This window comes from Dromaius novaehollandiae, chromosome 1, assembly GCF_036370855.1.
Source record: "Dromaius novaehollandiae isolate bDroNov1 chromosome 1, bDroNov1.hap1, whole genome shotgun sequence".
Classification (NCBI taxonomy): Eukaryota; Metazoa; Chordata; class Aves; order Casuariiformes; family Dromaiidae; genus Dromaius; species Dromaius novaehollandiae.
Genome location: NC_088098.1, coordinates 171,565,709 through 171,709,887, shown reverse-complemented (window position 1 = coordinate 171,709,887; position 144,179 = coordinate 171,565,709).

Here is a 144,179-nt window from a genome sequence, read left to right as displayed (position 1 = left end):
TTTTATAATCATTAATAAAAAAGGTTTATCTCTACAAATTACATTCTCTTTTAAATCCAATTTAATAGGAGAAAGATGGCTTTTATTAAATATCCTGTTTTTCTTCTGAGGATAGAGAAGACCATACTAATAAAATTTCCATAAACTTCTGTGCAAACTTACTTCCATATAAACCAGCTGTATATTCTCTCTTATACCACAGATTTGTGGAGCTATTTGTGGGTAGACAATAGATTAGACTAGCCAAACTAGATGGCATTTACTTTTGTTTCTTTTTCCATTACATGAAGTCAAGTTAGTGAAGAAGGCAATATGTGCTTGTCTAAGCAAGCTTCTTCTGTTTCTATCATCTTCTGTAGAAAAGATCTTGCTAAAGACACAAAACCCCCGATATACAACATGTACATATACAACATCCTTGACTGCCTGAATGCAGATGCTCCATTGGACTCAATTCTTAATTGTTTTTTTTTAATGTGTATATATATATAAGAAGTTTTTCCTCAAATGATTTATTTAAAAAGCCATAAAGATTACAAGACATGAAAAAGGTGTATCTTAAAATGAGAATGGAAATATCATTCCACCCTAAGGTCCCCCAAAGATCATTTTGTCACTCTCAAGATGAAAAAAATATTACATATTCTTAGCTCTGAGAGTTCTTTGGCTACATTTACATTATTAAAAGCGTCCACTCAGAGAACAATTTCTGGTTCCTGTGTTAGAAATTGTAAAGCACTTTGCATCCATGTGGAAGATGCAAGGATTATCCATTGATAGTATCCTATGGAACAGACTGTGTTTTTTTTTTTGTGGACCTTTTCTTGGTCCAATCTAGCAGTCTGCACCCCAAAGACATAGTAATTGTTTTGATTTGGGATTTGATTTTTTTGTTTGTTTTTTTGCTTTCAGTGTCTGAAATAACATGAGGATTGTGTCACTGCTCACCAAAATCCTGTTCTGTAACAAAGCTGAGCACATGCTGCATGTTTTAGAAAATGGTATAAGGGCATGTGGGGGTGCTGGAGTGTGAAAGACCTGCTTAGATATTTTGGGTGACTGATAGAGCAGAGATGCAAAACTGCCTTCCACCTCCCGGATATGGTCCCTGGGAGAGTCTATCCCCAGAACAAAATGAAACACATGTTTCTTCCTGGAGAGTAGCAATTGGTTTGTTCCAACAGAGAGCCCAGGAGCTAAGCTGTATGTAATGGGGATGATCTTGGGATTAGGATCTAGACCATAAACCATAAACAACAGAGTTAAATGACTTTGTAGGCATGGTAGGTCATTCCTCAGTCCCCACCCCATGGAAGTAAAGGGAGTTTTGATCCTAAAGGTTACAGATCAGGAGCTCCAGGTAGAAAGGGATAGTACTTCCTCAGTGTTGTTTTCTATGCTTATGCTACTGAGATTGGACTTTGCCTACTTGATATTTTCACTGCATTCCTCCTCCTTATAATTCTTTCCTCTTCTTTTCTTCCTTCCTCATTACCCTGAAAACAATGACTCTAGTTTGTGAAGAACTTCTTAAATGCAAATTCTTTCTCTGAATGGACTCACGGTAATTTCTGAAGCAGAAAAAGAAAAAAAAAAAAAAAGAAAGAAAACCCCCACATCAGTCCATCCTTTCTGCAACACTGAAATGCATAAGTCCAGCAAATTGTATAGCTTATTTTGATTACATCCAGTACATTTAAAAATGTGTGTATGGTATTGTTTAGCATGCAGATTAAATAGACATTTCTTTGCATTTGTCTGTGATGGTTTGATAAACTCATCGTTGATCAAGTCCAGATTTTTGTCCAAAGTGATCATCAAATTTCATATGTTATTTTTGGGGGGAAAAGTATTCTTTTTGTTCTTACTCTACTCTGTGAGAGAGAATATTCTAAGAAAGAAACTGTAAAATAGCTCATTAAACAGTTACACAGACTTGATAAATTATTCTGTAGTTCAGATAAGATTTGCTGAGTAATATGGCACAAGGTAGCGCCAAGTTATGGAAACTTGCACAAGTCTTTTTTTTCACAGGAATTTGTGGAACCCTTCTAGTAAATAAACCACTTAATGTATCTCCTCTCAAGTTTGCTCATGTTTCTACTGAAATAGGAAGCAAACCAGCAACTAGTAACAGCAAGCCAACTATCAGATAAATGTGTATTGACTGAACAAAGCTGCTGTTCATTAATGGTACGAAATAACTTTCGGAAGATCTGATGGAAGGTTCTTTTATGTTCAAGTTCAAACTCTAAATGTTCAAAACTAGAAATGTGTGTGTTTTTAAAAGCTTTTAAAAATAATAATTAGGGACATGAGGTAATAAAAATCCATAGAAGCGAACAATTTATGAGTAATAAAAGGTGACCTTATTCTTGAAGACATTTAATCCCCTAATTATCCACAAAAGATTTGGATGAGATGTTCATTATTTTAGTCTTTACCATTTGCCAATGTGTTTTTGGCAGACTTCTTAGTGGTATCAGCAGGAAAATAGGAAATGAGCTGGAAAGCATTAAAAATATTACTGAAAATAGTATTTCGACGTTTGATCCTCTTATGAACTTCACACTGAGCTATTAAAATGTACTCCCCAACTGCATAATGAAAAGGTAACATACTGTACCAAGGAGGGGGGATTTTAATATGGTCAAATAGCCTTAAAAACATGGATTTAGATTCTTTTTTATTTCAGCTTACTGTATAAGCAGCACTGAGGAATTAGCTTTCCAGAGATCATCTACTGGACTTGCTATTTAGACAATCAGGCTGATTGTCTGTTATATCTGAGACATACGTCTTTTAAGGATTTGACAACATTTAACTAATACCTTATTTTGTATACCTGTATATGACTGCACAGTTAACTGTCCAAGAGACGGTAACTAACTCTTCAGATCTTATGAAGACACAGAATACTTTCTAGTCTTAGCAAAGTCCCATATTCCACAGGATTTCTACAACTCCTCTCCCAGTTGTGATCTCCATCCCTAAACCCTTTCCAGCCCTACACAGCCCTTCTCAATACTTCTTCCATCTTCCCTTCTTTGACATTTTTTGGGAAACTTTGAGCTGGCCTGGCACAGAGAGCAATACCTGTTTCATAATCATAGGCCTGTACTGCCATTTAAAATTTTTGAGGGTATCAAAGGCATCTCCACTGAACTGCTAGGTAAAACATAGGTCTTATGAGAGACCTGCACTGTTCTGATTTAGCAGCTTGGGCCAGGTAAAACAGGCCTCCATGTTACCTGAAGTAGCACAAGATGTGTTACTAAATGTCCATATCATGAAATTACACCCCTAAGCAGCTGAGTTGTACCTACAGAATAAGATGCGATGTCAGATTCAGGCACCTGACCCAAGGCATCTGTGATGTGGATGTCTATAAGCAAGCTAGGTGTCCAGACTCCCATTATAGAGGATGGAGACCTCATCACTGAGTCAGTGGAGTCTAGAAAGCTAATCGGATCTCCAGATGTAAGACCCACCTTTAGGGTGAGTTGAATATCTCTCTAGACTCCATTGACTGCAGTGGCTATGGATTCGACTCAACTGCCTATCTGTGAAACTTCTTTGCATATCTGAGCCACTCCCACAGCTCTGGCAGAACTCTCTGTAGGAAACATGTACCCTTCTGGGTCAGATCTTGAGACTTCGAGACACCTAAGACAGGTCAAATCGCAAGATGCGTATGGTTAGGCAACTGAATTGAATTCTGAGTCTTCATTGACTACAATGAGAGCTTAGATGCCTAAATCACCCAAGTAGACACTTACATCTATCTATCTAATTATAGGTGTATGAATCTGGTACTGCATAATGTTACACTCAAAATCTTGTTATGGGCAAAAGAGAAAATATATATATCATTAAAAAAGCCAAAAATTTATTGCTATTATAACTGAAATATCAGCAGTCTAATCACAGAATTGTTATTAGTCCAGATATAATTATTACAGAAAAAAGAATAGTATTATAAAGAAAATATCTCAACAATAATAATATTACAGTTTAAATTGTTATATAAACACTTTCTAGTTTGTAACCTCTTTCGTGGTGTGATGTTCACTTTTCATTTGTCCTTTGGGGTTCTAATATTGATAGCTTCTATCTAGTGTGTGGGAGGGGTGGAAGTCAGCAGCATCCCAAGACCTTCACCAAGAAGATTATGATGTTGATGGCTTCTTCTTACTCACTCTAGGAACCAGTTTTCATATATTTGATAACATGTTCTTACTTCACTGGTCTGCAACTCCATGGTAAATCCAAATTTACTATATATGGTGCATTTTACTTATGTCAGATACTTATTTTTTGTTCTCTGTGTTATCACTAAAGTCAGATTTGTCCAGCTCCAGGTCTGTATTTCTTTAAGTGACCACTGGTGGGTTGTTTGTATCCTTGCGGTCTCCAGCAACAGCCTGTGCCCTGACTATAATCATCCCATGCCTGTACTTCTCTATACCACGTACTGTGTCCCCACTTCTGAAAGCCTCTGCTTTCATACCAAATATGTATTTCTTCATACTGCATCTTTTTGTTAGAGTCATAAATACCTTCTCCTACACAAAATAACTACTTGTTACTACTATCTATATAAAAATATAGTTATATTATATGAAAAGAAGCAAAAAAAAAATCATTAGAAAAAATGCTGTTATAGCTAAACTAAGTTAAAACAGATCTCCAGGTAGATCAGAAAAAGTTCAGAGAACGCAAACCTGACAAGTTTCAGTCATGAGGCCTTGCAAACGCAGTACAAAGTCTGTGGCCTAGTACTAACAATGGCAATACTCTTTCTACTGGGCTGCAGGGCTGTAACACCACACCTGAGTTCAGGCCTCTTAAGGAAGTCAAAAGCAAAACATTGGCACCTTCTATGGGCAGTATATTTCTTAGGTGCTGAAGCTTGCAATAATTTTGGTGTGGTAATTAAGTTTTTAAGCTAGACTGAATGAATACAGGCCTTTATAATCACTTAGTACCAATGTGATGACTACAGGAAACAAATGGCAGGGAATAATAAAGACACAAAATATAAAGGATTGTACAAACAAACAGCACCTTCTTTTGAAGAAAGAGCTGGGACTTAACTCTCTCTAAGGCTGAGTTCCCTTGATTTATCAGCCACTGGTGACAGGATAATTCCCATCCTGCTGAATCCATTTCTGGAATGGTAGGATCATAGCCAACAGGAGTGAGAATACAACAGCAGGATAAATTTGAAAATATTTGCCTTCAGTCTTTGCTATTTGGAGAAGTATCAGTCATCTGTATAAACAACATTCATTTAATTGCCAGTGGACTCACTCTCACAACACTTTAATGAACTGGGCAGGTTTTGCAACACCTTTTCGTATGCACAGATAAGTGAAGGGTTAGAGTTTTAGAAAGTATTAGGTGATTAAGTAAAGTCGGGTGTGGACTTTTGTCAGGATGGATAGGGGGCATTTCTCTTCCAGTAGTCACAGACACGTTCTTGGCACAGTGGCATGCACAACTTGGCATGGTGCCGAGCTAGTGTGTCTTTACAGCTGACCAGCTCAGAGTATGAGCAAGTGGAGCACGGGTCCATCTACATGAGCCTTCACAGACTTGGTTAGTGGTTTATGCCTAACTTGTAAGGTGTATGCTTATGAAAGCAGTGGAGAGAGGTGCTGAGACACTTGTGAGGATCTGAATATCTTAAGAAAACTGATTTTATGGCCACATCTAAGGTAGACCAAACGAGTCCAGGGCTGATTTCAGGCCCTGAGTAAAACTGGCAAGGTACATCTGTGCCCCAGTAGACTTTCCTACTTTCTGAGTAATGTGGCCGTGAGCAGACTGTGCACCAGGAATGTCCCTGGCCCTTATTACCCCCTAAACTGTGCTTGAACCTTGTCTAGTACAAGCCAAAACCGCAGCTGGAGGTGAGCTAACAGTTAAACAGCGTAGGCAGTCATGGGCCAGGATTTGAGATGTGCCTTAACCCTGCTTAGGTTACTGGTATAGACAGAGAATTACTCAAGACCAAAAGGAGGATTTCTTCTGCAAAGCAAGATCACAAGGGGTTTCTAGCATCCTACTCTGTATTTTTAACCATAAAACCACCTTCAGTTCCTCACTCTGCTAGCATTAAAGGTTATAAATTGGGCACAGGTTACAATGACAGCCATTTCAATGTTTCTTATTTCCACAACAGAACCAAGAACCAAAATGCCTCTCTCTTTTTTTTTCTATTATTTTTACAAATTTCTGTATATTTGTGTACTTTGTTTACCTAATGGACAGAGAACAAGAAGGATCTACAATTGTAAAAGATTATTTCGGGTGTTTTACGGACTTTTAAAAAAGTTATTCTTATGCCTGCAAGGTACGAATTTTTCTTACTATTTAAATGAATAAGAGCCATAATTAGTTTCTTATATAAATAAAATCAAGCAAACTCATATGCTGGTTTTGATCAAGAGCTTTAAATCAACAATTTTAAGTACTTTATATTTTTCACATTTACTTTTCCAAGCTTTTATATTAAAATGTGGTACACCTGTTTATATTTGAACAGTATATAAATTCCTATCAATAAGTAGTCCAGGATGGCACCTGTAGTCACAAGAATCTAATAAAACTTGGCATGAGTACCAAACATTACTCCAACTTTTTATTTTCATCACTATTTGTGTGACTTTGGTCTATTTTCTTTCTCTGTAACTTGATTTCTACCTCTATAAGAGATGTGCGAAGTGGAAAAATGTTTAGTCCTTAATTTATTCTCTTCAGTCCTACAGTAGAAGATGATGCAAGATTGTTTCCCTGACATACTGAGCTGAATTAAAACAAAATAAACAAACAAACAAGTCAGAATTCTTATAATAAAACCCACTTTCCCTGCACAATTTTTATAAAATAAGGGAAAGGGATTTTTTGGTGGGCATCCATACTTTCTGAACACTCCTCAAATCTTTATTCCCATCTTGCTAAGGTTGGTCAATGTTGTAAACAAAAATGAAAACAAAACCAATAAATTGATTAAAAATACAAAAAAAGAGGCAGAAATATCATCTAACCAACAATAACTTCAATAACTTTGGATCTCAGAATGAAAACTGATCTATTTTATGCTGTTTTATTCAAGTAACAAAAAAAATTCAGGAAAGCTTTATTTTTAAGTTTGATTTTCATTTACGCTAAAGTACTTGAAGAATATTTAAGGAATGAAATAAGCCCTTAAAGAGGACAAAATTGCACTTACATCCACTTAAAAGTACCTTGATACTGTATAAAAGCCTAACTGTCTCATATTATAAATGAGAATCATTTCTATTGTCTCTTCTTCAGGCTTTTCCCTGTGTCACTAAAGGATTTTGCATTGACTTTCATGGTTGAGGATCAACCAGATTGTCTCCAAGAATTTCTAATGAATTTTTACAGTGGAAATTGCACTTTGAAGAGCTGAATGACAGTAGTTTGGTGTATTTTCTTCTATTTTATAAGCTGACTTCTTTACTTTTTTCATTATTATAGCTTTCCTTTCTCTTTGCTGTTTCTTTCTTGTCACTGCAATTTAATGGCATTTCTCCAGCTATAGTTAGGGACAATCTCATTTATTCAAATAGATATCCTTTGACTGAAAATATATTCCTCCTCCTTATATGGATTTAATCCTGCTTGCGTTCATTCGCAGCCGATAAGAGCAAGCAATATCAGGTGGTCAGTTCTAGTCCGTTATGGCTCTTAGACATCAGAAGCAAGATTCCATTGCTGTCTGGTAATTTGTCCTATCATTTATATTCACACAATTGTTCATATAGCATTTTAGTAAGTAAATAATAATATAAAGTAGAGGCCAAAAGACAAAAAAAGCCAAGCTGAAAAAAGAAAATAAATAATTAATGAAATGCATTTGATTATATGTAAATTATTTCTTATGTTGCCCAGAAGTAGTCTGGAATCGTTTTTGAACTTATCAGTGAGAACAAAGGAAATACAGAAGATAAGATCACAAGGTGTGGCTACATTCCTAGCTTACTTGTAAAAATCATTGTAAGAAGTATTGTGAAAAGTTTCACTTTGAATTTACAGGCCTCTGATGAAATACGAGTGTGTTTATCCAAACTCCAAAACAGAGTAGATAATATCTGCTCTTAACTTTGTACTGATCTCACATCAGTAAGAACCTGTTAGATTAGGGTCTTAAGGAAACTACTTAGATTGTGTCCTTGACATAAATCACACTAATATTCAGGAATCAACAAGTGAACTTTAAAAAAAAAATACATTTTCTTAAAGAATGGAAAACATCATAGTTTAAATGTGTACTTTCTAAAATGTTGTATATACTTCATATATTTATGAATATGTATGTAACTATCATCACTTTTGTAACTTTTAGCCTCCAGTGAAGTGTTAATTAGCAAAAAGCCATAATGGATTCAGATGGGATTGGATCTCTCTGCCCATCTGAACCCTGTGATCCAAAGGGACCCAACTCCCCATTTCTTCGTCAGGAAATGTTTATTTGCTCATCTTCCCTTCACATACATATGGCAGCGGAATGTGAGAAAATTAAGAATGTGTGTTATAAATTACAACAGAATTCAGAACTTTCTGAGGTTGTAGTTAAATTTATCTCTGGCAAAACACAAGGTGTCTGGCTTTCTATGCAAAAGTATAGAACACATCCCCCAGTAATTTTAGGAACAGAGAAAGAATTATTTCCACACAAAAATCTTTATTAGTGGCTTGGCTAAATCTTCTACTTAGTTAAAAAACAAAACAAAACAAAAAAATCCTCCAGAACAGATTTTAGTAATTACGTCTCACTTGAAAAACAATGCTTTAAATGACGGGAAATAATATTTTCCAAAAATAGAACAAGTTTTTCCTGACATCAAAAGCTTTGAAAATAAGTTCTAAAAGGTTCACAAAATGCTACTAACCTTCTCATCCATAACATCACTTACCACACATGTTAAGTGTTCCGTCACTCCCATCCTTTCCTGCCAGTGGATGTGAAACCAATATTTTGTATCCATCAGGTCTACATTTAGCTTTTGCTTTTTTACACGATGCTTGCATCCCTTTAATGAGAATATTACATTTATATTAATAATGATCATATTTAAGAAAAAAAAAAGGCTGACCTATAAAAGATTGAATAATTGTCACTTAATGGAAAGGAGGAAAGGAAGACTGTAGCCTAGCTCTTTTCCAATAAGACAAAAAAAAATGTTGAGCCTTAGCTAGAAAGCAAATTTCTGACTGAGAATTTATATGACAGAGTTTGATGGGGCTATTTGAAATTTTCTGAAGACATTTTTGGGCTTTTGGGGGAAATCTTAGAAATGACATTAAACAGAAGAGAGAAATAGTTGCACTTAAAATGACACTGATACATTTGATTCAATTCTGAAGAATAAAGTTAGGATTCCATATCCTTCTGTTACACAATAGGTTGTTTCATTTCACTGGACTACATTTCCTATGATAAATCCCTTTCACATCTCTGGGATGATATCTGTGGCTCGGGGATCAATGGTCAAAGTCTGGACAAAGAACTGAGCCTAGGGAATGGAACAAGACCTTCACTACAAGCTCTCTGAAGCTCTGTGATACTACTTTGAATCACAGTAGAACTGTTTTCAAATTAAAAAAATACGTGCTAATTGCCTGGAAACTGAAGATTTTGTTTTTCGGTTCTTTACAGAGAAATTTGTTTTTCTCTAGAAAAAGCAGAATTTAAAAATAAAATTCTATTCTGTCAAAAATAAACAAATAAGCAGCTTCCTAATGAGCTAGCCAGATTTTCAGACATTTCAACTTTCCCCTATGAAAAGAATGAAACCATCAAGTTGAGGTATAAGAGAAATACACGATCATTTCTCGCTGAACATAATATACTGAAAAAAAGTGAATTCTTTTTTGTTTTGAGGATCGCCAATTTCTCATTTCAATATGAATGAGCAGTAGCTAGAGGCTGACAGTGTGTTAGATCCCAGTGAGAATTTACTACTACAGTACTACAGTCAAAGCTGACTCTTAATTGAGAAAAAAAAAATCTTTTCTTTAGAAAATAATGGAAGAATCCTATTGTATTCAAAATACCATAGCCACCAGAAAAATGCTAAGAGAAGCAGGAAAAGCAGCATACAGAGACCAGTACTGCAAAAGACCTTATCAGATTTTACATACGTCATCCAAAGTAGGTGTAACAGTAGCTTGAAATAGCATTTACAGGTGTTTTCTTGAGGGAAAAGGTTATCTGTGAAGGCCATGGGAAATATCAGCTGCATAAAGCCTCAGCTGATTGAACATTCATTGCAGCTGAAGGAAGGTTGTTTGGAAAACAGTGATCTATGTTTTAGGTCATAGAGTTGCTAACACTCCAACAAATCTCAGAGAAACAGGATTGTAGTAAAAACCCTCTGAGAGGTAAAGTATAGCTCTACAAGCTAAACTTTTAATATGTAGTGCTCTCACAGGGGTACCCAAAATTAGAGACCATTAGGAGAAAAAAAAAAAAGTAGATGCATATTTGAAAGTTTGTTTTTAGGTGGGGGGTTGATTGTTTTTGCTTCTTTTTATGCCACAGATGCAAGTTTCTCTTTCATTCTTTGTTTTCTCGCTATTAAGACATATAATCCAGAAATTTTCTTCTGGCTATTGATAGTAATTTAATAATAATATTTTGCACTTGCACTGTGCTTTTCACACACAGATCTCAAGTGCTTCACAAAGACAGATAATCCCGAGCGGCCCCACTCCACAAGAAGTGCACTGAGGTTAGCTGTCCTGCATTTCAGTCTTCTTGTGGAAGGAGCTGAAAATCTGCGCTTGTTTCCCACGTGTTATTTGTGTTTCCAATCTGTTGTATGATTGTTTGTAGGAAAGATTGCCTAGTGCTGTTCCGTTCCATGTCCCCAGGCCCCCTTGGAAATGGAAAGGACATTTCTCAATGGAGTTCTGGGGTAAACTGTTTTAATGCAACAGAAATAAAATAAAATAAAATGAAAATAGCAAGCCACGGGGAAGAAAGATGGTATTTGAGAAAAAAAAAAAAAACTCTGAAAGTTAACATTTTGCTGATCTCTTTATTTTCTTCTTTACGGCCGTCCTCATTTTCCAAATAAGTGCATTGTTTATGTCTCAAAGGGGACCTTATACATAGCCTAGAAGTGGAAATATGTTGTATGCTTTTATTTATTAGCACATTTTGTTGACTTCTTTTTTTGAATATTACTAATGTTAACAGTCAGTAGTAGTATAGATGTCCAAAAATGTTACAGTGCAACTTGGGATACGTACAGTTGTTTCACAAAACATAGAGCATTCAAATTTTCATATGTCAAATTTCCAAATGACAGAGAAACTTTAAAAGAAAACCTCAAGTAATTTATATTTTTTATGGTGATTGATCTCCAAGGCTGAAAATGCTAATTTTTCTTAGAGTCGTTTGAAGTGAAAATCAGATTTTACTCTCAGCATCACTTGGTAAATATTATCTCTTTTACTTAACTGCCATTCAGTTTTGATGCCTATAATTATTTTTTTATAATGTGATGAAATAAAATCATTAACACTTTCAGAAGAACTCTAAATTTTAGAATCCAAAATAGGTATGAATTAATCAGTAAAGCCGTTTTTTATTTTGTTCACTAACTTGCTATTTTTCCTTCATCAGGATGGAATTAATTTAATTTGGAATGATTTGGTGCATTTTATTTGCTGAAGTAGAGGAATTATTAATGAAACCCAGTTGTCTGAAGGGACTTATTCTAAGATAAGAAGTGTTATTCAGTTATAGCAAAAATATTTTGACCTTGTGCTTTGATATCTTTGTAATTCCATTTTGGCCTACAATGAAAACCAAAAGTAGCTTTTTCAATTATTCTATGAAAATATATTTTTCCTCTCACAATTCCAAAGAAAAATAATGTCAACACTGGGTTTTTTTGAACATTATTTCTGTTTCATAATAGTTTGTCTCACAGCTCAAATTCTACATTGCTCCATTGGGTAAGTGCATATTTTTCTGAGATGGAGATAATTGCATTGTCTATATACTGCTATGTTTGATGGTATTTATTTCAGGAGTAATTTTGTCAGAGGTAATTGGACATTTTACTTCTGGGGGCTCTCATTCCATGCATACATACCTTTCTTTGCCTTGCAAGACTTTCTGTGTTACTCAGATATTAGAGTGAAAAGAATAGTGGCAACATATTGTAATTGTATAACTAACCAACAATGAGTAATTCAATTAGAATTCATTATCATCACAGTAATCACGATAAGATAATATGGCATTAAACTGGATATAATTATGTCATTTAAATACTGAACTGTGGCCAAATGCAGCCATTTTTTTAGATAAATCTAAATCCAAAGATTTTTTTTTTATTTAAAAGTTCTCACTAGCTTAGAAAAAAACATTTTCTCATGTTCAAATCACAGCATGGCTAATCTTTCATGTTTTTTCTGCAAGAACCTTCTTGTAATCCCTCTTGCCCTTAGATATATTGTGTACCTTCTGAACATACAGTTATCATTTGGTTTCTGTGTAAAGCCTCAAATATGGCCAGTCTGTCTTTTATATATATTTATTTACAAATAAATATAAAAAGCATACAAAGGATATTTATATATAAATAAATACCTTTTATTAAATAAAAGGTATTGTCTCTAAGTACCTTATCATGTTATATGATACAGAATACATAATGCATACAAGCTATGTCTAGTTTAGATGCAGACACTTGCATCGTAGTTGTCTATACATCGCTAAATGAATCCTACGTAATATGCCTAGAAGGGAATTTACCAGCTTTTCAAACTCTTTTTCTCTAATATGAATTTCATTCCAAATGTTATACCCTTGGGCCTTACAACTTTGCCATTTGGGATGTGTTGGGATTAAAAGGCAAGATTCTGGAGCTCCATTTCACCAAATTTCCTCTGTTACAGGACTCTATATGAGCTATGCAATCTACAGCCACTTGGTAACAGCCTTGCACACCTCCAGGACACGGGAATCTCATATAGAGAGAGGAGCAGGTTAAACAATTTGTTCAAAGCAGAACAGCAACCCCCTGACAGATTTAACAAACAGAACTGTTGGTCCTCATTTCTGCACTCAAACCAAGATGTTATAGGTTGAAAGCTGAAGACACATAGGAAAAATAGTAATCTGACGAACCTCTCTAAAAGATGGGTTCATATTTGGTGATTATTTGTAGATTGCTCCACATTTTACCCAAATCATTACTCATCCCTAATTTCAGCTTTCAGTCAGGGAACTAGTGCTTGCCTCCCTCCTTCCAGATGCGCTATTGAACATGTAAAATTAAAGTCTTTGGAACAATATTTCTTCCTGCCCCAATTCACTTACCAAATACTGAACAAAAAAAGCCGTTTTGTCTAACTTTTGCATGTTTGAAACAATATCCTTTCTTCCTTGACCCTCCCCCACCCATTTGATGGTTCTCTCAAAAACTGGAGCCAAAAAAAGATACTAATTTGCTCAGACACAACCATTATGAGCTTCAAACATAGTTTATAAATTGCATATAATTTGAAAGCTTTACTGGGATGATATGCACCTGCAAATTGTTAGCTAACACCCACAGACACATTTTATGGCTCATGCTCTGGTCTTTTAACAGCTTGCAGTGCGGGCAGCTGGAAGAGTCTAAGAATGGTGAATGTCTGAAATTTGTCCTAAGTGGTGTTGATATTACAGTGACTGAAGGATGCAACAACTCCCCTTCCCCCAAAAAAGCTTTTTTTTCTTTCTTTTTTTTTTTTTGAGAAAAGTTCCTCCTACCCCATCCAACATAAAAACAAAAACAGGCAAAGCAATATCTCTGGGACTCCAAATCATAGCCAACAATACAGCTGCAGAGTCATAAAACAGCCCCAGAAGGACTGATGATTATCAGCACCTGGCATCCTTCCAGGCTTAATGGCCTCTTCCTCATTGGAAAAAATGCTAAAATGTATTGCACAAGTCATTCTTTTTGTATATCTCCAGTGCATTTGTATGAATGGCAATACTGAAGCAGTGGAGTTGTTGGGTAGAAAACCACAGTGTTTTGCTCTAATATGAAAATGATAGAGCAATATACAAATTCTTCATTTTTTATATGAGAAGGTTAAAAAATAATTCTAGAGTCAGTTGGCAAAAACCAAAACAAAACAAAACAAATGAACAATCACCTATTGGTGATCATCTATTGGACAGCCCAGTCCAAAAGGTGTGTAATACAACGTAAGATCCGAGTGCTTTTAAATGATGACATTCTTTTATTTTACTCTCTCAGTAGCATGAATTCCCTGAATTCTTTCAGCTTGTGTCTAAAATGTAGTAAATAAATGCATACATACATACATGGTAAATGCTCTGTTTTGTATTAAGCTATATAAAATCAGTAGCTGAGCTGACTGCAAAACTCCCACAGATTAGAATTTTCAAATCTATTAAACATACATTTTAAGTTAATTTGGAGTTAGTCATTCCATATGTGCATGATTTGAAAATAACAAATATCATCATGGAAAAATCTTATTGAACATAATTGGATAAAATCAACCTATTCTCATGAAATTAAATAGGAGTCCTTTTTTTTTCCCCCCAGAAATTTAGAACTTAGCCTTTCCATAAAACTGTTAAACCAACATCTAGATTTTAAAAGAGAAAGATATCACTTTTGTCACAAGCCATAGCAATAAAAGTGCTACAAAATGTTGCAATTTTTTATAGAAAATTTTTTTTTGATATGGGCTATTTCTTTTTTTTTCTGAAAAGAAGATGATACAGGAAAAAGGGATGTTGAATAGACTACAACCATTTGAAAAGCCTGGAACAGAAGTTCTACTTGAATTTTACCAATTTGGCTGAGACAGAGTAGAGAGAGAAACTAGAGCAGATAACAGCTCATCTGACCTGAATAAAACCTGCATTGTTTCTGCATTTTAAGGTGTACTTTGCGATCCAGGTCCAAGCGTGTCAAACTCATTGGAGACTTTGCCCTCTTCCCCTCATTACACTCACACCACTGAGAACCTGTTGTACCACTAGTACTTCCAGATGAGAATAAACTGGAAACCTTTTTTCTTTTTTCTTTTTTTAATAATAACTGCAGAATTGGCAGTAGCATAGGGTTTATTTTAGTTCCAATTTGCTTTAAATGCTCTCACAGTTTGTTATGTGGTATGGCATAGTTTTGTAGCTTAAACATACTTGGCAAATCCTCTTGTATTTGTTCGAATTGCCCCCCACCCACTACATGCATAGCTAACCAACACTGAGCAAATACTTCCAACTGTCTTCATACTGGGGCAGAGGTCATCCCAATCGGAAAACAGGGGCTTCAGATGGTATTTCCTTTACATCAGCTAATTGCAACCAAATGTTTGCTTTGACAGAAAGGGAGGTATGTAAGTATCAGATCCACTGGCCAGGTTAATTCTCCCTTCTCCAGCTGATACTCTCTGTACAGCTTTTGTCCTGAAGTTTAGTGTAGTCACTGCTGCCTGGTTTTAATTATTTTGCTGTTGCTTCTGCCCCATTATTTTGTATGTTGCCAGCAGTGATTGGTAACCAATGGTATGGGGATTCAGCTACTTAGGCCTGGCAGCTCAGGTAGTTTTCTCTCTGCTGAATCTTTCAGACCGTTTCTTGGCTTTCTCCTGCTGTTGCCTTTGTCAGGATGGACAATTAGAACAGACAGAGGAGAAACTAGGATAGTGATAACTGAGACATGACATATATGCCTCCAGTTTGAGTGGTGGGGGAAAAATTTCACAATTTATAATCAGAATTCCCCTCATCCCACTAGAGGAACGAAATCCAGGTGATCCACGTGATCACTTTGGTATATTTTACACATTCTTCAAGGAAATCTCCTAGCATCCAAGGAAACAAAAGTGATCTCAATGAGAAGCACACTGAGCTTCAAGGTGCTCTGGATTTGCCAGTTCTGCTTTTGTCTTTTCTGAAGACACTTGAAACTCCTGGAGTTTGGGTTCCCCAGTTTCCGAATCATGGACCCCAGTGAGAACTCTCAGGAATAAGGCAAGCAGAATTTGCTCTGCACCAGTGGCCTCCTGCACTTGCCCTAAAACTGCGTTCGTAACATTGCCTTTTGCCACCTGTACTCAGCATGTTGTCACACACAGTCGTTAACTTAGAAAACGAATACAAGGCAAACAAAAACCTTAGAATAAATGAGTTGCTGTAAGAAAACAATTAAAAAGTCACCTGTTGTGAAAAAGCATATTTAAATACATGGGTAAAGAGACCACCCACGATTAGCCAGAAATTGCAGGGGTTTCCCCCGCTCCCCACCCAGCTTTTTATTTACAATACAGGTGCATTCATGTGACTGACTAATTGTGGAGGACTATGATGATGATCTTATCTTAACAGCTTTCACTTTCTGGATATTAAACAAGATAAACAGTGAATAGTAAATAAAAATATTCCTTTTCTAATAAACAGAAGGGCAGGAGCTGATGGTACTATATCTTTGTGTTTTAAAGTATTTCCTTAGCTTTAATCTAACCTATAGATGTGACAATATAGAATGTGGTTGCTCAAATCCATGCACAAAAAAATTATCCTTACCCAGGCAGATAATCGCACTACAGTCTTGTGATAAAGAAATTTCAAGATTAAACTCCTGAAAACTCAAGCAGATTACAAAGTTAATCTATACCACATTTCATGTTTAGGATTGTGTTACAAAAACTTTAGTAGTAATATTTGAGCCTTTGGGGGAGCTAAAATGGTAATAATAATGACAAATGAAATGAGTCCTGCTGAACTTTAACCCTTACTTAGATAACTCCCTCTTCTATATTAAAACTCTTTAAGGGTACCTGAGCATAAGAAGTTATTTTCTTCAAAATGTATACCCTTTGTGTGTTTTCACATGTGTATTGTCTTCCAGATGGAAATAATGATTTGCTCCAGTGCTGTAGTAGACACTTTCTGAGTGTAAGGAGTTACCCAAATTTAATTTCCTGCCCAATATGTTTGTTGACAGGTGATCACAAAGACTATTCTGTTGCCAGTGAATGTTAGTAATCTGATTTTTTTTTCTTTTTATTTTGATCAGTTGCAAGTAGCTACTAAGATCATATGTTGACCTCCCCACCTATCCAACTGTAATTCACTGAACTACAGCTTCATTTTTACAATTTGTTAAAATAGAGGAAAATATATTCTTGACTGATCTGCTAGCACTGCTTTTTACTGAGTTTGTTTGTGACTTTCCATCAGTAGGCCCTGCTTTTAGTTGTCTGTTACTTTGCCACAGTTTCAGAACTTGAACTACAATTTCTGCATTTCTTGTCTAAGGTGATTTTTTTGGAAAGAAATAATTTATTTCAGTCCAAACACTCTTCAAAATAGCACTGGAGTAAATTACTTGTTCTTACACATATGATCATCCTCCCCCATCCCATACTTTTTTTAAACAAGCCCATATAAATATATTTTTAATATGATATTTCTTTGCAATATTCCTGTATCCTTGTGATTTGGAACAGGGATATACCATTTGGCAAAGTAGTCACCTGTTTTAGACTAAGATGGGAGTTTATGGTGACTATTGTCAGAGAACTCACTTTTAGATGCCTAAATTACAGCCAAGTTAAATTTCACACTGTGATTTTAATGCTTTCCAATATGACTAATATCATACATCCTGGGGATGAGCAACAGTTCCCTGAATTTTAATATTCAGAGTGCGGTGGTATATACAGAATCACAGAATCACAGAATGGTTGAGGTTGGAAGTGACCTCTGGAGATTATCTAGTCCCAACCCCCTGCTCAAGTAGAGTCAGCTAGAGCACGTTGCACAGGATCGTGTCCAGGCGGGTTTTGAATATCTTCAGAGCAGGAGACTCCACAGCCTCTCTGGGTAACCTGTTCCAGTGCTCTGTCACCCTCACAGTAAAGAAGTTTTTCCTCATGTTCAGACGGAACTTCCTATGCTTCACTTTGTGCCTGTTGCCTCTTGTTCTGTCGCTGGACACCACTGGAAATAGTCTGGCTCCATCCTCTTGACACCTTACCTTCAGATATTTGTATACATTGATAAGATCCCCCCCCCCCCCCCCCCCCCCGCTAAGTCTTCTCTTCTGGGCTAAAGAGGCCCAGCTTTCACAGCCTTTCCTCACAGGGCAGATGCTCCAGTCCCCTCATCATCTTCGTAGCCCTACACTGGACTCTCTCCAGCAGTGCGACATCTCTCTTGTACTGGGGAGCCCAGAACTGGACCTAGCTCTCCAGATGTGGCCTCACCAGGTCTAAGTAGAGGGGGAGGATCACCTCCCTCAATCAGCTGGCAACACTTCCTAATGCAACCCAGGATACCATTGGCCTTCTTGGCCACCAGAACACATTGATGGCTCGTGGTTAACTTTGTGTCCACCAGGACTCCCAGGTCCTTCTCCACAGAGCTGCTTTCCAGCAGGTCAACCCCCAACCTGTTCTGGTGCATGGGGTTATTCCTCCCTAGAGGCATGACTCTGCACTTCCCTTTGTTGATCTTCATGAGGTTCCCCTCCACCCAGCTCTCCAGCCTGTCCAGATTTCTCTGAATGGCAGCAAAGCCCCTTGGGGTAGTAGACACTGCTCCCAGTTTTGTATCATCAGCAAACTTGCTGAGGGTGCACTCTATCCCTTCATCCAGGTTGTTGATGAGTAAGTTGCGTAAGACTGGACCCAGTACTGACCCCTGGGGGACACCACTAGCTACAGGCTTCCAACTGGACTCTATCACTGAGTGCAACCATCTGAGCTCTGCCACTCAGCCATTTCTCAAACCACCTCACTGTCCTCTCATCTAGCCCGCGCTTCCTGAGCTTACTTATGAGGATGTCATGCGAGACAGTGTTGAAAGCCTTCCTTAAATCAAGGTAGACACCATCCACTGCTCTCCCCTCCTTTACCCAGGCAGTCATTCCATGACAGAAGGCTATCAGATTGGTTAAGCATGATTTGCCCTTGGTGAATCCATGCTGACTACTCCTGGTCACCTTCTTTTCCTCTACGTGCTTAGAGATGACATCCAGGATGAGCCGCTCCATCACCTTTCCAGGGATGGAGGTGAGGCTGACCAGTCTGTAGTTTCCTGGGTCCTTCTTCTTGTCCTTTTTGAAGATTGGAGTGATACTGGCTTTCTTCCAGTCCTCAAGCACCTCTCCTGTTCTCCATGACCTTTCAGAGGTGATGGGAGAGTGGCTAGCAATAACATCCGCTGGCTCCCTCAGCACTTGTGGGTGCATCCCATTGGGGCCCATGGATTTGTGGCTATCAGGTTTGCCTAAATGATCTCTTACCCAATCCTCCTCGACCAAGGGAAAGTCTTCCTTTCTCCAGACTTTCCCTCTTGTCTCCAGGGTCTGGGATTCCCGAGGGCTGGCCTTAGCAGTAAACTCTGCCTTCTCTGCATCCTTCGTCACCAGGTCAACCACCCCATTCAGCAGTGGGCCCACATTCTCCCTAGTCTTCCTTTTGCTACTGATGTATACCTGAAATAGTAGGAAAAAAACTTGCTCTCCTGCTTCCTCAATGACTTTGTCTCACATGCCAGTGTGATGTGGAGGAAATATCTGTTTTATCCATATGCAGCTGGGACAAGAGTCACTCAAGTACTCTAATGAGAGCCTGAGGCTAGTACAAGACAGAGGGAACCTGAGGTGAAGGACTGAATCGGGGAACAGGGAAAAGATCAGATTGTCTTTTCAAGAAGACCTGCAAATGGGGCCCGGGGTAAAAAATGGCAGAACTGTGAGCTACAAATTCAAATGAGATGATGACTTTGAAGGGAGACTGGACGTGTTAAAGCATTTTAGTCTAAGAACCAGCCAGGCCAAGAAGAGTTAGATGATGGCAGTGGGAAGGTAGTTTTGGTGACGAATCTGAATTTGGAAGACATAAAAAGATAGTGGGAACTGGATAGGAAGTTCCTGCACATGGTGCTTAAAAGAGATGATGGGGACTGGCTGCAGGGAGTTTGGCAATGATGAACAGAGATCAGTGTGGGGAAGGCCAAGCCAGTGTTAGTGAGCAACCCCCCACGCAGAAGGGGAAATGCAGTGGAAATCAATTAACTCTGTAAAAGTCTGTGGAGGAGCCTCAGTATCCTGTTGAATACAACATTTCCTTAGTATCCTGTAGATAAAGTTTGAAACCTCTTCATGTGTAGAAACCTGAACCATACTCCAAGTATCACTCAAAGAAAATGCTTGAACCACAGCCAACTACTGACTTTAAGAAGAAATTCCACTCCAGACTATAACCGTCTTGGTGAAGTGTGCATTGAAAACATTTGCATATCCTAGAAAACATGTATCATTGCATAGAATTATGAGAGGTAAAAAAGTAAAGAGGAATGAAATACAAACTTTCAGGTACAGAGAAACTCAGTACTTTGTTGTAGATCACAAGATAAATCTCTGGCAGAATCAAAAACTGGACTTAGTACTTCGGCCATAGGAGAGTCTTCTGCACCAATGGTTTCCCTTAGTAGATCATTACAAAATGTAAGGCCCTGAATTGCTTAAAACAAGTATCAGGACTTACGATAGCTATAGCTGGGGAACTATTTATTTTCTTTTTAGTTAGAATGAACTTTATATTGGTGAGAAGTTTAGAAAGCATGAAAGAAAACCCCTTCACTAAAGAATTTAAAGATAGAAGGTTGTATTTGTACCCATTCAAAGGTTTGTGTTTGTATCCATCTAAGACAATATGTATATAAACATGTATTTGTATCCTTGGGCACCTCATTTTTGAGAAGTCCATCTCAGTCAGAGGCTGCAGTATCTAATAGTCTTTAAAATTTGAGAACTTGATTCGATTAAAGTTTTACCATAGACTCAGATGGTGGTAGAATTGGTGTGATTTTCTGTAAATGTTGATGCAGATGACAATTGATCCTTTGTGCCAGCTGAAGATCTGGCATAAGAAGTTTTTATGTCTATTATTTCTCTACTTAAAAATCTTTCCTGTTGCTTAGTGGTTTTAATTCCTGGATACGTTTGGTTTAAACTGAAGTGGGCTGAGGAGAGACTTGCCTTGCCACTGTCAAGGTTCACTACCCTTCCTGGATACAGATGGGCCAAACCCAGAATCTTATATCCAAATCTTTCAAATATCAAGAAGAAGGGATCAGATGTGAACACTCAGTTCTAAACCCACCACTGTGGCTTTGATCCCAGGTCAAATCCAAAATTAGAAGGGGCCTATTTCATAGTTCCAGTTTGAATGTGGCCAAACTCTGTTTTCATCAGATTGTGCTCCAAGGAGGAAGAAATTGTATGCAATTTTGCCACTGTTATGTATGAAGCCAGGTCTGGAACCTAACCTTAATTTTGCCTCTAAGCCAAACTCTAAACTATAGCCCAAATTAATACAGGTTTTAGTCTGATTTCTTTATTCTACCTGAATCTGTGGTTCATAAAAATGTATTCTTGAATAATAATTTATTTTTGTTTTTGGAATGCACCATATTTTATCTAATTCTAAATACTTTCAAAAAACCTGCGTATCTTGCAATGCTGTATACAGTGCCTACATGTTAAAGATCACGCTCATCCATCTGTAAGGTACTCAATTTGAATAGTGATTATATGAGTAAAAATAAGTAAGTAAGTAAGTAAATAAATAAATAAATCTGAAAGCAGGCAAACATTTAATTTTTTCCCCATTTTGTCGGGATAGCTCCAGAAACCAGAAGCAAATGAGGGAGAAGCAGCAACAGAGACCACCAGCAAACAGCAGGTGTGTTGTGAAACAGCAGGACAAAACCACTCACAAGAAGAGAAAGGAAATCTCCTCCTCCCCACTAAAAGTTTGTGGAAACATGTAAGCAAACACAACCAGTAAACACTTCCAGCAAAGGAAAGGTTCAGTCCAAAACCAGTGAATAACTAAGGAGAAGGTTAAGAAGAATCTAACTTTGTGACAAAAATGACTATTAATTTATCTCTTCTAGAAAAAAAAGGGAGAGGAGTTAGGAGGAAAAAAAGAAAAAGAAAAAGAAAAAGAAAAAGAATGTCTTTCAATTACTCTGAAATACGGAATGGAAAACATATTCCCCTGATAATGTTATTTTCTATGGAGATTATTTTCCATAACTCAAAAGGAAACTGTGCTAGTCAGGCTTTCTTTTCTGCATAGTGATAGAATAAAAATAATAATGACAATGTAATCTAATAAGAGACATTTACTCAATAATGCCTTATTACCTGAAGAAATATAAATCACCTCAACACAGAGTTGTTTAAGAATCATATGTGGGCAACTTATACATAAGCAGTGTTAAAAGGTGAAAGTTGGGAATAACTACAGGGAAGTCAGAATGCTGTTTTTCTCTTTTCTCATTTTTAAGTGCATACAGTTAAGCTGACAGATAAGAGAAACATAAGTAACAATACGTATTTTGCAACTACAGAACTAACATTCTGCCCTCACATTCACATATGTTTCTGATAAACAGCAAAGGAAGCATCATAAAGTTTAGAAAAGTTTGCATAATTAGTGTGAATGTTGTGCAAAATGTCAGTATGGTGGAGGGTTTTGCAGCATTTTCTGATAGACTGATACTGCTTATTCATCCTTCTAAGGGCTGTAGTTTTCCTTTTAGCTGTACCCCACAAAAAATGAGCATACTGACCAAAAATGGATTTATTGTCAAGCTTTCTCTGGGGGAAAAAAAAAAAGTTTGAAAGGTGTTAAACTATCTCATGGTTGCTTTTGGTTACAAAATCGTTATTGGATGGGATTTTGTTATTGGATGGGATTTTGGGGAGCAGGGCAGAGTGTAAGTTCTATCTCATTATTACGATACTCAGGGCTACTCTCCTTTCTTTGCCTTGTTGAATTCAGAAACATTTGCTTTTTGGGGGAGTTTTTACCACAGCACCTGTCACTCACTCTATGCCTCCTTTTGAATTTTGCTTTGGGACTCGACACACTTCTTTCGATTCTTAGTAAGGATGCCTTTCATGACCAGTGTGTTCTCTGAAAAGCAAATGTATGCTTCTGCTCAGTCATATGCATAGCACCTTAGGTTGTTTGCGATACAGACCAATCTCTTATCATTTCTCTGAGCACCATGTTTTTCTGCCTGACACTCTTTCCACAGTCAGCTAAGGGATCAGTCTGTTGTTGCTGAGCCATACGGGTGCATCTGCACTGCTAAGTAATAATGGAGAGGGTCAGTTCAAATACTAGATCCTGTTATTTGATTGTTAGCTTATATTTGAGGTCTGTTCTGGGCCACTTGAGCAACTCTGGATGGATCTAACAGTACAGCAATGTATGTAATGAGCCAGCACCTTACCAAGCCATTGGCCTAGTGTGTGCCCCCTTCTTCTAAGCTGGGTGTCCCACACCTCTCCCATAGTAGCAAGGGACTGATTAGCCAGCTCAGCAGGAGTTGCTGCTTATGAATAAGCTTCTAGGTACCTCAAGACCCTCCTCTCCTACTCTGTGCATACTTCTTTTTTCTTCTGCATGTCTTTTTTATCATCAGGGAAGTAATTAGAGCAATAATACATAGAAAATGAGTGAGAGAAGATTACAAAGGATTCTTTCTCCCTGCCATTTTCCTTTATTCTTTTCATCTAATTCCTGTTATCCTCCAGGCATTTCTGAATTGTTTAGAGGTGTAATTAATGATGAAAATCCTTCCAGTTGTTACATGCATGTGGTCATGAATACACACTTCAGCATTCTTCAAAGGAAGACCTCTGATGTAAATATGTATACACACACAGGAGGAAATTCAACCATCTTTTCTACTATGCTCAGTAACAACATACTTTTTTACCCTTCTAATTTTTAACAGCAATTCCAAAGCATGTAACAGAACCCCACATACAACAGCCTTAAGATCGTGACACAAAATAGCTGGATAAAGTGGCAATCAGAAGAGGAAATGAGTTTTTTCCAAGCAGGAGAAATGTTACAACCCATTTTAGCTCAAGGGCAGATTGCTCACCCACACTGTTCCTTCAGGACAGTTTTGAGTTTTGGTTTCCTAAAAGGGGGTTTCCATATGGAAATTCAGAGAAGAGCAAATAAAAACTATCTAAGTTCATAGCAAGAAGTTTATGAAATTACATGGTATGAATGAAGAAAAAATATATACTGTTTCAATTGGGGGTCAGATATGTCAAGTCTTGCATTTCTCAGATTAAAAAGACAAATTGGGTGTAGTATATTCTGCATGTGTGGCTACAGATATTACTAGAACAAAATTATCTGCTACAACATTATCTTCACTTTAAGATCACAAATAATTGTTTTGATCAAAGGTTGGTATTAAATATGTGTGTATTTGTTCATAAAAGAATACAGTGTCAGCTGATATTATTCTGTGTTTTTTCATGTGTTTCTTTAATATGCACAATAAATGTCTATGCAATCTTAAAATACTTCCCCAGATAACTTGATATCAAAACTACTTCTCATCTCCTCATCCATTAAAATGAAGCAGTAGGACCAGCCAAGAGAGCTTGACAAGTGTTTAGCTGTGGGGAATCCTGATTTCCTGGGATGTGTCCACTGCAAGAAATGTCTTAAGTTATTTTTCAGGCTATAGGATCAACAACAGCCTGTTGGCTTGGCAGGGGGCTGGCTCTGGAGTGGCAAGGATGAGCCTTAGGGGTCCACCATGGCTTTAAGAGCCACGTGACCCACTGCATGGGGCAGTCACCACCATCAATTGACCTAGAGACCCTGACATCTGTAGGCTTGGTAGCCTGTCACAATAAGCTTTATGAAGCAGATTTATGCTTAAATAGTGTGCTTGTGAGTGTTTTAGGTTTCTACTTCAGTAATTGGCAGGATTCATTTCTTCTATCTCATTAAAAAACAAAAACAGCTGAAACAAACCAACCAAACTACTTTACCAAGCACTTGCTAGTAAACATGCCAAATATAATATCTGAAGATACAGGGACTTATTAACAAGGGTTTCAGTATTAACATCTGCAAAGTGCTGCTACTGCACCCACTACCAGGACCAGCTGTTAGATTGCCACATCTGGAACAATAATTATTTCAGAGCACACTACGTGCAGAGGAGTATACATTTCCCGTTCATCTTAGGAGGCAATAGCTAAATCCATCAAGATTGTTCCCATATTCAGATGGGCATACAAGGGTTTTTCCTCATTTAGGTGTTAATTGAATGTTTATGTGTGTGAGTATGTGTGTGGGGGCACACACATGTAATGCAACTTCTTACAGGGTGTGTTTTTGCTACTCATAGCACTGAGACCTGTGATTTTGGAAAACATATGATTGATTTCTTCTTCGCTAATGCACTAGGAATTAATTGTCTCAAAATGCCAGATGTACAGCATGATGCTTAGTTTAGTGAAATTATACATATAGAATGGGAAAGAAAACTAGCCCCCAAAAGGGTACATTTTAAACTAAATTAAGCCATCAGCTACCTGCAGCCATGTAATAGTCTCCAGGGAAATTCCCGCGATGTGGTTCGTATTGCTTAATTATTAATTGTTGTTTAAACGGCGTTTATGGCTTTGTTTTGATTAAGTATTTGCTTCCTATGAAGGTTTCAAATAGAAATGACTGGATCAATAACTGGTATAAACAGCTAGCTTTTCATTTTATGTAGAAGACTTTCTCTGGACAGCATAGCCCAGAGAAACAGTGAAGGCAGTTGACAGTTGTACTTGGAAGTCAAAGCAAAGATACTTTGAGGAGGGGATGGAAAATTCCTCTGCTTATTTGAAATTGCATCAACAGGACATAGGAACTGTTCAGTTCAGAGAAAAAGAACAGAATAGGAAAGGATGCTCTGAACAGGACTTTTGACTAGGATGAACTTGAAGAAAATCAGCTGAAGATATTTTGTAGAACCATGAAATTTGCTCTGAGAAAATAAGAGAAGGGCTGTATTTACCACAGTAGGTAAGGGAAGATACAAACTTATTTTGATCTCTATGAAGCAGTTTGGACTTTTTTTTTTTATGGTGAAATTAAGCAAAGTGAGGAGAAAATGGGAAACGCAGCAAGATCACTGAGAAGGAAACTGAGGCACAGAAGAGAATAGATAACCTAGAGAATATGCTATAGACATGAGTAAAACTGCTCTGAATAATAATAACTTAATAATGTCTAGTACCTCTGCACTAATGAAGTTAGTTCTTTTTTAAATGACTCCCATTGATTATAATATAGGCTCCATACCTCAAGCACTGTAATACAGAAATTTAATCTTAGGAATTTAACACTATCTGTTACTGAAAACTTCTGTAAAATATTGGAAGTGGACAGGTTGTGCAGTTACTTCTGTTATGGGATCAGAACTGATTAGCTGTGAAATGAAAAACCTACATTAATTAACAATTTTATTTATCTCCAAATAGTGCATGCTGGAAGTGAGTGAATCTGTTTATCGCTGTTAGTACTGTGAAATTCTGGGTGGTGCCTCTGAGTGGCTGAAAATGGACATCTCTGAAGCCTTAGATGGCCATCAGTGTAACCTCTTCTTTTTTATCTTATCTTTCTAACTGCCATCTGGATGAAATGACAGTTATAACTTTTTATATAAATGTTTACTATTGTTAGTCACTGTTGTTTGGCCAAGACACATCACTTTCTCTTAAGATTTATATGGTGTCACTGTTGGCAGTGCCTAAACTCCAAGCATTACTAAGAAGCAGAAAATCTTTGTGTGGGTTTGTACATTTCTTTTCATTCTTTATTCTGGTCATGAATGAAGCTCAGTTTTGAATATCCATAATTTTCTACAAACCTCACTGAAAAATAGCATTTCAAAAGAATTTGTTCTGGTGCAGAATCATAGCAGATTTCTGTTTGGCTTCAAGGAAGCTTGCGCAGCACTATATTCTGACATAGAACTGAAGTTTCAAGAGTTTTAAATCTGATTCTGCACTATGTCCATTTCTATTTTAGAAACGACAGAAACTCTTTCAGGAGCCTGTCCCCTTCTCTTTCCCTCCACCCCACAGAGGTGGGAAATCTGCATGCACCAGTGATGCAAGGGTTCCTCCTATGGAATATCCTGTAGGAGCACAATCCACAAAATTGTCTATGGTAGTTGAAAAGTGGCAATGCATTCTTTTCCCTCCATCACATTCACCTAAACAACAAGTTTAACAAAAATGTCTGCTTCTATGGATTGAAATGATGCAAAGATGAGTTTAGAAACAACTGGACTGATTAAAATAAGTTCCAGAAACTAATCTCTGAATCTCTTACCTGGCAGAAAAAATAGAAAGCATGTTCTCTTACCAATTTCAGAAAAAGCTAACAGTTAAACTGCAATTTGCTCCTTGACAAATAGAATTATGTGAATACTAAATGAGTACTAAGTGCTTTTAAAAGTCCCATATTAACCATTTGTGGTGATGTCCATTCAGATTGCTCAGCAGTTGCTGGCTGAACACTGAACACCTCAGGATCAGCTCCTTTATCTTCACATGAGGTGGCTAAATCCAAAACTGTGACTGGAGAGTTTTTTTCATAATGGGTAGGGATTAATATATAACTGATTAAAAAAAAAGTTAAAGAAGATAAACCTTTGTTAAAATTTTCTGTCTTTTAAATAATTGCTGTCTTACAACCAGTCTTGTTTGCCAAGGGGACCACATATTTCAAAAACTATTTATGTTTGTAATAATTAAAATAAAACTCTGCATTTCACAAAGTCCTTGGTAAGGAGAACAAAACCTTGAGTACTTAATACCTGGAATACTAGTCAATTTGTTCTCCTTCCTATCTGGTAGTCTTAACAAAGGATGGTGTCACTGGCGTAAAAAAAGCTATAATTTAATATACATTAAAAAAAAAAGAAAACGATTTGTAACTGATAATTACTAATCTGTTATTCTCTACTGGTTCCATAAAGACCTATTAGGATTTAGACATACTTGAGGTTCTTAAGTTTTAACTACTGTAGTTGGTCATAACATGATGGGTCAGTTTGATTAATTCCCGCCTCCCAATAACTTTTGTTCTCATTTTTCTTTCTGGGAGTGTAATTATTGGTTGCATTATAGATGAGTATGAATGGTTATGCCAACATATTTCGGGTTGCAATAAGGAAAATATATAGGGGTATAATAAAGATAATGTGACTTTAGCTAGACTTTGTGAGTATGTTTCTTGATTTATGCTGTTTTTAAAACTGCAGTGATAACATTCTTGGAAGTAAACATAGTGAGGTTTTGTTACGCTCAGTGTCACTCTGAAGACATATTCCAGTTGGCTGGAGCTTGTGGCTGCAGCTGTCTCTGCTTCATTACCCCACTTCTAGCACCTGCAGCTTTAGGAAATAGCTAAGATTTTCAGCTGACATCTTCTAGGCATTTATTTATGCGTCAAGTTAAAATGATTTAATCTGTGTGCTAGAGGGGAGTGTTCTTTCGTTAAGGGTAGCGCTAATGAGAAGAAAATGTGCTCTAATAATGCAAAGTAATGATTTGTATCGCCCTACTCAGGAGAAAAACTGAGGTTAAACTAATGTTAATCTAACAAGCAGACAAAGGTAATGGATTTCTGATATTTTACAGCCATCCTGCTTTATTTTTCCCTTTACATTTTTGGGGGTTGTTGGAAGCTTCCAACAGTGTGAGCTATTACATATTGTACTGTTTGCGGTATTTAGACAGAAGATAATAAATTAAAGGTATTGTCACAATCTTAATTTAAAGTCTACTTTCCTTTGTCATTTCAATTTCTCTTTAAAGAAACATGCTTTTCTGACCTTTCATAAACATAGCATTATGAAGGATTCCTCACTCATGAGGAATAACAGGAAAGCTGTTAACAGCTTTAACAATGTGAACAGTCCTACTGATATTTGTATTATGTTTAAAATCAACCCAAGTGTTAGAGGTATTTGGGAGTGAGGGACCTAAGAGCACAGGAGTGATCTGCTGACTGCATAGGTATAAGGATATGGCATTCAGAACAGAATTAAGCCCTACCATATTAAATATTTCATAAATATTGTAGTGATTTTAGCAAGCATTCTAATTCACTTTAGTTCTCTACACTATAAGGCAATCAGTGGTCTCAAAGACACATTAGCAGGATTACTCTGCTCTGGATTACTGCAGTGCAGGGGTGAACCAATTGCCCTTTATGGGTTTATTCTTCTTGCAGATCTCCCTGGCTACAGGTTGTTCTTATTATGTCTACTATGCCCTGAAAAGGTATCACAAAGCCATCCTGACAAAGAACAGGGTGAGACCTATGGATATTACAACAGAGATTTTCATTATACTGTCTTCAGCTGTAGAAATAACTAGTATCTAGTAAACATAAGTTTAGTTGTCCTTTCTCAGACTTAAATTTTTTTCCCACCAAAGTTAATTTGCTGAATTCTATTTAAAAAAAATGATCAAAATCATAAATCTGCGAAAAATCTCATATATTATCCTAGGAGAAAATGCAAGCAAAATTTTACTGAGAAGGAAAATGAATTTAAAGACAATCTCTGTTCATGTAAAAATTGTATAATTGAAAATAACATTTTATAATTGAAAATAACATTTGATATTTTGCTTTGTTTAAAGGAATCCACAGAACTACTGTGGAGAAAAGAATTATCTGATCTAAGCCTTGAGAAAAAATGTTTTAAAAATGCCTAAATAGTGATATTTCCAAACATTAAACATCAAGTTATGTTCCCATTGAACTTGATGGAAATTTTAAAAGTCTGAACTGAGAATACATTTCAATTACTCAGGAAAACAATTTGGCTAACTTGATCCATTTTTAGCATTAGTCCTTCTTCAAACAGGTTTTTCTAGATGACCTTCAGGGATCCCTTCCAAATAACGTGAGAATAACACCTTAATATATAGCTATATAAAATGTTAAAATATCACGGATATTCTAAGCTAAGGTTAAAACTCAAGATAGATATAATGAAGGTGTGAAAACACCTTGCTAAGTTCCTCAAAAGCTGTGTTTCTATTGCAGATTCCGCACATACTGTAACAGTTTGATTACCAGGCATATAGACATTCCCAGAGGAAAGTTAGTCCTTGGAAAGAGTTATATATTATGATGCCTTTGTGATACCACAGATTTTCTGTGTACTCAGGATAAGACATAACTGTGATATCTCAGACATTACCTTGTAAAAGCTGTAGGTAAACTTTGTTTAATAAACAACTATAAGTGATCAGTATGATTATTGTGCAGTGTTTTCAGGACCTATTTCCTAGAAGGCATGTGGGTGTGTAATGTTTGTCTCTGCTGCAGCAACTGAGCTACATGAAAATGCATCTGTTATCTAGCATTCAGCCAGAACACATTTGGTATTTTAATTAATGGCTTGTATGAGTTTCAGCAGAAGGAAAATCTGAAACAATTTTCTGAAAAATACATAAACAAGTAGCAAACAGATATTTTTTTGTAAATACATACTATTTCTTTTATAGGTGAGTTATTAGAAATGTAGGAATGCTTTCACCAAGCACAGTTATAAGAAGAAATGGAGTATGAACATCTATATTGCAGTATATGATATGAATTTCCAGTTCAGAAAGCTATGCAGTAAATCAGTGTAGTAATTTAGAAGCTTAAAAGATTATTTTTGTAAAGGCAGATCATGGATTTCAGTAAGTATTAGAATGAATATTTGGTAAAATAGTAGAGTGAATTGCAAGAACGTGGAGAACCCTTTGATTTTTCAAATACTCATATATTCAAAGTTTTAAATTCTATAATAATCTATAATTTTTAATATTTCTTTTGAAATAATTAAAAATTCTTTAAAGTTCCTTTTAAAACACAGAAGACCCACCTAGCCATTCTATTTAACCTTTTTTTTCCTGCAATTTCATACATTTCTAAGAGAATTTTTTTTTTTTTTGAGGAGGAAATCTATTTTATTTTCCTCTAGCTTGCTTGAAATAGTCATATCCTGCTGTACAAAACATCTCAAAGCCAAAAAACAGCTGTAATAGGATCAGTATCCAGCTACAGTACTTCTGAATTCAGTGACTTCAACACAGCTTTCATGATACTTATTATTTCTCTTATAAATCTTATCCCAGGAGTAAAATGTGTGAACCTTGGCTTGCTTCTCTCTCTCCCTCTCTTTCCTTCCTTCTTTCTTTCTTCCTTCCCTCACTTTCTCCCTTTCTCCTTTCTCTCTCTTTTTCTCTCTATTTCTCTCTCCTCCACCTCGCCTTTCCTGCCTGCCTCTCTTGCCTTACTATGTATAACATATCCCTCATAGTTTCACAAGTTTGACAAGCTTCAAAAATGGAAGGTGATTACAAATAATAAATTAAATTATGTTTATATAGCTAATCATAAGATTTTTTTGTAAACTGACTCATAATTTCTGAATGGCTAGACCAAATACTATGGACATGGTGTATATGCACATATTTCTACACTCAACCTTACTAAAGGTGGTTGAAAGTTTCTTCTTGTCTTCATCTCCACCCTTCAAAATCCTGTTGTTTCAGTAATTGGCATCTAGATTTCAAACAGGCTGCCATAATTTCCAAACAGCCTTTTATACCAAGTGCATCTTTTCTTAAGTCAAGGAAATGTGGAGGGAACAGATAGCTCTGTAAGAACTTCCAAGTCTTTGTCTGAATAAACTTGCAAAATTCTTTTAAGGAGTTTGCAAATGTTGAAAGGACAAGTCAGATATATATGCTCAGGTATATGAACATATATATTATTTTAGAATTAGTCTCTTAGCAGACTCAAAACACTTCAAATAGCAGTTTTATTTGAGGATGACAATAAAATGAATCACTTAGGCTAGGCTGTTCTTTAGAATACTTTCTGCTTAACAGAAATATTTTATTATTCACTTTTTCATACTGCATAAACACATTGCCTAAAATAAATGTATTTTAAAACTTATGCTACAATGCAGAGAGGTCACTTGTGAGAAATATCAGGGTAACTGATTTGGCTTGGCAAAGGTACATGGTCTGCATATAAGGTCTGCAGTGCAGCTAGAAACCCCATCTTGACCATAGGGAGCTAAGTTCCCAGAGAAACTCAGAAATTGTTGTGTTATTCTTTCTTTTCAGAGGTCCACTGCAAAGATTCAAATTAGATTAAAACCCTGATGTTATAAATCCTATTACACCTGTGCTTACTCTTGTGAGTAGTTCAGCTGATTCCAGTGAAAATACTTAATCCAGATAATTAATCATATCCATAAGTATTTACAGGATTGAGAAATAAGGATGCTGGGCACCTAAAGATGAATATAGATACATAATGGAATTTTCAGGAATTCTTTGGCACAAAAGTGCCAGGTATTGAAAATGAAATGCTGAAATTCTTAACGTAAAACAGTGGGATCTAAACCTTTAAGAAGTCTGTGTAACATGAGATATAGATATAGCTCCTAGACCCTATTTCAAGTCATGACAGTGCATTGCATGGAAGAACTGATTGCCACAATCTGTCAAGAAGTAGCTCTGATAGAGGTATTCAAAGGGCTAATTCTAAATGTTTTTACTTCTAAGTTTTCTCTTTGGTCAGTTAAAAACAAAACCAAAAATCTGTTGTAATCTGAAATAGAAACCTAACTCTAGATGCTTTAAATTGTAAAAGAAGTCTCTCTCTCTTCACCCACTATACTAAGAGGCTTAGAAAATTAATCCCCTTTGCTGAAGTCAGCCTTTGTTGATATGCTCACTCACTACCTTTATAGTAAGTGGAGAGTGGATATCTCTTTACCTGAGTTACATGTACAAAATTAGAATCTACAGATATTCCCTCAAAAACAATACCACTTTAAAAACTTGAAAAAGAAAGGTGACACAACGTAGTATGCAGTCTTTAAATAGATTTTGTTCTCTTCTTTTCAAAGCCACAACCAACAAGAAAAACAAATTACCTCAACCATTTTCGCAAACTTATTTCAAAAATAATTTTATAATTAGCATTTGTGTTGGAGGTATAGTTTTTGTAAGATTTTAAAGGCAATGACAAGAGGGAGGAGAAACTTCAAGTGATCACTGCATGTTATGATTAGCTTTTAAAAGTTGGAAATGCTTTACTAAATATTTGCAAGTTTAACAGCATAAATACAGGATAGAGAATAACAGACAGTACAGACATGCTGCTGAGAAGGATCTGTGGGTTATAACAGATCATAAGCTGAACATAGTCAACAAAGCTATGTTATTGCATAGATTATATACATACAAGGCAAACATCATAATGAAATGTATAAACATTGTATGCATTGTTTAAGTGACATATGAAGTAGCTCTTAAATTCTGTTTGGCCTTGGTTAGACCTCAAATGCAATAGTATGTCCAGTTTTGGGCTTCGTGCTTCAAGAAAGATACAAACTGATTGGATTGTGTCCAAAAGAAAGTAACAAGAATGATTACAGGTCTAGAAAACATGGCCTCTGAAGAAAAATTGAAGGAATTAGGGTTGTTTAGTCTAGAGTTGAGAAGACTGAAGGGAGCTATGACAGCAGGCTACAAAGAGGTAAAAATAGGAGATGGGAATAAACAGTTTTCCATGCCCACTATGAATAGCAGCAAAGTAAAACAGTTTTAAGTGAAGCTAAGGTTAAATATCAGTGAAAATTTTCTAGCAGCGAAGCCATTTAACCTCCATTACACAAGGGCTGTGAAGGGAGAGTCTTACATCATGTCCTTATTCAGGAACATGTTGTAAAACCTCTTTCAGGAAAGATACAGGTTTACGAGATCTTTGAGGCAGGGAATGGATAACATAACCCCACCTGATATCTCCTAATTCCATGCGCTGTGATTTTATAATTAACTATTTTGCACTCTTTTTTGTTAGGTAAGATGGGGCGTGTACTGTAAATAATATCTTATTTCATTATACAGAGGTCAAACTATGGTTCTATTATTTGATTGTGTGTGTTTTCTTGTCTGCAGCATTGATTAAAAGTGAATAGACCTCTATTCTGTTAAGATTTCCAAATCCTTGAGTAAACTCCAATGCTTCTTTGTTGCCTGGGTATCTCTGGCACTTTTGTTGTTCACATTTTCCCTGTTATAACTTCAGGACAACAGTGATGCTCCATTGAGCTATCTAGAGCTTCCTGTAAATCCAATGATTCTGATGATGCAGACTTCTGGTACCTTCAGCACACTCTGTTACACAGGAGGTAACAGAGGTACAACTATTCTGCAGGTAGGCTTCTAAAAAAAGGAAAAAAAAAGAATAATAATAAAGGAATTATTTTTTTTGATAAAATTAATAATCTTGTCCAGATTTCCTCAAAGCTGTTGACCACTTCTTTTGATTTAGTGTCCTGAGGAATATTCAAGATTCTTCTGGAGGTGATACTCTCAGAATCACAGGTCAGCTGACTGACATGTCAACCAGGCCTTTTATTTTGCATCTCCTTCTATAAAAGCATTCTGAAAACTTCCTCAGAGGTCAGTTTACATGTTTCTGTTGCAAACATATTTTTACTTGTTCTGTATTTAGAAATTCCTTGCACTCGGAAGTTAAGATCTTTGAAGAAAACTTTGAAACTAACAGCTTTTTGTAGTATTCAGTTAGCTCATTGCTGCAAAGTGTTTCCACCTGAATAAATGATCATTAACATATGGCTTATTTTTGCACACAGTTTGATGGGGAAATGATACAGTTTTTGTTAACATAACCCAAAGAAAGACAGACCAGGTCACACAGGGTCCCTTTAGCTCTGTTCACTGACTAATAGTACAGTGGCCAATAGTATAGAAAACAGACTTTTTGCAAGAGTGCCCCAGCTTACTTAACCAGACTGCTGCAACATGTACCTCATAGGAATCCTAAGCCAATTTGTGCCTTTGTATTTAAATAGCCCTGTTAGATTTTTATTCCCTGAAGTTGCTCAGCCATTTTCCAGCCAAGTGAGCGTTCAACACCTACCACATCCTGTACCAAGCGGTTCACAACCTGTGAACTGTGTGAAGGAGTATATCCTTTTCTTTGCCTCAAATCGGCTTCCTTCTAGTTTCATTCGATGCCCCTTAGTGCTTGTATGGGAAGCGACAGTGAAGTAATCATTTCCTGTTCACCTTCTCAGTTACCTCCTGTGCAGGCTGAAGTGGCATAGTCAGATTTTCCTCATATGGAAACTATTCCTTTCTTCAGATTATCCTTCTTGTCTTTGCTCTACCTTTCCTAATCCTAATCTCTATCCCTGGTATATCCTTTGCGAAATGTGATAAGTGGAATATCATGGGTACACAGTGGATTCCACTGACACTGAAGCAGTACATAATATCCCTTTGCTCCATAAGGTCATAATTTTAACCACAATCTTTAAGCCATACTGACCTTAAATCATCACAGCTGTGATCTTTGAAATACAGAAACAGTACTGACTGTTTTTTAACTTGAGTAGGTGATACCTGGTTGATAGGAGTTTTAACTCTTTTTCACTGAGTGTAGTGAATCTTTATGGTACTCTAACCCTCCTAAGTATTGCATGATGGTCACATACACACACAAAAAATCACTATCACAGTACAAAGACTTGACAGTTGGAGAGTCTCTTCTCACTCCCTATACCCTCAAGGGTTTACTTACATTTTCCTGTTATAAACACTTTTCTGAAGAATGAACACTTTGAAATAGAAGAAAAGTCCGACTTCACGTTAGATATACTTTTCCTGTGCTTTGAAGATATAAAGTACTGCATATATGTGTATTCTTATTTATAGTTTATTTTGGCTGTTTGCTCCAAACCCCTTCTGCCTCTTTCCTCACAGTCACTTCACTTCAACATCACTTTACTTGCCCTCCATATATACTTCCTTCTTATCTTATTCCTCTTCCATTGCTTCTACCACCCATTTTGTGCCTCTCTTCATCCCCTCCCAACAACATCACTAGCCAACAAAGAAAAGGCAAAAAAAAAAAGAAAGAAACTAATATCACAGCTGAAAAATATTAATAAACTTTATCTTTTATGTTATTCTCTTTCCTCTTAACTCTTTGTTTGTCTTATCTATTTATAAACTGTTTAGGGTAAGAAATATCCTTTATTCTTTGCTGTCAAGGTTGGTGCCATGGCCTCTATTTTGGGTGCAATTTCTAAGCTTTTTCATAACATAAACTATGGTGATATTGATGTTTTGACTGAAATGAAAAATAAAGCTGAACTTTAATTGACTAAAGTTCTCGCAGATCTTGCAGGTAACAAAGAAATAACTCTTAAATGCTATCTGAATTTGCTGTTATAACAATGTGTTTTGCTCCTTGTTGTTCCTTACTGAAGTCGACTGTATTTCATCAGGCTTTTCAATAGGTTTATAAGATTTTGATATGGACATGTTTATGTTTTGAGATTAAATGTAGGATTGCTTCATCATATTTCTTGATTCAATTCACAAGTGATAAATAGTTATTGTGGCATTCAAAATATCATCTGGATGTTATTTTAGGCTGCTGAAAATGCTAATGATTTTACAGAGTGTATGGAAAGATACAGTGAATGTTTTTGTAAATGAAGATGCTAATTCCTGCTCCTGTGCTTACCCCCTCTAAGGCCTTTGATGCAACCCTAAGTGTAGATATAAAGGCCTGAAGTAGCCATTGTATTGGCAAGATTAGGGATTAAAAAATGGAACATAATCCAGGAAGATTACAGGGATTTGGGAGGAGTAAATGATTTAGAAATCCCACTTTTTCCCCCTATTTTATAGGGTGGTCTGTTTTTATAGGTGATGTCTGTTATTACTGGAGGATTTGGCCCTGAAACTTGTTTTCTGTATAGACCGGCTAGCCAGGTGTGGGCTTGCTAGGAGAAGGTGGAAGGTGAGAAAGGCTATATGTCCCATAAACTGCCATTCTGATTAGGATTCCGTGTTCAGCATGTGATTTTGGCCCTGTAATACAGTTGTATGGATTGGCAGCCCTGCCCACCCAGATAGCATGCAGGTGTGCCATGTATGCAGAAACGTGTTCACTTTGAGTTTCTGCTTGAGTTCCGGAAATCTGTGCATGAACTTGAAGACATCCCTTCCTTTAAGTATCTCACTGAAGTTCCTACTTCACCAGGGTTACCCATCCAGATCAAATTCTGGATTAAAATGTTCTCAATTCTATACAAAAAACTCCCCCCCCACCCCCACCCCCCAATAACAAGCTTCTACAGTTTGCTCTGTTATAAAATTTAGGGTAACCCAGCCATACATCTTTTTTGGAGAGCAAGGCTGAGGATTACTTTGAAAAAAGAACAAAACAATTTCCTCTTTTCTGGACTAACTTGTCTATGAATATCTCTGTGAATGTCTATGAATGTAGATTTTTAGGAATATGAGGGATATATCTATCAAGTAGATATTTTTTTTTTTGACAAATAGACTAATATCTTGTATGCACACTTAAATTCACTAAATACTATTTGTAAAAAAAAACCCAGTATATTTTAAATGTGCATATGATAGTTATGCCATTTATTCTAAGCTACATTATTTTTGAATATATATTCATATTTTTTCATTCTTTATCTAGCTATTGATAGATAGGTTCATATGGGCTCACTCATGGAACCATCTGACTACTTGGCATAAACAAAACTTCAATACAATTTAGCCTTTCAAAGTTCACAAATTTCTCATGGCTTGTAACCCTTGCTCACTACTTAAAAGAAAGACATGGGAATTTATGATGAAGTCAGAATAATTCCTAAGAAACAGTTCGTGTGCTGAGGAGTCCACAATATGAAGATCAAATATAGATCAAATATAGATCAAATCTAACCAGAAGTAAAAGACAGTCAAACTGAGTATATACTACAAAAAAAGCAAAAATATTGCTGAATTCCAGAGTTGGGATATGTAATCTTTCTTTCCATTGATATTTTTACCAAAAACAGTCTCTTTTTTTTCAAAACACAACCCGTAGGTCTACTTTGTGAATGAAGAAGAACGCTACTGTAAATTTAAGGAAAAAAAAGTTTATTTTTTAGAGTTTAATTATGCATAGACTTGTCAATGTCAGTGTTTTCTGTCTGTAGTGGTAGGGTAGTAGTTTAGAAATTTCTTACATCCATTACTTAATTGATTCCATACAACTCATTTAAATGTTGTTAAAGTCAGTGAGATCATTTAGATGAGTAACTCAGATATTTTTAACTCTTAGCCCTCCGTAAATGTTAAAATGGTTAGTCAGATCACATCCCAAACTGCTGTGAGAATCGGCATTTAATCTTGAGAATTCATTCAGAATATGTACAGCAAGTGTGTGTTGGTGTACTGATGACCTCTATGAAGAAGACATAACCTTAAACATATGTGTAGTTTTACTGAAGTCAGTGGGGAAACTCATATGCTTAAAGTGAGGAACATAGTCCCTGAAGACCTCCGTCCTGTGACCACTTACCTAAGATGTGCTAGTGATGTTAAAGAGCAAAATCTTGGAGCTTTTCAAGTCGGATGCTTTCCTGTCATAGTGTGCCTGTAGCCATAGTAGCCAGGATTGAACGCCTCTTTGCTTTTTTAAGTAGGGGCTACCGGACTAAGACATGAACTGAAATTCTCATTCCTTACATGTTTGCATGCTTTCAAGCTGTCATGAAAAGCAAGTCGAATGACAAATTCCGTGCATCTTACTCACTTCCTGAGAGGTTTAGAGAAACTTTTAAGCATAAAATGATTTACTTATTTGATCAGGGCTGACAAAGTTGGAACCTAGCTATTCCCCGGTGCTGAACAGATGCCCATAAAAAGAGGAGTTCTTCCTCTCTCCATATTGATGTAATTCATTAGTTTACTGACAGATTGCTCAAGACTGAGATAGTTGCTTACTGCAGTTATGACTCGGATTGATTTTAGCAATACATGGTTTGTACAATTAAGGCCATTGTGTGGCTACAAGTCATAGCCTGTTTGTTTACATGAGAATAAGAACTGTATATATTCCATTCAGCAAACTTATTTGTGAAAGTCTTGGTGGTTTAGCCCTGTAATCCCAAAGGAGAAATGAGGATGTAAGGATTGTCTATGTCCCTAGATTGCATTAAACAGTAGACCACATCATATAAGCACCACAAATCTTGTTTGAATCTCATTTTTACTTATGCTTTGTTTACAGAATGTTTTAAAGTCTTTCAAGTATCTCTTCTCCTAAATAAGACTAATAAATTGTAGTGGTCGGTACATGAATGTCTTGTCCCTTGTATGAAACAGATGGAAATCTCTCTTTTTTTTTTCTGTTTAAATTGTAAGAAAAAAGAAAAAGAAAAAAAAGAAAAAGAAAGAAAAAAGAAAAAGAAAAAAAAGAAAAAGAAAGAAAAAAGAAAAGAAAAAGAAAAGTCTTTAGATTGCTTAGATGTGCTTGGCCACCAAGTGGTTTGAAAGATGTTCTATAATTATGCTTAGAATACAGTCACAAGGCAAATCCCCTGAGAGCTGTAAAGGGAATGGGTGACATTTCCAATATCTTGGGTTACAGAGCACATTAACCAAATGTTTTTCAGCTTCTTGGCAAGTGCTCTAACTATTGCCTATATTGTTTTTGTGAAAAAAAAAAGAAAAAAGAAAGAAAAAAGAAAAGAAGAGAAACAAACAAACAAAAAACACCCAGAACTTTCTTCAGAAAAGGAAACCTGGATCATCAGTGGTGAAGGTGCTAAGTGTTTCCTATTGGCTCTTTATAGATATAAGCAACAGAGGTAGAAGTTTAACTTAAGTGCTCTGGGGACGTCTTGAGATATGCCCAACCTCCACTTGTTGAATTTAGTTTTTATCTAAAGAAGACTTTGTTCCACTAGGTATAAAATTCAGGAGTGATAATAATGATCTCATGAATGTCAGGCAGTTACACTGGATCTAGACCAATGTTATTATTTCCAATGAATCCAAAAAGTTCTAATTGCCTCCAAGAACTTTTGGATGACATTTTAAGGAAAGCTCATTCTCTCAGTTTAAACATGATACACATAAGCAACCTATTTCAAGGTCAGAGGAAGGTAAATGAATAATGAAAATTTGTCTTTACTTTTTTCATAATGTTTCTAAATAAATTTATATACAGATATACCAATAGAAATGAGGGGACCTGAGAAGGAAATAAATTAAGAAAATAAGAAAGAGGGTAGCCACAAATATAGAGGTTAAGACCAAACCTAACACTTTACAGTTAGGTATCTGAACACCAGTCTGAATTCCATCCTTGAATTTTGTAATATATTGAGTTCTGGGATGATCAGCATTGGCTGACTGGTTTTCAAAGTAATATAACAAGAAGCAAGTTTTCAGGACCCAGTAGTATTCCTACCCAGTGTAGGATTATTCCTACTCAGCTGGGAGAAGGTATATGGAGAACTTTTTGTTGTGTATAGTTATTCCTGGTTAGAAGCTTTCATTTTTAGTAGCATGAGAACAACTTCTGGGGGAAAAAATGAAAAAGAAAGTAAAAGGTTTAGTACCTGAGTGACAGTCAGACTACAGAGTATGGTGGAAAAAAGGCACGCACATGGCTATGAGATAGCTGTACTTACACCAGGTATCCCAGAAGAAACTTTCCACTGTGCTGTGGAAAGGAAATGGATGGAGGATTACCGGGATTAGTATTTAGTAGTGACTGAGGTGGTTCTGGTATCTCAGGTCCAAGCAAATTTTGAAAACAGACTGTTAATAATCTCCTCAAATAAGCTGTGTCCAGAAATGTCACACATTTTTTTTTTATGTTATAAAATATGGTTCTATATACAAATCCACTATTTGTATAATTTCACTTTGCAGCCACAGAGACCAGTATAATATTTGATATTATTAAAATGTTAATGACTGGAAAGTTGGTAAGGGATTTTTGTAGCAGCCCATTTCATAGTCCAAGATATCCAGTGATTTTGTGCAATTGGTACATATTTTTTTAAGAGTGTGCTCTGAAAATAATTCCTAAAATGACTCACACTCTCCAGTCCATCTGAAGAAAAAAAAATCTTTAGCAACAGGATTGGTTACAAATGTTTGCGATTTTCACAGCCTAATTGTGTGGAAATTCTTCGGAGGCACATGTCTATATTAGCAGTCTCTGCAAGCTCTCTCTGCTGATGTTTTTGTACTGTTCATTTAGAATGATTTTACGTGATTTTACAATGTAAATATCCCCCAGCTGTTGTAGAGTCTTGAACTGGCACTGGCATGTCATGTTAGCTTCTAATCAATGTAAAAGGTTTTTTTCTCTCTCTCTCTTTTTATCTCTTTTTTCCTCCCTTCCTCTCTCCTGATCCCTCTCCTCACCCCCACCTCTTTATTTCTTCATTCGTTTTGGCTAAGTGTTTAAGTAACTGGCAGAGATTTGCTAAACATCACATGATCTATTGCAAACAATATAGAGAGGACTTCTGAAGTATTTACGTGCCGTCTTTTAGATATTCCTTAATGCTTTGCAAAAGCATACCCATTTGCTTGAATACTAAAGGGCATACACCAACATCAAATAGTTTCCAATTTCAAATAAATTGTTTATGGAACGCTAATGTTGTTAACACATAATTCAGGAAAAGGCTTCTTTTCTCCCTTTTTTTCAGCAGAGACTGTCTATAAGTTTGCCTTAATGCAGCATACACATTGCTTCCCCACTCCTTAGGCAAATATTTGTATTCCATTGTAGTACGTATTTGGCATTGTTCATGCTAACCTTTTCTTTGCAATACTTATACTTTTTTTTCTTGCAAAATGTCAGTGCAACATCTTAATAGTGGCCCTTTTAATAATCTTCTAATTGCTTCAAATTAAGAATGCTAATTTGCTCTTACTCAGTTTTCTAGAGAATTTTTACTTTGTTTTCTCATTTTTCTGACTTGTTGGCTTAGGTAAAGAAGAAGGACCAAGTTGTCTTTGCTTCTTTATTTGAGCTTGTTCAAATTTGAATTCTGGCTTGGGTGCAGGGAGGTCTGTTTCCCATAACCACTTTCACAGTGATCCTTCTTTAGATTTTAAGCTTTGCAGAGAGATAATGTTTTCATTTTCTATTAGTGGCATTCAACACAAGTGTGATCTGAGTTCATAACTCTACATATTTAATAATGTATTCTCTACATATTAGTGTCATAAAGGTGTGGATGAATGAACAAATTACTGTGAGGTGAGCTAGCACTTCTGTGTGTAGGGCATTATCTATTTTTTAATATACTTTTCTTTCATCAGAATTGTTATATCATTTATCCCAAAATCAAAGAGATGGAAGAACATATACTAGCAATTCACAAATGTATTTGAAGGAGTTGCCTCTGTATTAATCATCCCGAATCCAGAGTCAGAGATTCAGATGACTTTTTTAGAATCAAATAATAAGAATCAAATCAAGGCAAGTATTTCAAAACAGGAATAACCATGTTACCTGGAAAAGAGAAAACTTTATGTCTAACTTTAAAAAGGGGGAGAAAAAAAAAACTTTCCTCAGAAAATATCAAAGCAAAGAATAAAATTTTCTAAACAGTATAATAGAATATGGTGTAAAATCAGGATGAATTGTCAAGAAAAATGATCAGAAACCAAATTCATTTTTTCTGTAACAGTGTCTCTGTAAATACAAGAAGAGCAGAGAATGTTGTACATCTTGACTTGAATAAGATTACTGACATGGTTTAACACAATGTACTCTTAAGAAGGTTAGGGAAAATATTACTGTAAGGTGGTACAAACCTCGTGAATGCCAAAGTAGTTTTCAATGGCTCATTGTCAGGGAGGATATGTAGAGCTGAGTCTTCAAAGTTCTGTTTTAGCTATTTCGCAGTGAAAATGGAATAGTGGGTACCTAAATAAATCAGAAAGTTCTGTGGAGCTAATACAGGTTGCAAGCAGACCAGAGAGCCTAATTAGCATTCCAAAAGGGAACTAAAAGTTGAGAAAATACTTTTTTTTTTTTTTTTTTTTTTAAGAAGGATGTAGTTCATCAACATAAATGAAAGTATCTATAGTTAGGGATGAACAGACACAAGGTGAGTGGTTTTAAAAAAGGATCTGCAGGATATAGTGGAACTCAAGTTGAACATCAACAGAACGTCGTGTGAAAGGATCTTGCAGAGAGGGAAAGATAATATGTTTACATATCCATGGCAGGTAAGAAGAAAAATAATGGGTTTAAATTACAGGAAGGAAGATTTGGGTTAGACGTTACAAGAAAGAATTCAAACAGGAAGGCCAAAGAAATACTGGAACAGATGGCCTGAGGAGGCTGCATAATTTCTGCAACCTGGTGATTAAATTACTATAGCTGAGACCACTCCCTGGCATACCATTACTTGGTGAGTCTGATAATTCTGGGAAATATGTTCTGAAAGGGTGACATGCATGTATATTGTATTCAGGCTACAAAATCAGACACTTTTATTCTTGTTGTGAATACTTGGAAGTGAGAAAGAAAAGCATATGTTCAATTTTTGACAGACTCAGTTTTCTCAGTTTTGATCATGTTACCACTGCTGAGGCCCCACACTTTTTCTGTCAATTTGTGGAGCCCAGTTTGACAGCTCATCTAAAGGAATTAGGGCTCAGTTCCAACCCCAAGTTAACTTATTGCTTAGTCTCCTTTCTGAGACTGTAAACAAGAGTATCAATGGATACCAAATGCGACTGTGGTTTTTGTAAACTAGATATTTATTGAGAGCAGTGATTCATTTAATGTAGGCTGATAAATAGCGGATAATAACACATTTTAGTCACCACCACCATGGGCCAGAACCCTAACTGGAAATACTCCAAATTTCATTACAAATCCTTTGAATGGTCTTGTTCCCTAATTTATTTATTTTCTCTTATTATTATACTCAGCAGAATGTGTTTTAATACATCTTGTAATTGTTAAATAGCTGAAAAGGAGAAATGCTATCCCAATTTAGAGGCTACAGATTGCATACAGGTTGAAGGCTACACTTAAATGCACACGTTTATATTGCATGGTATATGAGTGTGTGCCACCTCCCTAGCAACGGCAACATTTCTTGGTTTGTTTTTATTTGTGATAATTCTAGATAAAAGCTTTAAAATTATGTAAAGAAACTTTTACATATTCTGTGGTTGGAAGAATGTCAATTCCATATTTCTGCTTCCAATTTAAAAATTATACATCAGAGAAATCAAATACATTATTCATAACTGACAATATTTTTTCTGCCTACAACTACAGTGACAACCCAGTATTTGAATGACACAAAAAGCTAGTCACATTGTGCCTTAATATATTTTACAGTAGGAAAATGATCTAATTTTTATAATAGCTCCTTTTTTCAGTTGAGAGAATGTATTGGCATAAATATCGTAAGTGAAACAAGGAATTCTAGGGAAAAAAAATGAAATGAGTATTTTGAACTTGAACTGTGAGGGTTTGCAAATTGTACCCATTTGGCAAGGTTCCTCCTAAAAACTTTATTTCTGTCAAAATTTATCAGCTGTAGAACAGGGAGTTCATCCAGCAGCGGAGACTGCTTCCTGTTCAGGACATTATTTTACCTCTGGTAATTATGAAATCAGGTATTCTACTTCCCTCTTTCCAAGAGCAAAGGCTTATATTTCTTATATATGGTTATTTCAGAGGATTCATATGAGTGTACAGGATCAGTTTCCTAACAAGCAGGAAAGGCATTTTTTTCTTCTCTGGCTGATGGAATGTGGCAGGTTACCCCCTGTTAGGTTTTTTTTTTTTTTTTTTTTTTTTTGGAATTCAATTACTTTAGAGTAAATCTAGTTCTTTTATGCTTACAGTATTTTTACCTTATAGCATAATGTACTGATTTTCAAGAACTAAGTTATTTTAAGTACACCATAAGAGCTTTAGTGGCTCAGGTCGTATTTTTTATTCTGCAATATTCTGTATCTGGTCGCAGCCCTTAACAGCATAAAGGATAAAATAAAGCAACCTCTACAGCATACCTTCTCAGCTCCTGGAAATATTCAGGTTAGGAACTTGCTGAGCTAAAAGCTGGAGGTGTATGTGCTCTCGATAACCCTCAATGAACCCATACTCAAGGAATTTCCCTAATTACTTTATGGAGCCGCTTATGCTTCTGGCTTCCACAACTGATTGAGGCAATGAGTTCTACAACTTGAAGATGTATTAAATCAGGTCTTGTGCAATATATGAAATGAGTAGCATGTCTGCAGGTCTTGGTCAGCTCTACAGTTCACTTTTCATGCGTTCTGGGAATATTCTGTGGTTGGCTTGATTAGCTATCAACATAGCATGGCTCAAAGCCAGAATCTGTAACCTTTCTGGGCTTGCATAGTCCAAAAATCCACAACTACTTTGTGCTGGATTTGGCCCTAAGTAGATAGCTAGTTTCCCTCAATGGTGATATTTAGAAATAGGGAGGAAAAGGTTTCAGAAATTGAACAGTAAAATTATTTTGAAACATTTAAATGTATGGCAAAAAACGGGCTGCTATTATCAAGCTATTGACAGAAGTGACTTACAAAAAACAGAAATTTTGTTTGTCATCAGAAAGGCTGGTCTGATATGATAGCTTTTACACTGGTCATGCACAGCCTTGAAAGCAATGCAACTGTGCATTCAAATTTAAACATTACACTTTTAATCATAGGAATAGCATATATGTTCCATATTCCGTACTGTTTTATGTATCTCTATAATTGTTATAGGTTATAAGGAAAAATGAAAAAAATGAATCATACTCTCCTACAACATCATTTATAACTGAAACGAATATTGATCAATGAAAATGCTCAGGGTCTAGAAAACTGAAATGGTCTCCATTATGTCTAGAATAGAAATTCCAATTAAAAATATTTTTCACAACTGCAGATGGCATTAGTTAGTATTCTTTTTATATTAAAAGGTTCTTGCCTGTGTATGAAGACATATTGCAGGAGTACATAAGGCTAGAGATAAATGATTAGGTTTTATCTGAGGAAAAATCCTTCATTTAAACATGTTAACAGAATATTTCTATCCTGTTAAAATGAAAAATATACAGAAACACTAACAAAATGTTATAAAGAAAACCTATGGAGATTTTAGTGAATGCTACTTGTCACCCTGTAGGGAACGGCGATCGGAAGATCTCGCGATGGCACGGAAAGAGGAAGGAAGAGGAAGGATATGACGTAGAGATAGCAGTATGCTTGTAGGTATATAAGCGAATACATGCGTACAATAAACGCCATTTGCAGCATCCTCATATTGGTGTCAGTGCTCATTGGCCCGGAGGCAGGGGGAGCCTCCATGCCGTCTCAGGCGAACGGGAGATTGTCGCATCAGAAGGCGACATCACCCAAAAGAACTTAACTTAACATGTTCCTTAACTTGGACCTTGATGCTGTTCTTATTTCTGTGGGTTTTAACAAAGTTTAACTTCTCTAATTTCAAAAGAGTGCTTTTGCTGTGCTCCAGCTTTGCTTACATGAGAACCAAATGATTATAATCTCTTGAAGATGAGGACATTATCTTCTATTTTTCTGCTGATCAAAATGTGCAAAAGACAGAGTGAATTTGTCCCAAAATGAATCAATAGTATGGGAAACTAGATGTAAATAGTTGTTTTAGATCTTATTCTAAATAAATTTTCACTGCTTGAAATAATTTAAGCATAAGTTGTTTATAAACACTGTCATTTTATTAAACATCATTATTTTTAAATCAAATATTTTATTAACCATAATTATTTATGCCATAATGTAGTTCAGCATGAATCTATGCAAACTCTTGACTGGCATCCTTCTGTTTCATAAGATAGTAAGAATGTAAGCTAATACATCTCTTGTTCACTTCCTGTCACTTTTTCCTGTCATTTGTGCTGTGACATTTAGATTTGATGTATAAAAATCAGTAAACCATGCCTTTTATGATAGTTTATTAGTTAAATATCACTTGCTACTGGAAACAATCTTAAATATGCTAGATGCATATGAAGGTATATTTGTTAAACTATGTTTCACATTTAAAACTAATTGAAATATTATATACATATACATATCTGTAGTTGGTAAACTGAAGAGAGTGTTTCTGGTTACTAGCCCCATCAAGGTTTACAACTATGAGACATTTCCTCTTATATCTTGATTTTATTCATATACTATGATACAGAAAACAAACTTTCTTGCTTTCTGTACCCCCAGTGGGTTACTTTGTTTTAAAAGAGTTATACATTGAATTAACTTACACAAACCAAATAAAATTGAATTGAGCTGAATAAAATGAGACTAAGAAAATATTCCTTCAGTATATATATACCTGCAGAAGAAACTATTAAAGACAGAAGTTGATTTAGAATCCAAAAAACTAGTTTTAGTAGCTTAGTCAATGAGTTCCAGTGGTTTAGAATCTGATTTTCCAAAGATATGCCATGTCATATATTTACTTACCAGAAAATATGTTTCTGTTTGTGCATGCTGGATCAAAAACCTGAAACTAGATGACTACAGCAATTTGTGAAGTAATTGCTTTGGAGAAGGAATTTCTGGGAGAAATATGTAATCAATTTCATTATAGAAATAGAAGGCACAACAGTTTTGAAATTAGAAATAATATCCATGCATTCCCTTTCACATAATCCAAATGGCTATGTCCAATGGCTTTATTATTGTTCTGGGTTCATGCTTGCTCTGATGATCATCTTTTCTTTTCTCACCCTTAGTAAAAGTGCAAAGTGGCTTTTAAGCTCACTTCTCTAAAAGCATCTTTTTTGTAGGGAGAATCTATGGACAAAGAGTAATTACAAGTACTAAAACATACTGATGATTATTTCATATTATTTCAACCAGAATATAAAGGAGGGTGTTATATTGGAAATTTTTCTTATTCTCAAAATCTGAAATCTCTAGTTTTTTTTTTCTTTTATACTCTTTTTAGCTTCAGTTTCAGGAAAGAAAAACAAATTATTAAAAAAAAACCAACAGGGAAGCTGCTATTTCTTATGTATTAATTATGTCGACTGCAACATTTACATATCCATGTGCCATACTGCATTTATAAAAAAAGGAATGCTAAGTAAAGAAATGAACAGCTATTTCTGTTGGCATGTCGCTAAGTTTGCTGTAAAGTGTTGTTCTCCTTGAAGTTATAAAGTGTGAATTTATCAAAGAAGAGTCAACAAAACACAAGGATGTCTAGAAAAGATGAAAAAGGATAAAACGCCATTGAAGTCCTTTTGTATTTTCTGGCCAAGTTATGGTTCTTTCACTGTCAGGGGCCAGGTTTTGGGCACCCATGAAAGGAGGATGAAATGAGGAGAAGGGAAGTCGGAAAGATTATAATTCTTGGACTGAAGAAGTCATTATAAATCAGTCTAAACTGTATAATTTAGACCCTTGTTCTGGTCCCCTCAGATTACATTAGAACAACTTGGATTCAGTTAGACTGACACCATTTTAAATGTGTGACTTATATTACTCTGCATTATAATAATGAAAGAGTATGTCTATCATAAAAACTAGTAAACATTCTAGCAACCTTATTTATGCATTGCAAAATAAATAATAGCCTGGTTTTCCACATACAAGTTGTACAAAAGTTTGAAAAATAATCAAAAAATAAAATCAATTTTTTTTTGCATTTTCACATCCATATCATAGATGTTATTGTTTAAGTCTGGCTTGTTCATTTTTCTTGATGTGAGATAGCAATGATGATGTCATTCATAAATAGGTTTTTTTTTTTTTTTTGTCAACATTCTATCATTACGTTTCCCCCTTTCCCAGAATTACATTTATTTGGAATCTACAGCAAAAACAGAACATAATTAGATGGCAAAATCCTTAGTACTTCTGTAGAATTAAACTGATTTACATCAGCTGTACATAGCTAAAATGTAGCTCTCAGTACACTGATAATTGATTTCAGTATCATCAAAATTGCTATGTGTAATGGCAGGTACATTGATAAAAATAAACATAAAATAACTGAAAAATCATAACACTAAAAGCTTAGAATGAGAAATTATGCAACATTTGTCTGCATGTAGAATTTAGTTAGGATAAAAAATGACAAAACTACTATAAAGAGATTATTCATTTTCAGAATTACATCTTTCTTCTTACCCTGCCCAATGAAAGCTATGGTTAGATTGAAGGAAATTCAAGTTTGAGCAAAATAAATTTTTAGGAGAATGAAAATATTATTTATGAAGGCTGATTATAAAGATTAGCAATGTTTATTTTAGAGAGGAAACATAAGAATGAATAGTCTGTTTTTAATTTATAGTGAAAATTGCTTGTTTTAAAATGAAAAACATTTTTATGAAATGAATCATTTTTTTCCATCAGAAGATGTTGAGTCACTGGAGTGTAATGTTTTCAGAAAGTATTTTGCTTTCAGTAGGACTTAATTAGAAAAAAAAAAGAAAGAAAGAAAGAAAGAAACGGGCCATCTCCAGAAGTAGGAAACAACACATTTCTTCCTATATTTTATTTTGAGATGGCTCTGGTTCTGGTTGGAATTTGTCTGTTAATATTTTTCTGTGTTTATAATTGACCATTATCTTCTGCTTCCTAATTCCTATTCCACAACAGAACCTTACAACTCACTAACCACTGAATTTCTTCAGTAGCTTTTTTCCAAAGGATTTTATCTAAAGCTTTTTGAGGAAAAGAAAGAAAAAAAGGATTTTAATTCATTATTTTTTCTTTATTTGCATTTGGTTAATGTATCAAAGAGTTTCACTAGAAGGGAGCTTGTGCCTTTTTCTGTAAGTGCTTTTTTGACTTCCTTAAAATTCTAATGTAACCATTAATTCCATGGTTTTTGCTATACAGTAGTGAGTAAAGCACTGCGTATCATTCTCTGATAATTCTATACATGATCTATAGGTACAGTTTTCTCTCAGCTACTTCTTACATGCATGGTAGCATGTAAGCTAGTGGTAGCACAAGAAGACCATAGTGACAATGGGAGCAAAGGAGGAAAAAGTATCAGAAGAAACTCTAGGAGAAATTTAATGAGTAGACTGAATAGAGAAAACCCTCCAGCCAAATTTTGTAAGGGAGATAAAACCAAGAGAGAAGAGCCAGGAAAGGAAGCTCTGGAAGAACTGGCGGAATGGATGGTGAGAAACAAACATGGTCTTTGATAATACTCTGAAGAAAAATGAAGACAGAGTTTCCAAAATAATCCAGTTTTCTGTATTACAACGAGCGAGTTTATTGTTGTGATGATTAATGCATGCCACAGTAACCTATATTTACTTGAGCTGAGGAGACCATACTATTTCCATGACTGTCCTTCCTAACTGTAATTACTGACCCTTATTTTCCTAGTGATTATTCAAGGGGGATTTCAAGAAAATGAAATTTTTTAATCTATAATTACTATTTTTGTCTGGTTAAGATAAAGCAGTTTGCTTCAATATGCTTCACTGGAAACTGATTAATTATTCTTCAAAAAAAAGTTATGAAGAAGGTTCAGGAAGTGAGTGAACGTTCTGGTGAGGCCAGTCCCTTAAGTTTAATTAGCTGTTTTCATACAAAGATTTTCTGATTGGTTAAATAGTTTGGGTTTTGGGTGTATAAATATAGGTGAACTTTTGGGTGTTCCAGGCAAAACTAGGGAAAATGCTCCTTATTCCATGAAATAGATGTGATTAGATTAACATCTTGAAATGTAAATAACATCTGGATTGTGATCAGTTGTTTTTTTTTTTTTTTTTGCTTTGTCCCATCAAGGACTAAAATTTCTGTCTGAAAAATACGAAATGACTGCTTTTTTTTTGTATAGTGATAATTTTGGATATAATTGTTTCCGGCCAGGCAAATAGGTAAATTATCAACTTAGAACAGAACTCAACTACTTACACAGATTAGAAATTTTTTCATAACCTTTTTTTTTTTTTTTTTTTTTTTTTTTGCTTAAAAGGTACTTTTTAATCAATTAGATCTATATCCAAACTTCTGTGTCATATTTAGGAAATCTCATTGACTAAATAAAAAAACAAGCAATGAAATGAAACCAAATTTCTTGTAGATTTTCTCATATCTGTTCTGTTTGTCAAAGAATGAGCAAGGCAGGATTAAAGCAATTTCTTCAACTGGGGGGTTTATAATATTTCTGGATTTGCTTTTGTCTGATAGTAGGTCATTCTTCAGCTTTACTCTCCATGAGGTCATTCATTAAGTTTCTTTCCCTCAGAACAAACTATTTTAGGGAAACCTGTAGGAACTTTGTCTTTGAGATCACTGGGCCTTAGTCGAATCTGGTTGAAACTCACCACTCTTTTATGGGAAGACATATGATTACCCAGGCAGCATGGCCATGTGGGCCTTGCTTCTATGGGAAAACAGTAAAAAAGCATAATTTTCTTAATATGAACCTATACATAAGCATAGGCAAATACTTTTCACTGCTCTCATTTTCTCGGCTTGCAACTTATATGTATGACTGCATTTGCCACAAATAAGAATGGTTCAGTACTTGATTCTGGAGTTTCTCGCTTAGATTCTTTTCCAGTATATGAAATCCTACTCATTCCTTTGGATTATTCCTGTTTTATCACAATAGGAGAGGGCAATATGCTTTACTTTCTACTATCTTTAAGAGAAGCACGGTCAGGTGTCTGTCTACCTTTCTTGATGAGCTTTCTGAAATACTGTCTCTAAGGGATGGTGTTTCTAGAGGCCAGGAAATGATTCAGTAATGTGACAGCTCTGCTTAACAGCAAACTAGATCATATGGTGACTTTTAATGGAATTTCTTTCAGTAGTATGCAAAACAGGAAAAGCTTTTAGGGAATGGGGTAGACTAGCAATGACTTCTTTATTTTTCTAGTCTCTTTCCTAATTAAAATAGTCTTTTACTGTCACAAGTAAGTAATCAATCAAGTTACATTGTGTTAGAAACCTTCCTCTCTATAAAGTTTCATTACTGTTTCTAACTCAGGTTTTATCTAAAGAAACAGATGACCTTTTGAATTAAGTACTCTTGTTTTCAGAGTGACTGTTATTTATTTGTAAGTAGCATAGCACCGGTGAAATTTCGATTACTCAGCAAGGTATGAGTAACAACGTTTTTATTTAAAGCACATAATTTAAATATGGCTTGAAATGGCCACCTAACTCCTAAACCTGAAATTACAAATGCCAATGTGTATGCATATCTGACAGATGTATCCTCTTATATTGGCCTAACAAGCACTAGATAGTTTGTGATCTGTTGAGAGTTTCTTTTCTTTTATTTGCCTGCAATCTGGAGAAGTAAGTTTAAATAGTATTACTAGTGTCTTTGCATATTAATATTTTTTGGAAAGATTTTAAGTCATGTTAATGTGCACTCAACTCTTGTAAAAACTATAATAGAAAACTATGGCTTATAATACAGTTCATCTAGTTCATAGGAAATAGTCTGGAAGCTGTGTAAATATGGAAAAGCTATGTTAAAATCAGAATGATTCTGCTTAGTACTGTAGGGCACTTATCAATTACACATACAAATGGAAAACAGTTTTTACAGAACTCGCTTCTAAATGAGCTTCTGTTTCTCGTAGAAAACAAAATCTATGTAGGCTTCAGTGTTGCAGAAATCAGAGAGGGTAAGCTGATATTTTCATGCTTAAATCATTAGTGCTTTAAGTTTGTCTTACCTTTTGTCACCCCCACCAATTTTCTTTATCAAACAGTTCTTCATGTGAGGGGTCAGTTCTTCAAGGTCCTATTGTGGGGTTCTATTTCCTACCTCCCTCATTGTGTTTATAGCGAATGCACTGTTTGTATATAGAGAGAGGACATCAGAAACTCCACAACTTACTGGAGTTTAGTCTATGAAGAGCTGGTTGTAAACAAAGATGAGAAAAGGCCAATTTGCTTTGCACAGGAATGCTGTGTGGTGGGTTGATGAGTTGTTTTTGTGAGTTTAAATACTCTTTTTGCAATTTATTGCTGCTTTCTTAACCATTCAAACAAACCATAAATACTATTTCTATAAGATACGATGGTTCAGAAATCCTTGTATACATTTTTTAGCTTCCGTTGTAATTATTTTTAATGAAAATATGTTTTTTTGTAATTAAAACTTTTTGCAATTGAGCAAATTTGGCTCAGTGTAGAAGCCCAAAAGACTGCAGCATAATCTAAATGTTCTTAACGGCTACTCTGTGCCATGATTCCTGCACAAATCTGCAGCTGACAACACTGAAAAGAAAGTCTACATGCACATTTAGGGCATGTCTGTGAGGAACTGCATCTTCATATTTTTGGACTACTGTTGGTAGGTACTGCATTAAGGAACCCAGTGCAGAAAATTGATTCACTTCTATTTTATTTAAACATTAATGGTTTGAATCTCAAAGGAGCTTATATTTTTGATAATCAGGTCATATATTATTACTTAAAAATTAAGTAAGCAGTATTATTCAGCAAAACAAGAACTTTCAGAAATATTTTAGTCTCAAGGGTGTTTTGTGGTTTGTCAGTTGTGATCTCTGTTGACTAAGTATTAGATTTTTCAGAAAACGTAGTGTGATTTAGCTTTTCTCTGTAGTAGACCATTTCATAAAGTTTGAGATGAGAGGAGAATCAGAATTTTACTGTTTTAGAGACTTTTATCTTAGTTTGGAAGGCTGCTTTATAATTGCTCTAAGTTAAATCTTCAGCTACTGAGAAGAAAGTAGTAACATTTGACAGACAATTCAGTCTACATACATACAATCTGAATCCCTCTGGAGGCTTCCTCTCTCTCTCTCTTTCTACAGAGAGCCTTGGATGCGTAAAATAGGGCATTGGGATGCAGAAACTACAGTTTGCACAACTCAGATGCTGGCATTTGCTTTCTGAGCCTGTACTCGTGCAAAATACACATTCCCGCTCTGTAATTTTACCCATTAAGTTATGTGAGACAAAAACAGAGGAAATTTGCTTTTTTTGTTGTTAGTCTGGCTATTTGGCAGACAACACTAGAATACACATGCAATATACCTTAGGACATGCAGTCTCAACATGACACATGCATGCTAGCTTATCCAAGCCTCTGTAGCCTTTGGCCTGCTTTTGATGGTTTCTCCTACCATCTTGGGGAGATCTCAGGAAAACCCTGAGCCAGATAAAACTGTTCTGGCAGCAACAGCAGCCTAGTCTTCACCTCTGCCTTTTCCAGCTACTTTCCAAGTCACTAGGTCACTTGCCGAGAGTGTGCTTTGCATGCACAGCAGATCTCTTCCATGTGTGCTCAGAAAGCCAGAAACTTTTCGGCAAGCAGTGGCCTTCTTGTGCATTTGATCAGAGCATGCCTGAGAGCAAATTCAGCTTGCCTGAGAAATACTGTATTTTCGGAAGATGCATAAAAGGAATGTACTACATGAAGGGTCACTTGCACATTTTTCCTCCTAAACATTTATTCCCGTTGAGAAAGTTTCTAGTAAAGTTTTCTGTTTTCTCCAGGCTGCCTTTGGAAGAGGTGCATTTCAATGCAATGGGTGTTGAAACAAAAAGCAGTGAAGCTGTTGGGAGACTCCAGGGACTTTTCATTGTACAGCCTCTATCACAGCCTGAACCAGATTTCCCTGGATTTGGTAGTCAGATGCAGTCCATCAAAAAATGATAGAGCCAACAGCAGTTGAAGATATCTCAACTCATGTAAAAGTTGCCTTTCAAGCTATTTTAGCCTGGATCAGACCAAGGATTGGGTTTTTAGGAGAGGACAAAATGTGTATATTCCCTGACTCCTTTTAGTCTTTGATAGTTCAGCTGTTCTGGAGAGTAGTGCTAGGTCCTTGCTGAGGAAAGGACCAAAGTATAGTCAAAATATTTTAGCTTGGATCAGAGTGTCAGCAGTGAAGACAAGCTATGGCTGCTAATGTTTCTAGCATTTATTTTTAACGGTGATTAGCTATATGTTTCAAAATATCCTTTATCAGTGCAAGTCCATTCAGGAAACTAATAGACATTTTTCTTCAATAGCTGATGTAGCTGTCGGGAATTAAAAACACACACACACACACACACACACACACACAAAAGCATGCACGCACGCATGCACGCACAGGGCTACAACAGATTTTCTAACTTTAAAAGACAAACTTCAGTATTTAGGACAAGGAACTTGAGAAGATTATAGAAATTATATAAAAGAGAAGTGCTTTGATTATCTGGGAATACTGATGTCTGAATTTTCCTGTGCAGCTGGCCAGGATGCAAAACAAGTGATCACAGGAGAGACAATAGGAATGAAATGAAAAATGCTAACAGGCATGAAAATAGACCTGCAAGAAATGGCTGGTTACTACAGGTATCTGATAGGAACATAAAAATGTGAAGGAAAGTAAAATAGTTTCCTTTGCATACTGTATAACAGAGGCTTTGGCATTCAAAGAACTTTGGATACATTTGTACACAGATTTTAAACTCCAATTCAAATAAGTTTCTGTGATTTGCCTTAGAAGTTAACATGTTAATGGTAAAAATAAGTAATTTTTCAAAGATGTTTTTCAATTTAAGTGTTCATAACTCACATGTCCCCTATTTCTGTCTGCAAATTTGGGATAAAAAATAGGAGAATCACAAGAATGAAAGAAAGATGGTTAGCTTATCCCAGCATCCACCAACAGATAATGAAGATTTTTCTAAATGCTTTCTTTCCTTCTGTAATCAAAAAAATGTAAACGTGGCATATGTCCATCCAGAAAGTTAAAACAGATTCTGACAGATGTGATTGGATGCTTCCTTTTAACCTTTGGCTGCTTAGCTATTTCTTTGAAGTCATTCCTGCTACAGGTAGTGAAAGCTGGGTGCATGTTATTTTAGTTATTCCTCCTTCCCAAATGGGAAGCAGTTCTTCTATAATGTGCATTTTTTATCATCTGATTTATAGGTTTTGTTTGCTTTACCATTTTGTCCTTTTTTCTTTGCAGAAAAAAAAAATCTAGTGAATACCTTTGTCTAGATTGCTTCCTATTCTTTATAATATCTGCAAGGCTTTTTTTTTTTAAGAAAAGTTCAGACTTTATTGAATTGTAAGCCAGATATTCAAATGAGCATGTTCTTATTTCACCTTTGAAATGGATAGCTCTATTTAATTAGTCTTTTTTATTCCTTTTTTTTTTTTTTTTTTTTTTTGGCAGGATTAGTTTAAATACTTATTTCAGGAAATTTGAAGAGAACAGAGGAGAAGTTACCTTTTAAAAGATACTTGTTTACTCATTTCAGGGATTGCTCTATGTTGCCAACTAGAACACAGTCCATTCTTTCATAGTGAAAACATCTGTAGTCTTTTCCCCTTGAAAACAATACAGCTCCTCAGCTACCACACAGCCCAGTAAAGTCTTCAAGAAATTAAATAAAGAATAGTAGTATGAATGAGATTTCATAAGATATAAAATGAAGTACAGAAGCGCAAATAGCAACAAGATTTTAGGATGAAGAGGACTATAGGTCTGTATATATTTCTTATCCTTGCTGAGTTATTGTATATTTAAGATAGTAATGTCAAAAACATTTTTTCAAACAGTAATCCGATAACTATGCACCTTCTGCTTAGTATCTCTATATTGTGTCATATCTGTTTTTTATGCTGTGGCTACAAAATCTATTTAGCACCATTTGAGTTCTGTAGTATATTGGACAATATTGCACAACAGATAGAATTTAGCTCTGTGACTTGGCACAGATTTTTTTTTTACAAAGGCTGAAATCTGTTAAAAATTCAAAAAATATATCCCTATTATAAAATGTACAGGTCAAGCAAATTAATTTACTCATTGGAGCCAAGTTTTTTCGATTCTCTAAAGAAATGTACATTACCTTATGGCTACATGTGGGCAGTCTACACTTGATTGCTCCCAAGTTATTACAAAAATCTCAAAATAACATAATGTGCATTTTAAAACATCTGTTATTGTCTGTGTCTTTGGGGGGAACAAATATGTTAATTCACCCTCTGGTCAATGAGAACTTAGTGTGCTAAACAACAATATAACAGCAGATGTACAATAAGGGCCAGAAGGCTGGAAAATATTGGCTACTGCCTCTTCCTTGGTAACAGGAAATGAACAGCTCATGATATAATCTGTCTAAATACTTCTTTGTCATTCTTTGCCTTAGTCTGCCATGAATTCAATAAGACAGCACTTTATTCCTTTGCACCATCCATATTTCATCACCTAAGTTTTAGTGTTTCTTTTACACAGTAGTGCTTTTGTATCTTTTGTTATTGAAGGCAAGTATTTTTCTTTTGGTTTTGAACATTTCATTTTACTACTTTTGTGGCATTTCCATACTTTTGAAGAGTTCTGGAGATAATAATAAAATCATGCTTATGAGCTTTAAAACATAAAATTAAAACAAAATAAAAAAGTAAAAAATGCTTCAGTCTAGTCCCAGAATGTTTCTAAAAGATTCATCCTTTTCCTTCGCAAGCAAATATTTTTATCTGATTGAAATAAATAAAATAGCACTTCTCTATTTTTCATAATATTCTATTTTTTGCATCACTTGGCTAATAATTTTGTATTTTATTCTTATAATAGGTCTTTCCAGCCAAATAGTTTTCCACAGTATTAGTCTCTTCTTAAGGTGAATGGAACATCAGTTTTTGTACAAGAACATTTTATCTCTGCATATTTGATGAAGACACTATCTAATCCAAATGTGGTAAAACTTACAGCAGATCCAGGGAAATATATAAGTAAAAACTTCCTGAAAGGAATACTATGAAAATGATATCTGGTACTTTGGCAAAGCATTATTAATTGGCCTTTAGATATACATACAGCAATATGACCATCGTACTATTGAAAATCTCCATGAATTAAAATGCAGAAATAATGTTTGTCCTATTTCCTTTCAACCATTAAGAAAGCATACTTGGTGAAGCTGGCATATATGTTATTAATTAATGATAATGGTGTTTCTTATTTGTTGACCATATGCAGATTCCATTTAACAGGGAGAAATTGTTCTGGCCACTTGAGTTTTTCTCTAGCTTCTTAAATGCTGTGTGTTTTTTCAGGCTCATTGGTTTTGATAGTACTGGCACATTCCCTCTGTTATACCAGAAGGTCCTAAGCTGCAGTCTCCTTCATTACAGAGCAAATGCTCTACAGCCAAAGACTTGCTCAGGTGTGCACTTTTGACATTTCAGCAACCTTGCCTTCCAGCTGTGTATTACGTTTTATCTGGCTATACAGAAGGACTTTGGGCATCTGTTATCTGACTAAGCATAAAATGCTCAGACCCAATATAGTTGTTCCTGCAGAAGTTTTGCTTTGGCATTGAGTACTTACAAGATCTGATTGTTTGGGACTTTACCCTGTCATTTTACACCAACAAAAGAAGGAAAACTACGCACCCTGAGAGAGGCACAAACTTCTGTAAATTGCCAAACCTCTGTAGGCAGTTAGCTGTCTCCTTTCTAGCAATGGTGTTTTAATATCTCAAGAGCTGTCTTTTCATATCTCTGACATGCTTTATCATCTGTCATGATAATCTGAGACATTGTGCTACCTTGGTAGCAGGATTTGTCCATAGTTTTCAGAGCTGCTCTGTCAATGCACATGATTGCCTCAACGTGTTTTTCACTGTGGTGAGGCTGGAAGGGGATTTCTGTTTTCTTTCTGGTGATGTTCAATCTGAGCTGCTTGGCACCACAATCAACACAGTCTGTAATGTGCAGTGCTTTATATTGTGCGTGTGCAATCAAGGCCCAAGTGTTGACAAGAAGTTCTTAAGAGATTCTGTCATTCCACCTGTCTTGATGACCTTTCCATCCTGCCATAATGCAAAAAAGAATAAAGCAGATTTACAAATTTGTCTAGGCAGCAGAATTTTTGCAGGAACCTCTAGATACCATTGCAGTTACTGGTGTTAGTTTGGCCAAAATGGCAACACTGAGTATGGAGCCACATATATCTCTGTGCATTATGTGCCAGTTTGGCTGCAGAAATCATGGCCACTTTGACTTTCTTGAGAGATTTTTTTTAGCAACTTCACTGCATTATCCAAACAGGGATTTATCCCACAGCTGAGACAAGTCCTGGCATTTCTCTCAGCATGAACAGCCTTCTTTTTGTGATGGCATATGATGTTCACATCATCCTCTCCTTATCCCACATGGGGATAAACATCTGCACTGATATTCTGATCAGAAGATGATGTTTGTGTAACTGTAGATCGTATTTTTCTGCGGGCACGACATTAGCAGCTCCTGGCCTGCCATGTAACATCTTTTAAGAGCTTTAAGAGCAGATTTTAAAATTGTTGCTAGATGCTTCTAGATGGAGCAGTATATCATTTCAGCTTGAATAGAGAAAAATATTTTATCAAAACGTTGAAAACTTCAAGGCTGGTTATCTGGTATTTCCTTTTGATCAGCCAATAGGACTTGATGATCTTTGTTGCAAAGTGGCATAGACCTATAGATTTTTATTTATAACTTTTTATAGAAATTTTTGAAATCTTCCTGATCTGCAAAAGCCTTTGTTGAAAAGCTTCTTCAAAATCATGCCAAACTTCTGTTTTAATTTCCATCACTTTTTATGACTTACAACTAAGGCTTCCTGTTTAGCTGCATAACAAACAGCTTTTTTGTTTGCCAGTTTTCTTTTCTGTTTTTCACCAAGCAGACATAGATTTTAATAACAGTCACAGATGGAACTATCATTGTTCATTCCTGATCTTTGACAAAACCACTGTGTTACCATACTTGTTTCTTAGAATTTTTCTATGCTGATCTGATATCTTTTGTTGGGTTTTGCAATTAAGCTTGAGCAGAGTTATCCTTAGTTTGCAATTATTTCTAAGTATATGCCATTTTGAATAATATCAGTCTAACTTTTTATGAAATTCAGTTATCTGAATTCAGCAGCATTCTCTATTTCATCAGGAAATAACATTCAGTATCTCGTTAGTCTATGATCAGACAAATAGTCAACATCACGTATGAGTACAGTAACTCTGACATTACAAGCATCAGTTTGATTCACAGTAAAATAGTAGTCACAATGCCAATGTTTAAATCTTGGTAGTATCTATGTCATCTTTTATCATTTTAGTGTTATGTGTCAGTACTGATTTTACAGGTAAAAATTGCTGAAGAACTTGAAACCTGTGGCACACCTGAGGATTAATAGACAGGGTACAATTACACATTGTAATACCAAGGAGATTTTGGAGGAAAAGGTCTGAACCAAAATTTTAGGAAGTCTATAAAGATCCTACGACGATGCTTAGAGTTATAATTGAAAAATAAACTTTTTATTTGTTAAAACATATCTATCAGTTTCCTCAACTGGATCATTAGATTACTAATACATTTCAGGTGTTATAAAATTATAGTAATATAGAGAAATTTTCTACTTTGTTACATACTGCTCTCAGAATTTAAAAATTGAAACAGAATTATACCAAAAGCTACACACATATTTAGAAATCCTGATATTTCAAAGAAGTGTTTTTGGTAGGCAAGAATATTTAGAACCTTTTTATTCAAGCCTCTTTCATTTATTTTTAATTAATTATCAATTATTTTTATTTAACCTTTCAATAAAACTTGTGTATACAAACTATTTCAGTAAGTATCTATTTATCTCTATATTTATATACAAGATTGTTGTTTGTTCATTATTTATATAATTTTAAATGAAAATGAGCAATCACTAAAAAAGTAATGTTATCTACTTTCTTGTTTAAATCATCTTTTTAATATTAATTTATAGTGCTTTCATTACAACCATGTAATGTCCATTAACATCTGACAAGAGAGTCAGGGTGAAAATTTTGCTCAGAATTATAAAACCTCATGGATATAGCCAAGATTGCTTGATGTATTTGCTGCAACATAATGTGCCTGGAAGTCTTATTGGCACATATGCAGTATAACATAGTAATATTTAGCCAAAAGCAGTTCATAACACAGGAAGTAGCAAAAAAGGTATTTATCATTAACATCAAGCCACGCACCTCATTCAGCTCAAGGTGGGAAAGGCTTCTTTAGGTCATTGTGTCTGTTTTCACTTGCCTCATGGTTATTCTGGATCCTCTTACTCTGAATACTCTTTTACTTTACTTCCACTGATACTAACTGTGATTTCTATTACTAATAATAGTGTCTTCTAAACAATTCACCATGTCTAGGACAAGAGACATAATCGTAGTTAGGCCTGGAAAGACAAACTGGCATAAAATCATTGCCAGAATGGAAACCTTTTAAGAACTCTAGTAAGCTGATAACCTGCTGAGTTTACGGTACCTCAGTTATCCTGCTTCTACCTGAAGAGAAGCAAATGGTGAACAAAAGACAGAAATTAAAACCAGAGGTATCTGATGTAAAGACTTAATCTGTGGATCCTTCTCATTTTTTCAAAACTAGGTATCTAAACATCATCATTTTCATATTTTTTTTGCAAGCTGTAGTGCATGTACTCTGCACATGAGCTTTAACTGCTGTTTCAAATGGTCATTACATTTTAGAAAGATATAGCCATTTCCAGGAAATTCTGAACTACAATCAGTTCCTTAGACACATTTAGTCAAACATCAGAAACAGGCTTAATATTAAAAACATGTAAGATGTGGTTTTGATAGGCAGATTTAGAAAAGGGTTCAAAGAAAGTAATTGCATCTGAATTCTCCACTTAAAGTCTTAAAAGTCTCTGCTTAAAAGTTTAAAAGTCCCCTCAGGATGACTTTCAACTTAGTAATGATTTTGCTCAAAATTTCTGAATGGATGCACATCTATTTCTGAGAAAAGGAGATACGTCACAGTCACAACAAAGTGCCCGGAAGAGGACAGTAGATAATGAGAGAGCAAATGAGCCAGATATGGTAGATGTTAGAATAGTCTGTAAAATTCAGTTGCAGATCTGATGTTTTCATTTTCCATGGTTCTAAACCAAACACTGGGTGCCAGCCCACTTTCCAAAATCTGTGGGTTTGAATGCGGGAGATTCAAACCCCAGCTCTGAATCAGTGCTCTGTGGCTCAGAGCCATCACTAATGCTGAAGCATAATACAGCTATGACAGTGTAAGAGATGTGTATTTATATGCAGTGCTCATGAAAATCCCAAACAACACTAATGATGTTTTATTTGAGAGTCTTTGATGTTAATAAGAGATAGGCTTATGCCAAGTCTGGCACATCAGAGTTTGAACTGTATAAAGGCAGCAGCCACAGCCGCTTTGTTCTGCATGAGGGCTTATATGTTGAGAGTGAGATTGTGCTTACAGTTGGAACAGTGTAAAAACATTTTCAGAGGCCATAATGTTGTTTCATGTCAATTATTTTTTGAACAGGGCTGACTGTCAACCAGCTGACAGTTTTCAAACTAGTGGGAAATGAAGAAACAGATTTCCTCCCCCTTTTTGTACCAGAGACTGTAGCCAGTAATGTCCTGACCCTGAAAGACTTCTTTGAAATTGCTTTGTTTTATGATCTAGCTAGAAATATTTTTTCCTAGCCTCCATCTTGTTTTGGTTTGACTTGGAAAAAAATCTTATATTCCAAACGGAAGCATTAACAAAACACGTTTGATTTCATGAGCAGGAAGTAGGAAAACCTAGCCATATCTGAGAATACTTATATATACTCCAGCCACTCAGAAATATAATCTCTCCAAAAAACTTTAGGTTTGCAGGGTTATTGATATGATTTTATATATGTATATATGGCTTAAAATTGCAAGTAATACAATTTTGAAATAGTCATAATTAAATTGTCAGAACTAAATGTTTTGATGTTTTGGGGATTTTCTCCACCAAAGAATTTCCATTTTCTGCTCAGTTTAAACTTCTGAAAACAATTTTTAGAGTCAGCATCAGATTATGGTCACCTAAGCTTAGATATTTAAAAGGTAGACATCAACATGTAAATGAAATTCTAATCTCACATTATTGTCAATGAAAATCTAAGGCTTGATTCAGTTACTCCTGATAGACACCTGATAGCATTAGAGATGTCTCTGGGGGCTGAGGACATCTGCATCAGGTTGGCAGATATGACACAAGACCCATGGGAGATCCACACACTTCTGGGCTGGCAGCTGAAGGCCAGGCAGGAAATCAGAACATGTCAACATTAGACATCAGGTTTGGACAAATGAATTCAAGCTAAGAGAGAGGTATTTAGCTGGCCTTTGCAAAATGTGTCTAGTTTAGAATGAGCTCAGTAGCTCTCTAAACCCATTGACTGGGTGACAAGATTGCCATTGATCATAATAGCAGCTTTTGGCACTGGAACGTAACCTGCTCCTTCTCTCAAATGGCTATGTTCAGTCACCTACACAGACAGGCTGTCCCATCTGAGGTGAACTAAGATATTCAAGATACTGTACAGGGCTGAGAGGAGACTTATACGGCATCCAATATGACATCTTTTTCACATGCAGCTGGAGGTAAGGCAGGATGTTGTGGGACACCTCAAAGGGCACTAAGTGCCTATGTTTATGTAAATGAACTGAGAACAAAATGCCTGCAGCTTTCCTGTATATTTTCTGTTCCAGTTGTATATATGAGAATAGTTTCTGAGTCATGATTTTTTTTTTTAGAAATGGGGTCTAAATATTTAATCATTTGATGGTATCTCATTAATCTCATTATCAAAACAAACATTTTCACTAATTTTGTACAACTTTTGCCTGACCAAAAATAAAATGTCAGTGAGGAAACATTAGGTGATGAACCTCATATCAATAATATACTTTGTAGGCAAGGAAGAAGATTAAATTTTCATTTAATCATACTGAATCAGGAGTGTTTCCTGGCTTTGAATGAAGTTCCACAGCAGGAATTGATACAGCTTCCTTATTGTACCAAATTCTGCATTATTAACTCAATTTATCATGTAGTAATTTTTACAAAAAGAATCAGGTTTATCCATGGTATTAAGCATTTTTTTCTTAGCGTAACTAATGTAGGTCAGTGAAGTATCTCTCTTCTTTTCCATTCATTCTCCTACTACATTCAATTCAAGTTCATTGTTCAAATTCAAGTTCGTTCAAATTCCATAGAACTGATATTTTATTGTCATAACAATAAAATTATTACAAGTCATCCTCACCATCCTCCAACCTGAGCAGCCAGGAAAGTAATGTTTGTCCAAGATCACCTAAGCAGTCAACAACACAGCTAAAATCAGAAATGCAATAATTGCTGGTAATGGACTACCACAGTCAACCATGGAACAAATAGGAAAATAAGCCATACTCACTCTAAAAATAGAACCTCAGTATGCAAAAGGTTCGATGAAACATATTAAATAACATTCTAATTACATTCTAATACTCTAACATAGCCAACACTTTCATATTTGGATACCTACGGTTAGGTATTTGTTTCTACCATTAAACTTCGAAATATAAGGCCTACTTTGAAAGAGTCTGTTACCATCCTTTTGAAGTTTCATTCTTTGTTTTTGTATTTTTGGTTGTTTTCTTCTGTTGATGAAAGAACTATTCACTTTCATTTCACATTTTTATCACTGTGGCCTAAAATATTTTGACAGATCCCAAAATTCACTTCATTGAGTCAGATTCTGAATACATACTTTAATAGCATTTAGCTAGTTAGCCGCTGTGTTATCATACATAGATAGTTAAAAACTATACCTCAAGTCCTTTTCACTGAATGAAACAAGCAAGTTAATTAAGCAGGATACCAACAGCATAAGCAGAATGAGCAAGTCATGCCTGGATGAGTGCCTACTATATAGCCTCTGTCTTCTAAGTCATTCAGGGCTCTTGCTAAGGAGCAACTGCTGAAGAGGCAGAACTTAGTGCATCTCTAACAGAAATCCTCATGTGGATAACACTCAGTAACACTCCATTTAACTGAATAGGCTGTTTCACAGTGTTGGGAGACCAGAATTTCTAGCCATTGGAACTAGCAGTATTCTGAAGTCACTTATGTTTGAATTTTTTAAAAGACCCAAATGACTACCTTTAAACATTTTGTATGCAATCAGATTTTATGTGTAATCTATTCTTGGAAGAACCAAACATTGATGAGCCAAAATATATTGTCTCAAGTCCAAAATATTTGCATAGCATCATTGAAAATTATTATATAAAATGTTAAATATATTAAAATGTTACATTATAGCTTTATAATATAAATGATAAAATTGAATAAAATCACAATGTTGAATGTAAATACTGTAAGGACCACAAAAGAAAGTATTTTTGTACTAAGAAGATAGAACCAGAAAGTCTAAAAGATTTGTTTCCATATCCTTTTTTCCAGAGTTGACATATTGCCAAAAATTGAAATTCTGATAAAGCTACTTTTGCCAATGTGCCATATTTAATCCAGTTTTAGCATTTAAACTTCCACCTGCAGACTCTTTTCAGCCCTCCTAATCAAATTAACTTGAACTGGTGACTTTCTATTAATTAAAGTTGAGAGACCCACTGCATTCGTGCTCTAGAGAACTCTCTTCAGTGCTTACATCATTGTAACATACATATTCTTTTGGGAAGCATTAATAGAAGCAGGAAATCTGCTAACATTTAGAATGGATAAATGAGATTACTGAAGAAATTCCTTTCCTACAAATGCAGCTTTTAAGAAAAAAATATTTACAGTATCTAGAAGCACTATAGAGTAATTCAAACCACATTTTATAATGATGTACATGATATAAAGATTAGGCTAATCCTTCAATTTTATTCCTATTTAATTGTTTATATTAACTCATTGTTTTAAGAACTGATAGTTAAGATCTGATTTTAGGCTCCAGTTCAAGTGATTAAAAAGTCTAGCTTATAATATTAGTGACTGAACATCATTAAGTTGGTAGTTTAATACGTGTAGAATATTTTGTACAAAAATGCATAAAAAAGATATTGAGGTTGTAAAGGCAAGTGTTAAAAATTTGTGTAAAACAATTACTGTTGAAATTACATTAGCATAATCAGCCCCAGGGAAAATTAATCTTAGAAAATTTCAACTCGAAAAGTAAAAATCTGGTGATGAATCAAAGAGCTGGAGAGGGAGGTATATAATGAATAGCATAGGCCAAGATTAACTGTAAGCAAAATTACTTGTTTCACCTACAACAGAGGCCTGATTCTTTTTAGAGTTCCCTGAGGCTGATTCTAATGAAATTTCAACAATAACGTTGAAGTTTTGCTCTGTCAGCATGGACTGTGTCTCTCTGATATAACTTAGTGGCCCAATGTGGTAATTTTCATATCAGCAAGAAGCTTGGTCTATAGGTAAAGTAGGGTTTACTGTAGAGTCATGTTTGTGGTTTGGTTTCAGTCAATTGTGCTTATTGTGAATATACTGTTTTCCTGATGTTTGGGATCCATTTGAATGGAAATCACAGAACAGGCTTCTTCAAAATACAAGTGTGACCTGGAACCAAAACAGTGAGGGTCTGGAATGGAAAATGTAATCTAAATCTAAATTCCGTTATGAAAGTTAAAGACTCTCTTTGTAAGCCAGTTCATGTTTCTTTTCCTTTTCCTTTTCCTTTTCCTTTTCTTTTTTCATGTCTTCCTCCTTTTTATTCTGAGATAGTCCGTTGCTAAATAAAAATATGGAAAAAGTATGTTTAAATTATATGTCTAAGTTTCTGAGTGTCCTGGTTACACAGTTTTTATTATGCAAGTGTCCCATTGGTATTATATCCCATAGACTTCTAGGAAATTTTCTGTGTTCATCAGAAATAACGACTTAGAATAACAACCAAGTGTCCCAATATCATGTGGGGAGGTATCTCAGCTCATAAAAATGCATCATCCCAGTGAGATAAGTATTGTGTGAAAATATATTCCTAGTATAAAATCAGATCATTGTAGACTGCTTCATTAAAGGTTATACTCCCCTGAAAACAATTTTTTTTTTTTCTTGGCTACCTAAAACTTATAGCATTTGAAACAGTATTCTGAAGAAATTCTGAAGAAATATTTCCAAATTAAAATAGGATTAGCTAAAACAAACAAACAAAAAAAATGGCCTGTTATATTAGTAGAAATAAAAGTTATGTCAGATTTCAGTAGTAAATACTGTCAATAGAAGTCTGCTTTTTATTCTGGATTATTTCACTCTGGATGAGTCTAAGTCTCCTTATTCCTGATTAATTCATACAATTTGTACAGATTCTAGGGAAATGCAAAAGATAAAATCATCCATACAGTATCCAGTCCAAACTTATCAAGGGCTTTAAATTTAATTTTAGTATTGAACTTAAATTTATTATTCAATTTTGTATTAAAACATATGTATTTTATGTATATATGTATATATAACATGCATATATATAATGTACCCAATACATTAAAGTACTTCAGCATGTTTTCCCATCTTACACACACACACACACACACACACACACTCTGGAAACACAGATGAGTTGGCACTATTGTAATCAGCATTGTCCCTGATGTTCTATGTCCTATATTAATACTGGTCAGTATTTTTGTGGTATCTATTTGTGGATTTTCTTGTTTCTTACTTTGGTTTGAAAAGAGATCTTACAAGGCAAAAAGGAAGCATGTCTGAGTTCAAACATACAATATTAAGAGACAAATATTAATCAGATACTGGGGAAAGCAGCATGATGTGTGAACATAAGGTAGTAGATCTTAGAATATAATACATGCTAATCTTGAAATTTGCAACATAAAAGTACAAATCATTATTCCTTCACATGTTTCTGAGTCAGACAGTATGTTTGTCTTCCCAAGAACTCATTTGTCATTTAAAACATCCTCTTGCAACTCCCACTCCTGCCTTAGATGCAGGAGGCTTGTGTGAGTTGACTGGTGAAAAAAACAACCTTGGAGCTATCATAAGCATATTCAGCATTTGCTCTGTACCTTCCTTATGAACACTTAGGCTGCTCTATCTGTCAATAAGGAGTGGGATTCCTGGAATAATTGCCTGAATTGGAATAACATAGAAGAAAACTATTATTTTGCAAACTTTCTCTTGCCTGGGGAATTGTTGCTGGGAGCAAATGATTCAGAAATTATGAACAGTGCCTCACCAGATCAAGCATTGATGCAGGCACCTGCTTTCTGGGACTGATAAGGACTACTGAATACTCCTTCCTCTTCCAATCACGTTAGTTACATGATGCTATTTTTCTTTACTTCCCACTCTGAAGTGTGTAAACGGGATGGGTGGAGTAAATTATAGAATTCTTTTTGAAGCTTAGGAAGTTCTCAGTGCACTGCTCATGTAATGGAGTGTCTTGGTCACTGCTGATCTAAACTTGAAATGAAGGTCATGGCATAACTTTCCTGGAAGAGGGACAGGGAGATTGTTGGGTGGGGCCAGGGTTGGACTTGTTTCAGTTCGCCTTACACGTATGTCTACATCTGAACTAGGATTCTTTGTGGTCAATAGAGAGAAATAGGTAAAATGGGAAGTAATCCTACTTTATGTTTGCTTTAGAATGAGATGAATTACTCCACATAGTCCTCCACTGATTATAACATGATTAACTCTCATACAATCGTTACACTTCAGATACCTAAAGTTTAATGAAACGAATTTGTGTGTCTGATTTCTGGTTTAGAAAAGGCCTAAACTCCTTTTTTCATCTCTTTCATCTTCAGAGAAGGCCATAGGGTCACTGAAACACTTCTGAGATGAGTATGGAGGCTTTGGTGAAAAAGCAGAGCACCCTCAGGAAGACTGTGGTCTTCATCGCTAGATTCTTTCCCATGAATGTCAACAAAGTTGTGGACAAGTTAAACCACAGGCATTTTGTCTTACATCTCTCCTGTACTGAGAAAATGAACAGAAGGAAAAAAACCTCATTTCTCTTGGCACTCTTTTCTTGGTTGCTCTTTACACCTGCAAATCTCTATATTTTTAAAAGAGCGACCTTGAAGTCATGCCATGAAGTCATACCAGTTTTTGACGATTTGGCCATTTGGGATGCTAAATCCCTTTGGGGTTGTGTCTTTCTTTTAAATAGAGTGCAGTATACTAATAATGACTGATAATTAATAAAAATGAACACTAGTTACTACAAAAGACATCATACGCTGCTTTTCTCTCTCACTCCCTCCTAACCCCCCACCTTCTGGAAGCAATAATCTCAGCTGCAAGAATTAATCCTAGAGAGACCCAATGCAGACTAAGTCATATACTTATTAGTTGTCCTGTGTTTTACTTGCTCCTAATCAAGTGTTTTTGGCTGGAAATGAACAGAGATGAGTAGAAATAGGAGCGCCTCCCATTCCAGAAAGCTGTTTATGGAAGTAATATTTTAGAGCTCACCCTTTCAAATCAACAGTTTCCTATATGTTCTTCCATCCCAGCTGTGTAGCTAACTTCCAGCCACAGAAGAAACCAATGGTTTTTCCTTTGCAAGTTGCAGTTCCCAATGAAATATATAAAAATATATATTGATTCCTTTTGCTTCCCTGCCATCTGCTTCTAATGTCTTTTTTCTAAACTTGGGCTTCAGCTCCTAGATTTTTATCTTATTCTCCAAAAAAGTTCCTATAGCAGCAAATGTCATTGCAAATTGAAATTACAATAAGTTAACACAGCAGAGAGAAAGAATATTCAGTTAGGCTCCCGTTTGTCCCTAGATCTGCTCAACTTCTTCTTTATATCTTTTCTCTCACAAAGCTCAAATGTTATTGATACATCACAGGTGGTTTCTGCAGGGCCAGATGTGGGGTAACATAAACCATAGATATCAATGCTCCTCAAGTCCAAACAGAGGTAGACACTGACGTTAAGAATTAAATATGCCAAGTATTTTATTATTGCAAAAGACTTATAATATCCATACTCCATTAAAACCTTTGAGTTTTTGATTAAGAACTCAGACATTGGACTCCTATTTATGATAATACTTTACTTTTTTCCAGAAAGTGTGTTATGGACATCAACCTTCCCCCCCCCCCCCCCCGCCAAAATGTCTGTGAAGTAGATAATAATTATTCTTCATTTTTGCAGAAACCCTTGAAAATACTGCCAGAATATAGAGAGAGCTAGTGTCAGTACTGAATTAGACAATGTTTTATTGCCATGCTTAGAACAGAATTTCCGAGAACTTCATGATTATGAAAGAAGCTCAACCTAAATGCAGGATATGGAAAAGGATGTGGTATGTTCACCCTCCTCCCATCCCCATCCATACATCCATACCTCTTGAATATTACAACAGATCCTCTTAGGCCACAGAAGACTTCATTTGATCCGGCTTTGGGTCTGACCTTGTCTGTACAATGAATATGGAGATTCCCACAGAACATAAACAACAGCGAAAACTGAAGCCTAGATTCTATTTTTACAAACAACTTGTTTCCTCACTTTTTATTTTTCAGATCAGATCCAGAAGGAATGAGAGTTTTACTGTCTGAATGAAGTTCCTTCCTCTGTCCTCCCTCCCCTCTGCCTGCCCCCAAAAAGAAAAGATAATTTACTGGGATAGAGGTTAAGCCTGGACATTTGCAGCACCCACAGGTTCCAGAGACAAGTACATATAACTTTATTTGTAAATAATTTTATTTCTAATATACTAATTCATTGCAGAAAGCAAGCATAAATACTCAGAAATGCTCAGAAGAGCCCAACTCCTAACACAGAGTTTCTTCAGTAAAGAAAGCCAACAAGTCCCATTCACAAAATTCTTTACATTTCTTGTGAAAGAATTACCGTTTCTAATTTCTAATGACTTCTGAAAAGCAGGTCAGATGAACTATCTTCAGTGCTAGTTTTCTAATCTTGCATGTAGTAAGCTAATTACCCATCGGAGCTGAGAGTATTCAGCATTAGGACCTTTCCCAGGCTCTGGGCTGCACTCTTTCAATGTGCACTGCCAGTCTATCAGCTGTTAGCTGGACCTTGAACAACAGCTGCCAGCAATTGCAAACATCCGGCCTCTACTGAGAGGCATAAAGAGCCAATTGATAGGAACAAACTTCAGGACACATAGGAATGCCTGCACAATTATAAATTAATTCTTTGAATTTTAATAGTTTTAATGGAATGGGAGAGAAAGAAAAAAAAAGTCTATGTTAAGCTAAGTGAGAGTGTGATATCCCCAAGATGATTCCAATGTTTTTTAAATGTTACTGAAGTGTACTTGGCTTTAATCCTTTCTGACCTTCATTTCCTGTGCATCTACCCTTGTAAGCAAGTTGCTGCAATACTCTGATAAGCTGCTTAGCCAAACATTATTTGGCTCTAACAGTGGGCTGATTTGTTTCCTTGTCAAAGGAGAGCTAAACCAGTTATTCTGCCTTCAAAGCATCAGGTGATAGACTAGATGGATATGTTGGTCCTTCATGACGGGGAACTGATGCCCCTGCCAAGCACACTCTCTGGTAGTACTACAATAAGTAATTTTAAAAATAACTTCATGATAGCTTTGGCGTTTCAGCAGATGAGCGCCGCTTGGTCAGGAGAGAGCTCTGCTGACTGAGTTAACAGTGCCAGATCAGATAGAATTTCTTAATAAAATATTTCTGTGGCCAATCTCCTTTTAAAAAATGAACATAAAGGGAAAAAAAATAGTTTCATGCTGCTAGAGATGACTAAATAATTGCTCTGTGGCTAACGGTCAGTTATTGTGACCATCTGGCTTTTGCTGCAGCTAATGCAGCATTTCAAAATGGGTCATTATAAGCCTAGAGCTCGTGAATGAAGTATGTTCTAACAGAGGAAAGCCACATTTAAATGGTTGCATTAGGAACTCCAGCAGACACAAACAAGACAATTCAGACCATAGGTCCTTTTCTCCGACGTCTGTGAGAACTAGAAGACAGAAACAACAGCATGAGCTTGTAATGGAATGTCATCCTTTACTCTGAATTTCCTGGCAGTCATTCATCTGAGTCACAACTTTAACAGTGTTTAGTTTTTTTTTCTTTTTTTTCCCCCATGTGAATCCCCTCACTGTGTTTTTCATTTTTTCTTTTCCATTTTTTTTTTTTAAAGGAACAGTCTCGCTGTCTTACATAAACTTGTAGAAACACATTCTGTGGGTATTTTAAAAATGCTTTTTTTTCAGATTTGAAACATAGTCTTCTCTTCATTAATAGGCAAGCCCAACCAACTCCTTTTTAGCCACATATGGGCTCTTGGCAGGCAACCTAATGTTTTCTTGTTATGGATCTGGAGACAAGAGGGAGAAGTGCACAGGGTTAATACTTCCTGCAGGGAGCAAAGCCCAGCTCTGTGCAAGCTGCCTGTATAGAAGCAGAAAGGCATTGGAAAAGTACATGTAGGGGCCAAGACTGATGTGGGGCCATAAAATCTAATACTGAACAAACATTTCCACCCTTCCTTTCTTTACAGATGGATCACAAATTCATGCAAAGATAAATTCAGATACCAATCTTCAGTGGACTCCTTGGAATAGGTTTTCTCCTCTCCTTTTCCAACAATGCATTTGAACACTCCTAGCCATGGAGTCACTCTAAAAAAATATTATATCATCTGTTTTTCAGAGCAATGGGGGCTCACATCTTATTAATTGCAGTAAATCAGGCCATGTGTAGTCCAATTATTTCCCTCCTCTTCAGTTGGAAAAGGTTCCAAAATTGTATCTGTCCCTTCAATCAAGTTTTATTTGCTGTAGAGACAAAATTCAAGATGTGCTCTAAGGGTTTTTATATTATTAGTGGATTTTTTATTTATCTGATCTGATCTGAATCATCACTGATCATTTGGCTGTTCAGCTAAAAGGAAGGTCTGAGGCTGAGCATGTTGCTCTTATATTGGCAAACCCCACACTGAAACAGAAAGTGTTGTTGCTTACTTTGGATATCTGTAATATGGATCTTTCCATCCGAGCTACCTATCTAGATTCTTTTGTATTCAGCTGAAGGAAATAGACCCTTCCAGGACTCAAGTTATTGAAATTCTATTAGGTATCTAACCTTGGATAACATGAACTTCTGCTCAAAACTCCATCCTTTACCTGTAAAAGAACTCCAGATGAATAGCTAAGATAGATCAGCCTACATTGTAGGGGGGGATGACTTTTTCTCCCAGGGTTTTACATGTAAAAGGGGTCCTGGAAGAAAACACAGCTGGTAGATTTACTTTATCATACTGAGCAGAAAACTCAGACAAGAAGATGGTGGTGTTTTTTTTTTTTTTTCCTAGGATGGGATTTTTTTATTATTATTTTTTTGTTTTGTTTTGTTTTGTTTTGTGAAGCCAGTGGGAACTGTAGGAATTTAGCCTCCCCAGAGATTTAGTGCAAGGAATAAGGTAATTTTTATTAGTACTCTGAGACAGGTCCCCGCTTGTCTGCTTCCCCTTTTTATCTCTGCATTCGAGTTCTTGCTGTGAAGGTTAAGGCATTTTACCCAGTGATTCTTTAATGCAGAAAGTGTAAGGTCCTTAAGCAAGAAATGGAACGTAAGACGCCCTTCTCCTGCCAGGGGAATGCAAGTGTATTAACCGCCAGGCAACACTTAGGCTCTCCTTTGTGTTTCTCACTGAAGGATTTTTGCACAGTAGCCAAACATTTAAAAGGAGAGGTGGAGCGTTCCCATCCCAGTCCCGGCTTTGCACACAGACTGGTTTCTGAAAGAAGAAGTGAATACAGGCAGGCTAGGACAAACCCATGGCCTCTCCCCAGCTGTTTTTTGAAATGGCTGTTCATGTGACAGCAACACTGTGTGCTGAATTTGGTTCCGAATTTGGTACCACTCTAGGTGTGGTCTAATCCTCTTCCTCTCTGCTCCCTCCCCCCTCCCCATGGCATACCCACTTCAGCAGAGCGAGGCACAGGGAAACCTCTTTTGCTGGATCCAAACAGCCTGAAGCATGAGATAGGCACCAGGATCCCCAGCTTAGCCTGTACAGCTGAGCCAAAATATCTCTTAACAAGTACAGTAGCAGAACTTCAGGCATCTAAATATATTTTTTTGAACAGTCTTGCATTGATCCCTGGGGTCTATGACTTTTTAGACAGCTAAGTTAGCTGGTGTCCTAAGTCAGTCATGATTCCTGTGTATAGCTCACTTGCCTTGTGGGGTTTTTTGGATCTTCTCCTCAGTCATCAAACTAGTGGGATTTAGCAACTTTTAGCAAAATTCTTCAATGTGTAGGAAACAGAGTACAGTTATTGTTGAGACATGCATAAATGTATTTGGCCTGAACAGAGTAGAATATATTTTACAAATATAAAGGAAGAATGCTGCAGCTTCTTTCAAATATAGCTTGTTACTTTAGTCTGACCCATTAAGTTTTCTAAACTGAGGCTTGTGGTATTTGGCATCCATTCTTCTGTTCTTTTGATAAGTACCTAAACAGGATGTCCTTGCAAATTAAATGAAAAACAGCACTGGAAGTTCTCCTCCCTCAGGAATAAGTATTAAGATTGGCAGATGGCTTAAGTGGAAATACACAGGAATGCACTTTAGCCAGTACTTGAAAATCATTCCAGCAGATATTACTGAGGTAGATTCATGAAGCCTCATCAGACATCCTTCTGCATTGAATCAATTTTAATGGCCTTGAGCAAAAGAGTTTAATTTATTTTATCCAAACTGTTGCAAAGCAACCTTAATCTAAAACAAAAAATATAAAAAATAATCTAAAGTAACAACATTTTCAACTAATTTTATACCACAGGAATGTCCTTACTGTTTCTTGGTAAGGAAGGCTGTGGATAGACCCTAAGTAATAATCATCTTTGAAAATCTGATGCAAGTGCTTTTACATCTTTGGGTCACTTGCAGCTGAGTTCATATGCATGTATGCATGTGCAGTCATTCATGCAGGCACTGAGTTTACATACTTCTGTGTGTGGAGAGGGTATGTGCACGATAAACTGCACAGACTAGATGCTCAAATATTTACTTACTTACACACTTCTGTCCCTCTCACCAGCATTCTGCTCTTCAAATCTTTGCTTCATCAGAACTCAATGAGATGCCCTGAGCAGTGTCCAGTGGCAAGCAAACAAAACAAAGCACTGACAAACTGCCAGAAATAATATTTGCTCTTTACTCACTCCAGATGCTTCCAGCATTAGCCATATAATGGGCAAATTTAAGAAATCTAGTATCTACCAGCCCTCTAGTGGTTAAATGAGAGTTTATGGAAAGTGAAGGGATTCTGCAGCTTCCAGTAGAAAATATGGCACTTCTTCTAATCCTGGAAGAAATGAAAATAACGGATAAAATAGTGTGTTTTTGCACACATTTCTGTATGTATGTATAAACAGATAGATGGATGGACAGAAGCTAGTTTAAATCATTTTCAAGGACTTACTGAATTGAATCTCAGCTGGTTTGCAGGTCACCACATTCCACTGCACAGCACTGACACGCCTGATGACAGTACTGCCATTGTTTTTGTAATAAATAAGGCCTCGACTTCCTTGGTTGAAGCATAAAAAGAAAAATGAGTGTGCTGAACAATTTAGCCTTAAAGAAATTTTTTAACTAATTTTCTTAAGCAAATGCATATGTGAAAAGAGACGCACATCTGTATCTCTCCAGCAAAGAGAGACCAGATGATAACAGGGTTGGGAATCTTTGGCCATGATCTCACGATAGTTCTTTTAAGTTGCTATAATTAACTCACAGGGCAGGCAGAGAAGCAGGAAAGCTCTCTTTGCCTCTGCATTTTTTAAAGGAAGGGGATACTCCTAAGCTTTTGGCCAACAACTATGCTTTTTGCTGTTGTAACCTACATAGTTGCAACACTTTTCTGCAGAGCTCTAGCTGCAGTGCGATGAGACAGGGTGCTATGCATGCTGAAGTGTTTCCCCATTGTAAATGATACTTTCCAAGTCACTGTATCATCTGTTCCCTGCCATCTGGAAACCGTGAAGTGAAATAAAACAACATGCACAGGTGCTGCAATTTGCAGTTTAATTACTACCATACAGCAGAATATATAAGGGAAAGAATATTAGCTGTTAAACAGTTTAAAATGTTGCAAATACAGTTCAAAGGGTAAATTAGATAACACTGTGAATGCAGATACTTATGGAAGCACTGATAGTAGGCTTAGTGTTATGGCAGCACTAGGACTTTTCTTTTCATAGAGGCAAAGAGGGTTATATTTCTTTTCAGAACTCTTGTATAGGACCAGTCTGGTTTCCATTTTATGCAGAGGCAAAATTCTGACTGACTGATTCTCCAGATAGTAAAATAGGAACCATACTTAATCTTATGCAGTACTTTACATTACAGATTTCCCATAGAATATACTATATTACTAGCACTTAAGCTATATTAAAATATATTAAAAATATTAAATATTGTAGAGTCTATTTTGTGAATGTGCACAATGTTTTAGTCAAAGGATATAATTCAACATTCAGATTATATCCTTGAAAAAAGTAAAACCAAAGCTGTTTACATATATAATGAAGTTGACAGCATATCGTGATTATGTTTTGTCCTATTCTTTATGACTTAGAACTTTATTGACAGTATCAAGAAAGGTGGGCACAGTTTGGAGAGCAAAAGGGTGCCAAATAGACTAGGCAAAGCAGAAAATGTCTCTGTAAAAGGGTGCTGCATCCTGTCTTTTCTGTATAATGTAAAAATGGTCATTTATATCTTTTCAGAACTGCTTTAGTCTCAGTTACATGAAAGAAGCATTTTTTGTGTGATAACAAATATGTAGGAACTGTTTACTCTGGTCATTGGTATGTGAGATACACAGGTTCATATGTTTCAGTGAAATAGATGAAAGGCACTAAAAATGTCAGTGATATTTCTAAAATTAAAACTCAACTGAGAATCAATTAAAATGAGAAAAAATGTCTGCATTTTGAGCCTCACTGTCTCTTCAGACTGGTTCTGCAACTTTCTAATTCTATTGAATTTAATACATTTATTCCATAGTGTCTTCCTGAAATATCCAACAATATAGGGTGGTAGAAATACGTGTGCAGGTTTTAGGATGCTGAGGTCTCTTTGAAGTTTTTGCTGCCACCAGTCTTTTGCAACCAAGATTTCTTTGAAATTCACGAGAAAATTAGCCTTTTTATCCCACTCTTATTAAAGTTTGCACAAATATATTCTCACAACAGAAATTCAATGAGGGATGTAAGCTGAAAAACACTGTGGTGACAGATGTGAAACAAACTCTTATTAAATTTAAAAAGTCTTTTGCTCAGGAAAGGTGAAAAAAAAAAAGGAAAAAAAGACCTAGTGAATAAAACGTTTTTTGAGGAACAAATTTCTGTAAAAGGACAGTCCTTTCATTTGCAGGAGTACTGAACTGAGAACAGGATGGTTAAGTCTCAGCAGCTGAATTGTTAAGCAAACCTATTGCACAAGGTAGTTTTGTGTGTTTTGCAAAGGAAGCTTAGGTTTATTTTAACTATAAAATCAATTTAACTGTAACAAAAGAAGCTCTTAATAGCAGTTACTCTTAGTATTTTTACTGGTCAATAACATCCTTACTGCTCCGACATCACGAAGGGCAGCATGTGGGATGGAAAGGAAATTAGCTTATTTTTGTAGGGGGACATATGTGGGTGTAGGATAAAATCTTTAGGGAATGCCACCTGATTTACCACTGCTGGAAACAATAGATTCTCTCTCCTCAGCCACATCACACCACAAACTCAATCTTTTTTTTTCTTTTCTTCTTCTTCTTCTTCTTCTTCTTGTGCCCCACAAGAGACCTTTTACAGTACTATAGGTGATTTTTATGACTGCAATATGTATAATGACACTTCTTTATAGTTCTGTGTTGCAGAAGGAAGATAAAGTTGGCATGAGTTTACAGTGACCACTGTGTGTGAATGAGAGTGTTTTGAAAGTGGTGGAGTGGTATAACAACAGTGCAGAATACTGCATCCATGGACATCTTCTATGTTATCTGATATGTGTTGTAAATTCCCATTTGCAGTTTTTAACATTAGAAACATTTCATTACTAATGCTTATCATTAATAACATAGCATGGGTTTTCTTTGATATAATTTAATTATATTTCTCCATGAAATTTTTCTTCTCCATCGGTCTGAAAGTCATAAAATAATAATATTCCATATTTAAAAAAATGCTTTTTATACCACAATTAAAAATATTTATGCAAAACCCATATGGGGTGTAACTCTAGTGAAGTCAGTTCAATTAAGATTTAAAGTAGTAATAAACTTTAAGAACTGCGGAGTTTGGTTCAGGACAGTCAAGGTAAACTTGATGTTTAGTCAGATGCTATCTCGGCTGCTAAAAGTAATTGGGTCAATTAAGCACTGACGGATTGACAAACCTGTGAGCAATGGTTAGCTGTGAAACCTTTACTAGATTCTACCTCTTTTTGAGCCACAAATACCTTACAAATACCTCAGTACTTCTCTTTCTGGTACATTTTGGAAATGAAATGACAGAATTCTACTAAAATAATTTAGATAGGTTTAGGCGACAGTGCATATCAGGTTTTAGTGTATAGAGTCCATATCATTCATGACTCTGGACAGACTGAGGAGATAATAGGATCCTTGGTTCCCATGTAGCAAGTACTTATTCCCAAGCCTGAGCAGCTAGGTGCTTCCACTGAATTTAAGTTACAAATGAGGTTAATGGGTCTGTTCACATATTTATAGCCAGAAACTTGCTCAAAAACCTTACAGGCTAAACAAATACTCTATCATGACTACCAATAGTATCTTGAGAACTGACTAGCAGATTCTAGTCTCAAAATTTTGGATGGAATGCTTCTCCCTTAGTTTAGGTTTGTAAGACTAAGATGTTTATATTTGAGCTGATCACAATAATTTTCTTTATAGTCAGTGGAAAGAAACAATTGGCCTGACCTGTTCTAGATCTTAGATCTGACGATGGGACGAGTTGCACTCCAGAAGTCTCCATTTTCCTCTGCTGACTCTACAGAAAGCACAAGGTGATTGTCACAGGGGTTGATGTCCAATTTTTAGACATTTAAAGCTATGTGAGGTGGGTCCCACTCCTGGGGGTGCAACTGCTAAAAGATTTTAAGACCTATTAATGAAAAAAAACCCTCTCTCTCTCTAGCGCTATCTTTATCTCTATTTCTATATCTTTATTACAGTAACAGGCAAAGATCACAACAAAGACTGCCAAATGATTCAACTGTAGTAAAATGAGTTTTATAAAACCCAATATGTCCACTTTCTGAAAAAAAGTTTTATTCTACTGCTTCCATGAATGTCTTTTTTTTTGGTAGTTAAAGTGCATGCTTTCACTTATACGAATTTTGCATAAATATGAAATGACACTGAAATATATTCTCAATTGTGTAATAATTCATGAATATTATTTGTGCTATCTGATGCTATTTGTGTATGTGAAAAGGTTCTACCAGCATTCAGCTTTAACGCTGTTGCTTAATTAAACAATACAAGAACACACAATAATTCATCTTTTGAGTTACCTTACTGTTTTATTGCCAGTACTACTTTCCAATTAAGACAACAAATATCCTGAGCTCAGGTGAAATGACTTCCTGTCACTAGGAATTTCATCAGTGCACATACCTGCCAGCATACCAAAAATGGTGTATTGTAGTGCTTAATGGTGAAGGCCAAGTCCTTGCTGTTAAAATAGCTCCACACAGGAAGAGGCCTGAAGAGTTTATGAAGTCCATGGGGGCCCACTGGGGTTCAACAGTCTGTCCAGGACAAGCATCCGGCAGAGTTGAAGCTCCTGTGCAGATTGGTGAAATGCAGAGATAATTTTGTTAAAGGATGATTTCAGGGAGTTCTGGATCAAACCTGTAACGAGGTGAAGACAAGCAGAAATGTATAAATTGGCAGGTAGACCTATTTTTATACTGTGAGACCTGAACTGCCGATTGCATAAGCAATTTAAATAACTTTCTACTATCATATCTATAAAATGTGTGTAAACATTCTTCAGAACAAAAGGTGTTTTATGTCCTACACAACAAACCAGGAACCCAGATGGGGACAGGTTTGCAAGAAGTGTTTCAATAATAGAACACAGCTGTCTGCTTTCCAAACTGAAGGCATTGCATAAAAGTTACCATGATGAAGCTGCATGCAGTATTGTACATGCAATATGTAACATTCATCCTTTATGAATATGTTAAATGTTCTGCAGCTTGATTCTGGTGTTCACACTTATTTTATGAACTGTTCTCTGGAAAGTAAAACTACATCTTTGATTCAACAAATGATGTTTAAAAACATCATTTGTATGAACCTTATAATGTTTTGTCATCCCATCTAAAAGATTATATAGCAGAACTAGTAAAAAGCACGCTAAAGATCAACTGGCTAATTGGTGGTATGGAATGACTTCCATATGAAGACAGTGTAAACAGACAAGGAATCTTCAGCAAGAAACAAGTATGAGTGACATAAAACAGAGATCCTTAAAGTCCTGAGTGGACTGAGACATGATCACCACTGATTGTCAAACTGAAGAACAGGGCTGGAGTTCAAAATGATCTTGACTTATTAGAGATATTAGTCAGGAAAAATTAGGATGATATTTAACAGAGGCTACAACAAAGTAGGAATAATTAACTGAACAAATACAAGGTGAGAAAAACTAGTAGAAGTTTATAAGAAAAGGCTTTTGAGGTGAGAGTGGATCAGAATCATATCAAAACAGAAACAGGCAATCAAACTGAGATGTATAAATTATCATAAAGACTGCAAGACATCTAAATGATCCATCTGCTCTACTCAGCAATATCAAAGTATCAGCTGGAATACTGAGTTCAAGTTTGGATACTGCATATTTATGATCTGTGGCTTAAGTGGAGAGAGTCTAAATGAGAGCAACAAAAATATCCACAAGTATGGAAAATCTCATGTGTGAGGGGCGAATGAAAAAAAAAAAAAGGATGTTGCTTAGCTTAAAGAATAGCAGGTTTATGGAGGTCGTGATAAATCTCTGCAAAAATGTAAAAGGATGTTCCAAAAAGGCAAAGAATAATCTGTTTTTCCATGCCTGTGGTGGATAAGAGAAGTACTAGGTTATTATTGTCTGGGGTGGTTTGGTTTATTTACTTATTAATTAGCAAAATGATCAGGGTAGACATTAGGAAAATTTTCTAAAGGTAAGAGAAATAAAGCCCTAGAACAGATTGTCTGGAAAGATTGTACTGTTTACATAAATGGGACACTGTCAAAAATATAGATGATTATGCCAGGGCAAAATTAGGTAGACTTGAAGATTTCTGAGGAATCATTGTAACCTTATCTTCTCAGGACTTTTTCTCACAAGAATCTAGTTACATCCAGTAATGTGCATCCAGTAATGTGTAAATTTCAAAAAAAAGAAAATCATGGAGCTCAAAGCTGCACCATAACATGAAATCGCAAAGTATGAATAGGCTGAAGAGGTGACTAAGAAATTTGCCTATGATAGTAGCTAGAAAACACAGTGGTCTAGAAGCAACTGTGCATTCAGGAAATTCTTATGATGATGAATGTTGGAAGTTGTAAGTGTTGCAAAATTCTACACATATTCTTTTTTATTTCCTTCTCCAGGCATCTGCCGCTGAACACCATCAGAAGAAACATCAGGCCAGAAGACACAGGATGGTGTTTCTATATTCCACTAGAATTCCTTAGTACATACCTCAGTGCTTAGTTAAAATGGGATTTATGTTCCTCACCTTAAGTGACTTAGGATCTAGCTTTCTAAATCAAAAAAAAAATGTTTTAATATATATGTTATTTTACAAACATTTGAGTATATTATGTGCATACAGAAAAATATTTTTACAGAGCCTTATTTAAATTTCATTATGCTATCTTAGTCTCAATATAGTTTAATTTTTTATGTCATTAACCCTAAGGTTATGATGTGTGTTATAATTTATGCATAAGGTTGGGAAAACTATTTCCTTCCACATAACTGTGTATCATTTATGTTTTCAGTAATATTCAGCTGAAATCACATTAATTTGGGGGGACTTAATAATGACATTTTTCTCTTCAGCAATTTATACTATATATTTAAGCCCTCTTTTTGTTTGCTTTGCTCTTTCAGGTCTCCATTAACACAGGAGAATCATCAAAGAACGGGCCATGAAGGTGAATGTATAAACTGTATATATAAAAAGAAGATGTAGCTGAAGATCCAGATCTTGGAGGGAGAAATTGGCTGCTAAGAAAGACCATCACTATGTGAGCAGCTTGAAGGCTACTTAAATAAATAATTCTCTTTATAAAGAAAAGGTATATATTATATAAAAAAGTCTCTTTTTAAAAAGCCTGTATAACTTTAGAACAGTATTACTGCCTATGGCGTAGGACATGTAACATGATAGGGAGAAAGAAGATTCTGCATTTCTAGGATTGAGAGCTGAGCTATGTGAGCCCCTAAGGCTCAAGTACCCTAGTAGAGAATGCAAGAACATCTCCAGCTCTCAGGTCTGTTTGAAAAGCAGGATTTGGGTAAGTGATCTCGGTACATGGAAACTTAGTCCAACAGATAAGGTCAAGACTATCGCTGAACAGACAGACACTTATCTAGCAAGGTTCTTTTTTTCTCCCTTTGGGTTTTTAGCCCTCAAAAGTCCAAACTCTTTAATTGTACCATATTCCGTTATACGGCCAGGTTTGCCCTTCCATTTCTTCCCACACAAGTTGTTGGTGGAATCCAGAGCACAGGTCTGCGTGAACTAACTTGCAAACTGACATGATTGCAGCGTGGAAAATTAGGACCTTTGAAAACAAACTGGGGGAATCATGATAAGCAGGGATATTGATGCTTCTTATTGTAAATGTAGGTTAGAGAGGAATAATCATTCAACAGTGAAGCACAGAGCAAACAGGTGAGGATTACGGTATCAGGGATTCAAAATTCACAGCACATATTGGATATTATTTGCTTATTGGGTGGTAATGCTAAAAAAGAACTTTGAAAATAACATTTTATGATGTTTCACAGTTTGACCACGTGTGAGGTATGAAAATTCCTGTTGCTGTGGTCATATCATTTTCATTAAAATATGACCTGTTAAAAGTACGTGTGCCTGATCAATGCTGGAGGTGAAGTTTTTAAATTCTGAAACCAGATCAAAGGTTTCTGTGGTACAGAAGACTCAGTCAGTTTGAGGCAAATAGAGGAAACAAATGTCCCTCATGGCTTGTGAAAATATGACAACTCCCCTTTTTTACCTCCCAGAATATATTTTGTTTGTTTTCATGCTTTTTTAAAATTTGTTATTTAAATAGAAATATAACTTTTTTTTTCTGCTGTCATTTTAGGTGATCAGATAGGATGAGAATTCTTTAAATTATATTTCCAAAATCACGCAAACCTTTTAATGAAATATTTTTCTGTGAAAGAAAGCTAACTTTTGCTGTAATGCTTACCTAGGATTACTGTGTAATTTCCAATTCCAATATATTGGAAATGTTATTTTGAGGCATAGCTGTTATGCTTACAAAGTTCTACATAAGTTTTCAAAATTTTCCAACCTGAAGATATCTCCCTGAAAAATATCCTAGGTTCTCTACTGTTCATCTTGGACATTATTTTTTCCTTTCTTTTTCTCATTTACTCCAACTATTTTGCCTATTAAAAATTGAATGTTCTATATATATGACACAGTGATATGCATTCTGTTTTCTTTAAGTAATGTAATCCATTACTAACTTATTTTGCTCTTGTGCATAACTGTCAGATTTCAGAGATTTTTAGTAATATTAATACCATACTTGGGGCCTCTTTCTGTTAGTAAAATATAAGATGAGATAGAGACCCTATAATCAGTGTTCCACGGAAGATCAGTTGATGTTTCGGGCATAAATTATTTACGTTAGTTGATACAGCAGTTCCAGTTCAGCCTCCTCTTCTGGAATGGGCAGAATGTAAAGAGCATGGATGATGGATAAAAGGCCAGAGAAATGTAGCCACTCATTCATTTTTTGATGGAGGTACAGACATTTTCTTCCTTGAAGGAGGAAAGAGGAGGAGGAAGGAATAAAAGAGATAATAGCATATCTTGTCAGCAGATGATTCAGAGAGACATTGTCCTTCCAAAGGAACTCAGAAAATGATTCCCTGTCATCATGGGAGTTTGGAGATAATGCAGTTATAAAGGCCTCTCATCACAGAGGAAGGAGAGGCCTGGGAAGTTAGTGAAACGAAAACACACATCATATCAGCCAATTAAAATGTAGGGTGCAGTTATTGGGAAAATAAGCAGAAAAACATATGAGTTTATTAAACAAGTTTCCTTGGAAGTAGAATACTTTACAAGACTTTTTTTGGATTAAACTTCTGAACAAAACTACTGTATTCAAAAGTAAGAAATAATTTTTGTAAAAGGGTCAGAAAAAAATCTGACTGAATATAAGGAAACCTATAATAAATATCAAACTCCCATGAATAGAAAGGTTAGTATTTTTTCAAATATTAATTTTAAAAGGAAAGCCAGGGACAGGGTGCAACAACTGTTAGATAAAGATGGAAATTAAACAATGGATACTTCTGAGGTGGTGGAGATACTTTTTAAATAGGGTGGATAGAATAATTTAAAGATAAGAATTTTATCATTTTCATAAATTTGAGACACAAACCATGTTCAGTGCACTCACAAACACAGCAGCTGAAAATAGTGTATCTTAAATATGTGCATTTAAAAGCAGGATCACTCTGAAAGTTGTTTCCTTCACTGACTCAATCTGAATATAATTAAAAACTGTTGTTTAGATAAGAGGCACTTGAAATTGATGTGCATAATTATAAGAGCAGAGCATTGCTAACCCAGAAGATACATGGACAATACCTTGATTTATTGGCATTTGTGTGCATATTCATTTCTGGGCCCTTATAACAAGGTGGCATTAGGAGACCTCAAGGAGACAATGTTCCCCAGAGTATCTAAAGCCCTTTCAACAAGTGAAACCTCAGGGAATTTCTATGTGGATAGATGAAGATGGGCTCCCACTTCTTGAGGATGTGGTCGAGCGGAAGGATAGTGGAAATTTGTTTGAACTACTGCTACTACTGCTGACCTACATTAGTGGCACAGTGACACAGGGTCTCCCATATCACACCCATCCAGACAGACATACCTGATCTTTGCTGAGAGTCAGGTTCACTCAGAAATAGCACCAGGCAAAAATATAAACCTCTTTCATAGACCAGAGTTGCTTGTCCTTAGTCCACGTTGCAGATCAAGCAAAAGAGATGAGGTCTTTCTGTGCACATTCTCTGTGTAAATGTAGGGCTGTCCTGCAGCTATGCAGGTGAGGAGCGTTATGTACATTATTCGTCACAGATAATAACCGCCAGAGGCAGATATATCTCATCCTGAGATAAGCATTTAAGATCAGTCATGTGAGTCACTTCCTGTAAACATCTATCTTTCTCCACTGTCTATAGAAGAAGCCTAGACAACTAACTTACACTGGATGCCTAAATGCCTACTTTCTGGACTGTGTAACATTGCATGAAGTAAATGTATCTTATACCGTAAGCATGAGTTTTGAACTTACTTCAGCATAAAGAACTCCATAATTTTTTTAACCAGTTCTTTTTAAAATTATAATCATTTTGCTAATCATTTGTGGGCTAGGGATTTGCCTTAAGGTGCTCAATTTTCTTTTTTGTTCTAAATGAACTGGTCATAAGCAATTGATACAGAGAGTTTATTGTTACTTAAGAGAGGAAAAAAAGGCTAGTAAGACCAGATAGAGTTGGCCTAAGGAGTATCTGTCACTCAACAGATGCTCACATGCCATGTCAACATTAGTAAGTAGTGTGGCACTGTAGGAGTGGGTCTGCAGAGTGAACCAGCTGGTGCTGAGGACCTGGTATATCAACACTGTGTGCATTTCAGGGGGTTTCACTAATTCCAGGTGGGTCCTATGGGCTGAACACCTATTAGCGGTTGGAAGAAATTAAGTTTGCTCCTGAAATACATCTTCCAGTTTAGTTTCAGTCAAAACAAATCAATTTAGCACTCTCTGAGACTGTATTGTGAGGAGAGCCACTCATTCCACAGTAACCAGGAGATTTTGTTCAGCAAGTGCATTCCTGATCTGACCTAAAATTCAATTGTAGTTACACCTGGTGTAACTTGCTCCAACAGGGATAGGCCTTTTGCACAGTGGTATTTGAGTACTGGACTGTTTAAAACTGGCTAAAATTAAACTCTAGCAAATCAGACTCTGAAACTGTCGCTATTTGGGTGAAAGATCTGTTTTTATCAGTGCTCTAGGAACCACTATAAAATTCAATTAAAATGTCAGGAAGATAAACATGAGGTTTTATACAACTATTACGCACAGATGCTTCAACTAGGGAAGTGCACAAGATGATGTGTCTGTTCATCCCATCATTCTCTGCTTCCCCTCCCCCAAAAAAGAGAGATGGAAGGAAATGAGATTTGCTCTTTAAAGGTGAGAGTATAAAGAATAGAAGACTGCACTGCTTCAAACAGCTTTTTTTTTTAATTTGTTCGTGTCAGTTTAATTAAAAAAAAACCTTTTAATTGTGGAATTATTTGGAATATTTTTTTTCTTCTATTTCTTTTTCAGATTGAAGGTAGATAGCTGCTCATGTACACATACTTTATTTTAATTTTGCACAGGAGATCCAGCAGTGACCTCTATGCCAAAAAGAGTGGCTGGACAGGTGGCTGAAGTCATCTGCTTTTTGCTGCAAATATATGCATATTTTTTAATCTCTGTGGGGATAGTGCAGGAAGAACACGAATTAAGGGAGGACTGTTATAAACAAAGCTGTAGACCTCCTCCATATGGCTGTGAACAGGTTTCCCTAGGCTTGGCCTTGAACAGTCCAATCCCCTGCAGGGCAAGTTCACTGGAGTGCAATGGCCTGCTATTAGAGAGCTGTATTTTCTAACACCTGGGTGATGAATGGAGTTTCCAGCTAGTAATTAGACACCTCTGGCAGGCAGCAGGAGAGTCCCCTTTTTGTGCATTATTTTCAAAGGTGGGGGTGGGGATGGGGTGCTTAAAAAGCCAAAAGGAAAAAAAAAGAAAAAAGCTTCCTGTATGGTGTTTCATGTTAGCTTGCACTCCGTCAGGAAAGAAAACTGGGAATGAAGTTAGTTTCATATTAAATTTCTTAAGGGGACATTCCTGCTGGATTCTCAACTGATTTTTCACCCTCTTAAAACCTAATATCATATTACAGGTATTGAAAATAAATGTGTTTTGCAAGCTAATGGGTAATGAGGCACTTAAGAGAAATCCCTGGACCCCTACATGTCTCTGGTGTCCAGAAAACTTAGCATTCATTGACAACTCCAAGGGGATTTATTTAAGCCTAAAATAAGTATTTCTTTGGACTTAATTATAGGAAGTGCTTAAGCTGCTGAATTCAAATGCCAAAAGGGATTCATGTAGTCCAAAGTGAATCTTTTCCTGTTCTGAAATTAAATCTCTCAGAGCAGTCTGAAACAAGCAAGAAAAAAAGATGAGTGAACACTACCTATTTGTGTTGTGCTTATGTCTATTTTTGAGCTCCACACTATCCCTGTGTGCTAAAAAAAACCCTTCCTTTCAGAAACAACTCCGGTTCACTTCACTGATACGTTCTGGAATAGACACTGCAAACACTTTTGTTACAATAATGAGCAGTAAACAGCTCAAAGTTCAAATAATATAATAGTTTGAAAATTAAGGGGTTTTTAAGGCTTCTGTGTGTTTTTGTATGTACATACCTTTTGTGTGATTTACACTAGAATGACTGATTATTTATTGGTTGTTAAATTACAGCTCTATTTCAGTCTCATGCATAACTCTTATTAAAACTTGCAGGTCAGAAATTCTGATAAAGTGCAGTTTCACTGAGTGCAGTAAAGCTCACAGACACCAGGTATCTGGCCCTGATCTCTTAGCAGATAAAAAGTCCAGATAGACTGTAATAGCCTAAAGATCAAGTATCACTTGAACACATAGACCTCTGCAATGAAAGTCCGTATAACTATGCAGGAGGATGGGTATGCCCATTTAGAGTAGAGTTCATCCTTGGGGCCCACTTCGTGTTCAGCTGGACCAGTGCAGCGACATTAAGGGATTATTAATACTTACTTAGGTTTCTTAAAGTATTTTGTATGGAAATCAGGGGTTTGCTCCTTTGTTTGTTTGTTTTCCCTTGCTAAATATATAACTTTGACCGTTGTCTCCTGATAAAATAAATGAAGGTAATAAGTATTATATCTATGGATTTTTCTCAGACTGTGCCTTTGGAAGTCATCAGCCAGTTCTTCCCAATTTATCTGGAGTTGCCCCAGCCCTCCTGGTCCATAACTCCTTGCATTTCCAAACCTCTCCTTCCCAGAGCTTCCTGAGTGTAACACCTTTGAAATTCTGCTGCCAATGGCATAAAGGACTTCATATCTTTGATGTGGAGAAACAGGGATCCTTTGATATTTTGGTTGTTGCTTTGTTTTGAAAATAAAAGGAGAAATGTCTTGTCCTCAGGTCCATCCCTGCTGTAGGGACTCATATTGCTGCCCAGTTCTCTGAAACCACTTGTCTCACACTGTTCTGAAGGCTGTGCTAACCCTAACCACATAGAATTGAATGTCTCCTCAACAGCATCCACCAGCCGAGATACTCTAAATTCCTCACTATGCCTCGGAAACTTGGCAGTTGCTTCTATTTCTCTGAAGCTCTGTCACTGCAAGGCATGGGTTCAGGTGAGAAGAGGGGACAATTAAGAAGTTTTGCCAAGCAACTAGGCCCTAGTCTTCCCATCCAAAGTACGGGCATGGTCACCACTCAGAGTGGGAGATGATGACAGCGCTGTACCATGCAAAAAGAAAAAGGGGCTCTTCTCATGGCTGTGCACCAACCCTGTGTCCCAGGCTGTTACTATCTAGTTTCACAATTTCATATACATGTTCTGTTCACTCGACTGGGAATCTCAGGGTTGTGCTGTAGTCATGACATCCATATGAAGTAACATCTGATATAAGGAAGAGCTTCTTCCTTTTTGTACTAATATTTGCATCTGCTTCCTTAGAGCAGAAAGTGCTTGCTGAATGGGCACAAAAAAATTCAGAACAACCGATGGGACATTTTCAAACCAGACAAATGCTCAAGCAACTCAAACTGTGCTAAAATGAATGAGTGCATTGATATACTTGATCCAGAATTTTCAGCTGTTAAAAAATAATAACAATAATAATAATGAGAAGAAACTCCTCTTGCCTGAAGCATTTGTAAGTCACTTTGGAGAGCAACAAAAACCTAAGAAGAACATGATTTCAATACAAGTTTAAAACGCTGGTGAATCCATCCTGTAGTGTTGAGTTTGTGTAATTGCCAGTTGTTCATACTGCGTTTGTCAAGGCAGCATGTCCTTTTGCAGCAGCTGAGCTATTTATCACATGATCTGTTTAGCCGCACAGCTTTAAATCCTGCTGACTTCCTTCTTTGGTGTGTGTGTGGGGGGGATTTGTTTTTTTTCTTCTTTGTTTTTAACTTGGACATTATAATAACTATTTGTTATTGTTTTTCTTTCATCTTTTCTCAATGGAACATATGTATATGTATACATACTATGTATGTGTGTGTTAAACAGTAAATATAGATATTTATTCTAAGTAGTCTATAAAATTCAATAGATTCTATTGCACACAAACCAAGTTTTACTCTAGGAGCCAGGATTTAAGCCTGTGGAAGCTAATGAATTACTGCTGTGGTCAATGGTGTGAGTTTTCAAGAGAAGAAAATAATTCCAATAAATGTCAGCATTATCTACAGTTATAACATTTAATATTTTAAGTATTTACTATTATAAAGATATTTACACATATTAACATTAATTATATATTAATATTAATTAGAACTTTCTTAAGCTGAAGCAAAAACACCTGGACAATATTTTTTTTAAGTCAATTGAATTCATTATTTGTAGCATTTCTGGTTTTTTTGGTGCTAATTTAACCTTAGCTTGGACCTTAGCTTAACTAAGTTTAAGCTTGCACTATATGCCTAAAAAAGGACAAAATTTCTTAATTTTTTATTTGTGTACCTATCTTTAGTATTGACATAGCATCAAGCAAGAGCAAAGGATTTCAGAGACTGAAAAAAGAAAGAAGAACATAAAGCTAAATGGAAGTAATTGTTAGCGTGCATGTTTGAAAAGATTACTGTTGTGTTTTGAACTTAAGAAAAGATCTGATCATTTCAAGATCCAAAGTGCATTACTCTGCTTATTTGTAACACACCAAGAAGATAAGTTGCTTCAAACAGAATACATTGATTTTTTTTCTTTCTTTTGACAAATCAAAATATTAGAACTTATGCAGGAGTTAAATAAAATAAAATAAAATAAAACTTGTCTGTTTTTTTGCCTTTGTTTCCATACACTGAACTGCTGATGTTACTCCCAGGCTTTCCTGCTCTCCTGCTTGAGAACTGGTATTTAATAATGATATAATCTGGAATTAGCAATGGAACAATTTCAGCTTGCAGCACTGGGAAAAGTAGAGGCACAAATAAGGGGAACACCTTGGAAGAATACCACAGCAGCTGCACACTGCGTAAATGCATTTATAAAATACATAAAAGATCACGTGGCTGATCTTTAGCACTCTTTGTAAAATACAGTATGTCCTGTTTCAGCAACAGAGGCCAGATGTACATCTTGAGGAGACTATGACTGTGTTAGTCTAAGAAGGTTGGAATGAAGCCTTTACATAATTCATGCTTAAAACTCAGTGTAGCCTTGTGTGTGCCTTCTAATATAGACAGAGGTATTTACAAATCCACAATTTTATTTATACTGATCTTGGCTCAATCACAACAATGGATATTCCAAGTAGTTATGTAGCAAATAATTTGAATGAAAAGCAAAACAAAACAAAAATATTTTCAAACCATTCAAATTCTTACACGGATCACAAAAAAGGTGCAGGGCTATCAGTGTTCTTAAAATATAAACATAATTGGAATCTTTCCTTTTATTTTATGTAGTAAGATTTGTCTAATACTTTAAAATGTATTTCATTTTTTCATTCCAAAGCCTTGAACTCCTTCCACATATTTAACATCTGTGAGTGCAGACTCTTAGCATCCTGAGTTTTCTCCATAAAGTACAGCTCATTTGCAAAAGATACAGAGTATAAACATCCAGATTCTGTTTCTAGAGGGTCTTGCAATGATTACTTTCAGTAGCAAATAAAGAATCACTTCCTTGTTTTTGAGTAAAAAACAGAATAGGAACCTATACTGAAACACGCTATAATGAATGACTGATGTTATCTCATTATTATGAATACAGACATAATTTGTCAAGCTCTTGCAATTGATTTTATTTCAGGCTTACTTGAATCAAAAGGCTGATATTCAGACCCCTCCAGCACTCAGTTTAATTCACATTTTGATTCAATATACTCTATATACTTTAGTATTTTAGGAAGGAAGAACCATTAAACAAAACAATGTATTTTTAAACTTACTTAGCATGTCAGTTATTATATGCTAAAAAGCAATAAAGATGCTCAGTACATTTAGCTACACTGAAATCAATATCAAAATTGCTCTCTGTCTTCAAAGTCAGGTTTTCATCCTGTGTTTCTTTTGTCTGGTAGCTTTATACATATGTTGAACAGGATTGGTGTCACAGTGGAATCTTGTATCTTATTAAAAAAAAAATTACTGGAAAAGTGTAAATTCTTTACATGATAAGTCATAAAACTAACTTAAATTAGTATGTGCCCTTCCAGGTCAAACCTTGCAGAGAAATCTGTATATTCAGATCTGCTTTTACTGACTTCACACAGTGAGATCATTGATCAGTGTCTTTAGTATTGTTTCTTTTCAGTCCTTAAGTAAATTTTTGAGGAAAGATGGTTTCAGCCATATAAATAAAGCTCATAACTATTAAAGACAGTTTCTTTGGGAAAAATGCAAAATAGTTTTTCAAACCAGTCATTCTAAAACCAATCTTTTGGTACTTCCATACTAACACATGCTGGCCAGGAGTGACATCCTTAATGCCTTCTCATCCTTAATAATATATTGATTACAAATTCAAGCTGAGACCCCAACCCTGCAAAATAGTTCCATTATGCAAAGTTGTGTCAAGGTATTTAAGTCTGTGTTCAAAACAGCAGAAACCTGCTTTCTCCACAGTCCCTTCCCATCTTCACTAATCCTCCAATTAGAAAGCTAAAAGTGTAAATATAATTACTTCTTAACACATATCTGGAGAAAATACTTAAAAACAGTAGCCAGTCTTTTTAACCATACTTTTCCTAGATGTGATCACATAGCCTGTATATTTTTAAGCAATTAAATCTTTTTTTGTTTCCTAATTGCTTGGAGTTTTTACATTTATTGGAGTTTTTACATTTATTTATTTTTATCCAGAATAATGGCTGCAGGATTTCCCACAAGGACCTTGAGACATGAAAGATGATATATCAGGAAATGAAAACTTAAATGTCCCCAAGGAAAACACGTTTCTTTTGGGGATTTAGAGCAGATGTTTACATTTTTGCTGTTTTGAGGAATAGCATATGTCTGTTGCATTGATTTGTTTATCAAATACTGATGTAGAATAAGATTGTTCCTGTAGCTGGTAATGGGAAACAAATCAGTAGGTTAGATACCAGAAAAAAAAAAAAGAAAAAAAAAGAAATAGGAAAATCCATTACAAACCATGAAATAATGTAATAGAGCTTCTTTAAGTTGTGCCTTTGCTTTGTGAGAACAGTCCTCACTTCATAAAAACAGTCCCTTTCACATATTAAAGTCTAGAAAAGGAGAAAATCTTCACAATCTTTCATGATTATATCATCAGGGATGGATGATGAATTGAACGGACTACTGTGGATCCCCAAGGACATTCATGACTCTAACAGATCAACAAGATGCCTGAGCACATACATAGACTATCTCTGTGCCAGGCTTTGTTGTTTCAAGTCTCTCTTTTGCTGACTCTTTTATTACACACTTTGTGCAGTCTGACATTATATTATTCCTGAGGAACCTTTCCATGTCCAGTGTGAGAATAGCAGACATTACTGAACCCAGAGTCCTCCAAGAGAAGGTGACGCTGGTGCCACACACTTTCGTCTCCTTTGTCTGTTTCCTTGCTTGTGAATCTCAAACCAGAGACTGCCCTGCAAAGGTCAAGGGACCAAATGCTGCACAGGTGCCTGACCCTTTTCTTCTTTCATAGAGGAGATAAAAATGTATGTGTTGGGAGTACCAGGGCCCTCACATGGTTTTCCTCTGTTAGGGGCAAGGAGTATAGTGGCACTTGAAAAGTAAACACCTGACTTTTTTTGTAGATTTATCCTAAGCATTTATCCCATTTTTCTGTCATTCATAACTAAAGGACCACCAGTAACTTTGCGCAACCTCTTGGCCTTCATTAACCACATTGTAGGTTATCCCTCCTGAAAAGTCTTTCCTTCTTGTCTTATTCTGTGTCACTTCATGGGTTAAGTACCTTAGAAAATGGTCAATTTTGAAGCAGTAGATTATCCATTCACTGCAACTTGTGTGCTTTTTTCCCCCCCTTCTGTTCCTTTCTTTGCCTTTTCAATGAAAGATGGAAAAGAACAAAGAGATTTGGAGGAAAGTCAAGCTAATCAGGTTGAATCCCCTTTACCTCAGATATGCAGGAGTTAAGTTCTGCAGTTCAGGCTCTGAGTTGTTCAATAAATTGAGAAGTGTGTGTTGGGGAGGGAAAAATGGGGGGAAGCCAAGGAGAACATTCTTTTATGGCATTTTGTAGCCTCTGGGAAAGGAAAGCATTGCTCTTTCAGAAGAGTCAGATTAGTGTGCTCCTTCAGGCACCTCATCTGGAGAAACTTTTCCATGGCTGACTATAATCACTGTCATCTGGAAAAGAAGGGAAATGCTGTTTTCGTAATGAACTATATGATTAATTTGGAGCTGTCCAGCAGGGCGTGGGCTCATTGACAGCTCTTCATATTGATGCAACTACTCTTCCTTCAGTAATAAACTTACTGAGAGGATATGCAAAGGTAATTGTTAGTGCTGTGGAGTTTCTGTGAAATATGAATATGACATCAAGGTTAAGGTTGCTGGATCAATGCAAAGCAAGAAAACTGCATGGGCCCATCTTTCTAAAAGTTCATACAACATTGTGCTTGTGTGCTTTAGGAATAGAAACAGATCCATTGAATTTATCAGGACTATTCATTTATTGTAAAGATAAGAATGTACTCACTGTACTGGACTCTAGTTTAATTATTATTTTTATTAGCTATTATTTTTATGAACAGCCTAGAAGAAATAATAGACACAATTTTCCTGACATCTCTGACACCCAACTAATTCCACTATATTCATCACTGAGCTAGTAAAAGAGGGGGAAGAGTCCAAATAGGTTTGTTATCTAAGCTTTCTATCAGACTTTTTTTGCCCTTGCACACAGAGGATAATATCTTAGTCCACAATTTCCCAAGTGCAACAGATCATAAATAATAGAAGTGCAATTCAACAGAGTTTTGTACTGTAGCATTACTACACGTTTAATACCTCTCTTCTGAAAATAAACAGCATCCTGTCTTATGTGTCCAGAATCACTGCAACAAATCTGGTGTTTTTGTAAGAGCAGGAGAGCACTATTCTCTGACAATATCCTGCTACAGGGACATTATCTGCTAAATACACCATTTCTCAATAGCATTTTTAGTGATTCATATAGTGTTACAAAAAAACCCCAACACATTTATTGTTCTACAGGGTAGGTGTTTTTGAAAGAGGGAAGAATATAAAGTATACTGCTGCAGTGAAAAATTAAATTTTGCTCATTTTAAAGCTGACATTGAAGTCTCCCAACTTCTGCTAGAGCACTGCTGTATCCTAAATCAGCTTTCTGGACATTTGTTTAATTTGTCAGTTTCAAACAAACACAAACTCAAAGTTCTTTGAACAGTGAAAAAGCTTCATACAGTACATGTCTCCACTGTATATCACAACATTGTCTTATTTCTTACCATATAGTCATAGACAAGCACAGATTTAAAATGAATGTAATTGATTTTCTAATGAACTTGTAGAAATTCAGAGTTTAAATGTCATAAGCTTTATGTGTAGATTCTAATTTTCATAAAACTTATATTTTTTCTCTCCAGTGCAAAACAAAATTCTAAAATTTAACTGTTTAGTTTAAATGAAAGCTGTTTAGAGAGGTAGTAAAATGTAGACTCTGAATACCACTTGACCTATCTTGACCACTGCACATTTTGCTATATTGATCAAAATTTCCAGAAACTTTCAAATCAGAATTTCTGGATTTCAATAATTTAACACTGTTGTCCAGAGATGTGGATTAACTTGGTCTACAGATTGAACTAATAATGAAAAATATGTTCATCTTTAAAGAAAAATGGATCAGTACCACTGAAACTATGATCACTACATGACAGTTAAGTAGATCATTTTCATTAGAGCTCTGCTGGATATTTGAAGATGTCTGAACTAACTGGCATGAACATAAATGCCAGATTCTGATCTTTTACTCAACGATATGGTCCCACAATTTAGCCATGATTTTGCCGTCTAAAACAGTTCAGACAAAAATGCTGTTACTATTTTCCTAATATTGAAAATAACATTACGGACAAACCTTTTCTAAAGAAAAATAAAAAGAGAAGTTAATTTTTATAGATAATTTTTTTTTTTTTTTTTTACTTCTTAGGGAAAGACACAGAAGAATGCTCTAAATATCATATTTGAAACTATTTCATATTCCTAGAGTCAGAAATTTAGATGGCATGACCCCATCTTTCATTTGATTTATCTTTTCTCTCATTGAGTCTGCTTCCAGAGCTGCCTTGCTGTGATAGTACCTCTAGGTACACACAGTATCAGTATTTTAGGGGCCTAATTAATGCTGTGTATGCTGTCCTTTAAGTAATGCAAGTTATTTTGCACTTGAACAAACTGTTATTTTAATCAAGAGGTGCAAGGGGGCCAATGGGAGTTAATTCAAACTCTTGTAACAGATGGCTTTTACAGAAAATGTAGCTAACCATTTCTCCCTAACATTGTCATTGTCCTCCAGGCTTACCACTGCCTTCAGATGAATGATGACATCTCATTCACAAAAACCCAATGCAATATCCATAAGGAAAGCTGACAATAATTCTTTTGCAGAAGTAATTTGAGAGGTGTTGAGGGGAGAAATACTCTAGACATGAAGAAATAGTATTAGCTAATGCTTCATTGTTTCTCATAATCTTTAAGAGTCTTTAACAGGATGTCTGTAAACCTTAATCCAAAGACAGCCAGGCCTGTTAGTCCACATGTTACATGTCACTTTGCTTTCAACTTATCTTCTCTTAGTGCTGATCACTGCTTATTCATAGATCAGTATCTAACCTCTGCTTAGTACATTCATTTCTGTGGAAAGGCAGAAACATTTGGTCTTCAGGTTTGTTGTGCTCTGAATGCCATTGATTCTGGATAGAGCTGTTTTAAACAGAACTGGCATTTTACAAGACACAGCAAGTTTGCAGTATGTCATAGTAATGTCTTCTATAGGAAAGATTAATATAAAACTTGTTTAAAATACTATCACATTCAACACTTAAAATGATGGTATGTTCACAGTATCTTAAGTACTTCTGCACAGAGCTGGACTGTGCAGATTAGATGTATACTGAAAGCTCCCAACAACGGCCAGATACCTACTGTGCTACACTAGACAGCTGTTAATATGATTTCATTTTTTATCTTTTTATATTGTGTTTTCATCCTCCATTAGAATCAGAACTCCCTCTTTCATTCTTTTAAGAAAATTATGCTTAAGAACATGTCTGCAACCTTTTTACAATTATTGAGTTGGAAGACATCTGTTGGAGTTAATCTAGGTCATCTGTCTACTGACCTTGAAGGATTTGGAGAATCTGAAACTTCAAAGAATCTAAAACACTTTAATTGCTCCCTTATCTTCCTTCTGCTTCATCTGTACTAAAGCTTTCAGTCTAAATCATTTCTTTCCTACCAGCTTAGCCACGGTACCCAAACCGAGATCTACTGTAAGAGTTTACTTGTTGCAATATTGCCTGCAAGTGTCAGGTGATAACTGAGATCTATTTTACATAGTTATGAGAAAACAGAGTTTACAGTTAAAAAAAAATCAAAGTTGTTATTATTTCAGCTTAACAGATTGCAAAAGAATTGCTGAAGAAACAAGGAATTAAATTCATGAAAGGCTTTAGAGACTTATTTATCATGCTAAGAAAATGGATGACACTCATGGACCTGTGAAAATTTTCAGAGCACTTGTACACCCTCCAGCTAACTAGTGAAGCATTCAAATTACATAGGAAACTACATTTCTCCTAATGGGAATGTACACAACTACCCAGATCTTGGCATAGCTGTTAAACCATCTAACCCATACCTGAGCTTGCAGTGGGATTCTCACATTGCTTATTGAATTCTAGGACTAGAGCCAATAGACCTATTAAAAACATGGCTAGCAAAGAGCAGACAGATGAATAAGATATCTACCCCCATATTTCTGAGACACCATATGCTAGACCACTCATTCAGATAGTAGTAAAAGCAGGTTCAATTATCTCCTCTGCCCAAATTAGATCATTAGTTGGAAAGCATGTTTTCTACCTCCTAGAACAAAAGTTTCGCAGGTGAGTTATAAAGTTTGAAAGAAATAGAGGTGGTCTCTAAAGTTGAAGCTATTCTATTTAGATAAAAAATATGTCAGGATGCTTCTTAGATACTGCAGACTCTCAGCATGTCAAGACACATCTTCTGAATGTGCATTAGCTTACTTGTGTAATACAGAAAGCTTTAACTGCCTTAAACTCTAAGTTCATCTTTCTTTCTTTTCATTTTCCACCTTTCCCATTATTCCTTTTCCCATCTGCCTTTTGCTTTTTGGGATTTCTTGCCTTATTTTCTTCATTTCATATATATATGTTTATCAATTTGCTAAACAACGGCTGTTTGTGATGGCTGTCACATGTGTGCATTCAGTACCTCTGCCTCTTACCTAAAAATGTTCTCATCATGCTGGTATAAAATTAACCCTTTGGTATAGGGCCCCAATGAAATATTATGCTAAAAGTTCTTTAGCTTTCCTGCCTATATCCAGTGGCAACTAAGGATATGTCAAAATGGTGAGTGCCTTTATGCAATGTATTGTAGTCGTAACGTGGGAGTGTTTCCGAGCTCCCAAATCTGGATGAGTACAATGTCTCTTGATTGAGTACTGGGAGAAGAATTTGGTGTATATCATTGGAAAGCAAGCTGGGAGCTCAGCCAGGGATACAGGAGCTGTGATGTGACTAGTTAAGGGACCAGGAATGCTTTGCAGAACACATCTGTTGCAAGTTAAAATGAAACAATATGCATTATTATTCTGTTGTAAAAGCCTAGTGGGTATAAAACCATATAAGCGAGGTCAACATGAGTGAGGCTGTAGCATTGAACTTACTGCCTTGACAAGAAAATCAGTGGTGCTTTATCTTCACTAGGATTTAATAGAAGGAGATGTCATGTGTATATATTTTCCTTTTATTAAAGAGAGGGAGAGAGAGAGAGAGAAAAGTATCACACATTAAAATTTCCTACAAACACCAATATCCAGAAGTTCTTTTTTTGTCTTGCAAAAAAAAAAAAAATCTATCACTTTCTGAATGTTCTTGAATAATACACTATACCTGGGCATCTAGTTCTACCAGCTTGATGACCTAAAACAAACATTCAAGGAAATATGCACAGAAAAATAAATTATTCAGCAAAAGTATGAATGAAAACATTGATAACCTAAATAAAGAAAGGATAAATACTTTCATGGAAAACATTGAAATAAAACAGAAAATGTTGCATTTTCCAACCTTTTTAAAGCATATTGTTTGCTTTTTCCATGAAAAATTGAATGTTTGAGCTTTTTATTTGATCTCGGTATGAGCTGTTCTGGTCGGCTCACTACTTAAAGATTTGAAACAAGAGCAAGCTCTTCCATGAGTATGCGATTGCCTGGTATCCCCTGATGTTTCTTGGTGGACTGACTTTTTTATTCACATGCAGATATAACATGTACTACATTTTGTATTATCTTTTTAATTAGCAACTGCTGTAATTTTCTCCATTGTTTTCTTGTAACATTCCTATCCTCAGTCTTTTTTTTTCTTTTTTTTATTTTCATCACCAGCTCTGCTGCTTCCTTTCTTTTATTTTTATTTTTCCTTCTCCTGTAATTACTTGTTTCATCATTCATATTCCTGTTTCATTTTTTCCTTTCTTTTCTCATTTCCACTACTAATTTTTCTCATATCATTTTATTGTTCTTGCATTTTTCTACCACACTAATTTGCTCTTGAAATTTTTGTGTTGCTTGCTTCCTCTTTTAATATATCTCTTTAAGTATGTCTGATGCTCTTTGCAGAAAAACTTTCTGGCACCACAAACTGCATGTGGTATTTGTAATAATGGTATAATCAAGAGAGGAAGGAAAAAAAATATCCTCTTGGACATTAACTAGACTGTATGAGTCAAAGTGCACCAAAATCAAAGATCTATTTTCCTTCCTTTTTCCTTACAACTCTGACCCCACAAAGTAAATTAGTGGTGACATATGGGCAGATGGGCTTGAAACCTCCAGTGGGATGAACAGCCATTATGGTAAAGCGCTTTTTTTTTTTTTTTTTTTTTTTTTTTTTTTTTAATTATACTTATGTAACTTATCCCATGATGGTAACTAGCTCATGTAATGGAATTACCGTGAGAACTGAACCAGAAGTTTTAGGCAAGCTAATGACAGTTGCTTGGACATCTGGCCTTTCCAACTTCCTCACCTGGAGCCGCTAGTTAAGGCCTTTCATACAGTATTGCTTTATAGTTGCATCAACACCACCTACTCCTGGGGCACCCACCTGGGCCCCTTGGCCCTGCCACGGCTTGGCCCCGGCCTCGTTCTCTGGTCCTGGCTGGCGCAGGGTCTCGGTCGCCCGCTGTTGCTGTTCCCTGCTGCTTACACCAAAAAAGGATTAATTGCAGAAAAAGACATGTCCTTCAGAAAATCATATTTTTAACAATGGCTCACCATCATTCTCTTCATAGTTACTTTTTCCAGCACCACTTAAACAAGGCTGGCTTGGCATTAGCTTTGAGAAACATGGCAAAGAGAAAAGGAGTGAACCGAATCAGCTCAGGACTCTCACCAAGAGTGTCAGAGGATTCCTGTCATGGTCAGAGCAATCAATAAGAGGAAATTATTACAGAGCACCATTTTTTTTTTTTTTTTTTTGCATTTGTTGGTTTATTTCAGGGATGTGGTTTAGGGAAGGGCTAAAAAATAATAAAAAAATAAAAATAAAAAGCAGGTGACATAATTAAGAGGTAGGAATACCTCATGTAGTGGGAGCTAGCAGACGGGATGGTAAAAACCTGGTCTACATACAAGACTGGTACTTTCCTGACCAATGCAGTGAGTCTCTGACTGTTGTGAAAATCTCATTCATAGTCCCATCCTGAAGGAATGGAAATCTCCCAGAAGATATAAAAAAGTCTTAGTTGCCTAACATCTTGCATAGTCACAAGGTGAGTGTGTGAAGGGAATAAACTCTTTCACTGTGATTTCAAAGCTCTTCTCCAGAGCTTCAAAAGAAAAAGATGAGACTGAAAAAAGAACAGATACCTCTGGCTGCCCTTAGTGTTAAAGTACACTCCTTCAGTGCTCATTAGTACCGAGGACATCTCCAGATAATTAGTGGTGAAGTGGACATCTCCGGATAATGAAGTGGTGAAAACATAAAGCAGAGAATTGCTTTATGTTTTAGTCATTTAGAATTTTGTTAAGTTGTTCAACTAACTGGCTGTTGTCACTGAATGCAGGATACATTTCTGACATCATCACTAAGGTGGAAATTGGAAAGCTGTAGAAGAAAGTTTACACCTAAGGAGAAGTACAGGGTTATATGCCTCAATATATATAGACTCAAGATACACTCAATCATCGTCTTGAGATCAGTGTCCAACTATTTAAAAAGTTGTTGCCCCTTCAGTCCTTGGAACCAGGGTACAATAATTTTCTATATGACTGCCAAGCTTTTGTATAAATAATAGCTAAAATACTGTGTGCTTTTTGATTTTGCGGTTTTAAGGTACGTTTTTAGGTAACCTCCAGGAAATGTGAATTCCTAATGGTCACAAGAGTCCCATGGCAGTCCCATTCACATTCTTGATTTTCAGAGACGTTCAAGATTTCAGATTTCCTGCTGTGTATCTCTGCAGTTCCCTGCCCAGCACATGCAAGTTTTCTGGATTCCCTCTCTAAGGTGCATGGGCCGGAAGCCTAGATTTTGGATTTCCCTCAGAGTGCCACATGTCTAGAAATAAGAAGCTGCAGGTTCTAACTTTAAGGCATCTAAGTTTTATGGTGTGTTTAGCTTTTAACCCTAGTCTCAAAAACGTTTAGATAAGTGTGTGTGTGTGCACACATATTTGTGGGACCGTAATATTTTAATACATACAACAGATAATAGAAAGTTGTTTTGTTTCCAGGTATCAAATTTGAGTGTTAGAAGCAGTTATCTAGCCTACGTGCACAACAGGAATGGCAGCTACATCTATGTTTTTCCTGACAGAAAATCTACCTATTCATCTACTCTAGCTTTTAAAACTGTCACTAGCAGAGGTCTGTTTTGTTTCCATTAAGAATGGCCATGAGAACATACATATTTCTGAAATCTGAAGCAGCTGCTCATTGTATAAATAATGTATCTGTTAAAAAAAAAAGAGAGAGACACACACACAAATTGTAAGTTATGCCTTTAGGTTTGGAAAAGATTCTCTGGCAAGTTAGGAAATCTGGAAAGCACCATGAAAAGAAGCAAACTGTGCTGAGATCTCTTAGGACTCTTCTGTTATTTATTTACATCTGAATCGAATCGCATTGTAATTCTCCTGGGGTTAATCATTTTCAACGTGCAAATCAGATAATAATAAATCAACCAACACACCATACAGAGGCCCTTAAAATAGCAATGTGGATCACATGAAAATAATTTTATTGGAGGCAGTACCCAATAAAAGAGTTAAGGCCAGAGTAGATACTGTACCTATTTCTAATTAGATATAACTCTATGTCTTAAATTACCCAGACTACAGGTTTCACAAAGTTATGAATCATTTATAACTTCCTCTATCTTTGGTCACTGTTCATCAGAAGATATATCTGCATTCTTCTGTGATTTCCATAACCTTTTCTCTCATTGATGCCCCTTTTTTTTCAGATTCCTTCAGGACAGGTTCAGTTTTCTCCTATTTAACTTAATGATAAGCAGTAGATGTACAGAATATTTTCAATGAAATAGACAATAAATAATACCAATTTCTTTGCTGATATAAATTCATAAATGATCTTATTTAAACTTTTGTCCTTAGGAATGCTGAGCACAAAAATGAGGTAGAATCCTCATAACAGATGTGTTCTTGGCTCCAGCTAACTATTCACAAAGGAGAAATATATTTTCATTTTAAATGCGGGATATTAGGTTGTTTCTGCTTAAGGCACATTTAGAATTTAAGTATTTGCAGGATCCTCTTAAGCTGTATTTTGCCTCACCACTTGTTAGTGGCTGTTTGCTGAGCAGCAGACTACAATGAAAACTAATGCATTCTACAGATAAATGATATCAGATACAAAACCAGTTGAATTTTGGAATTCATTTTTCTGTCAGAGGTTGCTCAGTTCTACTCTATGTGTTTAATTTATGTGTAGATGGTATCCACATATTTGAGAGACATTTAGAGTTTTATGCTGTTGAAAACTATTGCATCCCATTGTATCGGATAGATTTTAGAGACAAAAGCTTCAGTCCTCTGCTGCGTTGCAGACCCTGCACACACACATTGGAAAATGGTCGTAAAGGTGGCTTAGCCAGCTGGAGTTCGCATAGCAGGAGGATCTTGACATTTCATAAAACTGTTGTAACATGAGGTCCAATTTATTGTCTGCATGCACAGGGATTTGTACTGGGAGAAAAGGAAAATGACCAGATCTTCCCTGCATTTTCAGGATTTAGGATTGCCTAAAGACACTTTGGTAGTTTTAGCCCAAATACCTCACTGAGATGTGCTGTGCATTCCTCAGCTGCAGAGTCTGCTACCTGATAGTGGATGTCACAAACTCTCTGAACCGAACCCCAGAGTGTGTATGAAATTCTTCTCTATGGGCATCAGGAACCTCTGTTAACTTAATTGATGCTGACAATAGTTATGGGAAGTCATATCGGCAGCTCAACAGTAGCTGCTGTGGGCTCAATATTCCCTTGGTCCTCGGGACTTCATTTCCCTTTTGTAATTGTGGATACCAGCTGGAGGACAGAGGCTCTGGATGCTCTGGATTGCAAAGGCAAAGCTTCATATTTCACCTACTGTGAATATGATTTTACCTACACACGACTGCAATAGAGTTGTTGCACACTAGTTAGTAGTGTTTCATAATGTGCTTTGTGAACGTGGAAACTTATAACATGTACATTAAATTTGCTCTTTGTAGTCCAATACTTTGCAAATCACATACAAGTTTTTTCAAGGCTGAGGGAACAGAACACATGTTTGTGAATAGTACTGCAGTGATTCATTTTCTCTGGCATTTGATATGCATTTAAATAGCCAAAAATTACAGGTTCAATACCAAGCTACAGGACTGAACTCTAGCCTGTAACTTCAGTCAAGCACATGTGACAGAGGAACTAGTACTCATTCAGATCACTGTATATAGTGATTAATATTTGATGTGGTGCAGAAGAGTCATAAGAAGGACAAAGCAGAAGACCATTTTCAGTGCCGCAACTCATTTATGGATTGCTTTGTATTTCTCATATCACTAAATCTGCAAATTTCTTTACATTAGAAGATAAGGTATAAAATATCTGCCTTGATTTTGATTATAGCAGAAAGAATGAACAGCATACTCTCTATCACCAAATCTGGAAGACTTTACCTACAAATAGGGTAACTTGACTCTTACTCTGCAGTGATAACCTATATACCAGAAATGCCAATTATTATATTTAACAGTCCTAAAACTAATTTCTGCAGGGTTTGAGTCATGGACTATGAAGTTTAAAAATCCTTTCTCTTCCTCAAGAGAGGTTTTTCACTCATAATACAGAATAAAGATCCCCAATAGTGTAAAAAATTGAGAATATATATAATATATATATATAGAGAGAATAGATTGTGTTGTTTTTTATTACCCTCCTGAAAGTATTATAAAAAGTAGGATATGATGATATTGAAAATCTCATCCACCAACTCCCCATGTGTTTTCCTAACTGTCTCTGAGCTCTGGCTTAATTTTTATTATGCTAATAATAAAGACCTTTGGGACACAGGAGTAAAAGGGCTTTTCAACTATTGCATCCAGTTCTTGGCTATTACAGGCAAGCCCATTATATAATCCTGTTAGTAAATGTATCCAGCTCCATCCGGAAGCAATTATGCTCCTTGTCTCCACTTATCCTGTTGAAAGGCTGCTCCAGAATCTTTCTCCTCTCATAGTCAGGATCTTTCTCCTAAATTCCAGCCAAAGCTTAGTCATGGTCACTTTATACTAATTTATTCTTTTTCTGGCGTTATCTCTTTACCCTAGATAGCTGGAGAATAATAATGTAGTTTCTCGGCCAAATTCTCCTTCTTTCTGTAAAAGTTCTGTTATCTGTTGATGATGAGCCCTTTTGCAAAGCCACAACAGCTTATTTGCAAGGCATCCATTGTACATTATTTTAACAGTGGCACAGGCTCATACAAATGTTAATCAACATATGTCGATTTTTTTTTATCTCAATCACCACAAACAAGTGAGGATGTAAATTCCACCATCACAGAATCAAAGTTATGGTCAGAAGGTTATAAGTCAGGAGTAGGTACAAAAAGAAGTGAATGAGCTGAAGGAAATAAATAAAGTTTGGGCTCAGGTTCTTTTGAAAATCTAGTCTGTGTTGTGAGTGCATACAAGTAGCCCATAGACTTGTCTAGAGATGAGTCGCAGAGCATGATAGCAATCTAAATTGGGTTGTGATGGCTGACAACCCCACTGGGCAAGGTATTACTTGTACAGCAGTCTTCCTGTGGTGCTGCTTCTGTTTCTTTTGACTGCTGCTTTCAGAAACAGCTGGGTGCTCTTGTAGGATCGTAGTTTGTTGCTCTTGAAGTCTTGGAGTGATCTGAAAGGTTTTTGCTACTCCTGTATGGCAAAAGTGTATGCTTTCTTACAGTGATTTTCTGTTTGTGTTGCATGCAGTGGTGGTTATAGGAGAACAGTTATCTTGTACAGTGTGTCATACAGAAAATTGTGCAGCGAAGTGCACACTGAAAAAAGAAGCAAGTTTGCAGGCTCACCGATCTGACTTGCAGAGCCGGTGGAACTTATCTTACAGGAAAAAGAGATGATGAATAGGGAGTTCTCAGAGTCTTATGATTTCAGTTATGGTTTGGAGGTACAATTCTACTGTCTCTAGTCAGGCATGCTACCTCCTACAAAGGTTTGTGGAGTATTTCATGCATCTCATTTTTCTTGCACCAAAATAATTACCAGACTGGTTTAGAGCACTCATTTCCAGCAAATCCACTACCTTGTTGCTGTCTATGACTAGTTCCAAAAATGTCAGAAGAAGGAGTGAGAAGCTTTACCTTCTCTCAAAGGAAGTAGAGATCAGCTTAGGCTCTGAAGCATGATGTCCCTTTACGGGCCTCTTTGTGTATTTGAATAATAAGTTCTGCAGTTCTGTGGGTACCTTTAATATTCATAAGCACATCTAACCTTTTTTTCAAGTCCTGCTAGGTTCTGGATATTTTGTGGCAATTAGTTTTCGTTGTGCATTGGGTGAGAGAATATTCCCTTTTATCTGTTACAAATCTACATACTCCAGCATTTCTGCATTATTCTGTTTTTGAAATAGGAAAAGGATAAATCACATATCTGCTCCACCTTTATCTGTACTAGTCATCATGTATGTATTTAAGTCTATTATAAGTTTATTATTTATGCACAGTTGATGAAAATTATCCCAGTCTTTCTCGGAGTTGCTTTTCATGAGCATTCTTCCACACTCACAATTACCATCATGACCAGATTGTGATTATCTTTGCAATCTTATCCATATTAAGATAGAGGGAAGAACAGCACAGTAGTGCTTCATGAGGAAACACTACTGATTTAAATAATACATTATAATATTATACATTTATACATTATTATGTATACATTTGTATGTATACATTTATACATTATTATGTATACATTATACATTATAATGATCTCTCATTCCTCACACCTTCTAATCCTTTTTGGATTTTTAGTCACTACTACATGTTGAGAAGACATTTTCACTGAACTGGCCATTGGGCTGAATCTTTAATCTTTTCTCTTTTCTGAGACAATAGAGCTGATTTAGAAACCGTTAAGTGTCTGTTTTATATTACTCCTCCCAATATATCTTGTTTGGTACTCACCTTCAGTGAACCTTCCAGATCCTTTTTGCAACATTTTGCCCAGCCTGTTGTCCCCTTTTATTATTTGTGTGTTTGATTTTGCATTTGTGGAGGTAACATAGTAGCCGACAGAAGGCTACTGCAAGCAGCAGAGAGACAGGACTTAGCTTTTTCTGATCCAGCCTTAGAAGTAGGTTATTTTAAGGTGTGATGTATCTCTCCAGTGTTAGACATCAAGGTCCACCAAAATGTGTGCTTCTTTCCACCGACTGCAAAGGGTGATAAGTTCAGGTGAACTCCAAATCAGAGTCTGGATAATAGCAGTACTTATTAAAACTTCCTCCTCCTCTTCCGCTCTTTAGTGTAATGAGAATTTCAAAACAACTTCAGAAGTTTTAATTCATTTTATTGATGCCTCTACATCCAAATACACAACAAGTATTTCTATATTATTCTGCCAATATTTATACATTGGTCTTCTTGAATCTGGTGTTTACAGGCTCTGTACTGGACCTAGATATTCAGTGAGCAAAGGATTTCCCATCTTATATTATTGGTTAAATCTGTCTGTAGTGAGCAAACCTTTAAGATTGTAACATCTTGAGGATAAAGATGAACTATTTCTCCACCACTTTTGGCCTCCTTTTATGTGCTCGCTTGAGTCCTCTCAATCTTTTCTGTTATTGCTGTTGAACTCTTTGAGAGTTTGCCACTAAGGAAAAGCTTCAGTCAAAAGAAAAGCTTTTTTTTTTTTTTTTGCTGCCAATGTACTATTATGTATTGTTTCATTATTGAGTAAGGCCCCTCTTAAAAAAAAATGAATATATTTGGGATTTTTTCTCCTTATCTGATTATTTATTTATTATTTTTAATTATTATTTGTGGAGCTGTACCTTTTGGCCTGCCAGGGCCCTGATTTTTCTTTCTCCTAGTGTTTTGGGTCTGACATACTTGTTTCCAGATCCTGTACTTCCAGTTACTGATGAAAGACTCTACTCCAAAACATGGATGGGGAAGTGTGCTCTCATGGATTTTGAAGAATAAGGTCATGGGAAGGCTTTGGAAAATGTGAGGACATTATATACAAGGGTGAGCAAATGTGTCTTTACTGCTCCTCAGTAAATAAGAACGGTGAGATTTACCTTCTTCAGTTCCCCTTTACCCATTGTTTCAGAGGTGAACAATGAACATCGTTGCATTCTTTGGACACTTAGTGTTGTTGGAAGGTTACAACAATGGTTCAAACTCCTTTCCCAGATTCTGAAGGCTCAACCTGATGGAGAAAACTACCTTTTCCATCAGTGCATCTGTTTCTCTCTCATTTTATCCTTCTATGGATGGTGTACCTTTCATTACATTATTATCAGAAGGGGAGAAATGTAAGAGAAACTGTTTTAGGTGAAATCAATGGTCCATTTAGCCTAGTATCCTTTTTCTCCAGAAACAGCCAAAAATAGATGCCTAAGTATTTATATGTGTGTGTGTGTGTGTGTGTGTGTGTGTATATATATACACATATATATAAAAATATATATATAGTGATGTTCCCTCAAATATCTCCAAAGCCTCTCTAGGATTGAATTTTCTAGTGTTTCTAGAAACCAACCTTCAGACTCCAGAGTTAGACTCCCTTAATGAATAAGGCAGGACACTACCAAGCCATTGAACAGCTGCAAGTAGGCCAGGTAAAACAAAAGAAACATAAAAAAAATACCCAGTCAGACAGATGACTTAGTACCTGTTTGTTTTTCAGCTGGCCAGTGAGTTTGAGGGCATTTCAGATCTCTTCTTTGTAAATTGCTGAAAATAGGAGCAATGTGACAATTCTGTTACATTCATAACCAGGGAGGTTAGTACTGGGATAATCTTTCTATTCTACCTCCAAAACCTGGTTTTCTTGAGTAGACCCATTGAGAGTCATGTCTCTAGTCTCACTGCCTTTAGTCAGCTTGAAACTTACACTGACACTTTGCTTTCGAAGTTAATGAATAATTGCAACTCAGCTGGAATTATAGATTGTGACAGAACATTTTGTGAATTCCTTTACATAAAAGCATTCATGGTTTGTGGGTAGAGACTACAGGGAATTGTAGTCCAAGTAGATATCTCTCTGAGGCCTCCTCGAAATTCAGATAATATGTATTTTAATTTTGCTATAATTTCATTTCTGAGCTCCCAAAGATGCTATTCAGCTTCTTATTGATCTATTCAACCAAAACTCTGACATCAGTTTATGAGGAATCACATGCTTCTACAAGTTGCTAAAATATTTTCAGAAATTTAAACACTGTATAGATTAAAAATTTTTCCTTCAGGAAGTCAAAACTTTTCTGATGTTTGTTTATTATGCCACAGCTTCTTTTCTTTGACTGTTTTGGAAAATTTTATATCAACGTACTGAGAATCTACATAAGCTTTGGTATCCACATTTCCAAGAACTATTCAATATTTTTTAATATCCAGTTTCTGTGACTGAGGGTCTAGCCTATTTTCAGGACATGCATATCCCTGGAAGGTAACGTGATCCCTCACAAACTGACATTTGTTTTCCTCAAGTTTAAACCATTACTCCTTAAAAAGCTTTAGAAGCTTTCTGCTCCTGCCAGATGTTCTTCCGATGTTTTATAGAAACAAATGAAGTAATCTAAATACGTGAGGATGTCTTAAATTCTCAAAATGTGGATTAGATCATTTAGTGCCTTCTTAAAAGTCCCTCATGCGCTTGCAGTCTGAAAAGCATTCTGCACGGCTGAAATAATTGACAGGGTGTCATAAATGTGTTTTTTTCCCCTTGATCTTCACCTCCATTTTTTTTTTTAATTTGATAGTATCCAGATTCTAAGTCAAAGGCAGCAATATATTTTGCTCTTGACATGTCATGCAGGGAGTCTGGTGTGGAAGGAAGTTGGTAACTATTGTGCACTGTCTATGCATTCTGTTTTCTTAGATCAGTAGTTAACTTTTTTTTTAATGGCTTTTTTAAATTATAACCAAAGATTTCAAGGCAATGAAGATTACCTAATCAGAATATCCTGAAGCATATACTTTAACTTCTTTTTCAGTGGTGCCTGATATATCAAGAGAATTAGAATTCCAGATATCACTGTTCCAAAATACAAGTATAACTACTGATACAATTCTTTACATTGCTTATCTTAATAGTTGCAGATGGTGACTCTTCTGCAAAAACATTTTCTAGTTCTTCTTATGTGACATCATTTTCTTCAGAGACTCAGTGGGCTTTGTCCTCATATCACCTGCAAGAGTTGTCTGACCACTCATGAAATGTCTCACTCATGAAATAGTTTCTCTCATGGGACCTATGAGAAGCCTGTGAATATCCTGTAGTTAGACATCTTCCATTTAGCTGCTTCACTATCAGTCAGCACCTGATATGCTAAATCTAGTACAAAACTGTACTGCACAGGAATTAACAGCTCATGTTTTTAAGGTATATATTTTTGCTTCCTCACTTACAAACGCATGTCAGTTTGGGGAACAACTTTAACTGGCATATCCTTACCCTACATCAGAGGGTTATGAACTCCCCCCTCCCTAGACTATACATATGAGTATTTTTCACACAGGAAAGTTCTTAGGTTGTGACTGAACACTGCCATCTATGACTAATATTAGGAAAAGCTTAGGCACATACAAAATATTGACAAGGTAGGATTTGATTTTCTCATGAGTCTACACCTTCAGCAGCTCAAAATCTTTCAAACATCCACAAAATCTAGTTTTCTCTGATGCATAGTTTTTGATTCAGGCAAAGGTGCTCTTGCTGTCTTGAAGCTGCTTCCAGCTGGTGTGAAAGTGTCTCAGGGCCAGATGCAGATGTGATGTTGATCTGAGAACTCCATCTCAACAGTCTCTCACTGTGACAAGTGCAGTATACTATGTTAGGAAAGCACTAATAAAAAAAAGAAAAAGAAAAAAAAAAAGAACTGTCTTAGCTTCCACTGTTAAATCTGCTATAAAGCTTATTGGGAAAATAAAGGTAGCAAATCCAGCTAGATAGAACAGACAGAACTTTAATTCATTTAAACTCTATGTCCCTTCTTCCTTACTGCTCTAATCAGAGACAAAAAACATCAGACAAAGTGGTCATTGTGGCACCACCAGCCACAGTGCTATTATAACAACACCACTTCTTAGTAGAGGTATAATATGAAATGTTTTTTTAATAGTATTTTGAAATCAAATTGAAAGTGGATACTCTCACCTGTTGACCAAGATCACTCTGAATTCCACTCTTGTTCTACAAATGATTACAACTTCTGAGTTTTTTCTCAAGCATATTTTTATAAGTATGCTCTTTGTTCTGTTGGCCAAACTGTTAACAAAGACTTTGCATAACACTCAGAGAGATCCCCTTAGGAGCTTACTTGATATGTCTTTGCAATCTGACTGTTAATAACTACTATTGAAGTATTTTTTCAACTAAATCCACCATCTTTTCATCTGATAGAGACTGCCAAACAAAGCTTTATTAGATATACAAGGTCTGCTGATTCATCCATACATAATAGGCTTGTTAATCTGTCCAGAAAAGAAATTGCACTAACTAGACATGGTTTTTGATATTCCACAATGTCCATTTCTTGTCACCTTATTACTGAGGTGTTAACAAAGTGTTCATTAACTTATTCCACTGTTTCTCTGTGTTCTAAACTTGGGTTGACTTCATTTACCTGTGATTGCTGTTTTATTTTTTATTGATTTTCTTATGTTCTTTTAAATGTCATTGTTTCTTTCTAAGTTCCCAAAGAAGATCACTAATGTTCCAGAGATTGTTTACCAGATTCTTTAGTGCCAGAGAATGGATTTCATTTACTCTTACTTACCGAGAAATAGCTAAGTTGTCTAAATATTCTATAAGCTATTCTTTCCTTAGTAAGTCACTTATTTGTAACTTACTTTCTGCTTTGATCCTTTTTCAGTTTCAACTTTTGATTCTCATGCTATTCCTTTGTACTCACTCTTTACACAAATCCTGATTCTTATTTTCTGTTCTTTATTTTTTCAATAATTAAAAGGGTTACCAATAGAGCTATATTTGCCTTCTGTTTTGTTTTGTGCCTTTCCTCAACATCATGATAGTTTACAGCTGTACCTTTACAATTATCAGCTTTAGAAATTTTGGAAAAATTACATACCTGTAAAATTTCTAAAGTCCTATAGAGTATTAACTGGTGTCTTGCCTGTTTGGAAAAAGCATACCTCAAGCTTCAGAGGGTACTTTTCTAACAAAAGGTATTTGATTATATATTGGAAACTTCAGCACATACATGAGTTCAGTGCCTGGAGAATGCACTTTTAAAGCAAAGTCCTCCTTTTGTTACCTTAGAAATAACATGAGGCTACATTAATACAAAGATGGAAAGTGTATATATTGATTTTTCTGCCTCACAAACAAACTGGGCCAAGGACTCTGGTCTGGTGCTCTGTGATTAAACCAGAGATAATTACTTGGTGTAAAAGCTTTCGACTTCTAAAGGTTTCTTGCCCAAGACCTCATCCTTTGAGTCTGAATATGCTGATAAATGTGTCATGATGGGTGATCTGTGCTCGTGGAGGTAGCTGTGGACCAGTGCGGTTCCTATGCTAAGACTATATACCATGACTTTGCGAGGATGTGCATACGAGGATGTGCAATGTGAGTGTTACTGTGTAAGGAAAACCCTTGGCTTTGAGAGAAGTCACTCAGGAGAGAGCCGCTGGGCCAGTGTGGTGCACTCACTAGAGACATGGCTTGTTGGACACCCTTTCCCTCAACCACAGCTTTCTGAATAGTGACTTCAAATGCTTTCTGAAATATTGAAGATCTGCCACAGTGTTCTTATGAAATGATACTGTGTGACAGCAAACTTGCATAAGTAAAACTTCATGTGATTCGTTCTCAAAATTTTGGAAAAGAATTGGCTAGATGGAATCCTTTTTATCTAAGGTGAGATATTGACAGGGGTGTGTTACAGTGTATCACCTTTCAGTTATATAGAAAGTGCTACTTAAGTGTAAGGAACTGAGAAAATTTAAAACAAGAAAATTAAAAGTAACATAAGCTCATGCACACCTCCTCAGTTACCATAGAGTTATGGTGTGCCCTGAAATATAGCATGTTTGATTAAAATTTAAGGAGAGACACCAATAAGGAGAGGTATTTACCACGATCAGTGAAGGCTTCTTGGGTCCAAATGAAGTGTTAACACAATTTGTTGCAATAAAATGTATTTCTACACCGTGAGTAAGTATTGTGAGGGGTGTCAATCAACATAGCCCCATTGAAGTCAATGTCTGTTCACTGAATGTAGCGGAACAATACCAATTCAAACCATCTGAGAACTTGGATCATTATGTTTATAATAGAAACCAATTGCAATGTAAGCTAAAAATGTTGCAGGTGAGTATCAAATAAAGGATGGGCACACACAGTCACACACATGCTCCTATAACAGGCATCAGAGACTAGATTTATACAGCCTTTTAAACACTGACTCTTAAAAAATGTGTTGTAGAAGGCAGGTTGGCTAGCTTTACTGCTTCTAAACTGAAGCACTTCTAAAATATGTGAAGCACTCTAATAATTTTCAGGCGCTCTTACTGTTATACTGGTTATACTCAGGAACTTGATGACTTCCAAATGGAATACTTCAGGGCATTTCAGTCTGCCTATCAGTAGTACTGAAAGTATACAAAGTCTTACAGTTAGAAAAACAGTTCATGTTTTTTAAGTACTTCTTTATTAATTTTGGCATAACAAAACATTTTATAGTTCAAAACTTTCTTCACTTTCACACAGGCTAATATTTAAAACGCTAAAAAGACATTTACTCCTGCAAGATATGTTTATAATGGAATGCAATAATATGAATCTTTTCTTTCTGTTATTTCATTCTGTTCAGAGGAATTTACCTCCATGTACAGTGCACAAAATACTTATCTTATGTGTTTCCTTAAAAAAAAGAAAGTTGTAATGAAATCATGCCTGTGCATAAATATGCAATTTTAATGTAACCACACTTTTTCAAATGTTATGTTTTTTAATGCTGTTTTGTTCGGTAAGTGTTAGATGGCTGTCAGCTGGATAAGGCAGGGGTAATGTTGAAACCCTCCTGCTAATACAGTCAATTCATTTCCTTATGCCAATGGATAGGTGAATAAGTGCATGGAAATACATGGATTCATTAGTATGCACACACTCACAAATTAATAATATAACCTTATAGTGTGAAATCTGCCATGCCTGTGGATGCAGATTCGGTCATCAGAAGGTTGATGACATAAGTTTTGACTTGGTAGCTAATGACTGAAATTTGGCACCATCCTGTTTATATTAACAAATGAGAAAAGAAAGTATACACATATATATACGAATATATATTTTAACTAGGTCATTCTGTTTTCTCTCACATCTGATATGATTCCTCAGGCTTTGATGAGTATTTTCCGTCAAAAATTAAAATCTCTCGCAAGCTACTCTTTCAGCAGTGCAATATTACAGATGCAGGGGATTACACTTTCCAGATGATGTCATGATCAATTTATACCTTGATTTTTTTATTCTCGTTTTAATGAACTACTTCCATTTGTCTCTAATTTAAAAAAAAAGTCACTCCACATGACTCAGTCATCACCAGCACTACATAAGCTTTCTGAAACTAGTTTTATCACTCTTTTTAAATAAAAGCACCAAGTAAAATCTACCTGAAAAAAAAAAAACGATGATGTAGAAACCTTATTAAATAAAGCCCTTCGACTTTGTACTGAGGCAGAAGGGGAGCATGCACAAGATACACACCACTGGCTCTGCTGGGGTGGTAGTAACCTTAAGCAGAGAGCCGGACAGCTGGGGACATGTACTCCACAATCCGCGTTATCCCATTCCCAGAAAGGTTTGTGTCCATGTCTACGGGGTTTCAAAATATGTCCAGACTACCTAAGGTGATCAAGTTACTACCGCTTTTCAAGTTATCTGCTGTGAACTGAGCCAAGGTAATTAACATATGTGTACCTTGCTTTCTCTAACCTTTCATGCCTCTCTCTCTGCAGGTGAAATGAGACACATCTGTAAGCGAAGGTAAGCACATTAGTTTAAACCATCTTGATGGTCACATATCGCGATTAAGCTAATCAATTGACTAATGGTAACTTGTTAAATTGCAAGAAATGTATTAATTGAAATCATGTGAATGTACATTTAAAGTAGTAAGATGGAAACTGAGATTAAGTTAGGCAGAAACTAAACTAGCAAAAGCAATATTTAAATGGTAAGGGGGGGAGTCACAAGCACAAGCACATGGCATTAGTTTAGCAAATTACTATGCCAGTTTAGCTGGAGCAAAATAAATACAAATGCAAATTAATCAGAATTTGCAATGACAGAGAGCTATGTTAGGCTGCATTACCAGTTGTTCAGAGTAGAAATGCAGATATGGATAATAGCTGTGCTCAGCTGTAGGTAGGTACCATGCTCAGTTAAGAAAAAATTGATTTTAATTGAATGCCTTGTGATCTCATTTGCCATATACTTATAAAAAGCAATAAAGAAAAGTTAAGTTTCATAGTTGTACTGTCAGCAAAATTATTTTGGCTATGATAGCATTGCAGTACTCAAGCATGTTTACCAGTTCCCAGGTCTGAATATAGCACTGCTGTATCCTTTATAGGGATGAAGATGTTCAGGACATCAAATCTCTTCCAGTTCATCCTGTTTTCTGTGAAAAGAGACTTTGTTGTTCTTTGTATGTCAGTTTTTAAGTATTATAGCAGGGAATGGTTGAATGACTCTTTCACTACAGAGTGTGCTATATCACACCACAAAAGGTAAGTCTAGATGCAGCTGCTCATGTTTCACTAAAGTAAGTAAGATTTTTGGCTCTTACAAAAAAGTTAGGACTTTATTCATTTGATTACAGTTAGACGAATGGTGTTTTTTGAGATGCCTTAGAAGATGGCATCTCAGGAGATCCAGCTGCCACTGAAAAGGATCATGGGTCTCTTTGTAGGTCTTGTATCACATCTGTAAGACCTATGCAGAAGTTTTGGATACCTACAGCATTGTAAGTGTCACTGGATATATTATGTGTGAGCAAATAAATTAAGTCCGTAATATTATTTCCTATCTGAAATCGGACAGGAAAAGATAATATTTTCTCTGCAAACACTTCAGGAAGAGGATTCAGGTCCTTTAAATATGCAACTATATGTGCCTGTACAGAGATGGATGTCCAACTCCCAGTATCGTCAAAATGGAAATCTAATTAAGGAAGTCAGTGGAGTCTGAAGAAATATTCAGCTCACCCTAACAAAGATACCTATATTTTGTCAACTGAATAGCTGTATAGACTATCTATTCTATTAACTAGGCCCTTGGATTCAGCTTTATACACAGACAACTAATATGTCTTCAGGTCTGTCTTTCAATTCTACCTAGGTTACCGTGGATTTAGGTGCACAGAGGAAAAAATTAAAATAAAATAATTGAAAAATACCCAGCAATTAGAAACAGGTTTTATTTTAATTTAAAGAATCATTACAACTTATTTTCCAACTATACTTAATGCATGAATACTTCAAGAGTTTTGATTCAATGGAAGTTTTGAATGGAACATCATTATTATTATTAAAAGAGAGTAAGACACTGATTAAACACAGAAAGTTTCTAGAGTTTTATCATTTCCCACAGTCCTAGAAAAATTTCCTTTACTTCCAGATTTATTCTGAGTGTAAGATAGAAACTGTGGGGAGGGTAAAGTCAGTCTTTAAGCAGAAGTTAGTTTCTATCTTAACAGGCATCTCAGGACCTTGATGACAGTATTGCTCAAACAAACAAAATCTCAGCTGAGCTGCATCTTCATATTATCGAAACCCTTGTGTAGCTGTATAATCCAGTCATTCTTCCTTTGACTTCTGAAAGCTTGATTAAATAAACATAATGTGGCATATATGGCTTGATGGTTTAGGTTTTTCATATATTTCAAAAGGCAAACGCAATGGCACATAGTCTTTAAAAGCACATTCACTTGATTTTAATCCATAGAAATAACAAAAAATACAGGAGAAACACCTTAAGTGTTCTAACTGTTGTATCCATTTATCTGTCTACATATTACTTTATTATAATTCTGCAGTAATATTTGTATGTTTTGGTTTGGGTTTTATGGGGGAAGAAAAAGACTGTATCCACAAATAAGTAAGCTCAAGATTTTTGAAAAGTATTTATACCTATAAATGAATAGATGTGAAATACAAGATAATATTACATATCCTTTTTTTTGGAGACAGAATTATAATTTAAAGCCATCATACAGTCAAAGTTTAATGTGCTGGAAAAAAAAATCCTTTATCTGAAATAGCAGAAAATCAAAAACACACTTGAAATTTTTGTCTGATAGCCTAAATATATATGTTGAGCCTTTTAAGAACTTGTACATAACAGGAGGGAAAGGGAACCCCCTAGCGCATAAAGTAAGAATTAAACATGGACGCTACTTGAAATTTTATCCATCAAAGATGTAAATGGTGGTATTTAAGCTGATTTTATAATTTAAACAAAAGTAAATCACATATTTGCATTTATTACTTGCATCATGTTTTGGTTTTGACACAAGCTCAAAACCTTGATACTAAAATGTTTTATGATGATTAATTTGATCCATTCTTGTGTGCTAACAATATATATTTTTTACTATCAGAAATTTTTATTAAGCTTAATAATTTTATTTATTAGTCACAGAATCAAACCCAAAGTAATAGAAGTTATGCAGAGCATGGTTTCTTTTGTTGGCATGAAATATTTTATATGAATCATATTTAGAAAGTCACTGTCATGATATTTTGCCCTTTGTGTGTACTTTTCTTTCCTCTGCAGAAGGCATCAAAATTAATCATACGAGAAGTTACAAATATTAAGCATACTTATTGTGAAAGTTTCAACTGTGTTAAAGAGCATCTCTGTGTGTTTCTCATTTCATGACCCTTGAATGACTGTGAGCCCAGTTGTGAGCCCTTATCTTTGTATGTTCAATCTAGCACATAGCTATCTCAAATGTTTCCCTCATTCCTCATGTTCTTTGATCCCTTCAGTCATAGCTTTCTGCTTTTCTGCTCTGGTCTTCTTTCTGAAGAGCAATCTGCTATAGGAGAACTACAGATGTACCAAAAACTTATAGCTAATCACTTGTTGGAATTGTTATCAAACACAAACATGCTTTTACAAATGAGTGGAGATTTCTGATTTGACAGCCAGTGTACACGCACCTTGCACTCAGCATGGACAGCTGTCAGAGACAACCTCAGACTCCAGCAGTGAAGAATCAAGCCTCTTTATTCAAGCTTTTGGAATATTTGCTATTGCCTTTTCACTTCAGTTTTATACTGGGACTCTTTTATTGACTAATGATTGATTAATGAAGTTACCCTGATCTCAGTAAAGTCTGTGAGAACTAAATTAGCCTCTGTATTTCCATCTATTTTAGATGAGTGTCAAAACTCCCAACTCAATACAGGCTGCATTCCAAGGGATGCAGCTGCACTCTCTCTGCTTCCCCGATGGGTAATAGGGACAGTTCAAAGGGCATAGTGGTATAGTCCAGTTCATAACCTAGTTCATTATGTTGAGTTTTAAGATCACTTATAGACTCACATTTTTTTTTTACTGTCAGTGATTTTAAATTTAGGATGTGATACCTAAGCAGTTTGCTTTTCTAAAGATGAGTTTAACTGATCTGGCAGCTATGACATAAATTAGTGTATATCCTAACAAAAGAAAATCTAAAAGGAAATGCAATTCTTCAGAGATTATTTTTAAATTTATTTTTAATATATATCAGCTTTTTTTTTATGGGTTCATCTTTAACAAGCTGCTCTTCATCCATGTGCTCACAGGCACTATAATGGTTTTCCATGTCTGTATGTCTTTCTTCCAAGATCTCTGTTTTTGTTTCACCTCTACCTCTTTCAGATTTCTCCCAAGAAGGCTGAGAGCAAATCTTTCTGCTGCCACATTTTAGTGTTGGGTCAGCTGAGAATAATACATCCTTTTCTCAATATGTTCACTCTGCCCTTTGGCTGCTCCCTGTCAAGGGGCTTGCCGAGCAGGAGCTGAAATAAATGAATATACTCAGTCATCAGTTTAGGAAATAGCACTTGGAAGAAGTTTTAGAAATAGGCCTCCTGTCTACTCAGCAGTTAGAGAAAAGAACATCCTACAGCAGCAAGCAGAGGTGAAACGCAGAATAAAATATTAAGGGCAGATGGCCAAGACAACCCAGTGTTGAAGGAGGCCAGCCAGGGAGCTGGAGAACTTAGAGGAAAGCCTGAACATCCAGCCAGAAGCCATGAGTTAAGCAATTCTTGTGGGAATGCTTGACTGTGGGATCTTAGCACTCATCAGGAGCCCAACAAGAAGGAAAGACAGACAGGTGTAGAACACTGAACCTCGTATGTCATTCTGCCACCACAGTCCAAAGAAAACAAAAACCTCATTAGTATTGGAAAGTTTGACTTTCCCTGCGCTCACTTGACCAAATTAAGTACTCATAGCAAAAGTATCAAGCTGTACTGGTCAAATGTATTGCATAACCTCATTCAGTGTCAGGTCTCAATTGGTGTAAACTTTGAAAACTCCATTAACTCCAGTGAAGTTATATTTATATAAGCCAGCTGAAATTCTAGCTCTCAAAATGCAAAATTAATTTATTTATTTTATTACCTTTAAGCTGAAGGCTCATGGGGTAGCAATAGAAAAAAGAATGTCATGAGAACTCACTAATGTAACCATGTAGTGAAGAAACATTAGCATTTTTAGCATGCATGAAAAGTCACTTAGGGAGTGTTTGGTTAATGGGCGTTATGGATTATTAAAGATAATTACTAAAGGTGCAAAAAATGGCTACTTCATAGTGATAGAGTCTCTGGCCCTGCAGTGGGGAAGCACTTGCAATATTAAAAGGTTTCAGCTTCTTTTGGCATGTATTTTAAATCAAAATCAATGTTTAACCACCACAGTGGGTGAGATTAATTTCACATAACTTCAGGGGCTTGATTCATTTATCTAGTCACAGGCGTTCAATGCCATTTAGGACTCCCTTGGTAAAGAGCCTGGCTTCAAGCTGTCACTTCAGAAGGGCCTGGATCTCCTGTGGATGCTGTATCTGCCATGGTCATGAACATGTCTGAAAATAACTGCAACCGCTCAGATTTCAGTAAATTCCTATGTTTAATTAACCAGATCAAGCCCTAGATGTTTAGACTGTAGGTGTCTACATCTGAGCTAGTGATCTTCATCTTTCTTCATAGTCAGTAAAGAGAATTTGATGCCTTTACATCCCAATACTGAAGGTGAAATGTAAATGTCCTCTTTAGGATGACTGCACCCAAGAAATGTCTCCTTTTTTCCACTGACTATAAAGGGAGACAAATGCAACTATCTCAGATTTAGATCTCTATATTTATGTAGGTATTGCCATCTAGCACCATGACATCAAAAGAACATCAACTCAGAATCTTGTCTTCCTGCATCTTCCTCCTTCCCTGCTATCTTCCTTGTCACAGTAAGGATTATGCCTCCCAGAAAACCACCAGTACCTATACTCCATAGGCCTGTCTGGCCTAAGATAAGCTGGCATTTGCCCCTTTGTCTGTGGAATGATTGACCCTGTGAGACATTTGTCTTTGCTTGCATGGTGGTAAGAAAGCTTTGGGGACTGCAAGTATTTAGTTCCATAAAGGATATGGCCTTACAGGAAAAGTATTTGCTTTGTTTTGCATTGCAGCTGGACAGCTTACTGATTGCAGTAACCTTCTTTTGCAGAGAAATGTAACCATTTTTTTATTTTTTCATAACAGGTCTTATTCACCTCATTATTTAGCAGATTAGCTTTCTGAGGGACAAACAGAGGGTCACAGCAACCTGAGCTGCTTGCCAGAGAGTACATCTGCTGGCTCTCTTAATAATGCCTTTAACTGAACATCTGCAAACATTCTGAGAGTATTGACTATGTCTTTCATCCGCTCAATACAAGCAAAACAAGCAAACAGCGCCCCAATATTTTTCACCTTGGAAGCCTCAGCTTCATTTCCTCAAGAAGCATATAAAGAAATGCTGAAGCCGACACATACACTTTGGTTAGCAAAAGTCAATTATTCTTTCCAGCAACATGTTTGTACACAAGAAAATTAAAACTGTGAAAGAGTCTTGATATTTAACATGAAGAGAATATATACGTGTGTGTGTGCACATGCACATATATGCACATACACACACGCATAAATGTAGATCATTGAATTCAGTGGATAATACTTAGCTAGTTGTCAGAGAGCTGGGTAAGGGAGCAAGTATATAGAGAGACTGATGTCCTTTCATAATGGTAAAGCCAAAAAAATGCTTTTTCTACCTCTGCTTTTTTAAAAAATAAGCTTAATTCAATTACACATAAAACAAAACATTACAAGTTATAACATCATCTTCACACATTTGTCCAGTCAATGTATGTACTAAACTTGGTATAAAGTTCAGTCTTTTGCATTTTTTACTTATGTGTATAGATAAAGGCATATCAATAGAGCTATTTTCGTGAATTAAATCAGATGATAATTTTCTGATTTTCCATTTTTATTAGTATAATATTTTAAAAAATTGTTGCTATTTTCAAATATATTTGCCAGTAAATGCAATATTGACCATTGTTTATGATACAAATACCTGCTGTGAGACTATAAAACATGAAGAGACGCCAGATATTGGGACTCTGTGGAGGGCTAAGATATTTAGGTTTTAATCTTAGCAGCACAGTATACTACCTTTGTACTACTGCACCACATTACCTAATTAGTTAGTCAAAATCCTTACCTCCTGGAAGAGTGTAGCATTTCTCTGCTTTATAAAGAGCAAACATTATTTGGCTACAAATGAGATTTGCTGTGCATTGTAAATGTAATGTATTCTTAGTGAAATTAAATGTTACAAAATGATTTGAAATATTTCTGTCTCCACCTGTTCTGCTGCTGGTAAAATTTCAGTTATATATTTAGAAATGGAATGAAAATCTAACTAGGAATCTAGATGGAGAGTCAATGAAGGGCTCTATTTCTTAGAGAGGGGTTAAGCTTAGTGGGAAGGGCACTCTATGGGCAGTGCAGGTTTGAACACCCTAAGGTGGAGTCCATTATATTAAAGAAGGCATATCTCAGATGTGCTTTAAAGAACACAATTAAAATCCTAGCGCCTAGCTGAGCATAGCAGAGCCTAACCAACCTGTCCCCTCCACAGGATGTCCCAGGCTGTCAGCACACAGATGTGGAGCCTGAAATTGGATATAAAAGTCATGTTAAACATAATCGTGTCTTCAGTGTTTCTTACTGGTCTGCTCTAGACAGCCATATACTTGCACTGTGCTGTTTCAGAAAACTCTAAATTGCTCCCTACAATACATAAAGATTCCTCTACTAGAGCCAGAAACCAAAATGTTAAACATCACAACAACCTTAGGGCTTTTAGTGCTTTGGCAGATCTAGTCTGTAGTTATTATTTCAAGGGCTCTGAAAATGATATATGAATAATGGAAAATAGTACAGGTAGATAGCAGTAACTACCATCTGACTGCAGTTGTAGTGCTTCCTACTAATGAAAGAGCCCAATGATTTCAATAATAAGATCTTGTTCCAAAATTCTTAATAAAAGAGCACTACCCGTGTGCCCTGCCTCATTTTAGCAAATTCCAGGAAAGGCATTTGTGATTTCTGAAGTACAAAGTGATAGAAAAGAACCTCTTGGCCTTTTTCTTCCACCAAAGGAGCATCTTTTATTTTTTTTTCTTACTAGAGGAATAATTCTTATGACTCCAACTTCACCCAAGCTTCCAAGCTTTGAAGTAAGGACTTAAAACACTGAAGGGGACAGGCTTTGTGAAAGGATGTACCTTTTCATAATTTATAATAGGTTAAAAAAAATAAAAACCACAAAACATGAATCAGTAAAAGTGATTTTACTGATCCTCTTCTCTTTGGAAACATTAACTGTAAGCTTGGAGTACTGTGTGTGAATTTGCCTTCCTGGCTGCACAAAAGCTGAAGTTCAATTAGGGGATGGCTGTTACTCACACAACTACATAGATGGGGGTAAAGGCGTTGCACTGGGATGGGACAGATGTAGGTGCAAATGCCCTCAGTTTAGTAGGGCCTAAAATACAGGTAAATCTAAGTGCACTGTCCATATATTTTCATTTGAACCATCTGTGCTTCTCTTTGAGCTCAGTGAAGTTTGAAAGAATTAGGTTTGGTCAATCCTTGCATTCCCAAACACCTGGTTTTGTTTGTTTGTTTGTATGTTTGTTTTTCCTACTTGGGTGACATTGGCAACAGTTTGCTGCATCAGACTTTGGCCATTGCGATAAGACTAGGTGTTTAACTGAGCAAAGATGGGGTCTTACTGGGTATGCAGAATAACAAGCTTTAGGAGCCCTGGGAAGTTTTTGTCTAAAATGTTACATGTTTAGACAAGGTCAGGCAGGTAGGCAAGCTAAGCAAGGAATTTTCTGATTGCTCTCCTTGATGTAAGCGTACACATTTTGTCTAATAGAAATTCATGCTCTCAGAACCAGTGTTGAATCAGATCTAACCTAATTTACAAGACAGGAATAACTGCATGACCTTCAGTTTCTATGGCTGTTACAAAAGATATGCTAGCATTTGTAACAGGTTCAGACCTTATTCTTATGAGCATCATTCAAAAGACTCATGTAAAAATTAATAAATGAATTTTTCATCTCATTGGAGATACATGAAGAAACTAAAGTTTGTCCAGAAAGCTTTCTCTTTCACTTTCACATGTTTTTTCACATGTTTTGCTGAACCTGAAATTTTACCAAGCACAGAAAGGAATTTTGGGAAGTGAGAGGAGGGGGGGCAACCTAGCCATGTCTAAGAAAATAGAAAAATAAATAAAAAAAAATACAAACACTAGTACTAAAGACTAGGGACAATCTCATATTGTGTGTGTGTGGGGGTGTTCTGCAGGAGATTTTTAAAGATCTCACTTTTATGTAAGAATAGTTTTCAAAGCTTAAACAGTGTGTAATGTCACAAGCTAGACAATGAGAGAAGAATGTAATGTTCAGTAGGTTTTTCTAAATGAACGCCCTCCATTATATTGTTTAAATAAGACAAGAATATTCTGGAATACAATACCCAAGAACAATATTAAAGACTGTAGCATATAGACATTTTAAGGAAGAGAGAGAAATGGAAGGAGAGATTGTAGTTGTCTGTAAACATAAATTTTGATGTCTTTTTTTAAAAAAACCCCAGTCATTAATATTATTAAGGTACGTTGTATTTGTTTATTTATTGATGCTAAAGATCCACTCACATCTTATCAAGTCTCAGTGGAAAAATGGCAACTAAGGTGGCTGTGGAATAATAAATAGCTTATATGTCATTAATATTATGTAAGAATAATGACAGTATTTGCAGGACATGAACTACACACCCCCAGATCATGAAAATATCTTATAAATTCTGAGCATTAAAATAAATATATATATTTGGAAATTATTTTGATTTTCTCAATATTTTTGAGACTTTAAATTGCTTCATTCATTTGGGTTTTTCTTTGCAATGCACTGATGTTTCCCTTGGGAAAAAATGAAATGATCTGATTCTCATACAGTATTTTATTGACAGCTTAATGGGCCATAATGAAAATCCTAAATATCACAATAATACTGGAAGAGATGACACCACTGTATTCACAGCAGTGCATGACTGTAAATACTTGGTCGCTGTTTATGTGTGGATTATTAAGTAAGCCCATCAAAATTATTTAACGAAATATAGATCAATTTATTTGCAGAAATATGCAGAGTCAAAGAACCATGGTGAGAAGTTTCAAAAGGGGATGCCTCTGGTTAGACTCATTTATTTTTTGTGCCCGTGGGTTTGTCATTGGATTTTCTAAAGCTGCACTGAGTGGAGCTTTTGAAAATCTTTTGATTTCCTCCAGTGCTTTAGCTCAGACTCCATATAAATAAAGATTGTATAAATGATTGTGTCTCTGAATGAGACCCTGACACCTATCTTTGTCATCTAAAAGACAGATTTGTAGTCTAAATTTCTTGTCTGTGCTCCCTCTACAGTGAATGGAAAGAGACAAGAATGTATATAGACAGATTTATCTCATCAATCCTGAACACTTGTCTCAAGAAGGGGTGAATTTCCCTTGGGAGATGCCTATTCCTATTGACGATAGGGGGATCCAAGATGACTAGCGTAGCCCAGGCCCCTAATTTGCAGATGCCTGACAGTGAGATGAATCCCACCTTAGCTGACTGCCTAGATGACAACTGCTAGATTTGTGCCATATGGATGTCAAAATATTGACATCCATGTGGCAAAGATTACATGCGTGTAATTCTTGTTCTTTCCTTTTGATAAAGCAAATTAATAATACTTTGATAAAACTGTAATTATTAACTTAGAAATGATTTTCCACTATATATTTTTAATTATATAAACCAACATAAACCCAGTAATGACCATAAAATTCTAGTTAAGATTTTTAGAAATTTGAAAAAATCCCCAAAGCATAAAGGTAGATTTCTTGCCAAGTAAGGTGAATTATTTTGAGTGATAAGCACCTACCTGCTTCCATTGATGTTTAACTCATTGTTCAATACACTTTTACACATTAATGTATTCTTATAAAGATGAGGCTGTGCCATTAGGAACAGACTTCTAGGATAAGCATTAAAGTTTGGCATTAAAGTCCTGTTAACGGAGCTGGTACCCAGAAGCTGGCCATCTCTCTGACGGGTTTGTCTTTGCAAATCTTACTGTTAAATTTATCCCTTAAAGCGTTGCAACTATTAAAGGAAGAGCTAGTAGCAATGGGAATGGTATGATATGGAAAATTGTTACCTGGAGACTGCATACTCTTGTGAAATGGCCAAAGTTTCCTACAGACATTCAGGAAACCGAACACTGCTGCAGAAATCAGCATTCTCAACCCTTGGTAACCAAGACTTCTGAAAGAACAATTAAGCCATTAGATAAAATGCAGTAAGATGTTAAAAGTATTCTCCTGGCCTCTTCTCTCGTCCCTTTTCTCCTGCCTCAAGCAAGTGACCAGTTCCCTACAGCAAGGAAAGTGAATAGATGAAAAGCAGGGGGCAGGTGAATCTAGTCAAACCTAATCTCATCTAATCAAGTCATGTTCAGTCTCTCGAAACAAAGGCTTCAGTCACATGAAGAAGTCTGAAAGGACTCAGAGCACATGAGTGGTGATTCACAGCACTTTTTCCACTTGAAAATTTGGAGTTTAAGAAACTTTCATCTACCCTTTTAATATGATGAAAAGGAGGACTGTGTTTGGATTAAATTTCTAGCTTAGATTAAAATGTAAACTGTGGTTTGTTTAGCTTACTTGGTACAATTTGCCTGATCTTCCTCACTGTCTGCTTGGCTGATTTTTCTTTTTTCTTCTTTTTTTCTTTTTAAGAAGTTTTCAGGAAAATCTGTCTTTTGATGCCATTTTTCTTTGTTTACTGCATAATTTAAGAGTTTTGTTCAATGGCTAACATGTAAACTATTCTTTTTTCTATTCTAAACAATAGCTTTGCAGATGCAGAACTAGGGCTCCTCCAGCCATAATTCATTTCTTTTCCAGGGACTCTCATAGCCTCCAGGCTAAACATCTGTGGAAACTACACCCTACTCTAAAGAGTTACTTCCTTTTCAGAAACAGCCATGTAATGTTGAATTGATATTATACTCTCTAGCCGTTGAAGCATGCACCATTCCCAGGAGTGGGATCGCGACTCCACCCAGCAGTGGAGTCTGTGTACTTCAGTGTCCTGGAAGTGTGGTTTATATGAATACAGCAGAGAAGTGGTTTGTGTCAATAAAGCAGATATAAATCTCTCTAAAATGGTTATTCCAGTGGAGATTGCAACACATGTTTCTTGGAAATGCTCTTAATAGCTGTTGGAATTTTTTAAAAGTGTCTGTGGATATAAATGAGATTCTTTTCTAAATAAAGAACATTTCTTCTGAAAACGATCAACATCCCCTAACCCACAGTGCCTATTTTTCAAACTTCATTTTGGGAAGAAAAAGGAGAAAGAACTGTTTTAGGTTTTTATTTTCTTTTGTGCAGATTCTGTATACAACCCCTTTGATCAGTGGGATTTAATGCTTTATGATGTGTAAAGTACCAAGCAAAATAAATATCCACCTTTTTTTACTCAGGACCATAATGCTATCCATAAATATAATGATACATATTCCACATCTTCAAATGATCTTTGAACAAAAACAGAACAAAAACTGATATGAGCAAATATTTTGGATATATGTGTACGAGCTCCCATGACTCTTGGAAAACAAAATGATTATTTGTATTGTTGCTGAGTGTGGTGAAAAATATAACATCTAAAACAAAGGGTTCCTTTGTGATTCAAAATGCATGATCTGTGGACATCTAAAAACATGTTGTCTGCCAAATAACCAGAAAGCAGAACAACTGATTTAATGCACAAATTATGGAACTATGTGAAACTACAAAAGTTGTAAGAATAAATGCATAAAAATAATGAATTAAGTGGCAGGACAAGACAGCTGTTCAATCAAATGGTGATTATTGTGGATGTGTTTTTGTAAGGAATGATTTTATTTCTCATATTTAAAAAGAATACATCTATTCCACATTTTTTGCCAGTAGACTGGCAGTGAGAAGTACAGTTTCTCTGGTACCTTAATCAGCTTCAGAAGGTACTAATTAAAAGGGGTAGAATGGACAGGGGCAGGCAGGAATGAGCTAGTAGTAAGCTAATGAAGTAGAGTCAAGAAAAACAGAGTAACTGAGAAAATGATAGGAAACAGGAACAGATTAGAAGAGGTCAGTAATTGGAAAGCGTAATAGTGGGGAGGAAACTTGATTTGAGTGGTATGTGTAGACAAAGAGCTGTAAAAGAACTACTGTAACCGTTGTTTTTTTCTATTAACACAGACATTTCCTGACACACAATTAAAGTAGATTTGGGGGATTAAGAGATAAATGTCTCAGAGCCTGTGGGAATAGAATTGTTAGATCTAGTGTCCTGGCCTCATTCCCATTTGGATATCGCCCCAATTTTTTAAAGCTACATATGGTAACTGTCTGTACTTCCTGTCCTAAACTGCCAAGTAGTGTTGCTTTATGTTGTCAAACAGCTGCTTATTCTAAAGTACTTTGTGAGACTTTGGTGTGAAAGATGGTATATCCAAAAGTCTGGGTCAAATAAATTGCTTGGACTTGCCGATAGGAAGTTTTGCATGGTAAAAGCCATAAAGGTGAAATCTTCCCAGAGCCCCTGCTGCCGTGGGTGTGACCAGGGCAGGGAAGATGAACAGCACAAGTAGGAACATATTTAATGTATTTTGAGGAGCTTCCAGCAACAAGATTCCTATTTCAGTTCTGTTTAGATTTGATAACACTCCTTTTTGGGAAAGAGCAAGGGACCTGGAGATGTTTTGCTGAGTGCAAGAGGTGCCATTTCTATATGTTGCATTGTGAGAGCAGATTTTGATGCAGTTACTCTCATTTACTCCACAGGATAGGAATTCTGGTTTTATACATCTGAATGGAGAAATAGATACATACGTATATATTTTAATGCTGAGGCAGAACACTAGTCTCCCTAAATCTTTTCCTGGGCAGTGATCTGGGTAATGAGTTGTGATATCATCTTTACAATCGTCATTAACGAGAAATTAATCCTTCCCTTAGGAAAGAAGACCTGCTGGATGTCGTTAGTCAAAGTTGATAGATTCACTAGCCAGGACAAATTTCTTCTGGCTATGCTTGCATAAGCACTAACAGACATCTTGACTTTTGTGACTGCTTGGCCAGTGCAATAACGTATAGTTATAATCTCAGTAACTAAAGGGGAGGAAAGGGAGTCATAAAATAATTACCTCCTTTCTGTTTGTGCCCTAGGCCCTTTTGCATTTTATTTCCTATCTGTGCTTAGCACTATTTCCATGAAGTTGGTTTTCAGACTCATTATTCTTTTTTCTGGGCCTTATTTGCTTCTATTTTTTCAGTGAAGTAAAAGAAAAAAAAATCATCCTGCCAAGAATGCTGTTGCGAACTCTATTTTCATAGGAACTTTCGTTCTTGCCTAATAGCTCTCTCTGCTGCTTCATTTCTCCCCAGGTTGATGAGTGTTATAATGGATAGTTTTGAGGGTTACTGGGTGAAGGTAAAGTTCAGGCAGGTTGCCTTCTGAATGACCCTCAGTGACAGTTGTAAATGGGGCAAACAGCTCTAATAAGGAGTTCAGCCTCACAATGGCCCACTTCACTGTTTGGGGGGGTTGGGGAGGGAGGAATGGTCTTTATTAGCTGAAGAGATTGTGCTGCTAAGCAGCTTGCAGTTCACATGCTAATGGTTAATTTTAATAGACGGGTTGTGACATTATTCTGAAAGAAGTTAAAATAACATTTTCACAGCCTGAGGTAATATAAGAAGTCTTGCTGTAATAAAACACCCCATCGATACAGTATCAGCAGGAAAAGAACTTTTACATTATAGCAATGGCTATACAAAAGTAAGAAAATTCAGTCTTGTGCTTTACGATCTGCATTTATTAGAGATGTTCTAAGACTTTTTGTAATACAAACGATACACCGTGCTATGGGCAAGGTCTGACACAGTTTATTTAGCGTTACAGAGGCACCAGTAAGAACAGTGTTTTCCTGTGACACATGTGGCTTCAGGAAGACAAGCAAATGCTAATACTCTCTACAATGCTGTAAGTAAATGTCTTCTTTTTGTTGCTTAGGATGTTTTTCTTGGTCAGAAGAAGTATTTAAGCCAAAAGGGATTATTACACCTGATTTTCTTAAACTGGCTGGAAGTGTGAAATTATTTGAAAACTGTGTAAAAAAAGTGGAAGCAACAGTACTGATGTCAGCCCCAGTGTGATTTTAGCAATTTCATTCATGTAAGGATTGCTCCTGGTAATGAATGTAAAATATCAGGATCTATGTAATGCAAAAAGACATGTAGTGGAAACATGGATGGAAAAGACACAGTACACTTATTTACCATCTTAATAAGGAAAAATCACAAAGGGAATATTATGTGTGTTTTTTGAATGTGAGGCAATCTTTGGAAACAGACACTAATATAATTTTACAGCTACATAATTATTTAATGGCATCATATTATGGAAGAGCTAGGATTGTTTGAATGCACTGAATGACTCTTTTGATGCCTATGCATACTTGGATTTCTTTCAAATGATTATCTAAAAACTACTGTGGCACTGTAATCTTATTTCAGCTCTTCACTTGTAGATATTTAATCCTAAACATGATCTCAACACAATCTAGCTTTTGTCTGCAACCATTGTATAGTGATTGTCTTGACAATGTACATGATCTGCTTACAGAGAGGTACACAAACATATTCACTATATCAAAAGTGGGTCAGAGAAACAATGTATAGTATATTCTGCTGTATAAATTTATGAATATAAGCATGTTTGCAGGAGCTGTGTAATTATCTAGTCTGTTATCAATAGGCTGCACCGTTATTGTATGCATTGATGTGGACAGGAGTGCACAGGCAATATAGTTAAGAAACACACGTTATTTTGTGATCTAAGCTGCTGAGGAGGTGATGCATGCCAGTCATAAAGGAACAATTGCCATGACTTGTTTTCTCAGCCAACTGCGTGCTGTTTGGCAAGTTAACAGGGGAGAATTACACGAGTTATATATAATGGAATGTCTGAACAGCTGCTGTGGTGAGAGCAGTCGACAGGTTTGTCAGCTTTTAGAGTAATTAACCCAGCAGGAAATCCATTCCCAGGTGGCTACCGGTAAGAATGAAGTTTGGTGAGGCAATGACGGATGAGAAAATGAGAGTGGACTATGTATGCAAACCACCCTTTTTTTTTTATAGAGCACATTAGTAACAAACAGTATCCTAAAATTTAAGTGGTTGGTACATAAGAATAAAGAAACTAGTTCAGTCTATGGCTCCATCTAACCACAGATCAGCAGGTATGTAAGGAGAAGGACACACAGGACAAGCATACGTCCTCCTAAGATGCTTCCAGATCCCAACTAGTTTCACCTCCTTGGGTTTCTGGAGTCCCATGTGGCTTATCTACTTCATTGCCCCCAGCGGATGTCTCTGCCAGGTGGCCATCCGGTCTTCCCTTGCACCTGGCCAACCCTTTGCAACCACAATATCCTTCGGCAAAATGTTCCCTAGGTCTGTTAGCTGCTGCATGAAGAGCCACTTCTGTGCTTTAAAGCTGTGTGCTGCTTGTCTCAGCTGGTGATCCCTGCTTCTTGCATTGCAAGAGATGAGGAACTTTCAGCTCCTGTCCCCTCTCTTCCTGATACTTGTGAATACAGAGACCACTTGACCACTTACCCTTCTCCCAAGCTAGGTCTTTCCCAGGTGAAGTATCCCAGCCAATATTCCACATATTGAAGCTATTTCACGCCCTTTCTCATTTACATTGACTTTCTTTGAAGCTGATTACTGGATGAAATTGCATTTGATTGGATAAGTAGAGTGATCTTAATACTCTCTGCTCATTTTATGTAAGCTAGCCTATATAAACTGTAACAGAAGCATCAAGAAAAAACACCTGCCAAGTTTGAACAAGTCTTTGGCTGATTTTGCTGAGTCTTTGCCCATTAGTTACACGGAAGCTAGAGAAATAAAGTAAAATAATATATAACAAAATAAAATCCAAACATCTAAATGTAATTCCTTGCTATTAATACATTCCAAGTTGTTACATTATACAGGACTTGTTTTTTCATAGTAAAACCTAGTTACTGTGCTTACCAAGTTTGGGTCCATTATATATATTTCCATGATCTAGACAGTGGAGCATTAGTAATATCTTAATTATTTAGAGGGCTACATACAGGAGAAAGGCAAAAGTGTACACAAGAGCCTATTTTGCAAGAAAGCTATCAAATGTGCAAACAATAGGAGTGAACCAGGACTGGAGGCACCCACATGCCAAATCATAAACAAGCATGGTTGACTGGACAGAATGTTTAATATTACTCCTTAAAGAAGTGTCTACTCCAGCTATGCTACCACCTTGTAAAGAGAGCTGGAAAGCAGGAATCCTTAGAGATGATTAAGGAATGGAAGCAGCTGACTGCAGGTAGAAACCAGGAGGTGGCATGCAGACGGGATATGTACTCAGCTGTGCACACACATCAGGGACAACTTGGAGGGAAGTTCAGAGAATTTTTGTTACCCACATTGCTTAATGAACTATTTAGTAATTGGTCCCAAGACATTTACAACTTTTATTCCCAGCAGACCTGATAAAGCAACCTCCAGGTTTCAAACAGAAGTGAACAAAATATGTTTGCATGGTCACTGAGGCAACATGGTGAATGGAAAATCAGACATCCGAAATACTACGTAAAATTAATAAAAAGGCAAATTGAAGAACTTGCAAAGCTTTTCATGAAAAAGTTCTTAATGGAAAAGCAAATCCTTGACAGATATAGTAAAAACAGCTACCATATTGTTCAGTTTTTATTATGTACATGTGTTCTGCTTATTTAAATATTAATACATGTGCAAAATAATATAATTGTTATTAGACTACTAATGAATATACTAATGTTTCCTAGAAAAGCTCCCTATTATGAATTAAACATAAATAGCAATGTTAGATGGAACAATAGGATATGTTTACTTGATGTCTGTTTTTTTTCAAGATTTCATTGAATTGAATTATTTTAAAAATACTTTTCTCCCTTACAAATATTTTGAATATGCCCTTATATCTTATACCTAGCCATTTTTGTTATGTAAAATAGTACATAAATATTTCTGCTGAAAGCTTTACATTAAGCAGCTCTTGGATTTCAGTGGCTTTTCATACTTAATTTTAATTTCAGTAAAGCTAAAATACCTCTAGGCCAAATAGTAAAATGCAACTGTCATTATAAATTCATTTTATTATGGTCATTAAGTGGCATTTCTTGAATGTAATATTTGCTCGTGCATCATGAAAGTATCATGAATGAAACAGAAACCCAGACACCGGGAGAACTAAGCGTGTCTGTATTTTGTGACCTAACATTTAGACCATTGCTTATGTATGGTTTGTTGTTGTAGCTATTATTACCGTTATCATTATCATTAATTTTTAATACCTCAAGTTTTGTGTGACTCTCCTTAGGCACCTGTAAATGTATTCAAACAGTCTAACATGCTCATTCATTTTCACAAGAGTCATTTGAGGAGAAATATTTATGTGTTTACAGTTCAAGAAAATGACTACTGATCATCAAATCCTTACAAATGATAAATGATATGACCTTGCAGATTATGCTGGGGTGAATGCTCCATTGGTATTCACCGACCATTGTCTGTGTTGTTTCACATGAAATGGTATTTCACATAAAATAGATATGTATTTTAAAAATAGTCAGATTACGTGAATAAAATGCTTGCATATGATAATTCAAAGCTATCTGTCATTATATTGAAGAAGGCATATGTTAAAACATTATTTTGAAGTAAGAACTATCTACAGTAAGTTGTGCAGTAAGTATCTGAAGTAAGTGTGCATCTTCTGCAGTATCTGCAGTAAGTGTGCTCCAGATTTCACAGTTCAGCTGGGCCTCATGATGCTCAGTTTTGTTGAAAATCCCCTTACTTTTTACCAAAGAATGCAGTGAGGTGTGTACAAAGGGCTAAAGGCTGGGGGTTGGAATAGGTGATGTTTCACTTTGCAGTAATGGTGGTTCAAAATAGATAGGTTTCTAAGAAAACTGTGTTTGAGTTCTTCTCAGACAGATTTCCCTTACACATCAGACAAATGACTAAACCATGAAGGGATATGATTACTGCTATGCTGAATATTACAAAACCTAACTTTCTGGTTCCCAGCCCGTAGCCACATCCGTATTTTAAATTGGGCCCAGAAGCTGCTTTTACAGTGTAGAGGGAGAATTAGATGCCTCAGAATCAGATCCAAAATAATCAACATGCAAGAAAAACGGTTGTGGGCTACAGGCTTGAGGCAGCAACATTAAACTATATGTTTTACAGACTGTTAGGCAACTTTCTTTCATACAAACAATTTCTTTATAGTTTTCTATTGTGCCATCAAGAATAGTATAGCTCCTAGATATTTCACTGCATTATGCTATGTAAATTCACTTTATGAGCCAAATCAGAACTAATTACATTGCCTAATGTTTAAATAAAGAGGAAAGAATGACCCTTGGCTAATTATTTGTGAAAATGGCACATCACCAAGAAGAGTCTTGAAGTGTTTATGAACAGAAAATAGGGATCCTGAATTAGAACACATTTTCTTCTGTGCCTGTAGTCTATTTTAATACACATTACCAAATATCCAACACAGAAATGAAACAGAAAGGCTTATAAGACTCTATATCATCCTGCCTGCCTGGCATTCCTGGCCGAAATGTAGGAAATGAAATGTCATTACATTCTGTGCATGAAAAGTACTTTAGGACCCTGGAGCCCTGATTTATTATGTTATTTGGGGACCTTTATTTTCTTACTAATTTTTCCATTAGCAGCTCAGCAGTTTTTGGAGAAACTTTCTCATGTTGTGGGTGTATTGGTCACCGCTTTACATGAAAAATATCCTCTTTTCTGTTACCACCTTATCCTGTTGTGCTAGGCAATCTTTAGCAAGCTATATTTCATTTTTCCTTTCTGCTTTATGTTGTGCCATATTTTACTCACACTTCATTCTCCTATTACATATCTAATATTTGTTTATTCAATAAGCTTGGAGTTGTCAGTATTTGTACCTCAGACAGTCATAAACTAAATTCAAAGAATTACTGGACTTCCAGTTTTGTGTCACAGGGCTTAATACCAGAGTCTGTTTCTTTAAAAATAGCCTCACTCCAGCTCTCCCAGGTCCAGAGCTTCGTTCCTTTAACACTAAGGAACCTGAGAGATGCAGTCTCTGAGGGTAAACTGATTGAGCGGCAGGGTGAGAGGACAGGGGAAAAAAAAAAAAAAAGATATATAAATCTACTCTTCTTTGAAAGAAAAAAAGAGACCAAATAGTGCACGATAACAAAAGTGAGTGACAGCTGAGTGCAACAGTTAGCTAGGAAATTTCTACATGAGTTAAGTTCCTTGTTGATTTGTTTCTCTTCTGTTTGAGAGGTGCTTAGGAAAATTTGAGGACAAAACTTTGGGGAACATTACCCTGGGCAATAATGCAATTTGGAAAACTGAGAGTAGGCAGCCTGCAATATAGCGTCCTAGGGACAAAGGACCCATAACAAAAATAAGGAATCTTCACAAAGGTGTTACTGAGTGGGATGTTGTGGGGAAGATCTTTGGCATCCAGATGTGAAGAACGTTCTGAATTCTGCACTGAAATACAAAATATTATTGAACAGTTTACCTCATGGCACAATCTCTCAGGAGAAAATACTGAACCTGGGGAGGTGCTTAGTGAGCAAAGCTTACTGATGATTCAGAACATAAGAAAGACTAGCATAACTATATATATATTTTTTAATTTTAACTTATCTTCTCTTTTCACTGAAAGGAATAGACATATATATATAAAAATATATATACACACACACACACACATGTTAGACAAAATGACTGGACCATGAAAAGGCTATACGTGAGAAAACTGAAACAAGAAAGCCGCTATTAAAGAGGAGGAATTTAAAACAAACCTTGTGTGAGGATACAGTTCTCTATGTGATGTTCTGCTGTTCTATCTGCCTCAGCTAGATATGTCAGTAGTTGTGAGAACTTTGGTGTCACTTGGCCCATGTTGCTGATGCTGTGGGGTAAATGGAGCTATTTTAAGCAGTACATGAAAATGAAGAGCTATAATGCAAATTAAATTTCAAAAATTAGAGTTTTGAAAAGCTACAGATTTTTTTCCTGCTTCTAGGCAATACAGAACCATGTTTTCTTAGAAGCAGTCAGTATTTCAAGATTCTACTTAACCTGGACACAGATGAGCACATTTGAATATACATTAATTAAAAAAAAAAAACCTTGCGAAACCTAATTACTATGAATATGACATTTGGGGTCTCAAGACCAGAGCTAAGTGACAGAATTCTTTATATATACTTGTGTGCCCTCTAAGGACAGTACACAAAGCATTCATGTCCAGTGGGGAACACTGAAAGTTAATCACTAGGAATGTCTGAAAATACAGTTACTTCTGATATGGCCTTTCCATTTATACTATGTGAGGATTTGCCTCAGGCTTTCCACTACTCTGGATCCATAGCAAGGTGGCCACAAATGCCCTTTCAGAGAACTGAACAAGCTTCACTGTTTTTCTTTTATCAAAGGCAAAAGATGAGCGAGAAAGACACATTCTATTTTTGAGCCTAGTAAATACAGTGTGTCTTCAAGAAACACAGGAGCTGTATGTTCGGTGCTCTTACTGGCCTAAAATGTTTCAAACTTATAGTTTCCATGCCTGTCCCAATATACTAGCTGATATGTACCTATACAGTTTGTTGACACCGATAGATGCTGGCAAATATGAGATTATTAGAATTTCTCTCAGCTGAAGAAATATCCGTCAGTCCACCCATGAGTTGTATATATTTATATATCTAGAATTAGGAGCTGATGATAACATAATGCTGTATATGTTGACAGTTAATGCTCTCAGATGCAAGAAAACTGCTTGATTAACCTTTACAATTCTTCACCTTCCAAAGTAACATTTGTCAAATATTGATCTACCCTATATTAAAATATCTCTGGCAAACAGACATTACCCTGGAACAAGTGTTACTTCTTGAGAAAGATATATATCCGATCAAATTGTTTAGAGGTTCTTTCACTTCGTGCCCCACCACCCAATTCGTATCATGTTTTTCCTTCCTTTATTTATTTATTTGTTTGTTAGTTTGTTTATTTCCATAAATTCTCTTCTTCTTCCCTTGGCATTTGGACCTAGGAACACTGCGACAGTTGTAGATACTTTTCATTACTTCTTCAATTGGCTTCTATGTTAGTATCTTTATTGACATAAGTATATTTATATTTAGGAAGTTTTATACATAACTTAGTATATCTTACATAAAAAATGTTCCCATTTAAGTCAAAATGGTTCACTGTCAGGTATGCATCTCTACTTGATCAATGGTATAGCTCTGAAGAAACTACCAATGAGGGGTTTGATGCAGATGTCCGCACAGGGAAGTTCACTATTATATGAAACACCTTAGAATGTCCAAAATATCCCAATGTTGGCAGATATGACACAAGAGTAAGGGAGACTCATGCCCTGCACAAGAGACAGGTGGAATCAACATGGGGTAAAAAGAGCATTTCAAATATGCAAGTTTTCATGCTACGTTTTTAGACAAGTGATATTCTTCCTGGCTCTCCTTTGACTTCCTTGTACTGGAAGTTTTGGTATATAAACATATATAGCTAGCCATCTTAATTTTGGTGTTTACAGTCACATTGTATCCCTCCCCATGTTGTCTATTTATGTGTTTTAATGTATTTAATAATGGAAAAGATGAAAGCTTCCAAGTGCAGTGTGTCATTTGCCTGTGTTGTCCTTGTGCATCTCAGGCAATTTGGGTCTCAATTAAAACCTAAAGAAGGGATGGTTCAGGGGATCTTATTTTATCTCCTGAATTTGTGTTCCTTTGAAAAAATGAAGCAACCTTCCATGTAAATGTAAATCAGCGAGAAGATCTTTAAGGGTCTGCTTCCTTACCCTGCAAGAATGTTAACAGCGTTAAAAGCACTAATATAAGTGTCTTAAATGAAAAAAGGGACCCTACAGTGCAAATGCTCCTGTTCTGCATTAAATCTATTCAAGAAAAAAAGAGCAAGTGAAAGTTGCTGACTTTTCTAAACGTCTTCAGTCGATCTCTAATCTTCACCTATTGCAGATGGGCCCCAGTTATAGTGATGATGTTTGTGGAATGGCAACTAGTTTATCAGTTCATTTCAGTAATGACAATAAATCATTTCTAAATGACTTCTTATGTGAGAAATGCCGTATACTATACCACCACAGACAACTTCACTGCAATAGGAATTCCAGTGAGATCTAGTGCTGAAGCTGATCTAAGGGACTGCAGCAGTATGAAAGGAAACAAGATGAAAGTGAACCCCCAGTTGAAAGCAAATAATAATGGCATGGGGCAGATACTCCTCCTGACAGGGTGAGAGCTACTTCTATGAAGAAAATGGTAATGCTTTTGCAACCAGCAGCAGTCTTGAAAACTAATCTAGAAGAAGCAGTTACTTTACAGCAACTGCTAAAGTACCTTCCAAGTATTGCAGGGAAGGAAAGTGGGAAGGTAGAAAATTACCTTTTCCAGGAAAACTGTGCCATAAAAAAAATTATATGTGACAGTATGAGGAGAAAAAGGTGAGTATGTAGTCTTTCTCTTTAAGTCTGTCTGCAGTTCACATTCCTGGGTAACTGTAGAGGTCGGGGAAAAGTTAAGTCATTTTACAGATTGTACTGATGGAAAGATGTTATGGCAGATAAAATAAATGGGTATATCTTTTATCTGCTGTTATGACAGATAAAAAAATAGCTGCATCTCTCGAATCATAGGATTATTGCTTTTTTCTGCCTTATGGTCTGATATGATCTATTAACAGTTCTCTGATTCACCATTCATCAATGGCAGAGTTGGGGGAACTTCTGGTTTGTGAGAAAAGATCTTCTCTTGGAATTTGGTTTCAGCTCAGATTTGGTTGGAAGCTTATAGGCCTCTGCAGCTGCAAAGGCCTGTCTGATCCCCATTTCACTGAACATCTGCAGGAGGTCTGCCAGGCAGGGCTGGCAGTGGGAGCCTATACCATTCACACTGCCCTGTCGCTGAAAGTCCTGAAGGATCTTTTCAAGACACGTAGTCTGCAGGTCTCAACTCTTCAGGACACAGTCTCAAAATTCAAAACCATAAGAAGGCTACTTAGAGCCAGGACTTCCAGAATAATTGCTGTGGACTCAAGAGTGGACTTTAATGTAGACCCCAGGGTATTCTAATTTCTCTACTCTATGATGGAGTATATGAGAACTGGCACTTTCATTGACGCTAGATAACAGACTTAAGAATTGTTGCATCTAACTGGCAGGTATGACTGAGGATGAGAAGCAGCACATTTCAGTATTTCCATCCCTGTGACAAACCAACTGGCAACCCAGAAAATAATCATTTTGGAAACTTGGTTTGGATTTGGTGAGACCTTATCAAAGAGAACTTGAATGGAATTCTCTTGGTCCAGTGCACACAAAGAAATTCTCTTTAATTTTGTCAGGTTGAGAGTTGCAAATTATGTCCTAAAGTAGTGGTTTTTAATGCAGTTGCTGTGAATTCATAAAAGGCCTATTTTTAAACTAGTATATTAAAAGTGGTGCTACATACTGTATGTTAAATGAGATGTGTTAAGCAGAAAACATTAACTGAGAAGAAGGGCAAGCTCATATTTCTTCTATCGGTGGAAATATGCAGCGTATTTTACACAGTATGCTTATTTTTTTGAATGGTCAGAATGGTCCAATTCTTCTTTTGCATGACTTTATTTGACAAGCAAATCATAAAGCAACTTGTAAACTTGTCTTTTAGCACAATCTTTGTGAGATATAGTGATGTGGCAGTTAAAAGAACACCCCATCACAGGGTAATCTTCAGAGAAAGCAGTGCAATTCTGTCTGTTCATGTCTGTCAGCTCATGAACATGGGTCTACTTACTGTTTTATTCATACAAAGGCTATTGGACATCGTGGCTCTATACAGAATTGCACTACAAGACAAAAGAAATAGAAGAAGCTGTTAAGACACTGTCTTTCTTACTCTCTCTGGGGAAAAAAATAGTTGAATGGAAGTGAGCAGACCACCATTCTGGAAATGATTTTTCCTTTTTTTCTAGCTCTGTAACTTTAATTTTAAGCATCCCATTCCCTTTATGTTTGAAAAACAGATGTGCACGTTCCTGTTCACCTTCACCTGAAAACACATCTGTTACCATGAAGCATATGTGGTTTTTTTTTTCCTTTTTTAATTTGCAACTATCTTTTCAGATATGCCAGAGGCTGGCTATCCAGTTATATGACTACATTGTGACAATCTTTGTTTTACCAGGAAAGATTTACAGGAGCAGAATGCATAAGACTGCAAGTGGTATAGTTTCTGCAGTAAGTTTCCTTCCCTAATAGGTCACATCCGTGAGGGGTTTTTTCTTCTTCTTATTTTTTTACAATGGATAACACCTGTTGAAACTTTTGTGCTGAAAAAAGACACGAACTGGCAGAATAAAAGCAAAAGCACAGTTTTCTGCCTCTTTCGACCTCCATAAACACCAGATGCCTTACAGCTGGAGCCTGGAAAAGTCATCATGTCCTCATAAGTTCCATAATAAATGCAGCACAAGTGTGCAGCCTACAGGCAATTCATGTGAAGGTGATCTGACGGCAGAAAAAGATGGCATTTAGAGGAATGAATCTCTAGCTAATTAAATAGATTCATCCACTAGTGAATAGCTAATCGAAATTTGTACAAGGATAAGGAATGTGAGTATGATATGGAAAGGAGGGGAAGATTCAATGGGGAATAAAGATATTAAAAACGGAAAATTTAACTAATTGTCTGATCCTTTACAAAAACTAGAAAACTGGGTACTAACATCTCCTCTCTATCCTCTTTTTACCCTGAGACTGTCAGTGAACAAAAGTACTTTAACACTTGACAAAAAGTGCATAGGAGTATATCCCCTGATAAAAGTTATCAGGGCTGAATGATAAGTTATATCAAGTTTCTTGTAACAATATAGCCTTTGGATGTTGACTTATTTTCCTGGATACAGTCACTTCATTCAGAGACTCACAAATAAACTTTATCCATCAATTTGGGGCCTGTCAGAATAATCTGGGTTTATAATTTGCAGTTATAACATAATGCGAATGAGAGTACCAAGTCTTCAGTTCTCTTATTTCCCTCTTCTTCTTCTCCTACCACTGTTTCCATTTATTGAACTATTGGGAAGCCTCTAATACTGTCCTTAAATGAAAATTATATTAAACAAATTTAAATTAATTGGGGAGAACTCCTTTTTAAACCCTTTCTCCATTTGGCCTCCATTCAGATACAGGAAGTTATTGCCTGCTTTAACGATGACACCCATGTAAGACACATAAAGTGCCAGTTACTTGCATGCTCAGCTGTGATGGCTTATGGTAATTTGTTTTGTTTGATAATTTTCTTGTTAGCTCTATCAGTTCAAAACAGCATCTGCGCGTGAAAGTTTTGTCAGTTACAAAGGTTTCCTGGGAAAGGCAGAGAGCTAGAAAACAAAAGTGTGCATTAGTAGCCTATATATGAGTAAAAGAACTAATGGGACATCAGGGAGACAAACAACAGAAAAGAAATTGTTGGAGCTTGTAATGATGCTTCACTCTGGAACTAGTTTCTCACTCCTGTTCAAATTAATCTCAATCTACTGACCTTGAGAGAGCCTGGAAGACTCTATTTGACAGGCGTTGAGAGAAATTAGTCAAAAAGGAGAAAAGCAGTTATTCTGAGGTAATATAATATTTGGAAGGTTTACATAGATTCTGAACTCCTGTTTGTTTGACTAAAGCTAAGAATTTTTCTCCTATTTATAGTACAGCTTTCCCTGTAAGAGTGGCATGATAGGACAGCAGAAACAGAATCAAACAAAATTTACTCTTATTATTCTTCTTTTTGTGTGGTGCAAATGACACTGGTTTGCTTAATATTTTATGTTATGAAAGTTTTTACGCTCAGTTCTATATGACTTGTACCAGTGTGGCCTAAGATTTATATGAATCTAATTCTTATATCACTGGCTGAGCAGAGTTAGAATACAGGCCACATGATTTGACCCAAAATTTCTATTCTGAATATCTGTGTATTCTTAACAGCAAAGCACAGCGCACAAGTGTCTCCTTATATTTGAATTTACATTAACAAACTTTCATATGGGGAAGAACCTTTGTATGGGGAGGTATAATGCCCATTTTGTAGATAGGTACCTTGTAATCAGAATCTGTGGAATCGGAAAACATCCAGAAGGCCTCTGTTACACACGCCTGGATGCAGCCCTCTATCCCAATACCATACTGTTTCTATGTGGGTGTGATTTTACAGAAACAGACAATATGACAGTTGATGAGCCTCGGCTAGGATAAAACCTTATACTGGAATCAAACTAACAAAACAAATTGCATAAAATTCATACACAAATCTAGCTTTAACAGGTGTTTAATATTTAAGTTGGCTGTGAAGCATAACTACACAGATTCCTTGTGCACAGAAAGGAGAACTATGCAATGTTTTCATAGGATAAGGTACGGGGGATAGTTCTCCTCCACTGTAAAATTAAGTGGCAGGCCTTTTACTTGGATAACATGATTGTTGGGGAAAAGCATAAAATAAAACCCCACAGAACTTGAACTTATATCACACATAAGGATTAAAAGAGTTGGCATGGGAGAGGAGAAACAAGAAGAGGCAGGGTAATTTAGTCCAGAGAGGTAACTTTGAAATGTCGTTTAGAGCTAGTTATGGTTCAGAACTTACACTGACAATTAAATGGATTCATGAGGATATTAGAAATGTCCATATCTTCAAGAAAAGGTATAAAGGGGCAGTCTTTGTGCAGCTCAAAGGTTTGCTTTTTTTTTTTTTTTTTTTTTCAGTTTTGCCTCTGAAAAGATGAAGAGGGTGTGGAGGGAGGGAAGAGACATAAGACATAGAGAAGTTGGTTCCTTACTTAAATTTCAGACTGATCCAGGAACAAGAGTGACTTTGATTTGCACCAGAGACCTCTGAGAACATTAGTCCTGTACCCAGGAAAAATGCTTAATAGTTTGGCCGATATGTTTGTCATGTATAGGCATAGAAATTATGACTGGAATTAACCTTAAGAGTCGCATAAGTGATTCTTTTACTCTAAGATTAGCTATGTCCAAACCATTCCTACTAAATATTTGTCAAATCTGTCCTTAAAAAACTCTTGTAATGGAAATGTTTTCCCAATTCCCTGTGGACAGTAAGAATAAATTATTCCCTTTTTCTTTGTAACAACAACCCTTATTCACACACAGACTATGCCTTTAGTCTTCTACAGACTAAACAGTCTTCATAACTACAGTCATTCTTTCTGGTCAAATTTCTTGTACTTCTGGCCATTCTTGTTACTGTTCTACAGGTTCTCAGCAAAGCAGATGTTTTTGTCGGTCTTACAAACAACACTCGTGTTTATACATCTTAGTACCTTTCTCCTTCTTGCTGCCACTTGACATTTATTGACATATGTCAAGATTGGAATTGATCAAACACAGATTCCCGAAGAACCCTGATCAAAACAGCCTTCCATTTTGACGACTAACCTCAAAAATTTAGTCATCCTGTACAGTTTCTAGTAAGCTTTTCAGCCACTCTGTCATGTCTTCTGTGTTCTGTACCATGTATCCTAGGTGTTACTGTAAGATGATCACCTGAGCCAATGCTATAAGCTAGTGAGAGATAACGTCCCTTACTTTCTATCCATAGAGCCTGTTCTTTTTGCCACAGCAAATAAATGACATCATTGCTCTGAAGTGATTTGTTCTCAACACTCTTTTTTGTTTTCCAAAGGCTATAAATAGACCTTAACACTGTCTTTTGTTTTTCAGAGGCTATGAATAGATCAGCTGATGATTTTTTTCCAAACATTCCTGGGAAATGAGATTAGACTATCAGATCCAGAAGCTTGTTTCCTGTCTCTCCCCCCTCCACAGTTTTTAGAAAGCTTCATGATATGTTTTTCCTTTTCCACTCTGAAAACCTCACCTGCCATCCAAGAGTTCTTGGAGATAATAAGGAATGGCTCTGAGATTACTGTGATAAATTCTTTCTCCAAGTGAATTTTGTTAGATATGGTAGTTTGAAAATATCTAATTTATCTAAATACCGTCTGTTCTGTTTCTCTGTCCTTATCTCTTCATCAGTTGTCATTTAATAGGGTTTACTGTCTGATAGTAGTTAACTTTTTAACTGAACACTAATGCAAACAAGACAATAAAAATCACAGCAGTCTCATCATTGTCTTAAAGTTTTTATTCCCTTCTAAGATGTGGACAAGCTCTTTTCTTTTTTCTTTATCTTTTTATTATCTCTTCCTTCTCCCATATTTGTGTCTATTAAAATTCTGAATGAGCAACAGAGTAGAGGAAGACATTTTTGGACACAAGCTATTAATGGGAACTACCAAAAAAGGTCAGTGTTACAACTCTCCTGTCTCTTCTACAGCCAGAAGATACAGTTCATAAAACTGACTGAACTGGCAATTGTGTATAAAGAAATGGAGAGCTTAAAGGAGTGTTATGGACATTGTTGAAAGAGGCTGTTATGGTGATATCAGAAAGTGCTAATTTCACTGCTTCCCAGAGTGAAATAAGATCTGGATCTTGGTTATTTCTTTTGGTATGCTGGATTAAATGATAGAATACTTCATATCATAATACACTTTGTGTATTAATACCAGTGCTAAAAATGAAGGGGAGGAAAAAGTGGGAATCCCATGCTTGTCCTAGCTAATTTGAACATAGCTCTAGGATAATCTTACCAGGAGCTGGGAACCAAGGTGAGATTTTGCAATCTCAGAAGAGCTTGTGAGTGCACAAAAGACCTGGGAAATGTGGGGTCACCGAATTCACATGGCAGGAGCTGTGAGCTAGCACTGGGAGCCTCTGAGAAGAGCTATGCTGCTCACCGGCCACCCTAGGGTGCAGCTTCACAATCTGCCTCAGGCACCACAATGAGGTGGAGAAAGAGAACTCTGCCTGCTCCTCTGTGCCTTCTGGGAGCAACAGAAGGACCTCTCTTTTAACAACAGTATGTGCTGAGATTGGCTTGAACTGGCTAAAACTGCATACTGGAGATGAGACTCACAAACTCTCTAATGAGAGACTCCTTCTACTAGTGAAAGGTGCAATAACTCT